Below are 144179 nucleotides of genomic sequence, written 5' to 3' on the forward strand. Positions count from 1 at the left end.
TTACCAAGTAAGTTTCAATTGGCTCTAGTCTGTCACTGAGTTGCAGTCTTGAATAAGTTGTTATGGTCTCATGGCAAAACAAAGAAAATAAGTGCCATAATTTGTTTGTGGTCCAAATTTCTGATTTAGCACAACACTTCTGAATCAATCTCCAGACTCTGTAGCATATATTAGGTATAATAAACAGGTTAATAGTCATTCGAGGAATTTAGTTCAATATTTCATACAATGAGGTCTCATAATTTATTGCCAGTAGACAATTGATAAGAGATAAAATAGACCTAATGTATTACTCCAAATTTTTATATCATATGATTAGGTAGGGAAGTAATAAGAAATAAGTAGGAATAAGTTGACATAACTTTTATTTTTTCACTTGTAAGTTTCTTAATACTCACATATTTCTAAAACCTCTATATGAGAAATATATACATATATACATATATACAGAGGGAGAGAGCAAATAAATACAAGGTAATTGTGAATGGGGAGGCCTTTACAGCCGAGGAATCAGGAAAAGTCTCATGTAATGAGGTGTTATTTGAATTGAGCTTCATTTGAAGGAAGTTTAGGTTCTAAAAACCCAAATAAAGGAGAGAGCACATTCCACAGGGAAAGATGGCATTCCAGGCATTAGTGAATAGAGACAAGGAGAAAACAGTGTTGTTTATGAGGGACAGAAAGTCATCTTTGTCTGATTTTAGTGTAGGTCAAAGAAAATAATGTATAATAACCTGCAAAGGAGTAGGCTTAAGTCAAATCTTGAAGGTCTGCCAATCAAAAATAACCAGTCAATAGTTTCTAAACTTGCCCTTTAAGAATATTATCCTGTATGATTTCTCTCTCATCACACTCAATTTGAATCAAGGTACAACATGGAAACAAAGTAAAGACTGACAGATTGCTTTCCATGGAGGGGGGGGGGTAGTAAGATGGGGGGAAAATTGTAAAACTCAAATAATATCTTTAATAAAAATTAATTAAAAAAAGAATATTATCCTGGGCAGCTGTATGGAAGAAGGATTGGAGATTTGGGAAAGGAATATGAATTAGAAGATTAAGCTAAATTAGATTAAGCATTTATTATGTTCCAGGTACTGTTTGCTAAATTAGGAGGCTCAGTGGGTAGAGAGGTGGACCTAGAGTCAGAAAACCTGACTTCGAATCTATCCTCAAGCTCACTAGCTGTATGATCCTGGGCAAATTACTTAATTTCTCTTTGCCATTATCCACTGGAGAAGGAAATGATACACTACTCCAGTATTCTTGCCAAGAAAATCCCATGGAAATTATTTGTGTGCTGTGGTCCATAGGTCACTGAAGAGTTGGACACAACTGAACTGCTGAAGAATAATTGTGCAAAAGACAAACAAAAAAAGAAAGTCCTGACCTCAAGGAACTTACTCTTATAGAGCTTTTCTGATGGGGGAAGGCAACAGAACAGGATCAGAAAAAGGAAGTAGGGATGAAACATTCAAGTAGTTAGGATAATCAAAACAAAGGGAAGTTATTGCAGTAATTTGGGTAAAGGTGATGGGAGCCTGAACTAGGCTAGTGGCTGTGTTACTTGAGAGAAAGGACCCAAGGTATGAGAGATTGTGAAAGTGGAATCAGAAAGATCTTAAACTCTTCATAAACCGGCTCCCTCCTGTTTTTTCAGTCCCCTATACACATTGTTGTTGAGCTATTTCAGTCACATCCAAATTTTCCTGAATCTATTTGAATTATCTTTGCAGGGATACTGGAGTGGTTTGCCATTTTCTCCTCTAGCTCATTTTACAGATGAGGAAACTGAGGCAACAGGGTGAAAAGACTTGTTCAGGATCACACAGTTAGTATCTGAGGTCACATTTGAATTAAGATTTTCTCAGACTAGCTATCCTAATTTATTGTTCCATATACATAACATTCCATCGTTGGCACTGGGTCTTTGCCCAAGCTGCTGCCCTTTCCTAAAAAAATTCTATTAGAATTTTTAGCTTCCTTCTTATCTTTATTAAAATGTCACCCTCTACAGGAGGTCTTTGCTGGTCCTCCCAGATTCGAGTGCCTTCCCCTTTAAAAGTTGTTTCCCATTAATTCTGGATGCATCTTGTATGTACCTATTTAAACACATATTTTATCTTTCACTAGAATGTAAACTCCTTGAGGGCAGAGGCTAATTTAGCTTTAAAAAGAAAATTCTCCAGAGTTTTGCAGTTTGTCTTATAGGAAGCCCTTAGTAAATGCTTATTGTGATTGATTTCAGAGGTGTGCCAGAAGCAATTGAAATCTATGCCCTCAAGGAGTTTACTTTCTATTTAGAGAAGATAGTATATAACATTTATAAATATATGTGCAGCAAATGGCTCACAGAGGAGATTGTTAAATTTGCAGTGTGAGTATGTCATGGAAATTCCCAAATGCTACAAATTAGAACTTGATTTATTGATTTGTTAATTGTCTAGACTTAAGTGATGGAGAAAAATGTTAATAATGCAGACTAAATTTAAAAGTGTGCCTAATTTTTTTTTTGCAGGGAAAATTCAGTGGTTAAATATTTATAGAACTCTGCTGATTGTATTAGCAATGGATTGGTTATGTAAGGTGAGAATGAGTGAAAAGTTGAGTTTGCAAACCCATGATGCCAGAAGGAATCTTGGTTCCTTTGACAAATAGGAAAGTTTGGAGGAGGATTGGGTTTGAGAGGAATGATAATTCACAAACAAGTCAACTAGCTTTTAAGTGTTTATTGCATGGCAATCATTGTACTAAGTGCTAAGAATTCAAAGGAAAGCAAAATAATCCCTAATCTCAACAAGTTCACAATTTGGAAAAAACATGCAGACAACTGTGTACAAATATGATATATAAAGGATAAATTGGAGATATGACAACTCTTGCCTCCCTCCTTACCCACCATCCAAGAAGGACCTGAAAGGCTTCCTGGAAGAGGTGGGAGTTTAGCTGAGACTTGAAGGAAGCTAGGAAGAAGGGAGAGAATTCCAGTGAAAACAGGTTATGCTGTTAGTTGTAGGAAGAAAAGCAGGCTGGCTTTTGTCACTGGATTCTAAAGTAGGTGGAGGGGAATAAAGGGCAAGGGTGCAGGGGACCAGTTATGAAGTCCTTTCAAATCAAATAATAAGCTCTATGTTGGATCACCAAGAAAAAAAATAAAAAAAATTTGAAAAAAGGAATGAAATAATAGATAAAACCTTTAATATATTATATGAACATTTTAATAAAGTAGATCCATATTTTAAAATTGTTTGTTCCAAGTCTATAAAAAAAAATGACCAGTGGATATGATTTGGACTTTACAAAGAATTTGGTTCTATAAGATTATCTAAGAACAGAAATAATGAACCTCAGATTTGAGTGGAGGGGGGGGGGAAGGCATTTTGTTCTGAAGGCATCTTTTAATGGAGAAGTACAAACAAAATTGTATCCAGGGATCATCTTAGTGGCAAATATTTTATATAGTAGCTAGCATTTTACACAGCATTTTACAAATATATCATTTTAATCCCAACAACAACCCTTGAAGACAGCTACTATTATTATCACCATTTTACAGAAAGGAAACTAAGACTTGCTGTGAAAGTTAGTGAAAGATAAAATATGCATTTATCTACCTTTTCAATGTCTGGGGTAAGATCTGAATTCCTTGCTTCTTGATTCCACTTCCATTGGTTTATCCATAAAACTGATGGGAAAAACTACTGGAAAATCTTTTTTTTTTTTTTAGGTTTTTTTGCAATACAAATGGGGTTAAGTGGTTTGCCCAAGGCCACACAGCTAGGTAATTATTAAGCCACCTAGCTGCCCCAGGAAAATCTTAAAGACTGTCAATGGATAGGTAGAAAAGAGACAGAGGTGCTTCAGTGTCAAGGGTCAGAATGTAATGGGTGGGACAAATGAATAAAAAAGCTGATTTAGGTTGAACATCATCCAAAATGATGAAACCTCTTCAATTTGGGAAGAAGGCTAAGAAGGCATATGATTGGAGCTCATAAAATCCCAAAGGGCTTATAAATGAATGCAGAATTGTTTTTTAAAGCTAGACCATAATGATATGTGTGTGTGTGGGGGGGGGGGATGAAGCCAGCTAAAGGTTCAGGCAGAGCGTGAAAGAATTCATATAAAAGCCCAACTCTGACCCAGAAAAAATTTTAGGGAAAAAAAGGTTTATTTAAAAATTACTGTAATATATATATCACAGGTTTCCACCAGAACAAGGGCTAGAGTTTTGGGTTATTGATTAGGCTGAAAAGACACCAGCCACTTGTGGGACTGTGAAGGTGAAACAAAGGGAAGGGTGATAAAAGAAATGACTCTGATCAATCCCTAACCTGGATGAGGTCCTCTCATCCAGATCCAGCTAGTCCTGGGTCTAGAGTATCTGACCCCTGCAAATGTGCATGCTTAATGAGGTCCATGCATATTACTATACAATCTCTCTGTGATGACTGAGGCTTATCAATGTTAAAAGCCTTCTATGACTAGAGTAGGAAAAATGTATTTAAGAGTGGCTATAAGGTGGGTGTATTAATTAGACTGTGCCCCTCTTGATTCAGACCAATGATTGGCTTGGAGAGGAGGAGAAAACCTTTCAAATTGTATACAAGATTGAACATTGTCACAATTCAAGGCTCCCCCCCCCCCCCCCACTAGGAGAGATTTCCCTTTCCTGCAGGAAAGTTAATAAAAGCTATTTAATCACTCCAGGCTAATTTTTTTTAAGGTTTTTGCAAGGCAGTGGGGTTAAGTGGCTTGCCCAAGGCCACACAGATAGATAATTTAAGTGGCTGAGGTCACATTTGAACTCAGGTACTCCAGACACCAGGGCTGGTTCTCTATTCACTGTGCCACCTAGCTGCCCCTCTAAATTTTTAATATTATGGATCATTTATAGCAATGGAGAATCATATTCCCCAGAGTGGGCTAACTTCTCAAAAGAAGACAGAAACTCAACTGAGGGGTGAGTGAGTTTTTAAAGGAGCAGGAAGATGAAGTGAATAGGTCTATGTTAAGGAGGGCAATACTGCAGAGAGCAGAGATGAGATAATTAGTGATATGTAGTGAGTACAAAGACTCACTCCTTTAGGGGAAGCTAGATGGTGCAGTGGATAGAGTACTGGCAATTACCTAGCTGTGTGGCCTTGGGCAAGCCACTTAAACCCCATTTGCCTTGCAAAAACTTAAAAAAAAAAAAAGAATGAAGGACAAACAGTATTTTAGGATCCATTATTTTGTTGATAGGGGCTTGTTTTGTGCCTGGGGCCAGAGATTTACCAGGATTCCTTGCCAAGAAGAGGTTTCAACTCAAAGCTTAGACAATGGGATTGGGAGGGTGGGGGAGGGAGGTCTGTGTTAATGTAAAATACATGATCAGTGCTGAGGGAATAGATTTATTATAAAATATATTTTTCTGTCCAATATTCATCTACTTCATTCAGAACTGAAAGGTGGGGGAGGGACAATCCTTAAAACACGACATAAGTAACTTTAGAGCAAATAAAAAGAAATATAACTTTTTTTATTAAAGATTTTATTTATTTTGAGTTTTACAATTTTTCCCCTAATCTTATTTCCCCCCCCCCCACCCCTCACAGAAGGCAATTTGTCAGTCTTTAAATTGTTTCCATGGTAAACATTGATCCAAATTGAGTGTGATGAGAAAGAAATCATATTCTTAAGGAAGAAACATAAAGTAATAAGAGATAGCAAAATCAGACAATAAGATATCAGGTTTTTTTTTTCTAAATTTAAGGTAATAGTCCTTGGTCTTTTTTTTTAATTTAATATTTATTCTCATTTTGTACAAATAGTGTTTTTTTTAATACATTAATAAAACATTCTTGTTTAAGAGTAAATGAAATACCCATCCCCCAATAAATATAGACTCGCTTGAGTGATAAAGTAAAGGGGAGAGAAAAAAATTAAAATTAAAAAAAATAATAGTAATAATTGTAGGTATGGCCAGGTGGCGCAGTGGACAGAGCACCAGCCCTGGAGCCATGAGCACCAGAGCCCACATCCAGCCCCATACACCCAACAATCATCCAGCCGTGTCACATGCAAGCCACCCCAACCCCATTGCCATGCAAAAACCAAAAAGAAGAAAAAAAAAACCCAAAATAAAATAAAATAGTAATAATAGTAGGGGTGGCTGGATGGCGGACAGTGCATTGGCCCTTGAGCCAGGAGCACTCGGGTCCAAATCCAGCCTCAGATCACCCTGCTATGCAGACCCAGGCAGGCCACCCAGCCCCATTTGCCCTGCATCTCCCCCAAAATAATAATAATAAAAAATGTGCTTGAGTCTTTGTTCCAACACCAACAACTCTGTCACGTGTGGATCACATTCTTTATAAGTCCATTGCAAAAGTTACTTCCATATTTTTCCACCATTGCCATTGCTGATTGCAACTCCCTCCTTTCATATTTCTCCACTACCATGTACTATATTTTCTCTCTCCTTTCACTCTGACTCTGCTGTAGGGTAGCTGAGTGGCACAGTAGACAGATCCCTGGCCTTGGGGCCAAGAGGCCCTGAGTCCCCATACCACCCCTTAGGCCCAGCAGCCACCTGGCCCTATGGTCCTGGACAGGCCTTCCAATCCCAGCCCCTTGCAAGAAGTAAAAAAGAAAATGTGTTATATCTGACCACTCTCCCCCCATAGTCCATCCTCTCCTACATCACTCACTTCCCCCTGTCCCCCCTCTCTCCTTCTTACTCCAGATGTCTATGCCCCATCCTCTCCTAGCCACCTCTGGTGAGAGTGAAGATTCCCTCATTCCCTCATTCTCCCTTGCCTTCCTCCCTTCCATATCATTGCAATAGCTCATTGTAATAAAGAAAAATCTTATTATATGAAATATCTTGGCCTATTCCCCCTCTCCTTTTTCTTTCTCCTATTACATTTCCCTTTTTTCTATTGACTCCATTTTTACACCATATTTTATCTTCAAATTCAGCTTTCTCCTGTGCTTCAACTATAAAAGCTCCCTCTACCTGCTCTGTTAATTTAAGAAGGCTCATATGAGTATTATCAGTGTCATTTTTCTATGCAGGAATACATGCAGTTCATCATCATTAAGTCCCTTATATTTTCCCCTTCTCCTCCAATCTCTATGCTTCACCTGAGTCCTGTATGTGAAGATCAAACCTTCTGTTCAGCTCTGGCCATTCCAACAGGAACATTTGAAATTCCCCTGGTTCATTGAAAGTCCATCTTTTTCCCTGGAAGAGGACATTCAGCCTTGCTGGGTAGTTGATTCTTGGCTGCATTCTAAGCTCTTTTGCCTTCCGGTATATTGTATTCCAAGCCCTACGAACTTCCAATGTAGTTGCTGCTAAATCCTGTGTGATCCTGACTGCAGCTCCACGATATTTGAACTGTGTCCTTCTGGCTGCTTGTAATATTTTCTCTTTGACTTGGGCATCCTGGAATTTGGCTATAATATTCCTAGGGGTTGGTTTTTTGGGATCTCTTTCTTGGGGGATTGGTGGATTCTCTCTATTTCTATTTTGCCCTCTGTTTCTAGGATATCAGGGCAATTTTCCTGTAGTAATTCTTTGAAAATGATGTCAAGGCTCTTTTCCTGATCATGACTTTCAGGTATTCCAATAATTTTTAAATTATCTTTCCTAAGTCTGTTGTCCATCTCAGTTTTTTCAACTGAGATGTTTCACATTTTCTTCTAATTTTTCATTTTTTTGGTTTTGAAATATTGAGTCCTGGTTTCTCATAAATTCAGCAGTCTCCCTGAGTTCTATTCTTTGTCTGAAGGATTTGTTCTCCTCAGAGAGTTTTCTTATCTCTTTTTCCATCTGGCCAATTTTGCTTTTTAAAGCATTCTTCTCCTCAATAATTTTTTGAACTGTTTTATCCATTTGACCTCAGCTGGTTTTTAGCATGCTATTTTCTTCAGCATTTTTTTGGATTTCCTTGACTAAGCTGCTGACTTCATTTTCATGTTTTTCCTGCATCTCTCTCATTTCTTTTCCCAGTTTTTCTTCTAACTCCCTCATTTGATTTTCAAAGTCTTTTTTGAGTCTGTCATAGCCTAAGCCCAATTTCTGTTTTTCTTGATGTCTTTAGATGCAGGAGCTTGTGCTTCCTCATCATCAGATTGAGTGTTTTGATCCTTCTTGGGCTGATATGCAAAATATTTCTCAATGGTGTTCCTCTTGTTTCTCTGCTTGCTCATTTTCCCAGCCTAAGCCTAGTTTTGGGGTGCTTCCTGAGCTTTTGGGACACTCCTACAAGGGTCTCAGTGTGTGAGGCTCTGTCCTTCCTCCTGGTCTGTGAATGACCATATGCACCCCACTCTGTCACAGGGCTGAGGTGGGGGGGCCCCTGCTGTTCTATAGAGAGGCCTAGACTGCAATCAGGATCTGAATGTGGTCAGAGCCCCAGAGTCCTGTTCCAGGGGCAGAGGACAGAGTTCTGCAGTCTCTCTGTCTTCACTCCCCTCCCTAGGTTCAATGTGCTCATGCCCTGGGGGCTCCTGCTTACAGGCTCAGTCTACTTCTGTTCCTTTAACTTGGCTGGCCATGCTGCTCTCTGTGTGCCCTGAGGACTGGGCTCCAGGTGCTCACTCTGACAGAGGTTCCCCCCCCCATTCCCCCCCCTTCCCCCAATTTGTTCCTGGTGCTCCCCAGGGCGTAGATCAGGAAACCCCCCCACTGCTGTGAGCTGTGGCTCCCAGCTCCCTGGGGCTGCCTCCTGGAGGCTGAAGTTCTTTTGCTCTAGTGGGCTACCCCTGCAACCCCGGGGAGCAGAGCCTTTCTGCTCTTTTCCAGGTTACCTTGAGTAGGAGAACTGCCTCACTGGGTCCCTCTGTGGGTTCTGTCTCTCGAAAATTTAGTTAGAGTCCTTAGCTTATAAATTTTATGAGAGAGCACTTAAGACATAATCTGTTTTTTGTCGCCCTAGTCCTTGGTCTTTTTTCAAACTCCACAGTTGTTTTTCTGGATACAGATGGTATTCTCCATTGCAGAGAGCCCCAAATTGTCCCTGGTTGTTGCAGTGATGGAATGAGCAAGTCCATCAAGATTGATCATCACCCCTAAGTTGCTGTTAGGGTGTAGTGTTTTTCTGATTCTGCTCATTTCACTCAGCATCAGTTCATGCAAATCCCTCCAGGCTTCCCTGAATTCCCATCCCTCCTGGTTTCTAATAGAACAATAGTGTTCCATAACATACAAATATCACAGTTTGCTAAGCCATTCCCCAGTTGAAGGACAGCTACTTAATTTCCAATTCTCTGCCACCACAAACAGGGCTGCTATGAATATTTTTGTACAAGTGATGTTTTTACCCTTTTTCATCATCTCTTCAGGGTATAGACTCAGTAGTGGTATTGCTGGATCAAAGGGTATGCACATTTTTTGTTGCCCTTTGAGTGTAGTTCCAAGAAATATGACTTTGTTAATCAGGTAGTAAACTTATGGAACTCATTATTTCATAGTGCTTATGGACAAGAATATTATTAGGGTATAAATATTTGGATAACCAATAAGTATTAAGTACTTATTATGGATATTAAATCAATTCTATGTTACTACTTCCCTTGGGTTAACCAGTTGTAAAGTGGATAAAACACAGGTTCTGGATTCAGGAAAACTATTGCAGTGGTTGGGTGTCTTCCTGTGAAGAATCTCTACTTGATGCAGGAATGCAGATGTGAAAAAAGAAAATGTAGATTTATTGAGAAGTAGTTATAACACAATGAAAGTGATAGAGACCTGACAGTCCAGTTACAAGATTAAGCAGAAGTCTGAAAGGAAAAAGAGGCAGAGCCTCTGCTAAATCTCCTTAAATCCCCCCTCAGGATCCATGGCAGATTTTGCCTTTTGATTATGGCTTGGGTAGTCTCAAGATGATGTTTCATGACCAGCTTGCTTTACCAATGTGATACCTGACCAAGGTCAGACTGGAGGTCAAGATAGTGTGTTTTAACAGAGTGATAGAGGAAGAATGAAGGTTTTTAGCAGTGCAAATAAAAGATTTACAAAATGTATTTCCAATTAATTTCTATGTCCATGAATCTCTGCATCAAGACCTTAGTTCAAATTTGACCTCACACAATTACTACCTGTTTAATCCTGGGGAAATCATTTCATCCTCTTTGCCTCGGTTTACTCACCTATAAAATCAACTAGAGAAATTGCAAATTGCTCCAGTATCTCTCCCCCAAAAATTCAAATGGGGACATGAAGAGTAAGAAGACTAAATGACATTAACAACATACCTCCCTAATCTTTTGAAGTGCTTTTTTTCCTTTTGGCAAGGCAATGGGATTAAGTGACTTGCCCAAGGTCACACAGCTAAGTTTTGTTGTGTGTGTGTGTGTGTGGTTGGATCTGGACTCAGGTTCTGACTCCAGAGTTGGTACTATCCACTGTGCCACCTAGCTGCTCCCTGATGTGCTATACTAAGGAATAACCTGATTTTCCCACAAAATGTTATTCATAGGAAAAATTATTTTGTACTTGATCTAATATAGAAATTCCTATGTCGAATAGTTAATATTTAACATTATGTCATGAGAAAATGTTGGATTTAGAGATTATCTCCTTGGGTTTAAATCCTTGGGAGTATACTTTTGTCTGTGATAATACTCATCATGATGAAGAAATATTGACAAAAATATTATCTGTATTCTTCTGGCATGCCCTGTGGGTGGAGATATTGTCATGTCCACTTGGACACATTCTATGGGCTTCTGAGTTTCATCCCATTGTTAATTAGATAAATAGTCCTCTTTAAGACTTTCCCAAACATATTCTGGGTACCTAGATTGGTAGTGGGAAATACCTCAGCCCATTATGATGGGAGCTGCTTCAAACACCTCTTCCCATCTTTTCCCAGAACATTTTACCCAGCATAGACTACATATGTGCCTTCCTTATATAAGGGTTAGGCTTTAATGGAAATTGCTGTTCTTACCAACCTAGCTGGCAGCTGATAGTTATTTCTACGCCTTGCCCCTTTTCTCCTCCCCTCCCCACCCTATATTGTCTGACTGTCCAGTTGCTCATTCCTCAGGAGGATCAGCCTCCCCTGGCTGCCTTTACACCCTCTGTCTCCTCTCTCCTTTGACATCTGCTTATCACAGTAATTCTTTTTGTCTCAAATTTTTTTCTGGGTCAGATTTCATCTTCTAACATGAATTCTTTCATGATCCTCCTGAATCTTTAGCCAACTAAAGATTTTCCACAGCATCATTCATACATCTTATTGCACATATATGCCTTTGGCTAAATAGGGGACAAAAATGGCAACATGACATGAGCCTCTAGGACACCATGCTCAACTGGAATAAATGCCACAGATTACTGCCTCCCTCATATGTAGAGCAGAATTAACCTGTGGAAAAGAAACAAGTTACAACAAAGCATACTAGGCAACTGAATCACTAAGACTAGGGACAAAAAACATCAACCTCATTTTCTGCTTTTGCTGAATTCTAACCACATTTCCCTTGGCAGTTACATCCTTATAAATGGACTTGACCATTCATTTTATTCAATTGTTCAGCAAACATTTACTGGAAACTTTACTGTGCACAAGGGTGCACTATCATGATATATGTAAAAGGAGGACTTTATGAGTCCTGTCCTTAGCTTTCAATCCATGCCAGTCCTTTTCTTGGGTTACGTGGGTTGTATTTGGGTTTAAACCAACTCCAACAGTGGTCTGAACAGGATTTAATGTTATCTAAACATGATTCCTGTGGTAGGAAAAGTACTCATCTTAAGTCTTATCTGTCTACACATTTCTATTTGTATGATCTTCAGAAGGAAATGACTTCTGTACTTCAATACTCAGTTTCTTCCCCTGTAAAATGTAGATAAAGATACTTATGTGACCTCCTTCCTCTTGGCAATATGTAGGGTGATACATTTTTTAACCACAATATTTTCTGAATACCAGATCTGAAATTCTGAAGAAATTTCAATTAATATTGGTAGAAGGAACAACCAAAAGAATGAACATGAAATTAGGTGCTACAGTAAATGGAAGGTACAACTTGACATCAGGAAGACCTGATTTCAAAGACTCTCAGGCACTATTTGTGTGACTCTAGGCAGGTTACTTAATTGCTATCTCCCTCAGTTTTGTCATCTATGAAGTGGAGTTACCATTAGCACCTTCCTCCTAGACTTGTTGTGAGATCAAATGAAATATTTGGGAAGCACTTTAAACCTTAGGATATTCTATAAATCCTAGCTTTTATTATGTGTATAGCTATTCAAGAAGTTAAGGGCTAGTCTTCAACTAGATCTAAAGCATTCTTGTTTAAAAGTCCTGGTCAAATTGCTTAATATCTGTGAGCCTCAGTATCTCCATTTGTAATTGGGATGATACCTTTAAAGCACCAGCTATCTTGAAACCTTACTTGAAAGAAAGCTCTGTGCAAAAAGTTTTAAAAAACCCTATACTTGCTTTTGTAGCACCTTGTAGATGAGTGGGCAAGTATCATTACACTATTTATCAAAGAAGTTTTAAACTTGGGTTTTAGGCGTTCAAAACCCTTTCTATAGCACCTTGTAGATGAGTGGGCAAGTATTATTACACTGTTTATCAAAGAAGTTTTAAATTTAGGGGTTTTTTCCTAATCTAATTTCTCTTTTTTTTTTCAAAAACTTGGGTTTTAAAACACAAAGCTTGGTGTGACTTTGGGCAAGTCACTTAACCCCATTGCTCTACAAAAAAAAATAAATTTCACCCATCATTTAAAAAAATATATAAGCACAAAGCTAGCATTATAAGATCTTAGAGATGAAGGGAACTTTCAAGGCTTTATCTAATTCCATTTATCTCATTTTACCAATGAGGAAACTGAAATCCAGAGGTGTTTGAAATTGGGTCATGACTGTAGATCCACTAGATGCACTAGTCTATACAAAGAGTATTGCAGAAGTGTGTGTGTGTGTGTGTGTGTGTGTGTGTGTATATATATATATATATATTATATATATATATATGTATTAGAGAAGGAATAACTTTCAATATTTTATTCTGGTCAACTGGTCAATACATATTAAGTCACTGTCCAGGGGAGGCTAGGCGGCACATTGGATAAAGCACCAGCCCTGGAATCCGACCTCAGATACTTATTAATTGCCTGGCTATGCGGCTTTGGGCAAGCCACTGAACCCCATTGCCTTGCAAAAACTTAAAAATAAAAATAAAAAAATAAGTAAATAGTCACTTGTCAGTAAAATAGAGGAAACTTTCATCTATATTTGACAGGGAGATCGGTCTATCATTTTCTTTCTCTGTTTTAACTTTGTGGTTTAGGTATCAGCACCATATTGGTGTCAGAGAAGGAGTTAGGCAGAGCTCTGTCTTTACCTATTTTCCCAGAGTTTATATAGAATTGGAGTCAACTGTGCCTTAAATGGTTGATAGACTCACTTGTGAATCCATCAGGCCCTGGAGACTTTTCCTTAGGGAGTTCGATGAAGGCCTGTTGAATGGGAAACTTTCAATACGCAAAGGTTTACTGCAAGGAAGAGAAATGAGGGCAAGCTTGCTGTAGGAGGTCGGACTGGTTGGGCCTTAGAGGCAGGCAGGGCGGTCCGTCGGAGGGCATGCGGTGTCTCCTTCAGGGGCCAGAGCGCAATGGTGGGGCACAAGGGCGGAAGAGTGGAGGAAGGGGGTTTAGCCCGGCCGTGTGGCCGTGGGCGAGTCACAAAGCCAAGAAAGAGGCCCTGGAGGGGAGCAGAGGGGCGCGGCTTGGCGCCTCGGGCCCCGCTGCAGGCGGAGGGGCCCCGGGCGGCGGGGCGCGCCGGGGCTGGGCCCCTAGGCCCCGCGGGCCCACTTCCTCGGGCCGGCGGCGCTCACGTGTCCCGGCGCCCCGCGCCCGGCGCAAGCAGCAGCCGGGGGAGCCGCGGCGTCCGGACGCAGCCGCGCTCCGATTGGCCGCCGCGGGGAGGGCTGCGCCCCGGGGCTCGGGGGTCCGCCAATGGGCGTGGCGGGCCGGGCCGGCGTCGGCGGTGACGTCAGGGGCGGGACGGCGGCCGGGCCGCGGCGACTCGGGCCGCTTTATGTGCCGGGCCGCGCGCGCGGCGCCACAGCGGAGCGGGCCCTCGGAGTGCGGAGCGGGCCCTCGTGGGGTGCGGAGGGGCCCCGGTGGGGTGCGGAGGGGCCCCGGTGGGGTGCGGAGGGGCCCCGGTGGAGTGCGGAGGGGGCCCCTCGTGGGGTGCGGAGGGGCCCCGGTGGGGTGCCCTCGGAGCGGGGCCTCGTGGGGTGCGGAGGGGCCCCCGTGGGGTGCGGAGCGGGGCCTCGTGGGGTGCGGGGGGGCCCTCGTGGGGTGCGGAGGGGTCCCGGTGGGGTGCGGGGGGGGCCCGCCTAGCGCCCTGGCCGAGGGGCGGTCCGGCCGGGGGGCTTTAAAGCCCGGCCACGTGCCCCCCCCGGCGGGGGGAGGGGGCGCCGGCGGGGGGCGGCGAGGCCGGGGCGGGGCGGGGCGGCCCGGGAAGCCGGGAGGGAAACTTTGGGGAAAGGCTCGAGTGTCAAAAAAAGCGGAGTTAACGTTGCTCGGGGGGCTGAGTGGAAGGGGGCGGGGCGGCGCCCTGTGGGGCACGAGCGGCGCGGGCCCGCGGGGTGGCACGCAGGTGCCCCGGCTGCCCACTGTGGCCGGAAGGGCGCGAGCCCCGGGCGCCCTGCAGTGTGTGCCCAGGGCGAGGCCGCTGTTTGCTGGGCAGGGACTGTTTGCCTGTGCCAGGCGGGAGCCCGGGGCCGGCCGCACGTGCAGTTTGCCCTTTGCCGCTTTGTGCCCCCTCCAGCAAGGGCACCTCTGGGGCTCGGGGCAAACTCACCCGAAATCCGGCGGGCCGGACCGCGTAGACCAGCCTGAGGGTGAGGAGGGGGCGCCCGCCTGGGGGGACCCATGCAGAAGATGGGGATGGTGGCTGGCCTCCTGAAGCAGACAAGCGCCGGGATTCAGGAAAAAAATCCTGTTCTGATCATTAAGAGATAGTTGATTGGGGCGGCCCTGGAGTCAAGAAGACCCAAATTCAAGTCCAGCCTCAGAGGCTTCGTAGCTGTGTGACCTTGGGCAAACCCCCCCCCCCCCCCAAATTGATGACATTGGAGAGAGTTGTTTCAATTAAGTGGGAAGCCAGATTGCAGAGGTTGGACAAGTCCAAAAAGAGGAAGTGCACTGGCAGGATGTGCGGGAAACTTTTTCTGAGTTTAGCTGAGGAGGGGAAGAAAGATTTAGGATGATTCCGGGAGGGCTTGGTTGTATCTGGTGAAGTGGGTTTTCTTGGTTTGTTACGGCGTTTTTTGAGGTTTGAGCCTGCTGCTGGAGATTGGAGGATTGATTAAAGATAACTGAGTGGAAGGGATTAGGAGTGAGAGCCTTGAGCCTCCTGGTGGGAGGGTATGATGAACCAGGAGAGTAGAGGGCGATCTCATCAAATGGCTTCAATTTTCTTAATTAAAGAGGCTGAGAGCTAGGAGGTCTGGGAGTCGGGGATTGAGGAAGAAAGGGGGTTTGGAGTAGAGGCTGGGAGGAACTTTGAAGAACCCATTAAGGAGTTAGAAAACAAACCTTGCTGCACGCAGTGAGGGCCCTGTTAGTTGAAGTTGGATAACATGAACTTGTAGTTCTAGCCATTGGTTGGGAGACTTCCACAGCTGAATTTTTTTCCACTTCCTTTATTTTCATTAAAAAAAGTTTTTTTTATCCTACACTTAAGAAAAAGGCAGTGCCATATAGGAAGAATAACAGAAACCCAGTATATGAACTCATGAATTGCTCTGTAGAGAGCTTTTTTTAATTTTAACATATATATATATAAATATGCACGTGATGTCAAAGTTGTCTTGCTTGTTGTCTCATTCTTTCTGAACTTCCTTCTTTTCAGTTCTTTGAGTTTTATTTTAACTGATTCAGTGACCTTCTATTTCCCCCTCCCCTTCTCTTTGGCAGCCCTGTTGCTAGTTCCCATTCCTTTTCCTACCATACCCCCATCCCCACCTCTTTTCCTCTAGTGGAAAAAGAAAAAGAAGATCCTTGTAATAAGTAAGCATAGTCAAGCAAAACATGTGCCAATACCTAAACATTGTCTCTTTGTTGCTGGTGCATCACATCTATGATAGGTGGTGGGTAACTTGTTAATCATCCGTCCTCTATATTTAATTAGTATTTCTGCTCAGTGCAGGATTTTGTGGGAGGTTCTGAAGATAGGCAAAAAGATTGCGCAACCCCTGCCCTCTTAGAACTTTAATTTGACTAAGTGGATGCCACAAGAATACCAGAAGGAAATCCTGTTAATCTGAGGAGGGAAAAAGGCTTTTAATAACTGAGGGATTCAAGGATGACTTTTTGGAGAAGGTAACAACTGAGTTGAACTTTAAAAGAAGACAGGGTTCTCTGAAAGACAGGTGTTCAATTTGGGAACAAATAGTTTGGTTAGAAGGGACAGTTTGTGAAAGTGAAGCAAGACTGGAAATTTAGATTAGAACAAGATTGTGGGGGATCTAAATTAGTGCATCAAGTGCAGTCAAGTATTAACCAATTATTTTGGTGATGAGGTACTTAGGTACCTACTTACTTAACCCTGACGGCCCTGTCCATTTTACATTGTAATGGCAGACAAACTAAGGGAACATTAGAAAAGGAAGGTATGGAGTGGTTTGTATGTTGCAGATTTTGGGGGAGAGTATCTAGATATCTGATTTTGGGCAGGATGAGACTAAGTAGTCCTAGGGAACGAGGATGGTGGCTGGAGTCAATACAGTTTGATATGGAGATGACAACTTGAGATGGAAGTTCACTAGCTAAGCCAACTAGTCAACAGAACCAACAGGGAAGATTCTTATGTAGGGAAGCAACATGGTAAGATGTGCATTTTATTTTTTTAATGATTTTGATTTTTTTTTTTAGGTTTTTGCAAGCGTTTCCTTTGAGGTAGCTGGAGGAGTGGGTTAAAACCACAACTTTTAGTTGTGTTCAAGAGTGGAATTGAGGGAATTATTTAACTTCAATATAGGTAAAATAGGAACTGGGGGTGGGGTGCAGAGATGGACTTGGGAATTGGAAAAAGTCTTTTGATGTTGGTTTTAAAGTTGATCATAAAAGAGAAGTTAAAAAAGTTTTTGAGCCCTTGGCAGGATTGTTGGAATAGATGTAGATCTTCCCAGGGAAATTCTTTGGAAAGTCTTATAAGAATAGTCTTAGGAGATCTAGAAGCCAGAGTATTCTAAGCTGATAAGGAGAGTTAAAATGAAAAACTGGGGGAGGTGAAGAGGAAGGTCCAATAAAGGATTACTACTTGGAAGGGAAGGGTTGAAGATGGAGCTGCTCAGTTCTTTTCCATTAGTTGTCTTTGCAAAGGACAATGGTCCTTGGGTTGTAAAGAACAGAACAAAAAAATTAGGACTTAAACACTAGATCATCAGGAAGATTGTACCTACCTTCCCTTATGAGTTAAAGTCATCAGACTTTGGGAGCAATTTATATCCCAGTGTCCTGATAACCAAAAGATGTAATTTCTGGACCACTTTTGATTTTGCTGAAAGTACTTTGCCATTGAGTTAGCCATCTGTTTGGGGTGGATTTCTTAAACTAGGGCTGTTGTTGAACATTTGAAAAAGGAAGTAGGGTATTTAGGAAGAAAGGGTATTGGATACATCAGAGAAATACAATAAGCATAGTTTATAAATTAAGTCTATCTTTTATGGGGGAGGCAAAGCAATGGGGTTAAGTGACTTGCCCAAGGTCACACAGCTAAGTAATTATCAAGTGCCTGAGGTCGGATTTAAACTCAAATCCTCCTGACTCCAGTGCTCTAAGTCTGTCTATCTCTTGATCTCACTGATTTCTGTGGTTTCAACTATCTTCTCTATGCAAATGATTCCCACTTGCCTACTGAATCCTGACTTTCTCCAGACAAAATATATTGCTGTACATCTCAAATTCAAAATGTTCAATATCTTCCTTGTTTTTGATTAGGGAAGAACTGTCCTAATCAACCAACTTTTTAGTCTGCGAATCCTCACTTTTACCCATCTCTCCTTTAACCTCAGGCATATGCTAGCTTTGTTTACTCTGCCTCTACCTTATCCTTCCCATCTGTTTTCTTCCTAGTTCAGGATCTGGCCTCTGCTTTCTAGTTGGCTTCCTTTCATCTAACTTTTTCCCCTTTCCAGATATTCTGGGCTCCTGTACTCCTGATAAGTGAGAGCTAATCATAACCAACAGGTTCAGATTCACTTTAATGTATTCTTTATACATGAATTCAATTTCTATTCCCTTCTACCTCTTGATCCCGGCATTGAGATTCCTTGATAAGGATTAGTCAATCAATCAGTTAACACTTGTACCTACTGTGTGACTGAAGTGACACCACTCATCCTTCCTTGCATTGTCTTCCCCATTGAAAATGTAAAATTTTCCAGGTTAAGGGATTGTCTTGCTTTTTTATTTGTATTCCTAACACTAAGCTCACTTTCTGGCACAGGGCAACTGCTTAAATGTTATTTCTTTTCATTTTCCACACTGTTGCCCCCTGTCTCTCAATTCTAGTGCCTTCCCTCTATTATCTATTTCAAACATGGATAGAGTTTACTTTGTATATATTTGTTTGCATATCTCTCCCATTAGATTATAAACTCCTGAGGACAGGTACTGTCTTTTTGTCCTTTTGTATCCCCAGCACTTGGTACTCTGCCTGACAAATAGTAAGTACTTAATAAATGGTTATTGATTGATTCCAAAATGCTTTCCTTAAGTATAGGTCTGATCAAGAATCTTCCTGTTGCCTTGGAGTAAAATACAAACTCCTGACACTGATCTATTTTTCCCTCCCCATAATGGTCCCAAGCTCTAATAATCAAGTTGACCCCTCATCCCTTCTCTCTACTCTCTCTCCCTTCCATGTAATGTTCTGTTTCCTGTCTTTGGCTTTTTCCAGTTTGGAATGTTGATCCTCCTCTTGGGATCTCTTAGTTTCCCTTAAGGCTCAACTCAATTTATGACCTACTTACTCCAGGGGACATTTATGGATTCCCCCAGTGATTAGTGTCTCATTCTCCACCCCTGCCCCCACACAATATGAAGTTCAACTCTCCTAAGTGACGCTCATTATGACAAAGTGACTAGTGAAGGGTCATGTAGTTATTAGGAAATATCTGAGTAAAGATTTGAATCTTGGAATAGAGGATGGTTGTAGTTGGGGCAGAGTTGGAGCCAGTGTCTAAGAGAGGGAGTAGCCTAGCACAGGTGCTTCCACACCCCCACTGCATGCCTCCTTCTGAAGACCTTCATAGCAGATCCTTTCAAAGAGCTATTTTCTTCCTTTTTACTGCCTTGAGGATACTAATGTATTTTAGCACGTGGACTGTTAACTCATTCCTCCCTTGTGATAGACTCACCTGCTTCAGCCAGTCATCTCTTTCTCTCTCTGATCCCATTTTGTGTGAATTTAACATAAGTCTCACAGAATTGTATCACCTGGACTTTTATATTCTACTGTTTAACTACAACCCTTTGTCTGTGCACATTTCCTGCCTCTATCACTCCTTAAATCTACTCTCTAGGTAGATTTAGGTAGATCTGTGATTCTTTGACCCCAATCCCGGTTTGACTTCCCCCTTACCTAGTTAACATCCATGTCAATAATTCACTTTCTATTGTCTGAAACATCTGGGTCTGACCTCTTCTGGTTATTTCTTATTTGCTAATTCCATTCTCTTTCCCTGAATCCCCTCAACCATATGACTTATTTTTTTTTGTTTATTGAAAATTGTGAACAAAGTTTATTAAACAAATGCTTTTATCCAATGATATATAACCTCAGATGAACCCTTCATTGCTGACAGTCTCTTCCCTACTCTTAACTGGTTCTAGATATTTTCCAAAGAAACAGTTCCCCACTTCAGCCACCTAAATATATTTCTTTTCTCCTTCCAAAGGTTTATGGGAGATGAGTTATTTCACTGAAGATTCTCTTCATCATTGCTTATCTTCGGTTCCTTCCCTTCCAAGATTAAGGATCTTCTATTCCTTATTGGTCTTCTACCTGTGTTTTTCCAAGATTAGAGCATTTTTGTGTTTCTGAGTAATAACTTTATGTGTGGGCTGAAACTGAGTCATTCATAAAAGGTGGTTTTAATTTTTATAGTTTAGGAACAGTGGTAGAATGCTTTAGGTGTACTCCTCTACTTCTATTCCATAGATAATGAAATAGGATATAAAAATCTCTTCTATCTTGTCATTTACAAAACTTTAATCATCATCATCATTATGCACTTAATGGTTATTATTTCACTTGATGCTCACAGTAATACTAGAAAATAGATATTCTTTATCCCTATTTTACCAATGAAAACTGAGGTGCAAACAGGTGAAGTGACTTGCTTACGGCTAGTGTCTGAGGACAGATTTGAACTCTGATCTCTCCTGATTCCAAATATGATACTCTTAACCACTATATCACTTGGCTCCCCTTACAGTAATAAATTGGTCCTACAATAATTTTACTATGCTGATTGAAATTTTAGGGTGGTTACCAAAAGGTTTGTGACTGAATTATGAGCATTTGGGCAAAAGGAAAGTATCTGGATTAGTTTTGAACAGTAGTAAAATTCCCCTTAGACAGCTATAAGTAGCTATAATGGAATTTGTTTTATATTTTTTTCTTCCAATATTTTCTTGGGGCCCACATTTCTCAAGCTTATATGCGAGAAGTTGTATGATGAAAATAACTCATAGCATCTTGAGAATCAAATATTACTGGCTGTTAGGGATCATATGATATTCATTCAATATTTTACTATATGTAATCAAATATTTAGTAAGAACCTAGTCTGTGCTGGGTATTGGGGATACAAAGACACAAATAAAGCTGTCCTGACCTCAACAAGTTGGTTTACGTTCCTATCCATGTATCCAAAATAGATGCCAAATGATTATAAAATTATTTGTTGCTCTGTTTTGGGGCTGCAGTGCAGAGTGAGAATCAGAAAAAGATTTTTGTAGGTACTTGAGCAAACCTTGACATGGGAGTTAGCAATTCCAAGAAGTAAGGTGAGGGGAGAGCATGGGAGATTGTCTATATATAGAAATGAAATTGGGCCTAGACAGAGAACAAGAGGTAGGTTCATCTGGTTGTCATACAGAGGGTGTGAAAGATGTTATAACTTTACAGCCTTATTCTTCTGGGGAATTATGTAGAGATAAATAAACAAAGCATTTGCAAAGTGAAATAGAATGTTATAAGGGGTGTGAGGGGTATTTTTGTTTTTTTTATGGGAGACTTGCCTCTGAGGGAATTGGGGGAAAAAATTCTCATGGGTACTTGAGCAAACCTTGATGTGATCCAGTAAACCTAGAAAGATGCTAAGTGATGAAGGATTTTTAAGTGCCAGAGAAACTTGTCTTTTCACCAAGACTGTGAAGAATCCCAGATACCTCCCAGGGTAGAGGATCAGCTATCAGTTTAGGAGCTTGTGAAGGGTAGGATGGTAGATAGAAGACATATTGAAGTAGAGTTGATTGATAAGACCCTGAGTAATTGGAAAGATACTGGTATACTTGACAAAAATAAGAGAAGTTGACTTGTATTGGAGACAAGGTAAGTTCTGTTTTGGTCATAGTGAATTTGGAGGGTTCAAATGGAGCTGTGGGACTGGAACTCTGGAGAAGTGATAATTAAGCCTGTGGGATGAATGAGAGCACAAAGCATGTAGAAAAATGAGAAGATGGTCTAGGACAGAGGCCTGGAGTAGAAACACAATTGGATGCTGTTCTAGCAGAGGACACTGAGGAATGGCTAGATAGATGAGAGGACTAGGTGAATGTCACAAGCTCCAGGGAGGGAAACCCTGAGCAAAAAGCCATGGAGTTCGGAAATTAGTGGTGACCTTAGAGCAATTCCTCGCTTCCTTTTTTCACTTCTCAGATCTTTCTGAAGGGACTTGCACGTATAGCCAAGGTAGACAGTTTTTCATGGGAGAAGAAGGATACCCCCTCTAAAGGAGGTAATGGATCAAGTGAAGGTTTTGTTTGTACTTTTATAAAGAATAGGCCAGGGACAGCAAGGTGGTGCAGTGGATAGAGCACTGGCCCTGGAGTCCGGAGGACCCAAGTTCAAATTTGGCCTAAGGCACTTAATTAACTAGCTGTGTGACCTTGGGCAAGTCACTTAACCCCATTGTCTTGGGGCCCCCCCCCCAAAGGCAAGTTTTTGTGCATCTTTGTATTACTTGGGAAGAGACTTGCTAGGGTCACTCTTACTCTGTCAGAAGCAGGAATTGAACTCCAGTGTTCAGACTTGGAAGCCTACTTCTGCTACCCTGTCCCTTAACCCACTGTATTCCTTTTATCTCCTAAGAAATAAGTGAGAGCAGAACAGTAAATACCTCTATGTGTTTGAGCATTGGGAGCAAAATGGGAGCTAGTATGTTCAGGAGGGGAATTGCCTTGTTGGGTCCCCTTCTTGTCTGGGAACACCCTCTTCTGAGGCAGAATCAGACCCACTATAACCTTGGAGGTACAGAAGGTGTTCCAGCGAAATCTTTATGGAAACTAGGAATTCCTAGAAATTCAGAGAAAAGAGAGCATTAGACTTGAGAATCATCTTGTAGGGGTTAGGGGAGCAAACCAAATTAGGGAATAAAGAGTGCTCAAGAAAAATGAGAAAATAAGATCAGTAAGCAGTAAATCAGGAAATAAAATCAGACAATCTGAAACCAACAGAAGGAAAAGGAGACTTTCTGATCCCAGTACTTCATATATACACACACTCTCCTCTCTCTGGGAGCTGATTTGGAAGGACAAATCTTTATCTCTTAATAAAGAGAGAAGATTTAAAGGGAAATTGCTGTTGAACTTTGGTACTGAAGAACTACTAAAGTGTAACTAGCTGACCATCTCCCCTCTACAGTTGAAACATCCCACAATGACAGTAATTCTGTTTGGAAATAACTTGTAGTGTTACCAGCCTGGGGCACTGAGGTTACATGACTTGTGTGGGGTTGAACTTCCCAGATGTGGCAATGGGCAGACTTGAACCCAATTGTTCCTGAGGCTAGGCTAGTCACTGCTGTCTGGAGTGAATGTGTCAGGAAGTAGGGTAAAGGGAGGAGGGAGCCTGTAGGTGAAATCTAAAGTCTTTTCTTACAGCTCTGAAAAATGACCTGATTGAGAAGTTATGTACACCATCATTCATACTGGGGAAGAACTTGCTGTTTGTTTAACCCTCTTAGAGTTTGTTGTGGCAGCTAGCTGGTTGAACCTGGCATCAGGAGGACGTGAATTCAAATCTGTCTTACTAGCAAGTCACTCAGCTTCTTTGCCTTAATTTCCTGACCTGTAAAATAATAATAGCACCTACCTTCCAGGATTCTTGTGGAGATCTAATGAGATGTGTCATGTGTTTTGCAAACTGAAAACTCTGAGTACTGACTTCTCCACCTTAACTATCCATTCTACTTGTCCTTGAATCTTCAGTGGAGCCAGAATAACCCATCCATGGTTCCCCTTTAAGCCTTGTGCATTTCCATCCTCTGGGTTGATTCTTGCCATTTTTGGCACCTGGCATTGTCCAAACTCAAGTTCTTTATCATTTATGAGATCTTTTTTATTGGGATTTTCTTTTGTTCTTGAAATATAATAATCTGTACTGGTCATTGGTAACTAATTGTCATCTGTCTGACTTATCATTTCTCTTTTGATTTAAATTTTTAAAAAAACTTTTGTCTGATCTTTCCTCTTCCTTTGTTTCTCTTTTAGAAAGATGAAGAAAACAGGTTAGCCAGACTAACACTCTAAACATAAGTACTCGGTAAAAATTGTATAAGAGACAATGCAGTAGGAAGTTGGCCTCCCTAGTTAGAACAGTAAACTCTAAACTCCAAATCTAGGTTTCCAGCTCTGTATGATGAAGGGAGGGAGGTCAGTCTGTTTTCTCAACTTTTTGGAAGGGGGGCTAAGTTCTGCTATGAATATTTTAGGGTATTTGGGATTTTTGTCTTTGACCAATTTTCACATATGGTGCCTAACTGATGGATCTCTGGGCCAAAGGATATGGACCTATTCAGTCATTTTTAGTAAATTGTTCTACCAATTCTCAACTAGCTCTACCAACAAATAGCATTAACATGTTTGTTTTTTCCACACTTCTTTCAATATCAACTGGTTTTATAATTTTACTATCTTGTCTTTTCTTTATTTAACTCTTTTGCCATTTAGCTCTTCATATGTTAGATGACTTGTCTTCCCAACTAGGTATCCAGGAGTGCAACGATTAATTGAATAAGGGTGTTCAATAAATTGAAAGTTGATTAAAAGTATAAGAACACTGTGTGTAGATGGAAATGAAAATGTGTGGGAAGATTTCAACCAAACGTCTGGTCTATACAAATGTCAAACTTAATCTCTTCCTTGTCATTTGCATTCTAGTTATCCAACAAGATGGTGGGTGAAGAGAAATCTTCTATGAGAAATCGCTGGCTCACATCTAAAGAAAAAGATGAAGAAAAGAGAAGTACACATAAAGAAGAGACTCTACACACACTGGAAGAGACTATACAGAAAACAGAAAATGGTGAATAGATTTCCATTATCTTGCAGTGATAGTTTTGGAAAATAAAATAAAAACATTATCTTAAGGTAGATGTTACAGTCTTCTTGACTCTGTAGCATCCATTAGTATTATTCACTGAGAGACTTAAGATATGGCATGGCACCCAAAAACACAGTGGTAGAATGGGGGGGGAGTCTTGGCATTTGGTGAGGAATAATACTCATTTGCACTAGTGCCATGGGTTACTTTTCTTGCTCTGGGGTTAGCCTTGTGAAATTTTGTCTGGTTGAGTCAGAATCATAAAGAAAAGTAAGAACTCAAAAATCAGGATATGTCTGAAGCAATATAAAAGGGAATTGAGGAACATCTCCATGAATGTAGGAATTAATTTCTTCTTCCCCCTATTCTTTCCTTTTAAAATGTACTCAGTATTTTGTCTTTAATACTTTCAGTCTTTACAGCTTTGCTAGTTGTTACATAAGTACTTTTATCAAAAAATTTTGAAAATTGGAATTTTGTTTAATGAATACATAGAGGAAACTCTTGAGATTGGTCTTTGACATGCAAATATATATTTTATGCAGACTTAGTTTCTTTATCTTAGCTTGATCAAATTGCATTTTAAATTTTGGCAATTAAATTTTTTTTACTAGCTTTTAGGTATTTTTGAATCTTGTATTAAGAATATTCTCTAGTAATCTCTTAATTCACTATAGAATAACTACATACATATATACATATGTGTGTGCATTTACATTTCATATATATATATATCTTTAAATCTAGATTCATAATAGATTGTGAAATTTTGATAAAGGGAAGAGAAACCTATTATGGGGGGGGGAAGAAAATTTATATTTCCTGTCCTGTATAACAGGCTCCCCTTTCAGAGAGCCCTGGAAGCATTTCTCTTTATAAAATTCCTCAAATTAAAAGTGACCTGTTTTAAAAACAGTTCTGAACACTGAGAGTAACAGGAAACATCTATCTATTAACCAACTTTTGTTTCTTGTTTCATCTTATCTCTGTGCCTTTGTATCACTATCCTGCATACCTAGAATATTTCCTTCCTCATGTCTACCCCTTGATTCTTCCCCCCCCACACATTTATTTTATTTTTTAATTTCTAGAATAAAACAAGCATTTCCATAACATGGTATTTAAAATAGGTGATTGCCCCCAAATCTCCAAATCAATTACAGACAGCTTGCTATTCCTTTCAGAGAGATAATAAAAGTGTCTTGTGAATCAACCTCCCCCCATTAGACATAAACAGATCTCTGTTCAACTCAGATGTTCCCTCATGCAGGAGTCTTGCAGGTCTTCTGGGTTATTTAACTTCCCTTATACTTTGCATCTGTATTTTAGAAACCTAATGGGCCCCGGGTGGCACCCTGATGCATAGAGTGCTGGGCGCGGGAGTCACAGGGGGTTCCTGTTAAGTCTTTCTGAGTTCAAATCTAGCCCCAGACACTGGATGATTTTGTGACCCTGAACAAGTCACTTAATCCTGTTTGCCTCATTTCTTTATCTGTAAAATTAGCTGGAGAAGGATATGACAAACCACTGATATCTTTGCTAAAAATGTCAAATGGAGTCATCAATAATGAACATAATTGAAACATCTGAATACAACAGCAAAATTTATTTACATGTTGCTTTTCTCATTAATATTTAAACTCCTTAAGGAAGTTTGTTTTTTTCTGTTTTTGTATTTCTACTTTTTTAGCATAGTGCCTGTGGTAGAGTAAATCCTTAATATTTATAAATACATGATGATTAATTATACTCATTTAAATTATGTTTTTACTTAAGAGATTTTTCATGTTGACACTTAAGTAATAATATAGAAGATATTAAACTTAAAATATTAAACTTAAATATTTATTAAATATTAAACTTAAAATATTAAACTTTGAATCACTCATTTTTTAATTTTTAAAAAAAATTATTTAAGGCAATGGGGTTAAGTGACTTGTCCAAGGTCACACAGCTAGGCAATGGTGCCACCTAGCAGCAGTAAGTCTTTTTTAGGAAAATCTTCTGTCCTAGAAGATGCAAAGTCAAAAAGTGAAGCCATCCCTGCTGTCATCAGTCATTTCACAAGCATTAATTAAGCACTGGCAGCATGCTAAGTATTGTACTAGCCAGCATTTGTACAGCTCTTGGAGAGGAGTCCAGTTTTCCTGGTGTATATGAATAGGAGTAGCAATAGATAATTATTCTGGAAAGAGAGATTGGGTCCAGATTGGAAAGAGCTTTAAAAGACCCCTTTACCAGGGCAGCCAGCTGGAACAGTGGATAGAGCACCGGCCCTGGAATCAGGAGGGACCTGAGTTAAATCTGGTCTCAGACATTTAATACTTACTTAGCTATGTGACCTTGGACAAGTCATTTAACCCCATTGCCTTGCAAAAAACCAAAAATAAATAAAAAGGACCCCTTATCATAGAGACAGCAGGGAGCTGCTAGAATGTGTATGGTGTGGGGGGGGCGGATAGCCTGGTATGAGCTACACTTAAGAAAAATCACTTTAGCCTCTAAAAGGTGGATTGAGAGGGGGAAGAGACTTGAGCCAGGGAGACTAAGTGAGAGGCCTTTATAGTAGCTCATACAAGAGATGATGGTCTAAATAGTGAGATTGGCAACTGATTGGCTATTCACAGGGAAGGCAATAAAGATAACAGATTAAACAACTTGAGAGACTAAAAGAAACGTGGTGTCCTTGGGACATGGGAAAGCTCAAAGAATGGTAGATTTGGAGGAAAGGTAAGAAACTTGGAATAGGAACTTCAGTGCTTACTGATAGATTCTGTATCATGCAGTTTGAAGTGTCCAGTAGACCAGAGAAACTTGGACAGTCAATAAATCACCATTTATTGAGCACCCCTAGGTGCCAAACACTGTGCCATCCATTGAAGATGCAGAGAAAGGCAAAAGACAGTCCCTGTTCAGGGAGCTCACAGTGTGATGGAGTAGATATATAAAAACAATTATGTGCAGAGATGTTCTATACAGGATAAAGTGAAGATAATCCATAGAGGGAAGATCCTAGCATTAAGGGAGATCAGGAAAGACTTCTTGCAAATTGCTCATCATAATTACATTATTCCTATTTCCAATAGATTTTGTTGTAGTCATGCTGTTTTTGTAGCTCTGCTTTCCCTGTTTCTCTGAATTCTTCACTTTCATTCCTTAATATTCCATTTCATTAATGTAATCGTTTTATCAAGCCATTACTCAGTCAGTGCTCCTTTGTTGTTTTTTTTTTTGTTACCTCAAAAAAAGTGGTGCTATGACTATTTTGGTTTATATTGCTCTTTCTGTCTTTGAGTTATATGGGTAAAATGCCTATCAGGACCTCTCTGGGTTAAAGGGTATGGATGGTTGATTCACTTTCCAAAAACTTAATCACAAATTGCTTTTTGGAGAGGTTGAACCCATTCATACTGGCACAAATTGTACATCATCTTTCCGTGCTCATGCTTCTGTAGACTCTCCCAACATTTCCTGTTTCTGTCTGGTTTTGCTGTCCTTTTAAGGAACTCTTTAATAGCCAGCCCTTTCCTTGACTGGTGTTTCTTATATGGGGCTTATATGTTGGAATAATCAAAATCATTATGCATGTTAGAAGTTAATGAATTTATTTTCCTATTAGTGAATCGTCAGGTAAGATGGGATCCCTTCAAATGGATCATAGAGTCCATCTGGTTCAACCTACTCATTTTACACTTGAGAACACCAAAGCCTAGACAGATTAAGTAATTCTCCAAGTCAAACAGATAACTGACAAAGTTTGGACAATAATGTTCCAACTCTAGTGAGTCATTTATAGACTTTGAGTATTTTTTTTTAGGTTGTTTTTTTTTGCAAGGCAAATGGAGTTAAGTGGCTTGCCCAAGGCCACACAGCTAGGTAATTATTAAATGTCTGAGATCGGATTTGAACCCAGGTGCTCCTGACTCCAGGGCCGGTGCTCTATCCACTATGCCACCTAGCTGCCCCCACTACGCCACACCACCTAGCCACCCCAACTTTTGAGTATATTCTTAAAAAAAAAAATCTAATCCAAAACAGTTTATACTGTGTAAATGAGGTCCACAAAATGTTTCCTTTTCTACTTGGGGTTTAACTAATGGTACTGCACTTGGAATGAGGACACTGAAGCTTTTGAGTTGAAAATATAAAAAGGAGCCTTGATCATTTTATTTACCCATTTCAACTCTTTGTTGTGGCAAAAAACTCTGTCTGATTGTGTGGCACCTTCCTTTGGGGAGGAAAGGAAACCCAGGAGGCTCCCATTACCAAAAGAGATTTTAAAAGGTTAGCTTTACCAACTATCTGGAGATAGAAGTTGAGTATTGTTAGATCTTCAAGTCTATGCCTTGAATGGAGAGGTGTGGCAGCAGCTCTATGGAGGGCTTTTTGATCTAGGAAAAGACCTATTAGAGATTTTTCAGTCCTTTCAGACCTTCTTGGAGGGTGGAGGGTGATTAACTGAGTGGAGAAAATGTTAAATGCTAGACCCTAAGCTAAGACCTGGGGACACAAATAAACAGACAGCCCCTACCCACATAAGAGTTTAAAAGATAGCATAAAGGGGGATGGTTCCACAGAAGGGAATTTGCTTTGAGTCATAGATAAAGAGGCAGTCCATTTATGCACCTTTTCCAAGAGAAATGAAGGTATTTGTTCTTTGCTACTTCTGTGCTTTAGGATCTGTGAACATAGTGATTGAAGTAAATGAAAGTACAAGAATGGAATGTTTCCTTTCATACTCAAGGTTATACTCAAGTGCTCTGGAACTCCTTGAGCCCAGATGAACATTTATTTATTAAATTATCATTAGGAAATAGATAAGACTTAATTGGTTTTAGAGGTGAAAGCATGAAACAATGAATGCTTATAGGATAATAGACAATTAACAGGAGGATACTTTTGAAGTCTTAGGGAGATGACTGGTTTGCATGCAGGATTCTGTATGTGGAAACTACAGATTCCAATACACAGATAACCTAGATGGGGGGAACCTTCATTATTAATACAGTTATATATCAATGTGTATACAAATATGTTTTATAGTAAATAGCTCTTCATTTTCATTCCTCAGGGAAGATGACAGTTAAAAAGTTCTAAGAAGCAAACTTATACTTCTATGTATAATAAAAACTAGAATTTATATGGTGCTTCAAGGTTTTTCAAGCACTTTAAACAAAATTTCTCATTTGGTCCTCCAAATAACCCTGTGAGGTAGGTGCTCTTTTATTCCTATTTTATAGAAGGAGAACTGAGGCTGAGAGATTAGTGACCTTTTTAGGGTCTAGTATGAGGTACTTTGAACTGGGGTCTGCTTGACTCTAAGCCCAACACTTAACTACTTGCCTTTTACCCTAAGAAACCACAAACCTCTTGTTAATCATGGTTTAATGGGCCTTGTAGCTCAATATCTTTTTGTTGTTCTTTATAGTTCATGGACTTTCTTTCAGAAGCAACTTCATAACTCCTGGGTATTGAAAATTGTGCCCATCTTGAAGGTGCTTCTTTTTAAATATCTTTTTCTGTATTGATCTATTTTTCTCACAATGTTGTTAACTGAGTTATATGTTGACCCTAGTTTGAGGGCTTTATAGCCTCAGAATAAATTTCAGTAGGATTGCTTAATCTGTATTTATTTAGAAAAATTCTAGGAAATATGAACCATTCTGTATTTCTCATGTGTTTGTTACTGGCATAATTTTCTGAGTGTTTACAGCTGTTTCTTGCTACCATTCCCTAAAGTGATTATTTCTACATTCAAACACATTGTCTTAGCAGGTTATCCCCTTGATGTGGTTTTTATGGAAGAGAATATTTTAAGCAGAAAATTATAGAACACTTAATCTAGATGGGTGGCTAGGTGACGTAGTGGATAAAGCACCGGCCCTGGAGTCAGGAGTACCTGGGTTCAAATCCGGTCTCAGACACTTAATAATTACTAGTTGTGTGGCCTTGGGCAAGCCATATTTGTCTTGCAAAAACCTAAAAAAAAAACCCACAAAAGCAAAAACTTTATTATCTGGACAGTTAGAATAGACGTAGACAAGAAATATAAGTTGATTATGATGAATCAGATGACATTTCATCTCCCCCCCAAAATTTAAGGGACGCATTGGGATAAATTATCTTGCATAAAAGTGCAAAAGAGCTTTTATAATGGAGGAGAACATGGAGGACAGTGGCAGGCAAGGTTTGAATGTCACTCTGGGAATTGGCTCAAAGAGAAAGTAACACTCAATTGGATATAGAAATCACATTGTAATAGAATAATACTGTGATGTTAGAAATGGTGAACCAAGGGGCAGCTAGGTGGCACAGTGGATAGAGCACCGGCCCTGGAGTCAGGAGTACCTGAGTTCAAATCCTACATAAATATAAAGTGAATAAATATAAATATATATATGAAGTAGTTGGAGGAACTAGCACGTGGGGGGAGGGAATCAGGACAGACATCATGCTGAAGATAGTACCCAAGCTTCAGTTTCAAAAGATCCAATTGGAATTACATGTCCATGAAAATACAGTCTAGTTCTGGTGTAATCCCTGGAGAAAAGTATAAGAGAAGTTTTTAAAAAGTGAACAACAATATACATTCAGATTCCCTTTGGATAGTGGATGGCATTGTCCATAATAACAGGACAGAGCACCTTGTCATGATGCATTTGAGTATGTGACAGATTGGCTTGGTAGAGGAGATCCTTTTTTTTTTAATGATTGTATTTATTTTGAGTTTTACAATTTTTCCCCTAATCTTACTTCTCTTCCTCCACTCCCCACAGAAGATAATTTACCAGTCTTTATGTTGTTTCCATGGTATACGTTGATCCAAATTGAATGTGATGAGAGAGAAATCATATCCTTAAGGAAGAAACAAAGTATAAGAGATAGCAAGATCAGACAGTAAGATATCAGGTTTTTTTCCCCCCTAATTAAAGGTAATCGTCTTTGGTCTTTGTTCAAACTCCATGGTTCTTTATCTGGATACAGCTGGTATTCTCCATTGCAGACAGCCCCAGATTGTCCCTGATTGTTGCACTGATGGAATGAGCAAGTCTAGCAAGGTTGATCATCGCCCTCATGTCACTGTTAAGAGTGTACAGTGTTTTTTTGGTTCTGCTCATCTCGCTCAGCATCAGTTCATGCAAATCCCTCCAGGCTTCCCTGAATTCCCATTCCCTCCTGGTTTCTAATAGAACAATAGTGTTCCATGTCATATGTGTACCACAGTTTGCTAAACCATTCTGTAGAAGAGATCCTCTTGCTTGCACCTTGGACACCCAAGTTATCTCCATTAGAGTTTTTGTGGGGTCATGTTAGAATATCATATATACATCAGAATCTCATTTTGGGATGATACTAAAATTAGGATTACAAATGCAGTCCTTTCAGTTTAATGGAGTTAAAATAACCAGTGCCATAAAGAGAAGTTAAGAGTTAGTTTCTCTGAATTTTATGGAGAAGCTTCACTTGGACTTTTTTTTTGGCAGGGCAGTAGAGTTAAGTGACTTGTCCAAGGTCACATAGCTAGGTAATAAGTGCCTGAGACTGGATTTGAACTCAGGTCCTCCTGACTCCAGGGCCGGTACTCTATCCACTGTGCCACCTAGCTGCCCCAAGAATGTGGGGGGGTTTTACTAAATCATTCAGAAATACCTTAACCTAATAACAGGCCCAGAGCTAGGTATAATTATAGTAGAGAACCTCATTGACCAAAATTAGGGTCTTTCTCAGGAGAAGAGGCATTCCTTAACTGGAAGAACAGTCGTGAGAAACCTGAATTACATAGGTGTCAATGCAATGAAGAGGGTTAGGCAGATGGAAAGCTTTGATGGAAAACTGTTTTTGAACTTTGGGGGGGGAGGGGGGATTAATAGCTGAACCTAAAATATGTCCATGGCAGACTTGTTTACAAAAACTTTTTTAAAATGTTTGGGAGTAGCACAACATCATAGTTGGCTTATTCTTTGTGGGGTCTATATTTCAATGAAGGCGAATAAAACTTAGTATTCTTCATGGACATAAAATTTAGGTAGTTGATAGAGATAAAATACTAGAGGATAAGCTCAGATTGGCCTGGCATTGCAAGGGCTTAAAATGCTGGAGTCTAGATAGTGGGACAATTTGTGTTTTCATGGGTGTATGGGAATAGAGTTAAATAGAAGAGGAGTTTGAAGATAAAGATCTTGTGATGACAGTCTTGACTTAAATATGCATTTCTCTGTATTCTGTTGAGGTCTTTTTTTCCCCTTTCATTTAAGGGGCATAGAGGATAGCATTGGACCCATAATCAAAAAGACAAGTACAGAACTGTGTCATACTGAGCCAGGTCACTTAACCACATCTGCCTCAGTTTCTTCATCTGTAAAATGCAGTAAATAATAATACTTATCTCCCAGAGATGAGATCATTGTAAAGGTCTTCCCAAAACTTAAAGTGTTCTATAAATGCTAATTCTTATCGTTAAAAGAGGAACTCACGTTTTGTTTTTGTTTTTCAGAGTATGATACTGAGTTAGGAGATCAGATTCTGACCTTGTCTTTCTTAGTCATAGGCTTTGTGACCTTGAGCTCTTTTATGTCTTTATCACTCCTCTGTGAAGGACATTAAACTAGGTTATTATGAGGTCTTTTTTGGCTGTAAAATTTATGTGACTGTATTTCATCAACCTGAACTGATAACTCATTACAGCACAGGTTGGGGGCAGGGAGCAGAAGGTTGTATATGTTTTTTGTGCACATGGCTATATTTTGAGGAACTTGGTTTTGCTAGGGTCTATCAAAATCCAAATATTAAAGGACTGTGGCTTCTAGTATATAATCCTTAAGTATCTATCAAGAGGTTGATATTTCAATCTAGGTTAAGTGTGAAATTATATAATACATGTATATAAGAATTTTATTTTTAAAAATTCTCATCCTTAGAATGAAAATAGTAATACTTTATATTTTACCCAATGGAAATAAATGAAGTTAGATCATATGATTTCATGAGATTATTTAAAATTATGAAATCTTTTGTATTGTGGAAATGTACTCATTTATCCAGTGGCCAGATGTTTGTCATCCTTGACAAAGGGAACATGGAATTATATTCTTGTTTACTTTGGGGGGGGGCATGTCAGTGTCAGGCCAAAGTCTGTCAATTTAGTACTTTCTATAAAATTAAAATTTATTTAAACAAGCTTTATTATTTGTTTTTCTCCTGGTAACTTTCAGTTCTTCCCTTGGTTGGACCAGACTTGCTGAGTAATAAATGGTTTGAAAGGCTGTGAATTCTATTGGAGCCAACCCACTGAGAGCAGACTAAGCAAGGAAGACTAAGACTACTTAGAAAAGCATAGTTAGGAGTAGCTAGGTGGTGTAGTGGATAGAGCACCAGCCCTGAAGTCAGGAGTACCTGAGTTCAAATCTGGCCTCAGACAGTTAACAATTACCTAGTTCTGTGACCTTGGGCAAGTCACTTAACCCCATTGCCTTGCAAAAAACCAAAAAAAAAGAGCATAGTTCTCTGCTGAGTGAGGAAGAGAAAGAATGAATATGAGAATGTGTATTTAGCCAAATAATTATGATCTAATTAAAGATAATAAATTTAAATGACATAATATATTTTATATATCAGGAAATAATTATATTCTAAATTGAATGCATTCAGACCACACTACATTTTCCAGTAGTGTTAGATAGTTAACATGAGGCAACATTTTTCCTAGCAGAAAGAGCTAATTATACTGATGACCAGGTAGCTTAAAAACTCTTAGGAATTAGATTAGTAGGAAGAGACTTATTGAAAGTTTTAAATTTTCTGATTTAAAGATAATTTATTGTGGTTGCACTATATTTTAGTTAGAAAATAATGAACTAGGGGCAGCTAGGTGGCGCAGTAGATAAAGCACCAGCCCTGAAGTCAGGAGTACCTGGGTTCAAATCCAGTCTCAGATACTTAATAATTACCTAGCTGTGTGGCCTTGGCAAGCCACTTAACCCCATTTGCCTTGCAAAAATCTAAATAATAATAATAAACTAGATCCTATTATTCTTAGGCAATCATGGTTGGTAATAGGCAATTAGACCAATGATGTTCCAAACTTCAAAGCCTGGCTTATCACTGTTTTCAGGGTTGATTGTGTTTTGAAGCCTTGAATTGATTTGTGAGTTAGTCATATACAGGGTGTTGGGTGTTATCTCTGGGCAGTACGTGTAGCTTTTTAGCTTTATAAGAAATTAAGATAGCAAAAATGGAAAATGTTTTTCTTCTGAATCATTGGTTTTTTCTAAATGAAAAAAGTTTAGATGACTTTGTTTATATTTTTATTTCATATTTGTGTCTTTTATAGCTTATTTTTAATTAGCCTTCAGAACACAGAATATTGTAATTTTTTGGTTTAAAAATCTCTCAGGGCATAATTGCATAATTTTTGTTGTTGTCTTTCTAAAGCTTCTCACCTTCTGATTGAGGAGGGATCCCATAGTGTCTGGCATCACTTATGGTTGAAAGTCTAAAGCAAAATATTAAAGTACTTGATTTGAGTGACTGAATTAGTTCAGGGAACACACTTCCTTATTTAAATTATATTTGTATAATATCAACTCTAATATAATAACATAAGTGAATGAAGCATTGGATTTAAACTTGGAAGAAACAAGCATTATGTATCTACCATGTGGCATAGGTATTGCCAAGTGCTGTGAATACAAATGCAAAGAATAAAATTGGTCCAGACCACCTGTAAAAAGAGCAGAAATGTGAGGATGGGGGGAGCAGGTAGGATGAAGGTCCCCAAGGATATAATATTGTAGTCCACAGGAATTCAGGAACAGGGCCTGAAAGAGATTGGAAATAGGGAAGCTTGTGCAGGGATAGGTGGTTCCATGACTCAGAAGCTCCAGGACAGACCAGTCAGGAGGGGAGTTACTGGAAAGAAGAGATACATGCACATGGTTTCAAAGTCAAGAAAATTGGAAAATGGATCAGGAGAAGAATGGGGGGGAAATGTACTTCTTACCTTTATGAATTTTAAAAATCTCATTTACTGACATTGAGTTGCATTTTGTAAAATGGATCGATGAGATCTTTCTATAAAAGCAGTAATCTAAACTGCATTTATAAATGATTTGTAAATGTACTAATGAAAGGGCAAAGGAAAGTACAAAATGTTTTTTTTCCAACTCAGTATTACTCAAGGTAGCATTCTCTTTTCCCACCCCCAACTCAGTTTATAGAATAATTTAATTTTAAATATTCATGTCCCTTGGAAACAGGGAATATAATATGTCAGTATTAGAAGCAGCATGGTGTTCAGCTAAAAACTTAAATGGAAATAAGATAACTTTACTGCTCAAGAATCATTGAACAAAATTTTGGATTTATCCAATTTGGGGAGGGTGGCATAGAGGTAGGATATGCTTCAGAAAGTTCTGCTATCAGCTTGACTGATCTTGAAAATCCAAGGCCATATCCATTAGCCTGAAATGTGCAATTCATACTTCTTGCTTTAGTGGAAACAAACCTTTCACACTTTTTAAAAAAGTATATGGATAATAGTGAGATCTTCATACAATCTTGTTTGTTCTACTGTTAGTGATGCTCTACTTTAAGATTTAAATAAGAACAATGATACCCTTGTTTTTTGTAACCACCTTTTTTTTTCAAAGCACTTTCAGAGATAGTGCTCATAACTTTTATTTTCCTACCTATGCAGATAACTAAAAACCAGATACTTAAAAATTATTCTAAAGTCTTGGATTTTAAAACAGTGCTGAAGTACCAATTCACACCTGTCAAATTGGCTAATATGACAGAAAGGGAAAATAACAAATTTTGGAGGGTATATGGGAAAATTGATGATACACTGATGGTGGAGCTGTTTACTGATGTAATCATTCTGGAGAGCAATTTGTGTCATCTCCTTTGACCAACAATATTACTAGTAGCCTGCATCACAGAGAGATCCAAAAAAGAGGGAAAGGATCACTATGAATAAAATTAACTAGCTGTGATCTCCTTTTATGATGGCAGAGAATTGGAATTTGAGAGGGGGATGCCTATCAATTGGGAAATAGCTGAACAAATTGTAATATAATAGTGACAAAAATATTTTTCTTTTAATTGAAATTTCATTTTATTTTTCCAGTTACATGCTTTGTTAGTTTTTCAACATTCATTCATTTTCAGATTAATGAGTTGCACATTTTTTCTCCCACTCTCCCTTTCCTCCCCCCTTCCCATGGTGGGGAAATCTGGTAAAAGTTGTACATTTGTTTTTTTTTTTTTTTATTTAAGGCAATGGGGTTAAGTGACTTGCCCAAGGTCACACAGCTAGGCAATTATTAAGTGCCTGAGGTCACATTTGAACTCTGGTCCTCCTGACGCCAGAGCCTTTGCTCTATCTAGTGTGCCACCTAGTTGCCCCTGTACACTTATATTTAACATAGAATACTATTTTCTAAAAGTGATGAGCTGGGTCATTTATATGGGAAGGCTTAAATGAACTTATACTAAGTAAAGTTAGTAGAACCAAGAGAACATTGTACATAGTAACAGCACTACTGTAAAGATGATCAACTGTATGTGATTTATATAAAGTATTAGCAGTACAGTGATCTAAGACAATTTGAATTCAAGGAGTTTGAGTTGCATTTCATAGCATTATTTGTCTTGATGTTTATATGGGGGGGGTCTGTGTTTTCCATCACAATGTAACTAATATGTAAATTTGTTTTGTATGACCATACCTGTATAATGTATATTAAATTGTTTGCCCTCTTAAGAAAGGTAGAGAATTTGGAACACATTTTTTTTTAAGGAGTGTTAATTTCTTTTTATATGTAAGTGGAAAAAATAAAATATTAATTTAAAAAAAAGTAAAGTCTTATTTTTCCTTCTTTAGGTCATTTTGACCCCGAACAGCATATGAAAAGGAAGATACGGTTAACAGCAGAAGCAGAGGTAAGTAACCCATGTCTACTCCCAGAACAAAATGTAACAACTTCACGCTAAATTGATTGATATGAAGTCACAGGACTTGACGGTCCAAGTGTAAATTGAATTAGAAATTTCTAAAGGTATTCTACTTAAAGGGAATTGCTAAAATGTTTTCATTTACATTACACCTCTTCAGTTGTTAAAAACAAGATTTAAACATTCCTCAAGAAGAAAGTTCCTCATAGTATATCATGGAAAATAACATCTTTAAAAAAAAGAAGAAAATTCCTTTTTTAATGTCTTATGCCAGTCATCTAGTGATAGCTAGCAAAATGTAATTGGATATCTCAGTTGGTCTTTTTTTAGCCTTTAGACTTCACTGTTCGGAAGATTTTTTTTTTTTGACATATCGTGGATTTCGAGCTTGGAGGAAACTTGGAGAGCCATGGAGTCCAACATCCTCATCTCATAGGTGAAGACCCTGAAGCATAGAAAGTAACTTTTCTGAGATCACACAGTTAATATTGAAGTGGAATTTGAAGTCACATCATTCTGGCTCAATCCCCTGATCCTCTTTTTCTCTCAAAAAACCCCTTCTTTCCCCCTTTTCTCTCAAATTTCTTTACCTTATAGAAAAGGAGACTTCAAATCTGAACTTGAATTAAAAAAAAGTACCTCACTCATCTACAGGATAACTCAGTCATATCCATATCAACCATAAATGGAAAAATCTATGGAGTCCCAGACTGAAGTACTTGATCAGAGAATAGTATATGTGAGATACCTTCAGAGGATAGAAGTCTGTTCACTTATTGTTTATAAAAAGTTTACTGATTTCAAAAGTTTGATCATCTACTCTTGGCTGTTCTACCTAACTTTCAACTAAGATATTAGAAAAGGAGCAGACTAGCTGATTTAGTTGAGTAGGTATAGGAGCCCTCTGAGGTCCTACACCTGAGTGGACTCTTTAGACTATGTTACTGTGTTGTGACTTAGTCATTGATGATACTGTTTTAGCACTTACAATGTGCAGATTTCTGGCTATTTGGAAACTATTCCTTTATGGAATAACCTCATTTCCTAAAAGCATTTCCTAATTGATTGGCATCACTTTTCGATTCTTTACTGTAACAAAAAGAGCTGCTGTGAATATTTTTGTACATAGATCTCTGGTTATATAGACCTAGTGGCAATATCTCTGGGTCAAAAGGTATGTACAGTTTAGGAATTGCTTTCTAGAATGATTGACTAGTTCTCAGCTCTACCAACATTGCCTTGATTTAACAGTTTTCCCACATCCCCTCCAGCATTTGCCATTTTTCTCTTTTTTTTTGCATGTTAACCAGTCTGTTGGGTATGATGTGATGGTACCTGAGTTACTTTAATTTGTGTTTTTTCTGATTATTAAAGATTTAAAGCATTTTTTCATGATTACAGTTAAGTTTAGATTTTTTCCTCTTAAAATTGCCTTTTCAAATCCTGACAATTTATAGGTTGGGAAATGTCTTTTAGTCATGTAATGTGACTTAATTCCCCTTTCAGAGAAACTGTGTAAAGTTTGCCCCCCTAATTTCCTGCTTTTCTTTTAATGATAGTTGGGGCAGCTAGGTGACCCAGTGGATAGAGCACCAGCCCTGGAGTCAGGAGGACCTGAGTTCAAATAGGGCCTGAGACATTTAATAATTACCTAGCTGTGTGGCCTTGGGCAAGCCACTTAACACAATTTGCCTTGCAAAAACCTTAAAAAAAAAAACCCAGCTTCATTTGTGTTTTAAATTTTTAAAATTATAATATCAAATCATCCATTTTACTTCCTGTGGACTTTCTCTTATTTTGATTATGAATTCTTATCCTATCCTTCTGACAGGAGAGTTCTTCCATGCTCCCTTAGTTTGCATATGGTATAACCCTTTATGTTTAAATTGTTTTTCCATTTTGAGCTTATCTTGGTAAACAATATGAACTAGTGGTCTGTGCCTGATTTCTGCAAGACTTCCCAGTTTTGGTCAAATGAGTTCTTGCCCCAATAACTGGGGTCTTTGTGTATATCAAACATTATTTTATTAGCTTCTGTTTATTGTTTACTTAATCTGTTCCACTGATCATATCTAGCAGCAGATTACTTCTGTGATTAAAGGTTGTTCTGATAGTTTTGAGAGATGGTACTGCTAGACTCCCTTACTGTTTTTCTTACTTCATTCCTTTGATATTCTTGGCCTTTGATATTCATTCCTCCAGGTGAATTTTTTGTTATTTTTTTCTAATTCTCTAAAGTAATTCTTTGATAATTTGATGTGGTAGCTGATAGGTTAATTAATTTAATTAGTATGGTCATTTTGATTATATTGCCTCAACCTGCCCACAAGCAATTAATCATTCTTCAATTTGTAATTGTGTAGTTCTTGTGTGTATCTTTGGCAGGTAGACTAGCAAGGGTTTTATACTGCTAGTTATTTTAATTGGAATTTCTCTTTCCCTCTCTTCCTGTGGGGTTTTGTTGCTAATGATTTTATGTGACTTTATTTTATATCCTGCAACTTTGCTGAAGCTATTCATTGTTTGAGTTTAAGTAAACATAGCATCTACAAGGAGTATTGTTTTTATTTCTCCAGCTTAATCACAGTTGCTCCTCTCTGTCTTAATCTGAGACCTGGAACTGGGTAATGGGTGACCGAGCTGGCAGATTCATCCATTCTTTTTGCCAGTACTAGTTCAGGGGTTCCTTGAGATCTCTTTCTGTCCTGTCTACACAGACCTCTTCCTAAGCTTCCCTGGCTGAAAAAAAAATATTCATTGTGACATTTTCTTGAATTTCCCATCAGAATTGGTTGGTCTGCCCTCTTGATTCAGCTCCTCTCCCCACCCAACTATTTTTTAAAACTACTTTGCTTGTGACTATAAACAGCTTCATAAAAATTGATGACTCTGTCTTAACTGATTTTTTGGGGGGATTTTTTAGAGGCATCAATGCTAGATGAACTGTTTCCTTCTTTCTCTAAAACAATTAACTCCTTTGTGAATATTTAAAATTTTAGAAAAGATAATCAACTTTTTAGGATAGCTTCTGAACCCTGTAAAATCTTCTTGAGAATTTGAAATTATGCACTTTATGAGCAGTATCATCTCAGAAAGCAGAGAAAGGCAGTGCAGAGTTAGTTTAGACAAAGATTGGGAAGATCAGTTAGTTATTTAACTAAGCAAAGTCATCTCCATTGGCTTTCAGAGATGAAGCTGGGAAGATTACATGAAGAGGAAACATGGAAAAGATTTACAAAAACCATTACAACAAACTTTTCTACATCAAGAATAGTGGAACCATCACATTTTTGGACCCTAACATTATGGTCCCTGACATATTTCAAAGGAGGTTGAAATGTCCCTAAAGAGAATAAATCGGGGGGGGGGGGGGCACAGCCAGAACAGATCATGTATAGAAAGGATATCTCCTGCAAAAAGTTAAATTGTGAAGGTATCGAGAGGCTGAAAGACATGGTTTCCTGTAGGTGGGGTGGAGGTGTAAGAGAAAAAGAGTATCGGTAATTCCTGACCTAGGTCTGCTCTACCATTTGTGCCAAGAGCCTGATGAGGGTCATCAGTAAGCAAACTGGGTATATCCTTAATTGAAGGCATTATTAGGGAAGCAAGTAGGTCTTCACAATTGATATTAAGCCATTAAGTACAACCTTTCTGTCTCATATAAATCATAATTACTCAGGATTCCCTGGAAGATAAAATGATAATCAATATTGACTTTCCGTCAATAAACAAATCAATAAGTGCTAGGCATACAAAGAACCCTGCTCTCTAGGAGTCCCCCATCTAACAGAGAGCAAGACAAGACTGAAACAGAGCTAAACAGCAGGGTTGGGAGTCCCCTGGCATGGGCACCATGCAGTCAGAGGAGCCCAGCTAGGGGGGGTGATAGGATCACTGCCTCCCTAAATGCAGGGTTATCTGATGACCACGTTTGAGACAGGGAACAGTGAGAGGGCAGCCCTTTGATGATGACCATCACAGGAGGCAGTATGTAGTGTGTGGGGTCAGGGAGAACTGAGAGGACAGCCTTTTAATAGTGATCATCACACAAGGTACAACATGGGGTACCGTTGTCAGAAGCAAAAGTGTGTGTATACCCTCAACTTTGGAGAGAATGAGCAGGCAAAAATGACTCAGTGAAATTTTAGACCTATTTGAAAAATGACCATCTAGATTAAAAAGTCAAAGCAGGTTTTTTTTTTAAGCATTTTAGGATGAGCCAGGCACTTCCCTGAACTCTAGAGATACAAAGAGAGACAGAAGACAGTAGCCTGGAGCTGAGAGATGGAACAGCTTACTAGAGGACTACCTAGGAGACTGGGATTGCTGGATTGAAGAGGACATAATGGTGAAGAAAGGGCAAGAAAACTGGAAAATTAGAAAAGGCTCCATTATTATAAAGGACTTTGAACTCCCAATAGAGGATTTTGTATTTGATCCCAGAGGCAATGGGGTGAAACCATTGGATCTTCGATTTTGAAAAAATCACTTAAGTGACTGAATGGAAAAGTGACTGGTTGGAGTGGAAAGACTTGACAGAGTCAGCAGCAAGCTAATGCCATAATCTGGGCATGAGGTGATAAGGCCCTGTACTGAAGGCACTTGAGATGCTGAGATACTGAGAGAAGTTGTGAAATGAACCCGCCTTTGAAATGGCTTGGATTTGAATGGGTGAGAGAGAGTGAGGAGTTCAGGGTTGTGAGCCTGAGGGCCTGCAAGTACGATGTCATCCCCAGAATAATAGGAAAGGGGCACTGGGGAGAGAGAAAGGTAAAAGATCTGTTTTGGATCTGCTTGAATGTCTATTGGAACTTTTGGGAACAGATGAAATCACCAAGGAAAGTAATATAGAAAGGAGGGTCCAGGATAGCGACTTGTGGACATGACTTGGATGATGAACTTGCAAAGGAGCGTTAAGATATAAGTGGTCAGATAAGTAGGAAAACAAGAGAAAGTGGTATCCCCAAAACTCGGAGAAAATAGAGTATCAAATGGGACAGAGTGAGTGAATAGCAGTCAAAGATTGCTTAGAGTTCAAACCACCAGTAGTGAATACCTTTTACTCTGTGCTGAAAAGCACAATTAAAAAACAAATAAGTTTGATTCCTACTTTCTGTATCCTGACTGCCATTAAAAACAAGTCTTTAGAACAAGAAGACAGTCTTATTCCACTCAGCATTATAAATCAACAGTAGCAAAGGATATTACAAAATTCAGCAAGTGACCAAGAATCAGATGACATGGGCAGTTAGAAATTATCCTTCTTTTAGTGTCACCATTCTGAGTAATAAAAAATGTTTTCTAATAGAAAATATGCTTACATGATTGATACTTGTTTGGAGTAAAAATGGTATATAAATGTAAAATAACCTGTATATTAAACTTGATTCTTAAACTTAGTGCAGGAGTTCCCAGGTATTTTCTAGCCAGAAACACTTTGGCATCTGACTGTTTCATAATATTGCTGTAACTCTTGTTTTACTTTCGCCTCTGCTTTTGTTCCTTGAAAATGTGACTTTGCCTTTCCCCTACTTTTTCTTCTGCCTGATCTTCATGTTTAAAATGAATATTTTGAAAATGAATAAATCCACAATATAGCTTTTATTCCATAGAAGTCTCTATGGGAAAAAAATACTGTTTCTGTCAACTTTGAAGTTGAATGTGTAACCTTTACAACACTAGACTAGGAATCTTGTCTATATTTGAGTTTGAGTTTGAATGGTACTCATGTTTCTTACTGGTAGGAGGATCTTGGGGACATTGCTTATAAACTCATTCATTTTCTTTTCTTGTTCCTCTCTCATAGTCAATACTCAATAACTTCTTCAGTTCTGAATCCTTGTGTGTAGTAACACAGGGGAAATAACCCTTCTCTTCACAGGAATGCTGTGTATCAAATAAGATTATAATAGTACTTTTAAAAAAATGTAAAATGACATCAATATCGCCTATGAGCATTGAGAAATATTTTTTGAGTACTGTTATTCTAACATTTTAGCAGCAGTTGGAATATTGAAAAAGTTAGGTAAAGGATAAATTGACAATAAAAACAAAAACTTGATCAAAGAAGCTGTGGTGCCAAGTGGTAGATGGTAGTTTTATTGACTATTGAGATGGATTAAAATGTGACTCACTGTAGCATGCTGTAATCTAGTTCAGTCTAGTTGTAAACTAGGATACCTTTTTTGTTTTTTTGTTTTTGTAAGGCAATGGGATTAAGTGACTTGCCCAAGGTCACACAGCTAGGTAATTATTAAGGGTCTGAGGCTGGATTTGAACTCAGGTCCTCCTGACTCCAAAGCCAGTGCTCTGTCCACTGCTCCATGTAGCTTCTCCCTAAGCTAGGATATTTTTCAACAGTACAATTCCAGTTTCCTTATTTATTAGTTGGTGTTTGTACCTGTGAATACCCTTAGCTCATATTGGAAAGATCTGATACTGAAATTTATTTCACAATAAACATTAGATTTTAGGTGTCATTATCAGACTGGATGTATGAAAGATCTTCCTCTCTGTCTTCCTCAGAGTTAAATGATTTGCCCAGAGTCACAGAGACCAGTAAGTGTCTGGGGTCCCTCAGGTCCTCCTGATTCCAGGCCCTGTACTGTTATCCACTTGTGTCAGTGAGCTGCTCCATTTTTGAGAGAAATCTTAAACTTTCCAGGTCTGAAACTGAATTCTGTCTAAGTTCTCCCCTTTGCCACACTTCCTTATTTCTATCACTTTTCAGTGATTAAGGTTGGGATGTTCCATTGTCTTGAACTCCTTCCTCACCCCACATATCCAATCTGCGTTTTTCTCCTTTACAATATCTTCCATATCTGACCTTTCTCTCATATTCCACAGCTCACCACTCCCCCAGATTATTGCAGCAGCCTCTTCATTGGCCTCTCACCTCTCCAGTTCATCTTCCACACATGGAGCAGCCAAGTGATTTTCCTTAAGGCTATATCTTTGTGACTCCACTACCTCATCAAGGGCTGTAGCTTCCTATCCTCTCAAGGATAAAACAGAAGCTTCTTCATGTAATTTATAAATTCCTGCTTATATTTGAAGCAGCACTTTTACACATTCAACAACCCAGTCAAATTGACTTTCTCTTTTTTTCCTCACATATCACATTTCATCTCCCATCTCTTTGCCTTTGTACTACTTGGAATGACCTTTCTCTTTGTTGTTTAGTAATTTTTCATCAAGACCCCATTTGGGGTTTTCTGGCAAAAATACTGGTTGCTATTCTTCTGTGACTTATTTTACAGATGGGGAGACTGAGTCAAACAGTTCCATGACTGGTTCAAGGTCACACGGCTACTGTCTGAGACTGATTTGTACTCGGGTCTTCCTGACTCTAGACCTGAAACTCTATCCAATGTGCCGCCCAACTACCCTTCTTCCTTACTACGTAAGAGTTCATCTACCATCTTCTGCAGTAATCCTTTCTTGATTCATTTCTCCTCCCCCTCCCCCCAGCTGTTAGTGTCCTCCTTTTCAAAGAATAATATTCATTTTAGCCTTATAGTTCTGTTACTTGTATTTTTATACATATTTATTTCCCACATCAATCTGAACTCATTGCAAATAGGGTTTGTTTCACCTTTGGTTACTTGTATTTTACAGTAATTGTGAGAAGGTGCTAACAAATATTTGTTTATTTTTAAATGATTCAAAACACAGACAAGAGATTTTGAGTCCTTAGCAACAACTACAGTAATATCTACAAAGGAAATATTATTGGCCAAGAAATTTGGCTGGAAGCCAGTTTAATTAAGTGACTTCCCACCTTTTTTTCTATTTATGGTAAGTTGTCTCTACTTAGCCTGTTTAATAATACCTTGTTCAAAGACTGACATTCAGATAGATTCTTGAATAGATTACTTGAATTAATGAATAATCCTTATAATACACATGATATAGACAAGGAACCAGATGATGATTATTTTATCCTTTAGGAGATTAAGATATTCTTTTTTTAAGACTTATTTTTTTATTTTTTAATTTAACATTTATTTATTCTCATTTTGTGCAAATAATGTTTTTATACATTAATAAAACATTCTTGTTTAAGAGTAAACAAAATACCCCCTCTCCCCCAAAAAATATAGACTTGCTTGAGTGATGAAGTAGTGAGAAAAAAATTAAAATTAAAAAAACAATAGTAATTGTAGGTATGGCCAGGTGGCGCAGTGGATGGAGTACCAGCCCAGGAGCCATGAGCACCCGAGCCCATATCTGGCCTAATACACCCAACAATCACCCATCTTTGTGACATGCAAGCCACCCCAACCCCAGTGCCCTGCAAAAACCAAAAAAAGAAAAAAAAGGCCCAAAATATAATAAAATAGTAATAATAGTAGGGGCAGCTGGGTGGCAGAGCATTGGCCCTTGAGCCAGGAGCACCCAGGTCCAAATCCGGCCTCAGACACCCAATGATCACCCTGCTATGCGGCCCCAGGCCGGCCACCCGGTTCCATTTGCCCTGCACCCCCCCCCCCCCAAATAATAATAATAAAAAATGTGCTTCAGTCTGTGTTCCAACACCACCAGCTCTGTTGCGGGTGGATCACATTCTCTATGGTAAGTCCATCTCAAAAGTTACTTCCATATTTTTCCAATGTTGCCAGTGCTGATCGCAACTCCCTCCTTTCTTATTTCTCCACTACCATGTACTCTATTTTCTCTCTCCTTTCACTCTGACTCTGCTGTAGGGTCACTGAGTGGCGCAGCAGACAGATCCCTGGTCCTGGGGCCAAGAAGCCCTGAGCCCCCTTACCACCCCTTAGGACTAGCCTCCACCTGGCCCTATGGTTCCAGACAGGCCATCCAAGCCCAGCCCCTTGCAATAAGTAAAAAAGAAAATGTGTTATATCTGACCATTCTCCTCCCATGGTCCATCCTCTCCTCCATCACTCACATCCCCCCCTTCCCCCTGTCCCCCCTCTCTCCTTACTCCAGATGTCTATACCCCATTGAGTATATATGCTGTTTCCTCTCCTAGCCACCTCTGATGAGAGCAAAGGTTCCCTCATTCCCCCTTGCCCCCCCCTTCCATATCATTGCAATAGCTCATTGTAATAAAGAAAAATCTTATTATATGAAATATCTTGGCCTATCCCCCTCTCCTTTTTCTTTCTCCTATTACATTTCCCTTTTTTCCTATTGATTTCATTTCTACACCATATTTTATCTTCAAATTCAGCTTTCTTCTGTGCTTCATCTATAAAAGCTCCCTCTACCTGCTCTATTAGCTGAGAAGGTTCATATGAGTTTTATCAGTGTCGTTTTTCTGTGCAGGAATACATGCAGTTCATCATTAAGTCCCTCATATTTCCCCCCTCTCCTCCAATCTCCATGCTTCACCTGAGTCCTGTATCTGAAGATCAAACCTTCTGTTCAGCTCTGGCCATTCCAACAGGAACATTTGGAATTCCCCTGGTTCATTGAAAGTCCATCTTTTTTCCCTGGAAGAAGACATTCAGCCTTGCTGGGTAGTTCATTCTTGGCTGCATTCTAAGCTCTTCTGCCTTCCGGTATATTGTATTCCAAGCCCTATGAGCTTCCAATGTAGTTGCTGCTAAGTCCTGTGTGATCCTGACTGCAGCTCCATGATATTTGTACTCTGTCCTTCTGGCCGCTTGTAATATTTTCTCTTTGACTTGGGAGTTCTGGAACTTGGCTATAATATTCCTGGGGGTTGGTTTTTTGAGATCTCTTTCTCAGGGGGATCGGTGGATTCTCTCCATTTCTATTTTGCCCTCTGCTTCTAGAATATCAGGGCAATTTTCCTATAGTAATTCTTTGAAAATGATGTCAAGGCTCTTTTCCTGATCATGACTTTCAGGTATTCCAATAATTTTAAAATTATCTTTCCTAAGTCTGTTTTCCATATCAGTTGCTTTTTCAATGAGATGTTTCACATTTTCTTCTAATTTTTTATTCTTTTGGTTTTGAAGTATTGAGTCCTGATTTCTCGTAAATTCAGCAGTCTCCCTGAATTTTATTCTTTGTCTGAAGGATCTGTTTTCCTCAGAGAGCTTTCTTATCTCTTTTTCCATCTGGCCAATTTTGCTTTTTAAAGCATTCTTCTCCTCAATAACTTTTTGAACTGTTTTATCCATTTGACCTAAGCTGGTTTTTAGCATGCTATTTTCTTCAGCATTTTTTTGGATTTCCTTGACTAAGCTGCTGACTTCATTTTCATGTTTGTCCTGCATCTCTCTCCTTTCTTTTCCCAGTTTTTCTTCTAACTCCCTCATTTGATTTTCAAAGTCTTTTTTGAGCTCTGTCATAGCGTGAGCCCAATTTCTGTTTTTCTTGGAGTCTAGATGCAGGAGCTTGTGCTTCCTCATCTTCAGACTCAGTGTTTTGATCCTTCTTGGGCTCATTTGCAAAATATTTCTCAATAGTCTTCCTTTTGTTTCTCTGCTTGCTCATTTTCCCAGCCTAAGCCTGTTTTTTGGGGGTGCTTCTTGAGCTTTTGGGACACTCCCACAAGGGTCTCAGTGTGTGAGGCTCTGTCCTCCCTTCTGGTCTGTGAATGACCATATGCGCCCCCCTCTGCTACGGGGCCGAGGTGGGGGGGGGGGCCTAGACTGGGATCAGGATCTGAATGTGGTCAGAGCCCCAGAGTCCTGTTCCAGGGGCAGAGGACAGGGCTCACAGTCTCTCTTCACTCCCCTCCCTCAGCTCCATGGGCTCATGCCCTGGGGGCTCCTGCTTACCGGCTCAGCCTGCTTCTGTTTCCTGCCCTGGCCCAGGAGCTTGCTGTGTGCCCTGAGGGCTGGGCTTCAGGAGCTCTCTCTGGCAGAGGTCAGAGCTCGTTCCCTCTGGGTTCTGTCTCTCGAAAATTTAGTTAAGAGTCCCTAAGTTTTATGAGAGAGCCCCTAAGACAGGATCCTCTCTTGTTGCCATCTTGGCTGCACACTCTCAGAATAAGATATTCTTATAACTAAGTATTTCTAAGCTAGCAGCAGGGCCTAAGAACTAGGCTGTAGAAATAGATGAGAGATGAGGATGAAAGACTTGACTCCATCCATCCAACTCTCAGCCAGGACATAAATCTTCCTAAAGCACTGGTTTGACAAGATCATTCTCTCCCTCTCCCTCTCTGTCAAGTATAAAAATTTAACTACCACCCTCCCCACTCCCCTTACACTGGTCTGATGACTCATTTCCCCACATTTGAATGTAAGCAAATTTTCCGTTTAATCAGTTATCATTGTTAATTCACGTTTATTGTTTTATATTTCTCTTCATTCTTATATTTGAACTGGGAGGTTTTTGTTCAGCTGTGATCTGTTCATCAAGAAGTCCTATTTCATTAAAGGTCATTTCTTTTTTCCCAGCCCCAATCACAGTCGACCTTTCTGAGTGAGTTATTCTTGGCTATGTATCTATATCCTTTTGGTTTTAGGAATATAATAGTCCAAGCTCTATTTTATGTTGATGACTGATAAATTGTGAGTGATCTTGACTGATATCCCTTGGTACTTGAATTCTTCGTACTTGCAGTAGTTTTACTTTGACCTGAAAGCTCTGGATTTTGGATATGGATGTTTTGGGGAGTTTTCATTTATTTATTTCAGAAGGTGGGACAGTAGATTCTTTCCACTTTGCCTTCTGAGTTTAAGAGGTTAGGTAGTTTTTCTTTTTAAGATTTCTTTAAACACAAGATGTCTAAACTCTTTTGGTCATAATGTTGCTAAATGTTTAGGCAGAACATGAAAGAATTCTTGTAAAAGACCAATTTTTTTTTTTTAAGGTTTTTGCAAGGCAAATGGGGTTAAGTGGCTTGCCCAAGGCCACACAGCTAGGTAACTATTAAGTGTCTGAGACCGGATTTGTACCCAGGTACTCCTGACTCCAGGGCCAGTGCCTTATCCACTGCGCCACCTAGCCGCCCAAAAGACCAACTCTTACCCAGAAAAAATTTTAGAGACAAAAACATTGCTGTGCCTAGCGAAGGCAGGAAACCATTGATCCCTAAGCAAAGAAGGAATCTTGCTAAAGAACAACCCAAGGTGCCTTGAGATATTGAGCAGTAAGGAAAGCATAGGAGAGAGGGGTTACTGAGGAATCTACACTCCCCAAGAGCAGACTCCTCCAAAGGAGAGGAGGTAGTGGGCAAAGATGAGATAACAAAGACTGTAGAAGAGGGTGGTGGGTCAAAGAACCAATCCTTTCAGATTAATTGGGCTTCTGTGCCTGGTGGCAGGGATTCAGGAGGTCTTGCCTGGGAGGGAGTTTACTCAAAGTTAATTAACCTCATCTCAAAAACTTGAACAATAGAATGATTGGGGTAGAGGGATGGGGAGACACATGGTCAGTACACAGGGTACATATCAGCAATTATAAAGTATATTTTTCTGTCCAGTATTTCCCATTCCTCAATAAGGTTCAGATAGACCAATGATTCTAATTTTTCAGGTCATTGATTTTTGTTATCCTAAAGATTTTCTTCTGTTTTTGCACTCATTAACTTTATTTTAATGTTTGTTGTCTCACTTTGCTCACAAGCTTTTACACCTCTTGTGCCAAGCTTGCTCCCTTTCTAATTATTTCTTCCATTTTTCCCCCTCAAGCACATTCATTTCATTGATCTAAAACATTTTTCAACTTAAAAAAAACGAAGCATTTTGTGCCTGAGCTATGTTTTTCCACTGAGGCTTTATTTGAGATTGTTTTGGAGTCACTTTCTCCTGTTGCCTGCCACATAAAGATCTCTTTCAGGTGGTTTTCTTTTTTATTGGCTCATTCTCCCAGGTCTGGAGTAGTTCTCTTAGCCCATCCTTGGGGGTGTCTCAGGACCAGTTCATATTGGGGACCTTTGAAAGCTTTCAGTGCCCCAGGAAGTAATCTGATTGAAGGCTGGGGCTGAGTGCCCACCTGCAGGTTTGAGCTCTCATAGTTCCTAGCTCTATTAATGCAGAGGGACAACTCTAGGTTCTCTTTGGGCTGGTATTCCTGCAAGCTTCAGATGGGTCTCGAACCAAGGACCTAGTCTGTTCCTGGAGGCTAAGCCTCACTACTAATTCTTTTGAACTTTTTCTTCTCTGTATACCCCCTACTTGAGAACCGCACCCCTGGACTCTGTTCTTGGTCTGACATGGATTTGTTCCTCAGCTCAGGGTAATTAGCCCTGAAGTTGCCATTTGACATCTGTTTTTGCCTATATTGTTATCCATTCAACTGACTCAGATTTAAGTGAGAAAGAGAACAAAGTCATCAGCTTTATTCTCTCCCTTCAAATTCATCAGAATCCTATGGCTAAATGACTGGTGATGACCAGGAATGCAGTAGATGACCTTGGCCTTTCTAAAGCAAGGCCTTTCCTGGCCAAAGAGTGTGTCAGGCAATACTCATTGTTAATCATTGACTAAGGATTGGTTAAGAATTAAAATAAAGGAGAACCTAATTGACCATCACAAAAAATCAGTCTTGAGAGGGGAAGATCTGACCAGAACTGAAAACTACTGCTATTGACACTATTTCAAAGCTATCAGACCCGAAACTGTGGCCCTTAAAATCCTATTTTAGTCATTCAGTGAAAGCCTTAATGATTTGGGTTTAAAGGGTAGTAGCTCTATTTGAAATATAATAGTCTGAGTCAGAGAATATTTGGTTTCATTTAAAAACCTTTTTTTTTTTTTTAAACTTTCTTTCAGGGGAGGCTAGGTGGTGTAATGGATCTAGCACTGGCCCTGGAGTCAGGAATACCTGGGTTCAAATCCGGCCTCAGATGCTTAATAATTACCTAGCTGTGTGGCCTTGGGCAAGCCACTTTAACCCCATTTTCCTTGCAAAAAAAAAACCTAAAAGAAAAGAAAATATATATAAATGAGCAAAATTCTATGACAGTATCATAAAGAGAGAAATCATATCTTATAGAAGCTACATATTTCATTATGCTTTCATGTGTTTTTTTTCATGACTTTCACAATAACTTTGTGAAAGTAAGTAGGTATTTTTTCAGTTTAAATAGACATAAAATTCACCATGCCTATTTACATTTGATGCTCTACTTATCAGTGTTACAAGTTATCAAGAATTAGATAAAACTTTTTTTTTGGTAGGGGGATGAGGAAAAAGGTGGTCTGCATCTGTGATTTCATCCACCTTCAGGGATCTTTTTTGTCTAGGAGGAGAGGTGGAATATGTATACAAGTAACTATGTATATATTAAGAATATTATTTTCAGTCTCCTGAGTATAAGTGACATGAAATGGAAATGAGATTGGAGAACAGGCAAGTGGTCCAGTTTGCCCAGGTATAGAGCATGTGAAATGAGGCTGTGGAAAGCTAGCTGGATCAGGCTTTTATTATTGAGGAGGCAGTGAGGATCACTGGAGATCTTTTGAGATTTCCTGAAGGATGACTTAGAAACTCAGACCAGGGAAGTTATTTAAGACATTAGTGCACTACTTCTACCAAGAAGGAGAAGGCTTTAATAAATGAGAATACCTTTATAGAGTGTTTGTTTTAAGGCTACAAAATGAGACCTGGGAAAGACCCTAATAAAGACCAATGTCGTCCCAGCTCATTGCTGGTCATCTTGATTTTTGCTTTGCCATTTGCCTTAGATAACTTCCAGAGGAGAGAGACTGAGACTTTACTTAAATCCAATTAATGCAGAAATCAAGACATCCCTCTTCTGAGAATGATGGGCAACAACATAGACAACTTAAATCTTTCTTGTTTACAGATAAATTCTGCATTTAATTTGCATTCTGCAAGTGGTTTGTAAACTTCATTATTTGGCCTAGTATACCCTACTTGGATTTGTTGTGTAATCATTGTACCACAAACACATTGTTAGTCTTTATACTTTTTCTCTTCAGTCTATTTCATCATGACACACACATATGATGTGCCAAGAAAGTACCACTCTTGGCAGGTCTTCCTTCATTGGAAAGGCCTTAAGTGACTGATTATCTTTTATTTAATTTAGTTGTCAAGGACACTTGTCATAAGGCAGCTTATATTAATCTCCCCGACTCCAATACCCCCCATCAGGGGCTATTGTGACTTAATGTTTTGGATAGCTCCTGAGCAGTATGAATTGGTTTTCCAGGGAATGATCCTAAAAATATAGCTGTCAGTTCTTTGAGTGAAGAATACATATGTCCCACTCTGTGGCTTGACCCTCTCCCCTCAAAAGCTGCTTTGACTTGAAGGTCACTGAGTGTGGTTTTTTTGGGGGGGAGGGATTTAGGTTTTTGCAGGGCAGTGGGGGTTAAGTGGCTTGCCCAAGGCCACACAGCTAGGTAATTATTAAGTATCTGAGACCGGCTTTGAACTCAGGGACTCCTGGCTCCAGAGCCGGTGCTCTATCCACTGTGCCACCTTAGCTGCCTCCTGAGTATGTTTTTTTAAAGTACAGTAATTGTTTTTCTAAGCCTTTAGTCTCCTGGTATGCCAGATATGAATCCCTCTCCTCCCCTAAGTTCAAAGAAATGACGCCAGATGTTTGGCTCCAAATAGTGATATTTTTAGACCCTCTATGAAGGCATTAAGAAATTTTGATTTATATTGGTGGAAAGTGTACCTATAGTGATAAAATTCAGTATCTTTGAAGCAACTAATGTTTTCCTTTATTTTCTCTTTCTATAGCAATTGAAGCCGTTTTTTATGAGGGAAGTAGGCAATCATTTTGATGAATTCGTGACCAGTCTTATTGATAAATCAGCCTCACTGGATATCTCTGGATCTGGGACGTCTTTTGCTATTCTCAATGGAGGGAAGACTAACTACAGTGCTAAGTAAGTATGCTTACTTTTTCTTTCTTTATTAAAACATTTGCCTTGTTTTTGCCTATTATGGAACCAAATTTCTAATGGCCCTTTAAGTACTTAAAATATCTTGCTCTTTGCCAGGGATCTGAGAAATCCTCCAGAACAAGGAAAGCTTTTTGTTGTAAGAAGGTCTATGTTGGAGTAAGTATATCTTGCATTTGCCTATCACAGTGTATGTGCTATTGGCACAAGTTTGTCTCACATTGTATGGAACCTACATTTGGGAATCTCATGTTTCCCTACACTAACTATAGTATCTCCAACTTAAATGTTCCATGTGCGATAGCAAATAATAGTACTTTCTGTAGAATTCTGAATTTTAAAAGGTAATTTTCTGGTCAGTCATAGATTATATTATCATTCTTTTTTTTTTAAGGTTTTTGCAAGGCCACACTATTATTCTTTTAAGGAAACTGTTAAAATGCAATTTCAAAAAGATTTATGTTGTTACTACAAACCCTCGGTATACTTTTAGTCACTTACTGAAGTTGTTATCTTGGGGATTTATGGTATATAACTAAGGAGTGAAGTTTCTGATATAACTGTGCTTGAAGAAAATTCCAGCCCACGGTAAGGCCTTCAGCAGGGAGGCAGAACAGAATGGGAAGTGAGGAAAGTGGCTTAAACTCCTGATGATATTCAGGGATTGACCACGTCTAGCTCACTACCTGTTTTTTTTATACAGCCTATAAGCAGAGGTTTAAATTTTTCTGAATGAAAAAGTGCTTTCAAGTACTATTACTAAACACCAAGTAGTTTTGAAAATTAACTTTTGTTGTAGATCTAATTATATTTTGTAATGAATTCACCCTAAAATTACAAGGTAAAAGTGTGCTTATGTGTTAAACTTATTCCACAGTTAAGTCAAGGTGATCATTAATGTTTTGAATCATAAGAAATGTCAAACTATTGTATATATTTTCTGTCTGGTCAAAAGTTAAGAAATGAGATCTCCATTCCTACATACACATTTGAGTTTTCCAAGCTTAAACTTCGGTTATAGAATCATTTTCCAGGCCTCACTCAATATAAGTACAAAAGAAATGTTCGTATTTCAAAATCCATTTTACTGCAGTTGAGGAGCTTACCTCTAATCAGATGGAAGTAATCTGCAAATTTTAATCAGTATTCTATCTTAGTTTTCTATTCTTCAAAGTAATGCTAACAGTCATAGAAATATTAGAATAAACAAGATGTTTTGAATTATATATATACACTTGTAATGACTTCACAGTGGTAATAATTGGTAATTTATTGGTCTTTAATTTTCAATTTCATTTACAGTGAACTGTTTGAGGTAGACCATATTCGAACGATATATCATATGTTTATTGCCCTCCTCTTCCTCTTCATTCTCAGCACACTTGTAGTGGACTACATTGATCAAGGAAGGTAAGATAATATGGAGAAAGTTGTTTGGCGTGTGAGATGTGTTGTTTTAATTTCTTTAATTTAAGTTTGAGTCATGAGAGCATTTGATAATGTAATAGGAATGTAAATGTCCTGTTGATAGAAAAGATGCCTATGATAACTATCTGTGGCCTAGAAATAAGGATCAGTTATGTGTTCTATGGAATAGAAGACACAGATAACTGAATTTTTTTAAACTGCTAATTTTTGAAGTGGATTAGAAAATTTAGCTTGAATTTCAAATTTTGTGTTTTATTTTAAGATTATAAAACTAGCTAGCTATGTTGCTATTTGTCCTTTGCTCTCAAAGAGGACCATGACATCAGGAAGATGATACTATGGCATGCAAATGAATTAGATCAAAATGAGGGAAAGCTGTGCAAAGTCACCAGCCTCATTTTTCTCAGGAGTCATCTGGGTCCAGTGACAAGACAGAACAACTGGAGATGTCCCTGGATGCAGTGGGAGACCTTGGCCTTTTTAAGAGCTTTCCTAGGTCTGTTTCACTGTGACCACTCAGTGATGAGCCCATTCAGTGATTAAGGTTAGGTAAGATCTGAGGCAGAGAAAAATGATCTCTTTTACCTAGTGAAAAAAAAATCAGTCCGGGAGGGGGAAACCCTCAGGGTTTCTGGTCAAAACTGAAAGAGTTGCTATTTACATTCATTCTGAGCCAATCCAGGCCAAACTATGATCAAGTGGGACAGGTCAATGAGAGCCAGAATGATTTGGGTTTAAGGCATGCTCCTGAAGAGAGAAGATATTTGCCTAGGTTTCAGCAAGCCAGATTTACATTCTTTTAGGCTGAACCCCTGTAGATAAGGGCATGATACCCTAAGGGCATGTTCCCCGAGAGGGAAGGGAAAGTTGAAAGGAAAAGAGACAGAGAAAGAGACAATTTTTTTCAGTTTTCTTCGACCAGTTAGGTCTCCAGTAAGGTAGCTTCCTACAGAGCTTGTTGTTTATCCTTCCTTTTTTTTTTTTTCTTTTTGGTTTTGTTTTGTTTTTAGGTTTTAGGTTTTTGCAAGGCAAATGGGGTTAAATGGCTTGCCCAAGGCCACACAGCTAGGTAATTATTAAGTGTCTGAGACTGGATTTGAACCCAGGTACTCCTGACTCCAGGGCCGGTGCTTTATCCACTGTGCCACCTAGTCGCCCCATTATCCTTCCTTCTTGAAGAGGACTGTGGTGTCAGATGGGTGAGGCCATGATCCCACTGCTTCCTGGGTTGACTAGCTATAGAGAGCTTTCAGAAACACAAAACTGGACATAAGTTTATAATTAGAGCCTTGATCAACACAGCTAAAAATATGATTAGTGTTTATAGAATTAGTCATAATTATAGTATAAAGATAGTTTTTCTGTAAACATTTGTCCCTTGAGGTTCCAAGAATATTATTATTTCTTTTTTTATAGAGAGTGTTAGACTGTTAATCAAATGTGGTCTCTGGCTAGTAGAAGTATATTGAAGTTAATTATGGTAGAATTTCCTATTATACATTGTTTAACAGACCTCAAGTTGGACAGTTTTTAATGATGATCTAAACATTTGTGGATACTATGTTTAACTTAGTTTTTCATATTTTTTTTTCTTCCCTTCCAGGCTGGTCCTAGAATTCAGTCTCTTCACTTACGCTTTTGGAAAATTTCCTATTGTAATTTGCACTTGGTGGGCCATGTTCCTGGGCACACTAATCATTCCCTATTTACTATTTGACCGCTGGGCCAAAGGATATGCTACGAATTCCCGTCCACTTGCACATTCTTTGTTCTATGGGATGCTTTTCATGCTTTTCCAGGTTGTAGGCTTGGGAGTTGGATCCACTTATGTCGTATTGGTCTATACATTGCCACCGGCTTCTCGATTTGTTGTTATACTTGAACAGGTAAGTATCCTGGAACTTATGAAATCGGTTGCATTTGCATTTCCTAACACAATAAAAAAATGAGTATACTCTTTTGCTTTGGAAATTATGAAGGTATTCTGTGAAGATTTTTAAGGCATTGATCCTACATACTGATACCTTTATTTTTATGGTAGCATTTCTAAAGTTTGGAGTAAGTTCCTAAAGAGTTCCATGCAGGGGCAGCTAGGTGGTGTAGTGGATAAAGCACCGGCCCTGGAGTCAGGAGTACCTGGGTTCAAATCCGGTCTCAGACACTTAATAATTACCTAGCTGCGTGGGCCTTGGGCAAGCCACTTAACCCCATTTGCCTTGTAAAAATCTAAAAATTAAAAAAAAAAGAATAAAATTAAAAGTTCCATGCCTGAAAGTCAAACATTTGTATTGCTATTTCTATTTTGGGGGATTTTTTTTAAATAAGTTAAGAACAAATGAATTTTAAATCAACATAAAATACTTTAGATTTGTTTTTAAAATTATTTTTATTTAATTTCTTAGTCATTAATTTGGTTACACAGACATTATTTTCTATGTCTTAATACTGTTATAAGATTTCTAAGTTTTGGGGGCAGCTAGGTGGCGTAGTGGATAAAGCACTGGCCTTGGAGTCAGGAGTACCTGGGTTCAAATCCGGTCTCAGACACTTAATAATTACCTAGCTGTGTGGCCTTGGGCAAGCCACTTAACCCCATTTGCCTTGCAAAAACCTAAAAAAAAAAGATTTCAAAGTTTTAAGTTCTGTTTTTATCTAATTAAAAATTTTGATTACAGAATCATGTTCATTATAAAATAAAGATTGAACAGTAAGATTGAAGATCTTGGAAGTCATCTCAAGTAAAAAAATACTTGGAATAGCTATTTTGTTTCTTTTTCATTTATTAATTGATTTGGCTAATAGAACCTTCTTATGCTTTTGGAAATTGTGTGGCCATTGCTAATGAGGTTAGAGTGGAAATAATAATGAAAAATGTCTTGGATTACTTATACTGATCTAAAGAAATGACTTATTTTTAATTTTTTGGGGTTGTCTTTAAAATGAACTTAAAATGACAGTTATATGCAAAATGAACCAGAGACATGAGGTTTCCAGTGTTGTTAGTATGTCAAATTGACGTTTTCCTTTATAGGTTCGTTTCATTATGAAAGCTCATTCATTTATTCGGGAGAATGTTCCTCGGGTATTGAATGCTGCTAAGGAAAAATCATGTAAGTAATCATCCTACACACAGGTTTGAAAATGGAGCTTTTTGGTACCCCACTAGTGGTCTTAATAAACTCACTAATGGTTTACCCTTGATCTTAACATTTTGATTTGAAAATGGTTGCTTTTGTAGGCATTCTGGATTTCCTAATTTTGAATGCCTTATCTGAGTTCTCTTAACTAAAATGGATAGAATGCTATTTCTGCTCTAATTTCCCTGGTCCTCAGTTCCCTTAACTCTTCAGCCTCATAGAGAGATCTAGTTACATATAGGGATGGTAATGCTCTATATCCTACCATGTGTCACAAATATTCTTCTACCTGGTTCATAAATGCCACATTTTCATACTAGTTCACCTAAAAACCCTATGCTTTGTCCTCTGACCCCTTCTCCTCTCAATACTCTGCCAGGTTGGCACCCTTTTCTAACTACACTTTCCTTCCTTCCCAGACTTGTCTCTTGGTGAGCCATTCCAACTTTTTGCTGTCTTCTGTTCTAAAATCCCTTGCCCCTTCTACAGTCACTAATAACACCAAATTACAAACCTCTATTGGCTTTCAACAACTACTTCCTTTATTCCTTAACTGTGTTACTCAGTGGAGCTAGAGATCAGCATAAAAACATTGAGTCCATTATAAATCTGTTATCTGATTTCAACTAGGCCCTGTGCCACAGGACAGTTCTTCAACCCTTCTCTAATTGACTCTAGATCTAATGGTAGCAGCAGCTCCTCCAAACACCCTCTTTCTCTTTGATTGCTCCCAACCTTCTTACCTGAAGATCTTGTTCAGATAAAAAATTTCACGTAAAAAATTTGAAACCATCCATCTCAAGATTTGATATTATCCCAGTACTGTCTTGTCCTTCACTGATCAGTCATCATCTTTTTTTTCCATTTATTCATTTTTTAAAATTAATTATTTATTGGGGCGGCTAGGTGGCACAGTGAATAGAGCACCATCCTTGGAGTCAGGAGTTACCTGGGTTCAAATCTGACCTTAGACACTTAATAATTACCTAGCTGTGTGGCCTTCCACTTAACCCCATTGCCTTGAAAAATCTAAAAAAAAAAAAATTATTTTGTTTATTTAAGGCAATGGGGTTGAGTGATTTAGCTAACTTAGGTCACACAGCTAGGCAATTATTAAGTGTCTGAATTCAGATTTGAACTCGGATCCTTCTGATTCTGGGGCCTGTGCTCTCCTAAAGATGGTTTTCAACAATCATTTTTTTGTAAGGTTTAGTGTAACATCTTTCTCCCTTCTCTCCCCATACCCTGATAGAGAACAGCCTAAATAATATAGGTTACAAATGAATTACCATGTTAAGCATATTTCCATATTAATCTTTTGTAAGATAAGAATCTGAATTTAAAAAAAACATCTGAGAGAAAAAAACATTTTAAAAATTGAAAATAGTAAACTTTGCTCTGCATTCGAATTCTATAGTTCCTTCTCTGGTTATTTCCATCACAAGTCCTTTAGAATTGTCATTGATTTTTGTTCATGTAGGTTTTTAACCCTTTCTTGTGATCTCTTTAGGATATACAGACCTAGTAGTAGTATTGCTGGATCAGTTTTTTTGCCATTTGGACTTAGTTCGGAATTGCTCTCCAGAAAGACTAGATCAGTTCACATCTTTACTAACAATGTATTAGTGTTTCAGTTTTCCCATATCCCCTCTAACACTGATCATTGGCCAATATATCAAAAAAGGAAAATCTGATGGTATGTCGGAGTTGTTTTAAATTTGCATTTCTCTAATTAGTAATGATTTAGAACATTTTTTCTTAGAACTGTAGATAATTTTAATTTTTTAATCTGAGAGCTGCCTGTTCATATTCCTTGACCATTTATCAATTGGGGAATGATATATATTCTTATAAATTTGACTCACTTCTCTACATATTTTAGAAATGAATCTGTTATCAGAAGTACTGGTTGTAAAAATTGTTTCCCAGCTTACTGCATTCCTTTTCATCTTGGTTGCATTGGATTTTTTGTGCAGAAGCTTTTTAATTATTTTAAAATTTTAATTATTATTAGAATAGTCTGCTATAGGTTATATAGGTATAACTATGTTAAGTCTATTTCCATATTAATCATGTTGTGAAAGAAGAATCAGAATAATAATAAGAAAAAACTACAAGGTGGGGAAGCATAAAGCAGATTTTAAAAATTAAAATAGTAAGCTTTAGTCTACATTCAGACTATAGTTCTTTCTCTGGGTGGAGATGTTATTTTCCATCACAAGTTCTTTAGTTGTACTACTGATATCATCAAAATTATCCATTTTGCATTTCATAATGTTCTGTTATCTCTTCTTTGTCATTGATAGCTGCCCTTTCTATAGCACTGACAGATAAACTATTCCTTGTTGTCCTAACTGACTTATGTCTAAATCTTGTACCCATTTTGACCTTATTTTGGTATAGGGTGAGAGATATTGGTCTATGCCTAGTTTGTGCCATACTATTTTCTAGTTTACCCAACAATTTTTGTCTAATAATGAGTTCTTATCCCAGAAAAGATTTTAGATTTATATTACTCTTTACTATTTGTCTAATAATCTCTACTTGCTTGGCACATGGCAAGCACTTCATAATTTTTTGTTGCCTTGCCTGATGGCTAAAAATTTAGCCTCAGCTCTTCCATCACAAAAAAGCCACCCCCACACTAGATATCATCCTATAGCTCTCCTTTCTTTGGCAGCTTCTTTCCTTTAAAAGAGCTCTGTACTTTATACTTCTACTTCCCAAAGAGTATCCAGTTTTGCTGCCCTTTGTGGACCTCCAAATTGCTTTCCAGAATAGTTTGAACAATGTATGGTGTCTCAGTTTTCCCATATCCTCTCCAACTTTTTTTTTTTTTGTCATCTTAGCCAATGTGATGGGTGGAAGATGATAACCTCAGAGTTGTTTTAATTTTCTTTTCTCTAATCATTAATGTTTAGGGCATTTTTTCATATGACAGTAGATAGCTTTATTTTTTTCTGTGAACTGTATTCATATCCTTTAACTATTTATCAATAGGAGAATGATTTGTATTCTTATAAATTTGACTTATTTCTCTATATATTTTACACGAGTCCTTGATAATATCAGAAACACTGGCTATGAAAATTCTTTCCCAGCTTTCTGCATTCCTTTTAATCTTAACTGCATTGGTTTTGTTTGTGGGAAAACCTTTTAGTTTAATGTAGTCAAAATCATGCATTTTGCAATCTATACTCTGTCTCTTGTTTGGTCATAAGCTTCTCCTATAGATTCAACAGAATATTTTTGTTCTCCTATTTGGTATCACCTTTATGTCTAAATCCTGTACCCATTTCGAACTTACTTTAATAAAGGGTGTGAGATATGGGTCTGCTTAGTTTCTGCCATACTATTTTCAAGTTTCCCAGCAGTTTTTGATAAATAGTCAGTTCTTATCCTAGAAACTTGTCTTTAAATTTGTCAGTCAGTTACTATCATTTACTACTGTTCTTTTGTACATAATCTAATTCACCAATCCACTTCTCTGTTTCTTAGCTGGCACCAGACAGCTTTGATAACTACTGCCTTATAATTAGGTCTAAAAATTTAAAAATTTATACTGCTTTACAGGGAAGTATGGGGGGGGGAAGAAGAGACTGATAAAAGGGAGGATGAAGGTAAAGTTAAAAGTTAAAGTTTAAAAAAAAATATGAAGAAAACATGAAGGAACAGGAAAAGGACTGATTATGAGGCAGCAGCCAGAAGGAAAACCTTTGTGAGGATAGGTGGTCCTGGGACTAGCTGGCCAAATTTGTGTTGAGTCCCAGCTCATACTCTTTCATCTTGCCAAGATGAATGGGCAGGATTCAGGTAAGAAAAAGAGAATGAGAGTGGGAGTGGGAGAGAAGGTGGAGCAGAGGAAAGACTCTTACTTGTCATTCTCCTTCTCTTTTTACTGGTCTTCATATTCTCGTACTTTTTGTCTGGCAGAATCTAAGTGCTTTGAAATTAAACTTTTTTTTTTTTTTTTTTTTTTTACTTTTTCAGGCACTGTTCCAATACCCCAAGTCAACCAGTACTTGTACTTTTTGTTTGCTCCTACTCTCATCTACAGAGACAGCTATCCCAGGTAACAGTGGCATGAAGTGTGAATGGGGATCCTGAGATACCTTGAGGAAATAGATTAAATTACCTAGCTGTGTGGCCTTGGGCAAGCCACTTAACTCCATTTGCTTTGCAAAAACCTTTTTAAAAAAAGAGAAAATATTGATTATTCAACAGTACTTTATTCCAAATTAAAAGCATCAGAGGCTGCATAGTGTTCTGGCAAGGCTTATGCCTAGTAGTTGGCAGAATAAAAACCTCTTATTAACCAAAATATTCAGTATGGAGTATCTTGGCTAAATTGGATTATATATGCTCTATGATTTTACCAGAAAACCACTTTTGTCTTAACTCTTTTGAAAATCTTTCTGAAATGTATTATTCTTTTTTTCTCTGTCATTGTAAATACTTAACTATTGAATATATCAAATTTTCCGTGAATTAGAATACTTTATTGTCTCAGTGTTCTGAACTTTTGTCTTTGGGTATGGTCCAGAAGATGCAACAATGTGACATTATGATAGACCTTCCATTCACACCTTATCCCTGGCTTCCTTGCTCTTCTTGGCACATGGCACTCTCCATCAGCCTTGAGCATTTTTCTGGCTGACCCTTCTTCTGGAAATACTCTTCTTCCTTAGGTCCACCTCCAGGCTTCTCTGACTTCCTTCAGGACCAGAAGCCCTTCCAATTCCTCCTTCATTTTGGTGTCTTCCCTCTGGGATGATTCTCAGCGTATCTTGTTTAGAGCTTATTTGTACCTAGTGGTCTGGGTATTGTTTCTCCCATTAGGTTGTGAGTTCTTGAAAGCAGATGCTATCTTTTTATACCTCTGTATCCCCAGGATCTCTCACAAAGTAGACGGTTAATAATTGCTAATTAATTGATTGATCCTAATGTTCTTAAATCTGCTGAGGACTGTCTCTATTCTGATGGTTTTCAAAGAAACTAATCACCCCTGAGCTGTTCTGCCTCAAGTTATCTTTTTGTGGCACAGAATTAAGTTAGGTGTGCCTATTTGTGTCCTGCTCCCAGAGGATCTTAGGGTCCAAGGACTTAAATTCAAATCCTGACTATGACATTGACTTTCTTGGAGAGTCTCTTAAATTTGCTGGGTTTCGGTTTCTTATCTACAAAATGGGGGACTTGGACTAGATGGTCTTCATGGTCCTTTTCAATTCTAACTTGATGATTCAGGTTTCTTTTTAAAAGATGAAAATCCTGGACTTTATATATAAACTTAAACAGAAAATACATTCCAGTAAATTGACTATTTCTTAGTCCCAGTTAATTGAGGTTTTTACTGTGAGAATATATTCAAGTTCTCAAATTTCTGACCTTTTGTTTTTTGTTCTGTCCATCTTCTTTCCACTTATGAAACCGAAGAGCTAGTTAAAATGCAAAATGTAGCATAATTCACTAGGCAGAGCCTTAGCTAAGATCAACCAAGTACATTTACAACATGCTTTTAAGTGGTTGGCTAGGTCACCATGTAGAAAATGGTGTTGGGTCTGGAGTCAGAAACACTCCTTCTTTAATTCAGATCTGTCCTCAAACTCTTTATTAGCTGTGTGACCCTGGACAAGTCACTGAATTCTGTTTGCCCCAGTTTCCTCATCTGTAAAATGATCTGGAGAAGGAAACAGCAAATCTCTTCAGTATCTTTGAATTAAAAAAACAAACAAACCCAAATGGAATTAAGAAAAGGACATAACTTTTGTGGGGGGCAAGGTATTTGGGTTTAAGTGACTTGCTCAAGGTCATTCAGCTAGATAATCATTAAGTATCTTGAGTCTAGATTTGAACTCGGGTCCTCCTGACTTCAGGGCCTGTGCTCTATCCACTGCACCTAAGTGTCCCCCAAAGTAGGACTTAACTTAAAAATGACTGAACAATAGCAAATTTAAGTGAGAAGGCCAGGGGTTTACTCTCTTGAGATGATTTATATAAATAAGTAAATGTTGTCTATTGAAGCACTAGATTGGCAGAAATAACAAGATGTCTTTTAGAATTGACAGTGTAATGTTTTCCTCAAAGGTTCTCAAAATTAAGCTCATATTGCCCCAATTTAAATATAATTAAAAATATTTATGGTTAAAGAAGATACCTGTTCATATTTAATGATTGTGCATACAAGTTCAAAAAACAGATTCTATTTTCTTCTCTCTTTTTAGGAATCCCACTATTAGATGGGGTTACGTAGCAACTCAGTTTGCACAGGTAAGCAAAAGAGGCAATCTGCTAACAATAAATGAGATTGGTAGTGGTTAGAAGTAAACAATGACAAATATACTTGTTTCTGGAAATGATAAAACATTGACCCAATTTTTATGAACTGAAAGGTTCATACAATTTCAGAAGAGAAAAGAGTCCCATGAACTATTCTTAATGAAGGGGATAATTTTCTTATTACCTAAATCATAATTTTTTTTCTAAGATAATTTACTTTTAGAAATTTGATTCAAATTCATTGTCCTCAAAAAGATCCTGTCATTAATATTTTTCTGTCCAGACTGGGCAGAAATCTTTTGTTCATTGGTAGCATGGGATAGTGCTAGACTTGGGAGTTATGAAGACTTGAGTTCTCCTATACTGCCTCAGAAACTTAATAGCCACATGAACCCTGGCTGGACCTTCTTCCTGAATAAATTGACCTAGTAACAAATAGTACTTTTTTCACTGGGTAGTTAGAAGATTCCAATAAGATAATGTAAATATAAGGACTTTGCAGAACTGGAATAACCTATAAATGTTTCTGTTAATATTATTATTTTCATAATTATAAAAATAAGAAACAGTTATCCAGAAGGATATGCCATACTTTATCAACATCAGATTTTCCATTGATAACAGAGCATCCCCATATTTCAAGCATTCATCATCAACTTTTATCTGATCTGTTCACTGTTTTTTCTCATCTTCCACTCTCCAGTCTATTTGCATAGCTACTGAATTCATCTTGCCAATTCAAAGTCTGATTATAGTACTTTACCTGTTCAAAACTCTAAGTATTTCCCTATTGCTAAGTTTGATATGCATTAGACTTGCATTTAAGACCTGTTGCTATTTGACTAAACACCGTTTCAGCTTTATTTTTTCCTTTATTGCTTCCTATACACCACATTGGTCTTACCTTCTATTACTATGTCTTATACAAGCCACTGTGGATGCCTGGAACATACTTTCTTCATTTTGCTATTGTTGAGAGCCTCTTGATCTTCAGGACTGTGGCTGCTAACTTCCATTATTTTTCTTTAGTTTCTTTCTTCCCCAATGTAGCTGAAAGTGACTTCTCTATCTCCAAATTTTCTTTATTATGCTTTTGTTCTCTTTAATTTTACCTTGTAGCTTCTTGATTTGTGTGTTACTTTACAACACAAACACAGATGCATGGTTTGAAAATTAACTTGTAGTTTTTTATCCCTGTATTCCAAATGCTTAACATAGTAGTTTGGTTACACTTGGTATTTAATAATATTAGATGAAATAAGGCAAATATATTTCTATATCAAAATATTTTGTTTTGTACCCAAAATAAATGTTAGAAGAATTTTATTTTTTTTAAATGCTGTTTGGTGAAATATTTAGAAAAACTGCTTAAAATGACGGGAATAAAGTAGATAAAATAACAAATACTAATGGATGTTGTTTTATATTTGGTTATAATCTAAATGAGATCTGCTCTCATGTTTTAATTGAACATGAAGTAATCATGGTACTCTGGTTTTTGTGAGGCAGTGAGGTTAAATGAGTCGCCCAAGATCACATAGCTAGTAAATAGAAGTGTCTGAGGCTGTATTTGAACTTGGGTCCTCCAGACTCCAGGGCCTATCTTTCCACTACACCACTAGCTGCCCCCTCAACATACGTAACATTTCAGAGGGCATATACCATAGAAACTTGCTGTCAAAGCACAGAGGACCTTGATCACATACTAGCTGTTCTAACTGACCTGGGCCAATCACTTAACATTTTTGTTTAACCTGTTAGACTGTAGTTTTCAGAGAAGGAACTGACCTGGTTTGATAGATAGAGGTTCCCTTACCCATGAAATCATTAGTCTAATTTCCATATCCTAATGACTAGATTCATTGCCCTCCATTCCTCCAAGGGGAAAACATGTTAAAAAAAAAAAAAAGCCCAGTTGTTTTTGCTTTGTTTTAGGTCTTTGGTTGCTTGTTTTATGCATATTATATCTTTGAAAGACTTTGTGCTCCCTTGTTTCGGAATATCAAACAAGAGCCCTTCAGTGTTCGGGTTTTGGTCCTGTGCATCTTCAACTCCATTTTGCCGGGTAAGATGAGCCATATGTTATTTGGGTGTAGTATAGTCTTTGGTTGACCAAATTGAACATTCTTGGGGGGGGTTATTTTTTTTTCCAGTTACTTACAAAGATAGTATTAAACATAAATCTTTAGTAAGCTTTTGAGTTCCACACTTTTTACCATTTCTACATTTTGCATTCTGTTTCTACCATTCTCCCTTTCTTCCCCCTCCCCATAGCAGTGGTACAGGTTATACGTGTACAATCAGTTTTAACGTATTTCCACATTAATCATGTTGTAAAAGAAGAATTAGAAAAAAGAGGGAAAATTCAAGAGAATGAAAGGAAAAAAACATCAAAAAAATTTGCTTTGGTCTGCATTCAGGTTCCATAGTTTTTCTTTGGATATGGATGGCATTTTCCATTACAAGTCTTTTAGAATTGTCCTTGATCACTGAACTGCTGAGAGGAGCTTAGTCCATCATAGTTGATTGGATTTTTGTTAATGTGTACAATGTTCTCCTCCTTCTGCTCACTTTATTCAGCGTCAGATTATGCAAGTCTTTCCAGGTTTTTCTGAAATTAACCCACTCATTTCTTTGGGGGGCGGGGATTAGCAAGGCAGTGAGGTTAAATTCTTGTCCAAGGTCACACAGCTAGTAAGTATCAAGTGTCTAAGACAAGGTTTGAACTCATGATTTCTTATAGAACAATACTCTTCCATCACATTCACCACAATTGATGGACATTGCCTCTATTCTTTGCCACTACAAAGAGAACTACTATAAATATCTTGGTACATATGGATCTTTCTCTTTTTCATGATCCCTTTGGGTTACAGACCTAGTAATGGCATTGTTGGATCAAAGGGTACATACACACAATGTTATTGTGGTTTGGGCGTGGTTCCAAATTGCTCTCCGGAATGGTCAGCTCTGTTCAAAACTCCACTAACAGTGCCTTAGTGTCTGTTTTTCCACATCCTTTCCAATATTGATTGTTTTCCTTTTTTGTCACAAAATGAACATTCTTGAGGAAACTTATTCCATGAAGTTTTGTATAAAATGATTCAAGTGAACATTCGACCATATCACTGCAAGATGACTATAACCTTGAATAGTGATTTTTCAAATAATTTTCTAAAACTGAACAAACTTAAAGTAGTACTTATAAGAGACTATTGTGTATTAACCTTCTGTAAAAATTAATGGGACAAAGCACCAGGTCTGGTGTCAAGAAGACTCTTCTTTGTGAGTTAAAATCTGACCTCAGACACTAAGTATGTGACCCTGGGCAAGTCACTTATCCCCATCTGCCTCAATTTCCTTATTTGTAAAATGAGCTGAAGAAGAAAATGGCAGACCATTCTAGTATCTTTACTCAAAAAATCTCAAATGGGGTCACAAAGTAATTCACAGACACACTAGGGTAGCAAATTTAGGATGTTGGTTTTAATATAGTCCACAGAGTAAATTCATGCCTTATATTGACATATCTAACAATCTAAGGAAATAATTTTTCATTAAAATATTGAATTTTATGCCATATTAGAAATAGAGGTATAAAATACTTAAAATTCTCTTGCTTGACACTTTCTTAAGAGTCAGGAAGAACTTTAGAAAACAGCTTATTCAGTTTTGCACCCAGTCCAACATACCCCCTCTTCTACATCCTAGACAGCTAGCCCATCTGTCTTCTGGGTAGAACGGTTCTTTTGAAGAGGGAAATGCACATAGTTAAGAGAGCTGATAAGCTGAAGTTATCAAATATGATAAGGAGAACAAAAAGGACTCCTAAAGCTATATATTCAGAGCAGAAAGTAAAGGATGACATCATTATTTTTTTTTATTTTTAGGTTTTTGCAAGGCAAATGGGGTTAAGTGGCTTGCACAAGGCCACACAGCTAGGTAATTATTAAGTATCTGAGATCGGATTTGAATCCAGGTACTCCTGACTCCAGGGCCAGTGTTCTATCCACTGGGCCACCTAGCCGCGCCTAGGATGACATTATTGTATGAAATTACAGCTCAATCCATATTTGAATTGTTGGGGAATTCTTTATATTAGGCTTCCTAGTAGCTCCACTCACTTAAGTTTATAACTCACATGATATCCTTTCCAGAGCCTTCACTCTTTCTTCAGTTTAAGCATTAGTGTTTTTTTTTTTAGTTAAACTTCTTATGCCTCTTTTCCATACTCCTACTATGCACTGACTTATTTTAAACTGACAGTCATCAGCTGAATGGTGCAGTGAATAGAACATTGGATTTGGAGTCAGGAAGCCTTGTGTTGAAATAGGACTTCAGACACTTCTTGCTCTGTGGCTGTGGCAAGCTATGTTGTCTCTGGATCGATTTTCTCATCTGTAAAAATGGGCATAATAGTATTGTCTTGTTTATTGGTTGATAAGGATTACATGAGATTTTTATGAAGTGTTTTGTAAACTTAAAAGGGCTGTAATGAATATTATCTCTTATCAAAGGAAAAATAGTCCAATTGGACACCTTTTTGTATTTATGCAGTTGCTTTTCTAAATCAACACTATATCACCAATGCTGTCAGTTTTATAAGTAGTCTATGATCTTATCCAAATTGATTTTTTAAAAACAAGTTGCTCTGTTCCAAACTAAGAAAAGACCCTGCAACTTGACTCTAGAGATTTGCTTTCAATGTTGACATCAAGCCATTTTAGGAGTGTTTATCTATATACAATCTGAGATCTCTGTGTTCAGTTCACATTTCTCTAATTTTGTTCTTAAGAATGAGTTGGCTAGATTCCAACATATACCTTGTCTTGGGCAGAGATGTAGCAACCCTTTCAAAATGATGCTGTTGATCTAGGGAATTGATTTGAAAAGCACACTTATCTGTAGTTTCAAATTCTTTTTTTTTTTTTAAACTAGTACATTTATCTTTGTCTAATCATCTCGTGCCTTTTCCATTTTCCATAATTTCTCAGAGATGCCCAAAAAAGTTCAGCACACAAGTTTTGTATCATTCTGTTAAGGTAACAAATTTTATTTCATTTGAAAAGGTTTTAAAAAAAAGGTTTCTCTTCACTTCTTAAAATCTTTCATATTATAAGGATCTTCTCCTGGATGGTGAAAATAAAGCTAAATGGAGTTGTTCCACCTTTCTGTCACCTTTCATAGTTGCCATACAATAATGTCATCCTTTACTTTCTGCTCTGAATATATAGCTTTAAGAGTCCTTTTTGTTCTCTTTAGCATATTTGATGACTTTGGCTTATCGGCTCTCCTAATTGTGTTAAAAGTTTGTGTTTCCTTTTATTTTTGTCCTTGTTTAGGTCATCCCTCCATTGATTTCAAATCGGAGCTCCCTGTCAAACACTTTGTGCAGTCATCTGAATTTCTTTAATTGTATCTTCCTTGTCTTCATTGTCTTTCTAGACAACCAAAGGACCAAGCTAGACATTTCATTGTGAGAATGAGACAAGTTGAAATAAAGTGAAAGCATAATTAGGAGTCACTTTACTGAATAAAAGGAAAGTTTAATAGTGTACTACTTAGTAGAGATACCTATCTGAGTTCTATTTGGAGTAGTTAGTTAAAGATTTGCAAAAATAACCTTGTGCTCAGGTGGCTAGGTAGCTTCTCATAAAGCCAGTTCATGGAAAATCAATAAGTAGAATGGCTTTTCAACAAATACTACCCTAAGGACTATTGAATTGAGTTAAAGAGGACTTCTAGGTTTTGCTTATTTGTTTTATCATAATCAAATGATAATTCCATTGTTTAGTATTAGCTCTCAAGTTGGATTCTGACACTTTATCTAATCTTTCCAGGTATGCTGATTTTATTTCTTTCATTTTTTGCTGTATTACACTGTTGGTTTAATGCCTTTGCGGAGATGTTACGCTTTGGGGATAGGATGTTCTATAAGGTAAGGGACTTGACAGAAGCAGGTAATTTGTCATTTTCTTTTTTTATTGGTATTACCATGCCCTCATGGTAAATTCCATATTTTATTTACACATTAGTTTATGTAGACTAAAATAAAAATGCATAGATAACAAGCTCACTGTTTTACACAATCTTGTCATAAGGAGAATTAAACTTATAAAACAGTTCTAGTATGCTTTTGATCCTTATTTGATATGATAACTATAAAGTTTTTTAATGTATCTTATGAAACTGGACTGCTGATTAAACTAGGATCAACTTGCTTCACATGGCATTCATAACTTTTGGGTTATCTGTGTCTTTAAAACGATCTTAGCAAATTTCCTCATAAAATGCTTTCCGGTAAGGAATGAGGTAAAAAGTATTTTGCTTGAAAAGGTTTTTCTTAAAATAGTTTCTCTTATATTTAGAGTGTCTGTCTTTTATGGCCACCCTAACCCTCTTCTCTTCAGGAAGGCACTTCATAACTTAAATTTTTATTCCCCTGGAATTATTTTGCCGAATTCTTGGGAAAGTGGAATCTTTGTCCTTTATTTGAGGAAACAATAGACTAGAGGAATAGTTCTATATCATTAGAACTTGATAGAAGTATACTTGGGTTTTTCTTATTTGTCTTGTTATGAAACTGAGTAGTGGTTTTTATTAGAGTGGGAATGATTCCTTTTTATAAATCATTCTTTTAATTTTCTTGGGAAGTCAGCATGACTTGATTAACGAATGACTATGTTGGGAAGGAAAAAAAGCTCTGTTCTATATAGTTCATAATATATGGATAGAATTTGTGAAAGTTTCAGTATGGTTTTTTTTTTCCCTCAACTGTATACCCTCGTTTTTTGTTTTGTTGTTGTTTTTTTTAAAGGACTGGTGGAACTCAACATCCTATGCCAACTATTATAGAACTTGGAATGTGGTAGTCCATGACTGGCTCTATTACTATGCTTACAAAGATTTCCTCTGGGTGAGTTATGAGCTTTAATTTGTGCTGTCTTAAGAAATTAGGAGCTTTTCCAAAAAAGCTACTAGGGCAGGAAAAATAGTTATAGATACCTCACCTCACAAAGAAAGGGAATGATCTGTGTTGATTTTCACATTTGCTGTCTTTCTCTCTTTATATTTCCCTGACTCTTTGCCTCCTGTTTCCCTACCCATCACTATCCATTAGGTTCATCCTGTCCTATTCTCTCCCTAGAGCACTGACCCTAAAATCAGGAGGACCTGAGTTCAGATGTGTTCTCAGACACTTAATAATTACTTAGCTATATGACCTTGGGCAAGTCACTTCACCCCATTGTCTTGCAAAAAAAAGGATTTGTGTTCATTAAAGACAGGAACTATCTTATCTCCTATGGTCCCTAGCACAGGGCTGTGTATGAAATGTGTGACATTTCTATTACTTGGTATATATAACTGTTTAATAAAAACTGTCCAGTGGACCCCAGGCAACTTTGGATACTATCCTTAATAAGGTAGATGGGCTCATGGCAGTATCTCTAAAGATTTAATATTCCCAGTTGTTTCCTTAGTTCAGACCTAGTTCTGTCATGGAATAGTTGCTTTAACAAGAAGAGTATTAATAAATAGCTCTAGAAATATATCCAACTTAATTATAGATATATATGTTCCTGGAAAGTTGTGAATTAAATTTTTGTAAATGGAATTGTCATTGACTAATATTATATTTCAGATATACTTTGTTTTCTGATTATCCAAATGGCTGTATCTTTTAAAAACTTAAGTATCTACACCTCTTACCTCTTTGTTTTGACTAGGGTATTATATCTAAATAATCTGTTTAGCCAGGCCTATTTTATTAGTAGATATTCTTCATTTTGCAGCACAGCTATGCTGTGATTTTATAAACATGTGATAATGATCTTGAATAGCTTTCTTGGGGATTAGCTTGCTTAATTTGTGAATTTTAATCCATGTACTCTTTAATCATGTTCATTTGACATTTACTTGCAGGGAGCTTTTGACTGTGGTAGAAAGATCTGCCTGGGTCTTTTAACAGAAAGACCCTGTAAGACTTTAAAACTTAGAATCTGTTTCTCTGAATCATCTGTGTCTGACTTGATTTTTTTAAACTTTGATGTGTGTCTCTCCCCCCCCCCCCCCCCCCCAAGTTTTTCAGCAGGAGGTTCAAAACAGCTGCTATGGTGTCTGTCTTCGCAGTATCTGCTGTAGTGCATGAGTATGCCCTGGCTCTGTGCTTGAGTTTTTTCTACCCAGTCCTCTTTGTACTCTTCATGTTCTTTGGAAGTAAGTTTTTCTACAAGATTAAAGGGTGCAATGCTGAAAGTGATCATAGGCAATAACAGAACCAGAATGTGAAGTTCAATTAGATGACTAGGTGATTTTAGGGCTTCTGCCCTTCTATAAGCAGTAAATATTATTAACAGCCTCTTTACTGTGTCAATATTATTAACACCATTCCTGATCCATTACTAAATAGATGGGTTCATTATAATGCTTCATTTTTATTTTTTGAATTCTAGACTAAAATGATAGAAATACAGTACAACATACTCAGTTGATACTTTGTGGATTTTAGGGAATCATAATAAATGTTTTGAACCTTAGTGAAGATAACCTTGATAACTGCATTTTTGTTTTCCTTGCTTTTCACTTCCAGTGATTTTCAATTTCATTGCCAATGATAGTCGGAAAAAACCTATTTGGAATGTCTTGATGTGGGTATCTCTCTTCTTAGGACATGGAATCCTACTATGTTTATATTCTCATGAATGGTATGCACGTCAGCAGTGTCCTTTAAAAAATGTGAGTAATCTAAGGGGCACTAAGTACCAGATTTCAAAATATGTGCAGAAGTTTTAAAAACTGCTTAATAGGGGGCAGCTAGGTGGCGCAGTGGATAAAGCACTGGCCCTGGAGTCAGGAGTACCTGGGTTCAAATCCGGTCTCAGACACTTAATAATTACCTAGTTGTGTGGCCTTGGGCAAGCCACTTAACCCCATTTGCCTTGCAAAAACCTAAAAAAAAAACAAAAAAAAAACCTGCTTAATAGAAAAAGAGAAAAGAGGAGGAAAAAAACAAAATGAAATTGAGAACCCAGGAATAGAATTCAGAATTGATACTAGATAAATCCATACACCCACCAAGAATATAGACTTTCTATTCAGTTAAAATTGTTGGAATAGGAATAGCAAAAAAAAAAAGGTTTGAATCCAAATTCATGATATTTGCCACAATACAGGCTTGCATAATCAGTAATCTTAATCTCAAAAATAGAAAAAAATGGAAAAAAATTGTCTCAGTTATCAAGCAGATCATTTTTATCATTCAGATAGAATAAAGTAAAGGACACCCAGATCACTGGCCTTAATTATACAAAGAAAATATTTCTATATGTCAGATCTTTGGGGTCAACCTTGTTCTTTGTAATTTTAACATGTTCTATTTCAGTCAATTAGTGATAATGGGTCTCTCCTTTTACATTGTTCTAAGTAATTTTGTTTTCTCACTTTTGTTTACTTTTATTTCATACCCCACACATTCACAAAACAGAACTCATCATTTTCCATACAAACCCATCCTCCTGCAGCCTTGCATGTTTTTGTCCTATCAGTCAGTTCTGCAGTCATCATCAAATCAACCCTCTCTCACCTCTAAAGTCCAGTGCGTTGCCAAGTTTTGTGGATTTTACTCCATATATGCTCTTCCCCCATCCTTTCCCTTCTCTGACCTCTAATCTGTTTTAGGCTTCAAGAATTTTTCTCTCTACCACTGCAATAGCATCCTCTGAACTCCTGATCCCATTCTCTCCCCATAGGGAATTTACAAAAGAAATTTTATTTTATTTTATTTTAATTTTTTTTAGGTTTTTGCAAGGCAAATGGGGTTAAGTGGCTTGCCCAAGGCCATACAACACAGCTAGGTAGTTACTAAGTGTCTGAGACAGGATTTGAACCCAGGTACTCCTGACTCCAAGGCCAGTGCTTTATCCACTACGCCACCTAGCTGCCCCCCTAAATGTGATTCATTTGTACAAAAATATTTATAGCTGCTCTGGTGATATAAAAAATATTTGAAATGATCTATGGAATTAAAAATGAGCAGGTAGTATATTTAGTGTCATGCTGTAAAAATAATATGCATGGGGTGGCTAGGTGGTGCAGTAGATAGAGTACTGGCCCTGGAGTCAGGAGTACTTCAGAGTCCTGATTAAGTGACCATTAGCCTTTACTTGGAGGCTTTTTGGTGAGGAGGGTCAGCTAGGTGGCTCAGTAGATATAAATCCCTGGCCTTAGAGACAAGAGAACATGAGTTCAAATCCAGCTTTAAACACTTGACACTAACTAGCTTTGTGGCCTTGGACAAGTCATTTAACTTTGCCTCCCAATCCAGAGCCCTCTCCAGTCCTGATTCATATCTGGCCACTGGACCCTGAAGACTCTGGAGGAAAAGGTGACTTAGCCTACCACCTCCTCACTCAAATCCAGTTTATGTTCTTCTCATGGCATCATCTTTCTGATGTTGTGGTCTTCTTTGCAAATGAAAGACACCATTTGGTGAAGAAGCACCCATTACCTCATGAGGAAATCATCTCACTTTTGGAGAGCTCTCATCATTCAGATTTGATTCCTTTTCATCAAGCTTAATTCTTCCTCACTTAGAAATTTCCTTGCCTCCGGACGTTTCCATTGAGCTTATAACTGCCCACCTGGCTACCTAGTCTATCTTGGACTTGTGAACCTACATTCAAGATTCAGCTATTAATTTTGTATTTATTAGATTCAGCTCAAAGTCTTAGCCTCTTGAGATCTTTATGATTTTTGATTCTTGTCAATTGACCCAAACTTCGGGTCATCTTCATATTTAATAAGTGAACTATTTTATCAAATGAGATCACATATATAAAAAGATTTGCAAACTCTAGAGTACTTATATGAATGTTAGTTTTTCTGTGTTCTTTTATTCAAAAAATTGAGGCCCAACCCAGATACCAAAGTCATTCCATAACAGCTCTTCTAAGGTAGTAAGAGAATCTTAGTAATCACTCTATGACTTTAACTGTTCATCCAATTGTAAATCAAACCCAGGTCTTCCTCCTCTTTTTCACAAGAATTGCCTGGGAGGGGTGGCTAGGTGGAGCAATGGATAGAGCACTGGCCCTGGAGTCAGGAGTGCCTGAGTTCAAATCTGGCCTCAGACGCTTAATAATTACCTAGCTGTGTGGCCTTGGGCAAGCCACTTTAACCCCATTTGCCTTGCAAAAAAAACCTAAAAAAATTTTTTTTGAATTGCCCAGGAGATTTTTTTTCCCAACACTTGTCTAAAATCTTGGTAACAGAGGATCTGCAGCATTGCCCTGGCCCACCAATCTATTCTTGAGTTCTTTAAAAAACGAGAAACAAAGTTAACATAGCTTGTCCTGCTGTCGATAATAACCTGGGTAGTCCCAGCTTCTCTCTGCAAGTGTCCGCTCGCCAATCTTTTAATAATAATGCAACTGAGAAATCTGGCATGGATTGAAGTTCGCCTTAGCACCCTGTCATTTAGGCCCCATTTTCTCCCACTCAGAGTGACTCAGCAGTCTTCTTTGCCAGTTCTTTAAAGTCTTCTAGAACGCCCTTCATCTGACCACATGACCTGAACTCTTTGAAGGCTGCTTAGTGTTCTTACTGTTACCCAATAATTGGTGTATTCACTTGTATTGTCTTTTTTTGTTCTGTTCTTATTCTCCTTGACAGAGTAAACAAGCCAATTAAGAGTTGAGTTGTTATTCTGTTATTATCTTGTCTCTTTCTGGGTGGTGACCCCTTTGATCTTCTACCTCTTCTTTTGATTTTAATGCTCCCAACACTCTTGGACTCTACTAACTCTTCTCTAGCCATTTTTTTGCTGTCCTTGGAGTAATAGCTTTCAAATGTCTTTTAAAAAATGTTAGTTGGTTGAGTTTCCCCAAACATCCCCAGCAGCCCTCCTAAAGAGGGCCCTGTTTTCTTCATTAGAATTATTTGTCTTTATTCTTTCATTCTCAAGAGTCTTAGGGCAGTGGATTCCAGCTGTCCTTTTCCTGAAGCCTTATTTAATTAATATCTTAGGATTCATTCATAGCATAGCAGAGAGATGACCTTGGGGGATAGGAACACTCAGGTACATGTTCTGGTCTTGATAGGAATGAATTCTGTAATCCTGGGCAGATTATTTCAGTCTCTTGGTACTCCAGATAGCTCTACAGAAAAGGTGCTTATTTAATATTGATAACAGGATGTTTGCTCACTTGGGCCTTTTCTCTACTAAGGAAATCTTGGACAAAATCCCTCTCCCTTTTCTTGCAAGAGGTCTGAAATAGGGGCTAGTGACTGCAACTAGATCAATTACTAGGAAGGAATCAAACATGGTAGAACTTCTAAATGGCCTGGATAGAGACACAGATCAAAGGGACTTTTTTAACTTGTTAATTAATTTAGTTTCACCTTGTTAAAGGAAATTTTGCATAAAATATTGTTCCTTATTTTCTATATTTAACTCTACTATAATTATTAAACTCATTTTTTAAAAGGAAGAAATATAATCTGCCTGGAGTATAAAATAGCCATACTACAACATTGAATGGGTCATCTGGGCAATTTTAAGGAAATGGTTTTAAGAGTGAACTTATTTAAGAATGAAAAAATGACTTGGGACTGAGGAGATTTGTAATTTCAGCTTAAAAATTCTTTGATGTGTATATACAATGTGGCTGTATTTGACCTTCTAATGTCTCCCCGTGATTTTATTTTCATCCCTCTCTCCCATTTGGCCAGTCCCAAATTGAATCTCAGTTTATCAAAAGTAGGCCTGAACTATAGCATGACTTTTTAGTGTTGATCTTGTTTGAAATTCAGTAAGAAAGGTACTCAGTATGCTTAGTGGATGTCATTTTGTATTATCTTCATTTCCTTTACTCCTCCAGTGGTATGGGCAATTAAGTTGTTTAACTTATTTACTTCCATTTGAATTATATCATTTATTTGACTTTTCAAAATTTAAATTAGTTATTTAGTGTGATTTTTGTCTAAAAACCATCCAAAACTTTATTGGGTATTTTAGAATTGTGATACAGAGATCTTCCTTCTCATGCCTCACTTGGACACTAACCCTCCCATCTTGTTTCTTGCAGCCAACATTTCTAGACTATGTAAGACCTCGCTCCTGGACATGTCACTATGTGTTTTAAAAACATGGACTTCAGTGTTCTTTCGTGATTGAATTTGTGTGCCATCTTATTCTAGAAAAGCAGCTGCTTTAAAAAAAAGTTGAGCTGCATCAAGATAAATCTGCGAGTGATTACTGCAAGTGATTCCATTCATTTATTGGTGACAAAGCCAGTATCATGTCAGTTATCTAAAGCCAAGATAATGAGTCCAGCAATTCCAGTGGAATCCTGTTAAGGAGAAATTTGTTTTTCTCTTTGGGAGCAATTTCTAAGGTACAGACAGATTTTTGACTGAGACATATCTACCCAAAGTCCAGCAGTCACATTCATCCATTATCTTTCTTTACTCATTTATTTAACATTGTATATGTTTTTCTTAGTTACTGAAATGGCCAAAACATACATAAAGACTTAATGCTTTCAATATCTGTTGTTTGCAACTTATTTCTATGCACACTGTTGTTATTGATTAAAAATGTATTTGAAAAAAGAGAATAACAGTGTTAATGTGGAATAATATATGTAAAGAGCTATGTCATTGATTTTTACAAAGATGATTCTTACACTTTTTTGTATTGTTTTTATTCCAAATATGCTTAGAAATCTATTGAACTGAGTAAAAAAAATTCTGAATTCAAGCTACCACTTCATGTTGTTTCTCTGTTCTCTAACATAGGCCTTGTGATTTATGTGAAACATAAGAAAGCCTTTCCATTAGAAATCCTGTATGAGTTCACATACAGGAGCTGGGAAAAGATGGAGAGTTGTTTTTTCTGTAACCCTCCTAAGCAATTTTATTTGCTTTCAGGAGGGTGGGGGTCAGGAGAGGAGAGAACAAGTATTAGAATTATTTATCATGAGTTCATTACATAATAGTAAGAGCATAGATAATTTAGGGAGTCTGTTTCTGAAAATTCAGGTTAGTTTGGCATTTTGTAGAAACATCCTCTGCCATAACCAGAGAAAGATCGAGTCATCTTAAAATGGTGCCAACTAAGTTATGTAAATGTATAATAAACTTGTTCATTTTCCTCAGTCTTAAGGGGATGATTTACCTAGAAGGTGGCTCCTGCAAGATTCAGTGATGCTACACTCAACAGTAATGTGCTTCTAAGAACATTTAAAACTGTGATTTGTTTGTTTTTTAGGCAATTGGGGTTAAGTGACTTGCCCAGTAACCACACAGCTAGTAAAGTGTCTGAGGCTGGATTTGAACTTGGTTCTCTTGACTCCAGGGCCATTGTTCAGTACATGTATGCACCACCTAACTGCCCTGTAAAACTGTGATTGTTTTCAAGGAAATGTATTTTCTCACTTTGATTCCATAAATATGATATTTTGTTTTCTTCTGTAATATCTTAATGCTTCACCATTATATGAAATGTGACTGAATTATCAAAGATTGGAATTTAGTCATAGAATCTGGAAATTCTCTTCACCAAATTGTAGTGAGGTCTTGAGGGAATCTCCTGAGGTCATGCTTGTATGTCTTTTCTGTCTTTCTTTGGGGGGTCTGTCTGTGTGTGTGTATTGTGTCTGTGCTTACTCACAAGTTCAGCATTCTTTCCACTGTGCAGCACTGCCTCAGTGACCTAAGAATTCATTCTGTGTTTTCAACAAATACAAAGACTTTCAGGTGAATGTCTTTTCCCCTTTGTGACCTTGGCAAAGTACAAACATATTGTAGTGATGTGGTCATTGCTCAAAAGGTATTTGAATTCTTCTTTTGAAAATTGCTTTTGGAACCACTTTTCAAGCCTCATGGAAAAGTCATTCTTACTATTTCATAATCACATCTGATTTTTTACTTCAAAACATATTACTCAACTTTATTGCCTACCATTTTTAACAGCCTAAATTCCAAATAGTCAAGCTTATTACTGTTGAAGATATTCAAAGAACTGTGTAATTATTTAAAGGCAAAAGCATTTGAGATTTATCTGATTACTACTTTCAATTAGAGCTTTAAATGTATTATTTGCCTACCATATAAGGTGAAATGTTTCCCTTTTTGTTACAATTCTTGGACAAAATAAAACAATGATAGGAGGGAAAATAAAACATGTTCTTTTTCCTTTTGTTAACTAATTGACCCAGAGCTTTAGCTTAACAACTAACAAATGTGCATTTACATTTTTTAGTTTCTTTTTTTCCCACTCTAATATGGAAAATGTTAAATATAAATATAAAATAGACCCTTGTGCCATAACAATTCATGTTCTGTTTAGATAGCTTTATTAAGGCAATAGAGTTAAATAACTTGCCCAAAGTCACACAATTAGGTAATTGTTAAGGTCTGAGGTCAGATTTAAACTCGTGTCCTCCTGACTTCCAGGGTCGATGCTCTATCCACTTAGCTGTCCCTAGATTCTTTTTAAAAAAAATTTTCTTCTATTTGAAAAAAAAATGACTATTCTTGGGAAATTTCAGAATAATAAATTGTATAGGTTGTGTGCTTTTTAAGATCAAATAGTTTTTCCTTGCATCAGAATTTATTCTGCTAATTACTTTCTGCTGTATTGTTTATAACAATAGATGCTTTCTCTCCAGAAATTAGCCTGAAGATTTAGATAGCATTAATAAAGAGCTGACAAAACTCTATAAATTGCAAAACAAAAGACTTGTACAAGCATTTGGGTGGTTACTCTGTGGTAGGTGCTTTGTTAAACTATGGGGAAATAAAAATAAAACAGGAAACAGTCCCTGCCCTCAAGGAGCTTACTATTGCTATTATCTAATGATTTTTAGAGTATTTGGAAATTAAAGCTCACACTTTTATAGTTCCAGGAATGCTATAATTGAAACAACTTCAATTTCTCCATTTGGAGATGGTATTGTTTCTACTGTTGATAAAAGTCTATTTTATAACCTGTTTGTTCTTCTGTGACATGCTTCCTATATTCTTATATGATCACTATTCTGATACTCTATTAATATTTTTGGATGCCTGGGATTCATCAGTGTTGTTGTCCTTTGTGTGTTTTATTTCAGACCCTCTACTTGATGTTAGGAGAGTTAGCAGTATAGCCACTGAGTTATGGTAAGAGGATATAAATCATGGGCCCTTGGGAACTTTTATGGGGCAGATTGAAAGCTATAAATGAAGTGTTTTAGCAAGTTTTGGATCAGTCTTGGAGATCACAGGGAATATTAGGCAGCAGAACTTTGCTATCTAGTGTTAACTTGAAGTATAATTTTCTGAGTGTGTTTTACTAGCTCTTATCTCAACTTCAAAGGGAACAAAGAAACAACAGTTTCTGTTAATTCCATCAAGAGGAAATGTGTAAAAGCAGCCTTGTTTTGCATGGTGTTGGTATCTACATCCTTTTATTCCTTTCCAAGATAAGCTGTGGTTCACATGATTCAGAATCTGCCACCCAAGCTCTCTAGAATGAGGACCTTGTTGGCCTACTTTTTACTTCCTTTTTTCCAAAATCATCTTTTGTAATTTCTGTGTTTTATGCATTCTTTTTTTGCATGGAATGAACACTTGGTTGTCTTTGGTCTTTGACTAGAACTTCAGTCACTTTCAGTATTTTTTCCACTCCACTTGAGCTGGCCTCCAGGTTTTTTGGTGAAGGACTCACATCAGCAATGAGCAGCTGCTGTGTATTGTTCTTGCTGACTTTGCTTTCCAGTTTGGGTTTTTTTTTTTTGTGGTTCCAAATACATTTGTAACATTGTCCCCAACCAATGCTTAACAATGCAATAGATATAATGTGGAGTGGAAACTCCATGAGCTGTTGGGTCAAGCAAGGGGTGGGCTGGTCATCCCCCAAGTGAGGACCCTACCCTGCTGCCTGAGCCAGTGTTGCTGCTTCCCTTGTTGAGTTGGGCCATTCACCCATTGTACATTACCCATATTATTATTCCAGGGAAAACTGATGGTATGCTTCAAAACAGAAGTTAGTTTTACATATTTATCAGAGTTCTGATCCTTTTTATCAGATTTTCCTGAGTGCCTGGTTTTGTTGTTTTTCTTTCTCTTGAATACTTTTTGTCTGGTCACTGGTACTTCAATTTGTTTAATTTTCATTGTACTTGGATTGATTTTTTTAAACAGACAGGATGCCTTTTTTAAAACTTTGAAATATATAAGAAATGGACAAATACTGTTCACATGAAGAATTCAATAAATATATTTGGGAAAATGGCTTTTGTTATTTAAACTATAATCAAGTTAAATTAAATTATTTTTTTGTAATGAAAGGAATTCAGTGCTTCATTGTAAGAGGCAAGAGCCACATGGTTTTCTTATTCATTTTGTTTTACAGTTCCTTTACTCAAGTATATTTAGATATGATTGTTTCAAATATGAAGATGATAGCATAAGAACAGCAAGATTTGATGTGTATGTATATGCACACAGCTTTATTAGTGCTATAAGACTTTTTTTCCTTTACCTCAAATATATCTCTTTATTAAATGACATATTAAAAGTGACTAGAAAAGAAAGATTTAAAAGAAACTTTATTACTTTGGCCAGGACTGTCCAGAATTTGACTTGCAGCTTTAACTCAAAGCTGAGTTAACACAGAGCTCTCATTAAAATGACAAATGAAAATATATTGTCCATTGCAATAAAAGATTTTAAAAGTAAGGTTTGCCCAGCCCTGACTTAGGCATTGAGTGGGGTCCCTTATGATAAACCAAAATTTAACTTACTCACAATGTTGAACCTGTCCTAGAGAGAATATATTCTTTACCCACAAATTAAGCCTGTGCTTGATTTGTTAGCATTAGCCCTATTTTACAAATGAAATAATCAGGACTGATAAGATGACTTGATGATTGTCACACAATAAGTGGTAGAGCCAAGGGTCAATCCAAGCCTTCATTATAACCATTGTATCTTTCCCACTGAATGTTCACATTCGAGTGAGACTTGCCACTTTAAAAACTTAGAAAAATCAAGGCATTGAACCAAAGAGAAAGAAAACTGATCTGGCTTTAAAAATTTGAAATAAAATCCAAATTTGGATTGGGGGGAGGTGAGTGGGGATAAAATTCATTAACATCTAAGGAAACAAAAGCAGCAAATATAAACCACTTAAATAAGCAAAGAAAAGGAAGATCACAAGGTCAAAGGAAATATTAATAGCTAACAATATTTTTTAAGGTTTGCAAAAGATGAGTATTACATATTGTGGTAGATAGTGCATTGGATATCTCTGGACGTGGAGTCAGCCTAGGTTTCCTCAACTATAAAATGGAGGTAATTGCCCCTACCTCCTAGGTTGGTTGTGAGGATGAAATGAGGTATTTGTAAAGGCTCTTGGCAAATTAATAGGGGTTATGTAAATATTATTTGCCAGTGGGGATATTGAAACTTTTTTAGGAAGACTTCACATGTTCCAGAATCACTTCCAAGTTCTAGTCTGTGACTAGAAATAGAATATCACTTGGTAAGAAATTCAGATATTGCACATCCTCCCTGATTATCCTTATCCTTTCTGTAGATGTAAGTATAGCCTCCAAGGTCAGTGTTATCCACCAACAACAGAAAGTGGCCCGGAAATATTATTGGTATGCAACAGGGAATGGCCTGGTCTGGTTGAGTAGAGAAGTTAAGAGGTAAAGCAAGAAAGGTAGGGAAGCAACAGATTGTAGAGAACCTTGAGGAGACAAAGGAAATTAAATGTTAAGTCAGTGGTTAATAGATAACATGAGAGAAGTGAAAAAGTCAGATCTAGGTACAAGAAAAATTCTATGTGACCATTTGATAGAGCTGGAAAGATTGTGGTTGGGAGAGATTGGTCCTATTCTACCTTCTGACCCATTGGCTGAGTGACTTAGGATAAATCACTTGGCTTTTTAGTTCTCTAGGCAACCAAGATTGTACTACCTAGTATTGGCAAGTATAGGAGAAGGGAATAAACATTTATACACAAAGTTCCAGGTAACTTGCTAAGCTTCACCTAGGAGTTCTATATATCACTGAAATCTCAGATCCAGGGAGAGGAAGTAAGTAAAATCAATAGGACTATAGTTGGGGAAGCTAGGTAGTTAAATGGATAGAGCATGGGCCCTGGAGTCAGCTGGACCTGAGTTAAAATGAAGCCTTAGACACTTCTAGCTGTGTGACCCTGACCAAGTCACTTAACTTGGGCCATTGCCTTGCAAAAAAAATTAGGCCCATGATAGTTAATTTGAGATAAGATGAGAAAAAGAGGATAGAAATTTTAAAAAAATAACCCAAATACTTAAGCAAGGGCATAGGAATAATCAGAAGACCATTCTTTGCAGGAAAGAATAAAATAGGTTTTGTATATTTTGTGTGTAATCTATGTAGACATTCTTAAGCCTTCTGAAACTGTGGGTTTAGATGGAAAAAGCAGGATAGGAGATGAGATATGATGTAAGTGTCATTTGTGAAGGGAAAGTTGTGTTAAGGAAGAAATTACAAAGTAAAAAAGGACTGAGGGTATACTTTTAGGGAATACCACCATTAAGTTATCAGGAAAGGACAAAGAAACTGAGACAGAGATGTTTAGGAGAACTCAGAGAGTTGTATTGCAAGGCATGGAAGGGAGAATATCCAGTAGGAGGAGGAGACATAATTCAGAGTATTCTAGGATGACAGTTTGAGGGAATTGGCAATGAAATTATTGTTGATTTTATGGAGCAGCCTCAAAGTGGGAAGAAGAACTGTTATCACAGGAGTCGTGATTTCAGAACTGAAAGGGACCTACCTCCATTTTTCTCCGGTATCAAGGTGCAGAAATAATTTGGGGAGACTAAATGCTGACTTTCGGACAGGTCACTATACTGGAAATTCTGTTTTACAAGTGCTAAAACGTTTTATAAACACTGGAAAATAAGAGGAACTAAAAAGTTGTGTCCCATGTTATAATGTCAAAAAATAAAGAGTAGAGGAGTGCAATGTAGTTTGGATAAAGAACAGAAAGATCCCATAAGTTAAAATTTTATTGCTACTCATAAAAGGGGAGGAGAATTCAGTAAATTCATTTCAATTAACAAACATCAAGGGCATACTATGCCCCAGCTACTGTGTTAAATTCTGAAGATAAAAAGAGAAACAAAACAGTTCTTGCCCTCTGGTTTAGATGATGAATTAAATCACCACCATCCACTACACACATACACATATACACACACACACACACAAACACACACACGTATCCTATCTGTCACCAAGTACTTTTGATTTCATCTCTGCAACATCTCTCAAATATCCCCCTTTTTCTCCCTCATCACCTCATCCCTCGATAATTATAGTAACTTGTAGATTGGGTCTGCCTGCCTCAGACCTCCTTACCTTCATATCAGTCCATTCTCCAGCTGCCAAAATAATTTTTCCTAAAGCATAAATCTGACTGATCATCCCACTACTGAATAAATAAATGCTTTGACTGAGCCAAGGGATCCTCATATAAAGAAGAAAATTTGATTCTGAGAATCTATGAAATTTAACTAGCATCTGTCTCTTACTATATAGGATAGTGAAAAGCTCAAGTACAATAGCATTTATATATATATGAAATAGCCTCATGAGAAAGTAATATATCAATAATATAAATCACCTGGGTAGAATGAGAAATTAGAAGTTGGGCTTGGAAAACACAAACTTGATAAAGTAGGTTTCAGGGTAAGGGAGGAGAGAACATCAATTATTCAGATATCTGCTGGAGCTCTTGTACTTGCCAAAGGAGAGCAGCTAGTAACATGTCTGATTTAATGATAACTTCATCCTTCCAAAAGTAGAGGAGGCAGCAAGAGAAATCAGTTCTAGGCCTGATTCTTGATAATAGTGAAAAACTAGTTGCTGAGGTGGGAATGAGAACTCTGTGGGGAAATGACCTCTCCTTGAGTTTGCCATAGAGGAGAGGAAAAACAGTTTAGCTTGCATACTAGGTTCAAGAAGAGCAGATTTCATGTTAAACATGATTGTATATCATTCACTGCCATGAGTAGGAGGAAAAGGAGACTGGTAAAAAAAAGGGGGGGACTCAAAAGCTTGCAAAAAGATGAATATTGAAAACTATCTGCACAGCATAGGAAAAAAAATAAAAAATATATTTCAAAAGATTCAAAATAAGGATAGATAGGATCTCATGAACCAGAATTCTGAAGGGAAGTCATCCAAGAGAGAAAGGAAAATTCAGGAGTGAAATTATGAGAATCCAATACAAAAAAATATATAAACTATTTGAGAAGACTGACGTCATTTCGAAGAGGATTTGTGGATTTGTCCATGAGCTTGGATGTTAAAAAAAAATGGCATGTAAAGAAGAAAGGAAGCGAATGATGTGAATGTGGCATGGCCATGTAAAAATCATATCTTGAGCGTTAAAGTTAGGGGTAGAGGACAAAAAAATGTTTCTTTTAGGGAGTTATTTTGGGATGAAAGAGGAAGATAAAACAAATGGGGGAGGCAGAATAGAAAGAAGGAATGGATGCAGCTCAGTTTCCTTTCACACTCTGGCAAAAAGAGAATAAGAGCATCAGATTGAATCAAGATTAGGAAATTCAAAAAGAAACTTTAGTAGGTAATTTTTCCAGCCCCGGTTAGCATCGGGTGATAGAAAGTTCTGTGGGCTCCTGGACACTGGAGGATCTATTCCAACATGCATACTGAGCCAGGGCCTGTGATTGTCTTTGTCCTAGGCTAAGAAGAGGATCTTGAATACAGTGTAGACAAAAAAGAGGAACAGAAATGAGAGGCAGCTGTGTAGCTCCGACCACAAAGTGGGCTCATAAATTCATCCCACAGAATTGTATGACAAAGATCAGGGAGCAAGATCAAGGCAGGGCCTACATTTCTGTCGAATTAAATCTGGAAGTCTTCAAGCTAACTGATATAACCCAGGATCAGTAGCAATCTACTAGAGTTCTAACCAGGGAGAAGTCTGCAGTTGGGGTATCCAGGTCCAAAACAGAGTTGAGAGTTTGTAAAGTTCAAATGAACTTGGCAACAATCAGATTTTACCCTAGATAGAATTTGAGGCATGTTAAGTTTTGCAGATTCCCCAACCTGAATTATCCCTGGGATCCTTCAAGAAAACATTATTTAATATTTGGAGTATCAGCTGGAGGAGCCCAGAGAATACCAGATAAGTCCCTAGCATTTTCTTCAGGACTACAGAGAACCTAGTCCTATCACAGATTTCCAATTCCTAGTCCTATTACAGATAACCCAAATGGGTAAGTAAGGCCGTAATTATGAGTGGTGTACAACTACTAAATAAATCTTCATTCACAATATAGAGTTTTTATGAAGCTGAAAACACCCAAATGCCAGAAGAAAAAAGATAACTCCACGATATCTACAAGCAAAATCTCAAAGAAAAACAATTTGGCCACAAAATCAACTAGAACTTTTTGGAAGAAATAATGGAAGAAATAATGCAAAAGTTTTGTTGGTTGTTTTAATCATCTTAAAAAGGGGAAAGATCTGGGAAAGAAATGAGAGTTTTGGAAAAGACGAGAGCTTCTAAGTCAATTTGGAAGTAGAATTTACAGCTTAGTCAAAGAAGTGCTAGTCCTTTTTCAAGAAAAAGACTTCTTGGGAATTGGAATGAACCAAATAAATTAATGAGACAAGAAGAAATATTAAAACAAAGTCAGAAGATTGAAAAATGAAGGGAAATATAAGATAATTCATAACAAAAACAATTGATACAAAAATTATTTAAAGAGGGAAAAGAATCTAAGAATTATGACCTGAAAGTCATGGCCAAAACCAGAAACTAAATCTCATACAAGAACCAGAGGGAAAAAGCAAAGTATAAACAGGAAAGAAAAACCTATTGGTTACATCTTGAAAGAAACTTCATAATAAAAACTCCCAGATAATGAAAAAGGGTAAAAATATCACTTGTACAAAAATATTTATAGCAGCCCTGTTTGTGGTGGCAAAGAATTGGAAATCAAGTAAATGTCCTTCATTTGAGGAATGACTTAGCAAACTGGTATATGTATGTCATGGAACACTATTGTTCTATTAGAAACCAGGAGGGACGGGATTTCAGGGAAGCCTGGAGGGATTTGCATGAACTGATGCAGAGAGAGATGAGCAAAACCAGAAAAACATTGTACACCCTAACAGCAACTTGGGGGAGGATGATCAACCTTGAAGGACTCACTCATTCCATCAGTGCAACAATTTGGGGCTGTCTGCAATGGAGAATACCAGCTGTATCCAGCGAAAGAACTGCAGAGTTTGAACAAAGTTCAAGGACTATTCCCTTTAATTTAGGAAAAAAAACCCAGATATCTCATTGTCTGATCTTGTTATCTCTTAGACTTTTTTTTGTCTCTTCTTTAAGGATGATTTCTCATCACACTCAATTTGGATCAATGTACATGGAAACATGCTTTCCCTGGGGGGATGGGGGAGGAAAGTAAGATTGGGGGGTGTATTGTGATTTTAAATGAGGTTCAGATTCGTTCCTGCAAATGACACTCTTGCTGATACTCGTGAGAATGAAAGTATTTTAATTACACAACACAAGGAATAGATTGATTACAATAACATCCAAATACAGCAACTAATACATTAAAGACAATGGGTTAGTAATACTATAATCAAAGTAGAAGAAAAAGATAAAGATAACATCACCAATTGGGGGAGCACCAACTCTGAACAGTCCATGGCTGGGGGAATCCCGTGTTCTTTTCAGCCTTTTTTTGAGTCCCGATTGGGAAAGAAAGGAAGAGAGAAAGAGAGAGAGAGAGAAGGAAAGAAAGAAAGAAGAGCCCCAGGCAGAATCAATTCTCCATGGGTGAGATTCCCTCCAATGCTTGAAGCCTCAGAGTATTTATCAGTGGAGAACAAAGAATGCTAGTTGCTAATTTAGTTGGGAGGGATTCCCTTAGTTGGGAGGGAGTTCCTTTAACAGTAATATGGGAAAAGCCTACAAGTCTACCAGTTTGAAGACTTCAAGGAAATGCCATAGGGGGCCAGAAGATTTTACTTTGAATAAAGTCAATACTGGGAGAATAGCCAGTTCTCCCCAGTACTACCTGTGTATTCCAAGGAGTGGCTGGCTCCGGGAACCTTTGGAATGCGGCCAAATCACCTATGGAATGTCCGGATTGGGGGGGAGGTAAATTCGTGAAGGAAGGCACATCCTCATACAGGCTGGAGAGAACTTACTTATAAGAAAACTTCATTTTCTTATTCGGGGGAAATTGTAAAACTCAAATAATATCTTTAATAATAAAAAAAAAAAACTCCCAGGTACTCCATAGCCAAAATGGAGATCTAGGGAGAAAAAAGAAATGCCTCAAGCAGTCAGGAAAAGAATTCAAGTCCTTAATTGTTACAGAATAACCCAAGATTTGGCAGCCACTATTACAAAGAGGAGTGTTTGAAATACAGTACTGTATTCCAGAAAACAAAAGATATAAGCTTACATTCAAAAATAATATACTCAGCAAAACTGAGTAAACTCTTAGTAGGGGAAAAATGAAATTTAAAATAAGAGAACTTCTAAGTATCTTATTGAAAATACCAGAATTGGGTAGAAATTTTGAAATATAAACACAGGAATAAAAAGAACAAAAAAAGTAATACATTTGAACAATGGGAAGGCATTATGAAAGCTTATATTCTAATTGGGGAAAAACAAACGAAGTTAAATAAGACAAAGGGCTAGGACTGATTTTGTTATGTTTTGATCTTAGAAGAAAGAAAAAGGAATAGAAATGGAATATACTAGAGAACAGGGGAAGGAAGAATAGAACACAATCTGAGAATAATTAGGAAACCATGTGAACAAAGAGGGATGAGGGGATTCGGTTTCACTAGAACCTCACTTTCATCTGAACTGGTCAAAGTAGGATAGAACACATTAATTTGATCTGTTAGTATATTCATTTCAAAAGAAAAGGGAAGTGAAAAAGGAGAGGCAGAATGACTCACTTCGAAGGGATCTGTGAGCAAAACAAGCTCCAATCTTGAAGAGATTTATGTAGACAGGCTTAAATTTAAGGAAAGAAAGGGTAACAATTTGAGGTTGTCTGGTTGAGGGAAAGAAAAGAAGGACAAGGAGTGAGAAAAGAGGGCATAAGGCATTGATTATTAATGATTTACACTAATAATCCTTTCCACTACACTCTGAGTTTCCACCTTACATTCATCAGATTGTAAAATTGACAAAAGCAAATGCTGTTAGATAATTTGCAGGAAAATTGTGAGTTGGTCTCACTATTCTGGGAAAGCAATTTGAAATTGTTCAACAAGTCACTAATTGTGGAAACTCTTTGACCCAGAGATATCACTTCAAGTTATATACTTTAAAGAAAACATATAAAGAGGCAAAGGGCCTAGATGTACAAAAAATATTTATAGCAGTTCTTTTTGTAATGGAAAAAGACTTTAATCTTAAGAGATGGGTGCCTGTTATTAGGCAATGGTTTAACAAAGGATGTGTTAATGTATGTAATTTTAATTATTGCTCCATGAAAAATAATGAGAGGAAGGAATGGTTTCAGAGAAACTTGGGAAGACTTATATAAACTTTTACAGAGTAAATTGAGTAGAACCAAGGGAACACTTTATACAAGAACAATATAAAGAGAAACAATTTTGAAAGACTTAAGAACTTTGATCAATGCAATGACCAACCATTATTCTTAAAGGACCAATGATAAAATATAATACCTACTCCCTAACAAAGAAGTGTTGGATTCATGTTGCAAAATGAAATATATTTTTCGATATGGCCAATGTGGCAATTTGTTTTACTTGACTATGAATATTTATCACAAGAATTTAGTTTTTTTAATTATTGAGGAGGAAAGTAGATAGTATAATTATCTTTATAGTTGAGAAGACTGAGATAGAAAGTCTTGTCTGTCAACGACTTGTCCAAAGTCACACAACTTTAGTAATTGTCTGGTCTTGAAACTGAACTCAGATCTTCCTAACTCCAGGTCCAGTGCTATGGCCACTGAACCATGAAATTGCTTAGAAGAGTACCTGAAGGACAAATATCTCAGTTTTCAAAAAAAGGGAAGAGAATTAGAGCCACAAACTAGTCTAGTGAACTCAATTTCTGGCAAAAAAAAAAAATTATAGGGTTAATTCCTTAAAAAGAAAATTAAGGAATATCCAGAAAAGAAAGTTATGATTGCAAAGAGCCAGGCTTAATTTTTTTTAAAGGACTCTACTTTCTTTTTTTTGAAAGCATTAATAACTGATAGATCAGAGGAATGATAAAGAACTTAGAATTTTTGAAATAGATATCTCCAGCAGTTCATGGAGAAAAGACAGTGAGAGTCTGAGTTAAACAATAGGAAAATTAGGTGGATTTGGAATTGTTTAAATGTTCGGTAATCATCATTAGTGTTTCCATGTCAACTTGAAAGGAATGATTCAGTGTAATGACCCTGTGCTGTATATTCTTAGAGCCTTGAACTAAGGCATGGTGCTGCTGTCTTTATCAAATGTGCAGATGACCCAAAGCTGTTATTGTTGTTTGTCCTTCACTTCAGAAGGTGATGTCTTATCTTGCTCATGAATTGAATTTAAGTAAGACAGAGTTATACATTGTCAGCCTCACTCATTTCCAAAGTCAAGGAAATCCAGTGACAAGTATCTCAAACTATAATGTTGGGGGAAAAATATCTCCAACTACACATTCTCTTCGGAGAGACTAGCCTTTATTTCTATCCAATCTCTGGATGAAGATTTCTTTCTGCTCTCTATCTCATTACCAATTTCTGATCAAACTCATTCACCTCCATTCTAAGCTGCAGGCAAAAGTTCTCACTTGTCTCTGTTATTCTTCTTCTTATGGCAAATCAAGAAAAAAAATTAGGGACCAGGCTCTGCCCTGAGTCCTGGGGATACCCTCCCCCCCCCTCAAAAAATAGGCAAAAAGACAGTATGTCACTTATATCACTGATCACACTCAAAATATTCCATTTTTATTGAAGTTTATTAAAGTTAAGCAAGATTTGCAGACACATTCCAGGGCTATGGCAAGCATAGTAGAATTTCAGTCAAAGGAGCTTGTGCAACAGTTTAGTCAGATCCAGCTTCAGTTTTCTCACCTGTAAAATGAGTGGGTTGAAATGGGTGACCCCAGAGGGGCCCTGGCAGCTCTCAGTTTACAATCCCATGACTTCTTCCATTCAAACATTTATTAGGAACCCGCTCCACACAAAATAGTGTAGTTAGCTCTGGGGGAAGGTTGGGGAGGTCAATGAAGGAGATCCTCTCCTAAGGGCATGTTTCAGAATCACAAGGGTGAGTGAGGATATTAGATCTAGGAGTGATTTGGCCACAGTGTACTCTTGGTTTTACCAAAGAAATTCTGAGTTGTCTGAACTTGTCACCAAACTTATATCAATATCCTTTTTTTTTAGTAAGTTAATTTATTTTTTTTCCCCCAACTACATGCAAAGATAGTTTTCAGCATTCATTTTTTTGGTAAGATTTTGAGTTCTACATTTTTCTCCCTTCCTTCTTCCTCCCCTTGACAATGAGTAATTTGATCTATAGTTATATTTATACATGTATAACTATTACATTAGTGTTCTTAACCTAGTGATCCGACATCCCCTGGAGGGAATGGGAGTGGGAAGGAGGAGGAGGAGGATGGGTTATTGTGGACAAAGTTCACTGAATTCACCAATGGCCAGCTAGGTAGCTCATTGGATAGAGTCCCAGGCCTGGAGTTTAAGATCTGATGGTCACTAGTTATGTGACCTTGGGCAAGTCACTTCACTTGTGTTTGTCTTAATCCATTGGAGAAGGAAATGGCTAACCATCCTAGTATCAAATGGGAAACCATGGTATCTTTGCCGAGAAATGTCAGACACAACTGGACAACAACTCCTGAGAGCACATCTTGGCTGCTCAGACCTTGTAGGAAACCAAAAAGATACATACACCGGATAGGTTAAAGTGGCAGTACCATTACAAGAATAACACTAAATATGATCTTTTTCTCATCTGCTACTCTATAGATGAGGAAATTGGTGCAAAGAGAGGTTAAGTGTTTGACCAAGGTCACAGAACTAATTAGTTTCTGAGGGCAGATTACACCTAGATCCAGATTGCAGAACCAGGACTCAAGTTAGTTGAGATCTAGGATTCTATGTTCTAGATTCCTCAGTTTCTCACTACCCAGATCCATCTTTCACCATCTCTCAAATATACTCTCCTTTGATACTACCACCACCCTAATGCAAGCCCTTTCACCTGATGTTTAGATTATTGCAATAGCTCCTGGTGGGTCCACCTGCCTCTTCCCACTCCAATTTGGCCACCAGTGATTTTCCTAAAACACCAATTTCATCATGTCATCCCCCATTCAGGAAACTCCAAAGGTTCTTTATCATCTCCAAAAACAAATACAAAATGCTATTTGGCATTCAAAGTCCTTTATGATCTAATTCCCTTCTGGCTTTCCAGTCTTGCATCTGACTCCCCTTTGACAAAATACTCTTTGATCCAGTGACACTCCTGCCTGTCCACTAGCAAGACACTTCAGCTCTTGACATTTTCTCTGGTTATCTCCCACACCTGCAACACTCTCCTTCTTCCTGACTCCAGACCTCCCTGGATTTAAATCTGAACTAGTGCCTTCCCTCTATTATTTCCTATTTATGTAAGTGCTGACCCCAATGTGATTTGAATACCCAACCTTCTGATCTGGGGTCAAGACAAACTATGATCACTGGGTCACAAGGTCCTATTTATGGTTTACTTTGTTCTTATGTGCATGTTGTCTTTATCCTTAGATTGTAAATTCCTTGAGGGTAGGACTATCTTTGCCTCTTTTTTTTTTTGTATTAGGGCTTTGAAAAGTTAAATGTGGGGGTCAGAAAATCCTTTGGTTTAAGGAAGATGGACATGGAGGCAAATGGAAGGTAAAGTTGTCTATTAAAGGAAGGAATGGAGGGCTGGGTCAGAACCGACTCCAGCACTGGGTAGTCATAAGATCATGCCTTTTCTAGGATATGGGATATAGAGGAAGCATGGTGGCATGGTTTTCCATAGGGATGGGAAGTCATTGGAATTTCCATGGAGGATGTGAATTGTTTCGGGTTGCCAAGGTGAAATTGAGAGTTGTTTGAAGCATCTAAGGAGATTAGTTTTTATTTTCTCAGGAAAGGATTATCAACCAGGCTCAACTGGGTAAGAGGCCTGGATCTAACAAGCCTGACATATAAGCATCTTAATATAACTTATTCTATTGGATATACAAAAAATAAATATTGAGTCCAGGCCATATTGCTAGACATTGTGCTAAGCACTGGGAATACAAAAAAAAAAAGGCAAAAGTAGTCTCTGCCCTCAAGGAACTCACAATCTATAGATCTACTGCACCAACTACCTGCCCTTATTACAAATCATCCATTGGTAGGAAAATATTCATTTTTCAAATCTTCAGAAACTTTAGGGACCTGGTAGTTTTATTTTTTCTGTGCTTGACTTTAAATAAACATTTAATAAAATATTTCATTGTATTTTTTAAATATTTCATTAAATAAAATAAGTATTATTTTATTTAATAGAATAAGTATTATTTTAATAGAATAAGTCTTTATTTAATAGAATAAGTATTATTTTATTCAATAGAATAAGTATTATTTTATTTAATAGAATAAGTAGTTAATAGAATAAGTATTACTTCATTTAATAGAATAAGTATTACTTCATTTAATAAGTATTTTATTTAATAAGTATTATTTTATTTAATGAAATAATAATTACTTTATTTAGTAAAATAATACTAATTTTATGTAACAAAATAAATGTTTTATGTAATAAAATAAGTATTTAATTTTTAATTTAACTAAATTTAAAATTGTATTTAATAAAATACGTATTATCCTCGGGGATGAACCCCAGGGTCAGAGTCAAACACTAGCTGTGCGGTCCTGGACAGAACCTTGAACTTGTCCTCTCTGCAGAGGGTCTGATGCGAGCCCCCGAGGAGGTATGGAAAGCATCCCCTCTCTGTAAATGTTAGCTGCTGGGGTTGCTGGGGTTGGGGGGCCGGAAGGCGGATGAGCGGGAGCGGAAGAGAAAACGGAAGCTCGGCCCGGGGAATGGCCGGGTCAGTGGCGGGGCCGGGGGGGGGGGGGCGCGGCTCCTCCCCGCCTCCCCTCCCCCGCCTGGGAAGGCCGGAAGTCAGTTCCACAGACCCTACAAGGGGCCTCTTTGGGCCCTGGCGCGCGGCTGCCCGGATCCCCCCGGAGGGGCCTGATTTTGTCGTCTAGGCAGGAGCCTTCTTGAAAATTCTACACTCTCTAGACAGTTTTCCCGCCTCTTTCTAGATCCTTCTCAAACGCCCTGTTAAAAGGCTATTTTAAATTTCAAAGAGTTCTGCTAGGGGAGCGGCCAAGGCAAGCGCTTGCCTTCCTCACCTTCCGCTCAGGCTTCGCCGGAGACAGCCACGGCCGGCGGTCGCTAAGGCCCGGGGGGCCTCCGGTTTCTATGGCGACCGCCCGGCGTCCGTGGCGACGTGCCTCGGCGCGCTGGCGGGAGGGTAACGCCATCGGAAGCCCGGGGGGCTTGGCCGTTGACTGTCTTGGGGATCGCATCCCAAGGGGCGGCGAGGGAGCCGGGGTGGGAGGGTGCCGTAGCTTTGCCGCCGCCGCACCTCGGCGCCCTTCCCGGCTCCGAGGCCGCTGCGCGGTGGAGCGGCCGGGCCAGGGGGCCAGGGGCGCGGGCGGGCGGCACGGGGCAGGGGGCGCCGAGGCGACTTTGGAGGCCCCGGCCGCAGCCTCGGGCCGCCCTGGCCCGGCGGCGGCCGCCTTCATCTCTCTCTCCTAGGACCCGAGGGGCGAGGAGGAGCCGCCACTGCGCGCCATGCCTCAGAACAGGAAGCCTGGCCCGCTGCCGCCCGGGCAGCCGGCGGCCAGTGAGGACCCAGCGGCCGCGGACCCGCCGGCTGCCGGCCCCGGGGACACAGGTACCGGCCCCCGAGCCACGTTGCCCCCGTCCGAGCGGCACCACAGCACCCATGGCTTTAAATAAAGCAACGCTTTTACTTTGTTAAACATGTAGCTTCACCTTGAACATGACACGCGCACAGCATATTGGCTATGGATCGCGTAGATTTCCAAGTAGTATTGTGAATTAAACCAATTTCATTTTTTTTTTTTTGCAAGGCAATGGGGTTAAGTGGCTTGCCCGAGGCCACACAGCTAGGTAATCATTAAGCTCGGGTCCTGCCTCCAGGGCCGGTGCTCTATCCACTGGGCCACCTAGCTGCCCCCACTCGGTTTCTTATAGAACAATAGTAGTCCATAATATTCATATAGTTTACTTAATTATTTTAAAGATTTTATTTTGAGTTTTACAATTTTTCCCCCCTCATCTTACTTCCCTCCTTCCACCCCCCCACAGAAGGCAAAATCTGTCAGTCTTTACATTGTTTCCATGGTATACATTGATCCAAATTGAATATGATGAGAGAGAAATCATATCCTTAAGGAAGAAACATAAAGTAGAAGAGATAGCAAGATCAGACAATAAGCTATCAGGTTTTTTTTTTTTCTAAAGTAAAGGGAAAATAGTCCTTGGTCTTTGTTCAAACTCCACAGTTCTTTATCTGGATACAGATGGCATCCTCCATTGCAGACAGCCCCAAATTGTCCCTGATTGTTGCACTGATGGAATGAGGAAGTCCCTCAAGGTTGAACATCACTCAGCATCAGTTCATGCAGATCCCTCCAGGCTCCCCTGAATTCCCATCCTTCCTGGTTTCTAATAGAACAGTGACATGACATACATATACCAGTTTGTTAAGCCATTCCCCAATTGAAGGACATTTACTTATTTCCAATTCTTTGCCACCACAAACAGGGCTGCTATAAATATTTTTGTACAAGTGATGTTTTTACCCTTTTTCCATCATCTCTTCAGGGTATAGACCCAGTAGTGGAATTGCTGGATCAAAGGGTATGTGCATTTTTGTTGCCCTTTGGGCAGAGTTCCAAATTTTTCTCCAGAAAGGTTGGATGAGTTCACAGCTCTACCAACAATGTAATAGTGTCCCAGATTTCCCACAACCCTTCCAACAATGATCATTATCCTTTCTGGTATTGGCCAGTCTGAGAGGTGTGAGGTGGTACCTCAGAGAAGCTTTAATTTGCATTTCTCTAATAAGTAATGATTTAGAGCAATTTTTCATATGACTATGAATATATATTTTAACTTGTTCAGTCAGTCCCCAATTGATGGGCATCCCCTCAATTTCCAATTCTTTTCTACTAAAAAGAGCTGCTATGAATATTTTGGAACATGTGGGACTTCTTCCCATTTTCTGTGATTTCTCCTGGATATAGGCCTAGAATTAGTATTACTAAGTCAAAAGGTATGATCAGTTTTATTGCTCTTTGGGCACCGTCCCAAATTGCTCTTTAGAATGGTTGAATCGGTTCACAACTCCACCAATAGTGCATCAATGTTCCATTTCTTCTACAACCTCTCCAACATTGCTCATTTTGCCTTTTTTGTCATTTTGGCCAGTCTGATAGTGGTGAGGTGATACCTAATGGTTGTTGGTAATACCTCATAGTTGTTTTACTTTGCATTTCTCTAATCAGTAATGATTTGGAGCATTTTTTCATATGAATATATATAGTTTTAATTTCATTTGAAAATTGTTCATATCCTTTGATCATTTGTGAGGACTTGTCACCTTATAAATTTGCAGTTCTCTCTCTACATATATTTTAGGAATGAGATCTTTATCAGACCCCCCCCCCCAGCTGTGAAAATTGTTTCCCAACTTTCTTTCCTTCTAATTTTGGCAGCATTAGGTTTATTAGTGCAAAACCTTTTTCATTTAATATAGTCAAAATCATCCATTTTTCAGTTTGTAATGTAATCTATTTCTTGCTTGGTCATAAATTTCTCCTCTCTCCATAGATCTGACAAATTATTTGGTCTATGGTATTGCCCTTTATGTCTAAATCCTGTACCCATTTTGACCTTATTTTGGTATAGGGTGTGAGATGTAAGTCTATGCCTAGTTTTTGCCATACCATTTTCCAGTTTTCCCAGTAATTTTTGTCACAAAGTGAGCTCTTACTTTATTAAAAATTAATGTCTTTGGGTTTGTCAAACAATAGATTACTGTAGTCATTTATCAGTATTTCTTTTGAATCTTCCTATTGGATCCTACTCTGTTTCTTAAACCTGGTCCCTTTCTACCTGTTTAGTCGTCTCATACCTTACTACCTTCCACATAGTCTTTGGTTCTGTGACTCTGCTCTCTGCTGTTCCTTAAAGAAGAAACTCAGTTTTCTGATTGCTGGCATTTCCCTAGCTCTCCCCACAGCTAGAATGCTTTCCCTTCCCCCACTTTCACCTCCTTGTCTTGTCTTCCTTATTCAACTTTCAGCTCAGATTTCACCTCCTGCAAGAGACCTTTCCCCTGCTAGTGACTTCATCCAGAGATTATATCTTATATGTATGTAGGAATTTGCATGCCATTTCCCTCTTAGATGACTATCTTGAGGTCTGAGACATTAATGCTTATGCTTACGATGCCTAGTACTTATATCTTAGGTTATATTTCCTTAGCTAAGGGGTCTCCAGGTCAAAGGGTATGGACATTTTATTCATTTTATTTATACACATCCACATGGCTTTCCAGAATAGTGGTGCCAATTCACTGCTCCATCAACTAATCTTTTAATTGAACTGATGGGCTTTTTTCAATTTTTATTTATTTTTTTTGGCAAGGCAATGGAGTGAAGTGACTTGCCCAAGGTCACACTGCTAGGCAATTATTAAGTGTCTGAGGCCGGATTTGAACTCAGGTACTCCTGACTCCAGGACTGGTGCTCTATCCACTGCACCAACTAGCTGCCCCCATGATTCACTCTCAATTCTATGTGTGTACTCCCACTCTCTCCCCTGAGAAGTCTCACATTACCAGTTGACTATTGAACATTTCTTTTTGACTGATGAGAAAGCTGAGACTCGTAGACTTAGCCAGCTGTAAGTAGCACAATTGGGCCTCAAACTGAGATTTTCTAAGGCACGATCAATTTGCTTTTCTCTATACCAGGCTCTTTTTTTTTATGTTACTTCAATGTTATTTTCACCTTTCTAACTAGGCATATTGATTCTGCAAACAGCAAGATAGATTTGGAAGTCATTAGCAGCGTTCATTTTAGACAACCCATTTCGGTGATGGATTTTTGGTCAAGTAACTTTGTAAGATCCAATCACTAATTAGCGGTGATCGTTTTCCCACCTCTCCTCATCTTTTAAAAAAAATACATTTTTATTGCTATCTTTTGTTTTTTACATTACCCATTTTCCCTTATATCTTTTTCTTCCAGAGAGTCATCTCATATAGCACATAATTTTTTCAAAAAGAGAGATAAAAGGGGCGGCTAGGTGGCACGGTGGATAGAGCACCCGCCTTGGAGTCAGGAGTACCTGGGTTCACATCTGGTCTCAGACACTTAATAATGACCTAGCCGTGTGGCCTTGGGCAAGCCACTTAACCCCACTGCCCTGTAAATAATAATAATAATAATAATAATAATAATAATAACAATAATAAAGTTAGCCCCGAGACCTTGGCATGGTCTTGCCAGTAATGATAACAGTATTAACAGTGACAACACTAGCCTGGCTCATGGCCCCCGTTGCTTTGCAGCGGCCCCGGCCCGGACCTGGGACTGCATCCCGGAGGAGATCCTGGCGGCGCTGAGCCGGGAGGCCCACGCGGGCAGCTGCCCGGACTACCTGCTGCCCCGCCACCCGGCTGCGGTCGCCCCCGAGGAGTCGGCGCGGGCCCTGGGGGTGAACAAGCCCCTCTCCTGGCACTGCCTTTCCCGGGTTACAGTGGTAACGAACGCGGTGGAGGCACGAAGCGGGAGGCGCAAAACCGGAGGCGCGAAGCCGGAGGCGCGAAGCTGGAGGCGGCCGCTGCCAACTTGGCTGTCCTGGGGAGGGGCGGTGGGAGAGCCCTGACACCCCGCGTCCCCGAGGGGAGGATGGGGTGACGGCAGCCCGAGCCCCCCACCCCGCTGAGCCGGCCGCCCCTCTGCTTCCTCCTAGGCCGGGATGCCCCCCACCAGCAAAGTGTGGCAGTGCCCGGGCCGGCGGGGCAAGTTCCGCTTCCTCACCGACCACCCTGTGTCCTTCTCGGGGGCTGGAAGGTAAAGGGCCCCGCGGGCACGGGGGCGCCGGCCCCCCCCCCACAGTGCCTTCTCCCAGCTGGCATTCCCGGCCCGGCCACTCAGCCCCACTGGCCTTGCCCAAGCCTAACACAAACGCTGTGCCCAGCAGGCGGGAGCATACAGGCTGGCCCCGAAGCCTCACCTTAACCTGGGAAGCGGCGATCCCGCCAGCCCCATTTTATTTTATTTTTTACCCACTTTAAAATTTGTTTTTTGCAAGGCCATGGTTAAATGACTTGCCCAAGGGCACACAGCTAAGTGTCCGAGTTCACCAACTCAGTTCTCCTTAACTCCAGGGCCCAGGCTCTATCCACTGCACCACCTAGCCGCCCCCATTCTTTTCACTTTTATGCTTAATTTCCATTATTGACACTTTCACCACCACTTGCTTTATATGGAGGCAGACAAAACAATAACTGCAACCTTGCTTTTTTGCAAGTTCCCTTATTTCTTTTCTTTTTTTTTTTAAATATTTTTTTTTTTTGGCAAGGCAATGGGGTTAAGTGGCTTGTCCAAGGCCACACAGCTAGGTGATTATAAGTATCTGAGACCGGATTTGAACTCAGGTCCTCCTGACACCAGGGCCAGTGCTCTATCCACTGTGCCACCTAGCTACCCCCTTTTTAAAATAATTTTTAAAGTTAGCACTAGTTTTCTCCAATCATGTTTTTTTTTTTGCAGGATTTTGAGTTTTACATTTTTCTCCCTCCCATCCTCCCTTCCCTCTCTCTCCCCTCCACAGAAAGCAATCTAATATAAGCTCCACGTGTATAATTATGCTAAACATATAGTCCCTTCAACCTGGTTGTGAAAGAAGAATCAAATCCAAATGGGAGGAAAAAGACATTGGGGGGGGGGAAATGACAATACATTAGATAACTTTTAAGAATTGAAGATAGTAAGCTTTAGTCTCCTTCCAATGTCACAGTTCCTTCTCTGGCTATGGATGGTATTTGCTAACACAAGTCTCAGAATTGTCTTTGATGGTTGTCCTGCCGGAGTGAACAAGTCCACTGTAGTTGACCGGCTCCATTTTACAATCTAGGAAACTGAGGCTAAGAGAAATTCAGGGTCTAGCCCTACTAAGTATCGAAGGCTGGATTTGCCCGCAGGTCTTCCTGAGACATCCAAGTTACTTTTAAAAGGGCTACCAGAGCCCTGCTCAGACATTTGATTCTTATTAACTACGTATGACTTTGGACAAGTCATTTAACACTGACTGCCTCACATCCAGGTCCATCTCCAGTCATCCTGATTCCTATCTGGCCACTAGTGGGTCTGTGGAGAAAAAAAGTGAGTATAGTGACAGCTCAAACCCCTCTGGCTCAAAATCCAGTTCACGTGCTTATCATGGTGTTACCTCCCTGATGGTCATGGTTTTCTTGGAAAATGAAAGCCAAAACAATGTTAGTTGATTCTAATACCATTCTGCATGGATTCCTGGGAAAAGGAAAAACAGAGAATCAGAGAAAAACAGAGATGAAGCAACTTGCCCAAAGTTGAGCAAGTAGTAGGAAGGGACAGAGGTAGATTTGTCCTCAGCTCCTTTGTTTCCAAATGCAACATCCTTTCCCCTGCACTCCAGTGGATACTCCTATCCCACAGCCTGAAGAAAAGTGACCAATATTTGAGGACAAATTATCTGCTTTTCCCTCCTCACACTGCAGTGGGGTAAGATGGGACCAAATATCAGATCTAGGACAGAACAAAGGCTAGGAAATAGACTCTTCATATCCTGAGTAGACTAAACTAGTTATTTTTAGAATCTGTTTAATCTTCTGTTTTCCTCCAAGTGAACTCTAATCTCTATTAGTCTTAATTCACATCAGCAGAAATTTCTCAGACCCTATTTTCAGAATAACAAGAATTTCTCTTTGTTTCCATGGTGAGCTATAATTTATAAAGCATTTTTATTTGGCTCTTAGAAGAATACATTGTAATCAAGAAGACTTAATCTACTTTAATTTTCCATAATTTACAGATGAGGAAGTGGAACCGCATAGAGACCGGGTGCTTTGCTCATTGTTTAGGTACACACTACCTTTGGGGGTGAACCAAAGTCCACAAGACCGTAGGATTTGAGATTTTTTTTTAACTATTTTTTTTTAGATTTTTTTTCAAGACAATGGGGTTAAGTGACTTGCCCAAGGCCACATGGCTAGGTAATTATTAAGAGTCGGAGACTGGATTTGAACTCAGGTACTTCTGACTCCAAGACCAGTGCTCTATCCACTGCGCCACCTAGCCTCCCCAGATTTGAGATTTTTTTCCTGCATATGTGTGAATGTGGAATTTCAGAGAAGATCATGGCATTTTTTCTAATCCCATTGCAGCAAAATACCAAGAATTTTTATACTTTATATATAAATGTTCTGGAGATATTGTGGGGTGATGACAAAAGACTTAATATTGATGCTTTTACTTTCTGGGTTCTAACACTCTTAAGTTCATTATCCTAGTGATCATTCCAAGTTTTTCAGTCCTTAGGTGGTCTTTCTGCTAATTATTTGTTGTGTTTTATGATCTTTCGAAATTGTGACTGAATTTACAACATGGTCACTGGGTCATTTTTTTGATTATGTCATTGTAAGACTTCAGTGGAGATTCATAATCATGAAGCACTGTAAAAATGTCAGCTAATTATTATAATGATAGAATATTGATTAACTTCTTTAAGGTCAGTAGTTATCAGAGTGATTAAAAAAATAGCAATCTACCTTGAGAACAAGTTCCCAAGATGTTCTTGAATTCTCTTTAACTATTATGGGGGTGGAACAGAAGATGATGATGACTCAGGAGACATAGGATGTAATGGAGAGATGCCTTAGACAAAAGAGCCAGAATGTTATAGCATAAAAATAGCCAAAGTTGCATTATACACCTGTAGAAAAGATTGAGCTAGGTTTGTGTGACATTTCAGCATTCTGCAGGAGGCAGAACCAGCTGATCACCAGACAACTCACATATGGGTTGGTAGAATACCCTTTGGCCACATTTCCTGGGCCAATTGTTATTAATCAAGGTGTATGTACTTTGTCTGAATTTAGGGCAGTACTATATAATCTTAGTCATAGTTTCCTCTTGGGGGCAAACCTGAAAAATCCCTTCTCTTTTGGGGACATGCTGGGTGATCTCTCCCAGAATAAGTATGGCGCGAGAAACCTGGCAAGACCTTTGGCTAGCTGGTTAGTTCTTTTTAGGAGATAGAATTTATTGGGGAATTTTAGGTCTCTCGATTAAACTAAAACTTCTTCAGGTGAATTGCAGTCCTAAAAAGCCTCAAAAACTAACATGCCCACACCATAATTCTCTGGACTAGGAACTTGGATTGTTCTGGAACAGTCCCAACCAAGGCCAGAAGTGTGTTTCTTTTGGATCTGAACCATCTGGAACTATAGGTTCTTAATAGCTTAATCTCTTTGGTAGTGGGATATAACAGCATATGAACATTTAAATGACCTAATGTGGCACTGTTTTATTATATTGTTTGTTGTAAATAAAATCTTTTAATATTCCAAATGCAAATAGTAGTTCCAGTGTGGAAAGCCAGTGTCAACAACTTTATTGTTACCATAGTTAAATAAATTCTTTTTTTTTTTTGCAAGGCAAAGGAGGTTAAGTGGCTTGCCCAAGGCCACACAGCTAAGTAATTATTAAGTGTCTGAGACCCGATTTGAACCCAGGTACTCCTGACTCCAGGGCTGGTGCTTTTACCCACTTTGCCACCTAGCCACCCCGATAGTTAAATAAATTCTTGATAATTTTTAAGCATTAAGTTGAGGCTAAGAGAAGTTCAATGACTTGCCCTGGGAACACATTGCTACTAAGTATCTAGGCCTGGATTGCTTGTGACACCTAATTGCTTCTAATAAAAGGCAGCAAGGTGTCATAATGAACAAGAGCACTGGTCTTGGAGTTAGGAGTTAGGGGTTCAAATCCAGCCTACAATCTAATTCATTCAACTGATTTTGAAATACATTTTATATCAAAAACTTAAAAAGCAAAATGAGGAATAAAATATTCAGTAATAGCATAAAATTCCATTTATGTCTTGATAAGAGGGAAAATATACAAGCTTTAAAATAATAACAAAAGTTTCATTTAATCCATTTCCTATTCCAGTTTTTCCATGTATATTCTTTTAAGATTTTCACTGCTGTTCTTTCTCTCTCTCCCTCTCCCTCCCCTCTCTCCCTCCCCCTCCCCCCCCTTTTTTAATAGTAGAGATAGTATGTGCTAACAGAAAGAATTTAGACCTTGAGTCAACAAGTCTTGCTGAAATCTTCTTCCCAGGGCTTACCATTTATTAATGTTACTGGTTTCTTCACAATTCTAGCTTTTTTATTTCATTTTTGATTTCATTTGTTTTCCTTTTAAACTTCTTTCTTTCTCTCTTGATTTTTGTTGTTTCTCTTTTCTGGTTCCTTTTATAAATTATTCTTGTATAGATTCATCTTGCTATGATTTAAAAAAAATTTTGTTTTTTGTAAGACAATAGGCTTAAGTGACTTGCCCAAGGTCACAGCTAAGTAAGTATTAAGTGCCTTGAGACTGGATATGAACACAGGTCTACCTGACCCCAGGACCAGTGCTCTATCCACGTCATCACTTAGCTACCCCCTTACTATGATTTTTATAGCAAATAATATTTGGATGTTAAAGTTTTTAGAATTGAATTACTGAGCATATATTAGTCTTGTTGAAAATGAGAGATATGGGCTGTGCATCATCCTATTGAGTGGAATATTCCCTCTTAAGAGTTAATATTCTTAGTGAAGTCAGGGTTAAAAATCATTAAAACAAAGACAATTACCCTTAGACTATTCTTAGAAGAGGGAGAGAGGCCTTGCATTCCTAGTCAGACACCCTCCTGATTCTGGTAGGGAGTGAAACAGACTATTTTCCAGAAAGACCTTGCATTGATTCTGCTAGGGAGGGACACAGTGGAATACTTCCAGAGAAGAGACCTTGCAGTCTTAGTTAGCCACCTGTTTGATATGGACTGTTGAGAACAGTAGCCTGTCTTTTCTTATTTGATAAGTGCTAGTAGGGTCCCTTAGAAGACCTTGCATACTCAGACATTAATTTATTTAACAGAAGGTCATCATCTACTGATACCCTCGCCATCTGGATGATGAGGTAATATTTTATGAAAACCTTTTATTCTCTTTGTTGCTGGGTAGATTTTTCTTGTAAAGATTGTAACTCTGAACACTTTTACCAATCAGATTGGAAAGAAAGGGCTGGGGCGGGGGAATCATCCTAGGCCATATAATCTCCCTTGACTGTCACCTTGGGGCAGCTCCTTGATCTTCACTACCTTTGTGAGACTTTGGAGTGTCCTTTTCTCAAGAAAAGACAAAATAAACTTTCCTTTTTGCTCAGAGGAGTCTCTATATTTTTTTAAGTGGATTTTTATCCCACACACTATGTTCAAGAATTTTAAAAACTGTCCTATCTGACTTAGCACCAGATGGCCTACATAGGACATATGTGGGAAAGTGTTAGATTTAGGCTGTGTGTAACCAAAAACTTGCTAAGGATTATATCCTTCTAGAAGTGAAAGCTGCTTTGGAAGGTGGCAGTGTGTTTTCTATTACTGGGGCTCAGTAGACAAAGGCCAGACAATCATTTGGTGGAAATATGCTAGGAAGAGTTGGTCAGGAATGGTTTGGATTCCATGGCAGCCGAGTGCCCTTCTACTGCAAATCTATCATTCTGATTCTGAGATTACTTTTTGTTGTACAGACTTTTATTTCTATAAAAGAAATCCATCAGTTTTGACTCCAAAGACAACTCTCTCTAAAAAAGTATTTATTCAGCTCTTACTGTGTTCTAGGCCCTATGCTACACACTTGGGAGGCAATTCTAAGCAAGCCCTGCCCTCAAGGAGTTTTCATTGTAATAGGGGAAGGCCACACATGAACAGGACCTAAAAGATGGCTAAGCAGGGCAGCTTACTTACTAGCAATGATCTGGAGTCAAGTTCAGATCCAAAAGAAACACACTTCTGAGAGAGGGAAGATGAGAGCTCACCTTGGAAGGCTCAGCGTCCCAGGACAAGATGAACTTTTAAGAACAATTAAGGATAGCAGAAAAGGGAAAGGTTTTGGATTTTTTTTTAATTATTGCTTTTTGAAACATTGTTTATTCATTTTAAATTTAAACACAAAGAGAAAAGAAAAAAAGGAAGATTTCCTTGTATACAGTGGAACATAAGGAATATAAAGCAATGTTTCCATTTTTGAAACCTATGTAATAAATACTACACAGTGATTTTAAAGTTACCCAGCTTTTATATGCTTCCAAGTTTTCAAGTTTTTGTTTGTTCTCTGCTTTGTACTTTTTATTTTTTCTTCACTCACTCTGCCCTAGAGAAGGCTATAATTATAATTAAATAAGAATATACATATTTTTATGCATATATGCATATAAACATATAATATATATATACATGTAAGACCATATTATGTATATTTCTGTTTGTCAGTTTTTTGGAGGTGGTAGCATCTTCCTTCTTAATTACCAGGGCTTTTCATGTTTTTCAAAATCAAATCATCCCCCCCAAGTTAGTGAGGTTAAGTGACTTGCCCAAGGTCACACAGCTTGGTAATTATTAAGGGTCTGAGGCTAAATTTGAACTCAGGTCCTCCTGACTCCAGGGCTGGTGCTTTTTCTACTTTTCTACCTAGTTGCCCCAATCAACTCATTTCTTATATATCACAATCATCATATATCACGTCATATCTACAAGTTTGTTGAGTTATTCCCAATTGAAGGATATATATTGTTTTAGCCAATCTGATATAAAATGGTATCTCAAAGTTATTTGAACTTATACTTCTCTAATCAACAATGATTTAGAGTGGTTTTTTATATGACTATATAAAGTTAAGATTTGTTCATCGAAAAACTGCTTCTTGTTATCCTTAGATCAATTGGTGTATGACAATTCTAAATATGATGAAGTTCTTTATGTATTTGAGAAATGAATCCTTTATCTGGGACATTGTCTATGAAAGCTTTTTCTGAATTTTCTACCTTCCTTCTAATCTTGGTTACCGTGATTTTTGTACAAAACTTTAAAAAATTTTACATCTCAACAGTGCTCTCTTTTGTTTTGTCATATATTATTCTCCTATCCATGTGTCTGATAGATAATATATTTTTAAAAATTTTTTGTAATTTTCTTGTAACATCTCCCCTTATATCTGGGTCACAGATCCATTTTGACCATATCTTGTTGCATAACAATATACTGGCTTACACCCAGTTCCTGCCAGACTGCTTTCTAGCTTTTCTAATATTTTTTTTTACCAAATAATGAATTCTTATCCCAAAACATAAATCTCTTTTTTAAGATTTTATTTATTTTGAGTTTTACAATTTTTCCCCTAATCTTATTTCCCTTCCCCCACCCCCCACAGAAGGCAATTTGCCAGTCTTTACACTGTTTCCATGGTACACTTTGATCAAAATTAAATGTGATGAGAGAGAAATCATATCCTTAAGGAAGAAACAAGGTATAAGAGATAGCAAGATCAGACAATAAGATATCACTTTTTTTTTTCTAAATTAAAGGTCCTTGGCTTTTCTTCAAACTGCACAGTTCTCTCTCTCTCTGGATAGAGATGGTATTCTCCATTGCAGACAGCCCCAAATTGTCCCTGATTGTTGCACTGATGGAATGAGTGAGTCCATCAAGGTTAATTATCACCCCCATGTTGCTGTTAAGGGTGTACAGTATTTTTCTGGTTCTGCTCATCTCACTCAGTTCAAGTAAATTCCTCCAGGCTTCCCTGAATTCCCATCCCTCCTGGTTTCTAATAGAACAATAATGTTCCATGACATACATATACCACAGTTTGCTAAGCCATTCCCCAATTGAAGGACATTTACTCGATTTCCAATTCTTTGCCACCACAAACAGGGCTGCTATGAATATTTTTGTACAAGTGATGTTTTTACCCATTTCATCATCTCTTCAGGGCATAGACCCAGTAGTGGTATTGCTGGATCAAAAGGTATGCACATTTTTGTTGCCTTTGGACGTAGTTCCAAATTTCTCTCCAGAAAGGTTGGATGAGTTCACAGCTCCACCAACAATGTAATAGTGTCCCAGATTTCCCACAACCTTTCCAACAATGATCATTATCCTTTTTGGTCACATTGGCCAGTCTGAGAAGTGTGAGGTGGTACCTCAGAGAAGCTTTAATTTGCATTTCTCTAATAAGTAATGATTTAGACCAATTTTTCATATGACTGTGTTGCTTTGATCTCATATGGAAATTGCCTTTGCATATCCTTTGATCATTTGTCAATTGGGGAATGGCTTTTTTTTTTGAAAATTTGACTCAGTTCTCTATATATTTTAGAAATGAGTCCTTTGTCAGAAATGTTAGTTGTAAAGATTGTTTCTCAGTTTACTACATTTCTTTTAATGTTGGTTACAGTGGTCCAAAACCTAAATTGTTACATTTGTCAAACACAGTAATCATTTACTACTGTATATTATATGTATAGCAGAAAAAGAAAGGGTTTTGGAATTTTTTTTAATTATTTCTTTTTGAAACATTGTGTTTTTATTTTAGATTTAAACACAAAGGGAGAAAAGAAAAAAAGATTTTCTTGAATACAGTGGAATATAAGGAATATAAGGCAATAAGTTTCCATTTTTTCCAATATTTTTCATTATTTTTTTCCAATTTTTTTACCAAATAATAAATTCTTATGCCAAAATTTAAATCTTTACTTTTGTCAAGCATAGTAATCATTTATTACTGTATATTATATGTTTACCGTGTTCCACCTTTCTGTTTCTTAGCTAGTATCAAATAGTTTTGAAATTTTTTTGCCTTATTATAGTTTAGTCTGTTTCTGCTGAATCTCCTTCCTTTACATTTTTTTATTAGCTTCTTTGAAATTCTTATCCTTTTGTTCTTCTAAATGAATTTTACTATTGTTTTTTCTAACTCAATAATTTTTTAGTAATTTAATTGGGATGGTATTGAATAAATAGATTAGGTAAAATTGTCATTTTTGTTATATTGGCATTGACTACCTATGACCATTGAATATTTATTCAGTTATTTAAATTTGACTTTTTTATATAAAGAGTATTTTATATTTGTGTTCCTGTAGTTCCTGTATGTGTTTTGGTAGGTATACTCTCAGGCATTTTTAACTGTTGAGTTATTTAAAATGGTCTAAAACAGTATTGAATAATATTGGTGACACAGTGTAGTTTACCTGTCTTTCTCTTTTTAAATCTATTTTAGGTTTGTTGTTGTTTGCAAGGCAAAGGGGTTAAGTGGCTTGCCCAAGATCACATAGACAGATAATTATTAAGTGTCTGAGGTCAAATTTGAACTCAGTTCCTTCTGACTCCAGGGCCAGTGCCCTAGCCACTGTGCCACCTAGCTGCCCCCTTAAATTATTTTAGCTTTAACTTTTTCTGAGATCAATGATTGTTACCCCTGCTCTTTTTTATAATAAATTCAACTCCAGCCCTTTATTTTAACAGTGTCTCACATATTTATTATATTTCCTATAGATGATGTATTGTTGAATTCAGATTTTTAATCCATTGCTATGAGGGGGAATAATTCCATTCACATTCAAAGTTGTAAGTGCTTTTGTATTTCCCTTCTGTTTTTCCTCACTCTTTCTTATCCTATTTATCTTATCCTAACTCACTTCTCTGATTTACTTCTTATCCACTACCTTGCCTTCCTGTTCCTTAATCTATCCACCCCTCTACCAGTCCCTCTCTTATCCTTTCCCCCACCTTCCACCTTGTTGATGTTTGTCCTTAGTTCTTGAAGAAGACCATGACATCAGTGAGCTGGTGCCAGGACAAACAAGTATAACTGGATTTGAGTGAAAGGGGGCTGTGCTATGTCGCCAGCCTCACTTTCTCCTCCAGAGTCATCTGGATCCAGTGGCCAAATATGTCCCTGGATTCGAGGCAATCAGGGTTAAGTGACTTGCCCAAGTCTACATGTAGGTATAAAAAAATACAGTCTCACAAATTAAGAATAAATGTAAAGTCTTACACTTAGGCATAAAAAAATCAATCTTACAAGTACAAGATGGGGAAAGCCATAACAAGACTGCAATTATTCTGGAAAATAGCTGGAGATTTTAGTGAACTTTAAGCATTATAAAAGTTGACATGATTTGGAAACCAAAAAGCTAATGCAATATTGGACTATATTAGGAAATTATAACTTCCTGGAATAGAAAAATGAGAGCTCCCCTGCCCTCTGTCCTTGTCAGTGAATAATTATGTTCTAGGCTCTGTGTAAGGGGCTAGGGCTATAAGTAAGAAGAATGAAAGTTCCAACAGACAGGCATCTCATCCTTATGTCATTATGTTGCATTTAGAATATTGTGTTGTATTCTGGATCCTAAGGAAGATATTGATAAACTGGATAATGTCCGGAGAACATCTAGTTTTTGTTTTTGTTTTTTTCTTTTGTTTCCATGATATGTATAGATCAATATTTTTTTAATTTAAATTTTTTTATTCTCATTTTGTACAAGTGTTTTTTTACATTAATAAAATATTGTTGTTTAAGAGTAAATGAAATACCCCCTTCCCCCACCCCATGAATATAGACTTGCTTGAGCAATAAAGTAAAGGGGAGAGAAAAAAAATTAAAATAAAAAAATAGTAATAATTGTAGGTATGGCCAGGTGGTGCAATGGACTAAGCACCAGCCCTGGAGCCACGAGCACCCGAGCCCACATCCGGCCCGTAGACCCAACAATCACCCAGCCATGTGACATGCAAGCCACCTCATCCCCACTGCCCTGCAAAAACCAAAAAAGAAGGAAAAAAAAAGACCCAAAATAAAATAAAATAGTAATAATAGTAGGGGTGGCTGGGTGGTAGACAGAGCATTGACCCTTGAGCCAGGAGCAGCCGGGTCCAAATCTGGCTTCAGACACCCAAAGATCACCCTGCTATGTGGCCCCAGGCAGGCCACCCAGCCCCATTTGCCCTGCACCCTCCCCCAAATAATAACAGAAACTGTGCTTCAGTCTTTGTTCCAACACCAACAACTCTGTCATGGGTGGATCACATTCTTTATGGTAAGTCCATCACAAAAGTTACTTCCATATTTTTCCAATGTTGCCATTGCTGATTGCAACTCCCTCATTTCTTATTTCTCCACTACCATGTACTCTATTTTCTCTCTCCTTTCACTCAGACTCTGCTGTTGGGTCACTGAGTGGCTCAGCAGACAGATCTCCGGCCCTGGGGCCAAGAGGCCCTGAGCCCCCATACCACCCCTTAGGCCCAGCATCCACCTGGCCCTATGGTCCTGGGCAGGCCATCCAATCCCAGCCCTTTGCAAGAAGTAAAAAAGAAAATGTGTTATATCTGACCACTCTTCCTCCCATGGTCCATCCTCTCCTCCTTTATTCACATCCCCATCCCTTCCCCCTGTCCCCCCTCCTCCTTACTCCAGATGTCTATACCCCATTGAGTATATTTGCTGTTTCCTCTCCTAGCCATCTCTGATGAGAGCAAAGGTTCCCTCATTCCCCCTTGCCTCTCCCCTTCCATATCATTGCAATAGCTCATTGTAATAAAAAAAAATCTTATTATATGAAATATCTTGGCCTATTCCCCCTCTCCTTTTTCTTTCTCCCATTACATTTCCCTTTTTTCTATTGACTCCATTTTTACACCATATTTTATCTTCAAAATCAGCTTTCTCCTGTGCTTCAACTATGAAAGCTCCCTCTACCTGCTCTATTAGCTGAGAAGGTTCATATGAGTATTATCAGTGTCATTTTTCTATGCAGGAATACATGCAGTTCATCATTAAGTCCCTCATATTTTCCCCATCTCCAATCTCCATGCTTCACCTGAGTCCTGTATCTGAAGATCAAACCTTCTGTTCAGCTCTGGCCATTCCAAAAGGAACATTTGAAATTCTCTGGTTCATTGAAAGTCCATCATTTTCCCCTGGAAGATGACATTCAGCCTTGCTGGGTAGTTCATTCTCGGTTGCATTCTAAGCTCTTTTGCCTTCCAGTATATTATATTCCAAGCCCTACGAGCTTTTAATGTAATTGCTGCTAAGTCCTGTGTGATCCTGACTGCAGCTCCACAATATTTGAACTGTGTCCTTCTGGCTGCTTTTAATATTTTCTTTGACTTGGGAGTTCTGGAACTTGGCTATAATATTCCTAGGGGTTGGTTTTTTGGGGGATCTCTTTCTCGGGGGGGGGGGATCGGTGGATTCTCTCCATTTCTATTTTGCCCTCTGCTTCTAGAATATCAGGGCAATTTTCCTGTAGTAATTCTTTGAAAAATGATGTCAAGGCTCTTTTCCTGATCATGACTTTCAGGTATTCCAATAATTTTTAAATTATCTTTCCTAAGTCTGTTTTCCATATCAGTTTTTTCAATGAGATATTTCACATTTTCTTCTAATTTTTCATTTTTTTGGTTTTGAAGTATTCCTGATTTCTGTTAAATTCATCAATCTCCCTGAATTCTATTTTTTTGTCTGAAGGATTTGTTCTCCTCAGAGAGTTTTCTTATCTCTTTTTCCATCTGGCCAATTTTGCTTTTTAAAGCATTCTCCTCAATAACTTTTTTGAACTTTTTATCCATTTGACCTAAGCTGGTTTTTAGCATGCTATTTTCTTCAGCCTTTTTTTGGATTTCCTTGACTAAGCTGCTGATTTCATTTTCATGTTTTTGCTGCATCTCATTTCTTTTCCCAGTTTTTCTTCTAACTCCTTCATTTGATTTTCAAAGTGTTTTTTAAGCTCTGTCATAGCCTGATCCCAGTTTCTGTTTTTCTTGGAGTCTTTAGATGCAGGAGCTTGTGTTTCCTCATCTTCAGACTGAGTATATCCATCCTTCTTGGGATCATAGATAATATATTTCTCAATGGTGTTCCTCTTGTTTCTCTGCTCATTTTCCCAGCCTGGGCCTGTTTTTGGGGTGCTTCCTGAGCTTTTGGGACACTCCCACAAGGGTCTCAGTGTGTGAGGCTCTGTCCTCCCTCCTGGTCTGTGAATAACCATATGCGCCCCCCTCTGCCACAGGCCTGGGGTGGGCCCGCTGCTGTTCTATGGGGGGGCCTAGACTGCAATCAGGTTCTGAATGTGGTCAGAACTCCAGAGTCCTGTTCCAGGGGCAGAGGACAGAGCGCTGCAGTCTCTCTCTCTCTTCACTCCCCTCCCTCAGCTCAATGGGCTCATGCCCTGGGGGCTCCTGCTTACTGGCTCAGCCTGCTTCTGTTCTGGGATCTGGGCTTCTGAAAGACCAAGCTGCTAGCTGTGTGCCCTGAGGGCTGGGCTCCACGTGCTGGCTCTGGCAGAGGTCCCCCGCTGTTCCCCCACTTTGTGCTGGTGCTCCCCAGGGTGTAGCTCAGGAGACTTCCCTGCTGCCGTGAGCCGCGGCTCCCAGCGCCCTGCGGCTGCCTCCGGGAGGCTGAAGCTCTTTTGCTCTGGCGGGCCACCCCTCCGGCGGCCCACCCCTCCGACCCTGGGGAGCAGAGCCTTTCTGCTCTTTTCCAGGTTACCTTGAGTAGGAGAACTGCCTCACTGGGTCCCTTTGTGGGTTCTGTCTCTCAAGAGTTTAGTTAGAGTCCTTAGTTTAGAAGTTTTATCAGAGAGCTCCTAAGACTGGATCCTTTCTTGGATCCATCTTGGCTCCGCCCCCCTGCATAGATCAATATTGAATGTGTTGAAAGAAAAAAAAATATCCTTAAGGAAGAAAGAAAACATTATGGATAGCAAAATTATGTAATACTTAAGACAATTTTGGGTTTTGAGTTAGTTACATAAATATTGGAAGTATTTATTCCAGAGAAATGAAATTAAAGGGGACATAATAGTTGTCTCCTAGTATGATATGGAGAACAGTTTTGAATTACTCTAACTCCAAAAAGCAGACTAAGGGACAGTTGGTATTAGTAGCAAAATGGTACATTTCAGTTGCTCTCAGGAACAATAGATGCTACTCCAGAAAAGTCTGACAATCTCTTCTCTCCTCCTGGAAGATTTTACTCTCTGAAGACAGCTCAAGAGCTAATGAGCTTTTTTTTTGGCTGCTGCATTAACCCCGGTGACTCATATTTTAGCTTTCAGGCCATTAAAAAACCTTCCCTGGCTACCTCAGACCCTTTTCAGAAAAACTTAAATATTATCTGATATTTGTGGAGTTGATTTTTTTTGTATCAAAGTGTTAGGGTTTTTTTGAATGTACTGGTTCTCTACTTTTAAAGTTTTAAATGCTGAAAAATATTATAGCTACCTGAATGCCAGTTAACCATATTGATAATATCAACCTCACATTTTTCTAGCACTAAACAATAACCCTGTGAGTAGAAGGTCACAATTGCAATTAACCTTAACTATTCCTGTTTGGCAGAGTAATTAGTTAACCCAATCTGATACAATTTTGTAGAAAATTAATTAATGAATGTGTTTTTCATTTTCTTAGGGATGTTTCTTTCTTGTATGACATGAAGGCTGAAAAATTAGCAGATTCATGGCTTCCTAATCTGGTAAAAGAAATAACTGCTGTTCAAAAAGTGCCAGAAAAGGGTTTGTCTATACCCTCAGCAGAAGTAAGTGTGCCTTTTTAGCCATAATTATTTTTTCTTTTAGAATTCATTTATTTATTTAATTAACAAGGCAGTGGGGTTAAGTCACACCACTAGGTAATTAATAAGTGTCTGAAGTCGGTTTTGAACTCAGGTCCTTCTAACTCCCAGACTGATACTCTCTCCAGCCACCTAGCTGCCAGATGGTTAAGTCTTATTGACCACATTTATTTATTAATATGGTAATGACAGAAAGCCTAGTCAGTGATTTAAAATGATCCTAGTTCCTGCTTGTCTTATGGGAAAGATATATATTTTTTCTTTTTTAAAGTAATTTTTGTAATCATAGTGGTTTGAACAGTTATTTAGCACTGAAGAATAGTCAAGTCAAAAAGCATGTGAAGAAAGCTCCTATGTATCAAGACCCTGCTAATCACTGGGGACATAAAGATAAATAATCTTTATCCCTGATGATATCACAGTATCAATGGGGAGCCAGCATATAAATAATTATGTATATTAAAGATGTATAAAGGATAAATTGGGAAGTCAATCACAGCTGTCTTTCTAAAGGTCATCTTAAAACATTTTCCAATTACTTGCTGATATGGTTTTTTTAATGCAGATTTTTAGAATTAATTAAATGATCAACTACTGGTAGAATTTAAGAAATAAAATTCAATGAATTTCAGAGAACCTAGGACACATGAATCAATTGACTGGTTCTAGACACCAAACCCTCAATTTATTTTTCTACAACAGGAGTGATTTTGCTTCAAGTTTATTGCCTTTCCATAGAACTTTGTTTTAAGTCATTTCTCAAATCAAGATCACTCAAATAAATTAAATCCTGAGTTTTGGGGTGTAGGGTAGTAGTTAGATTTCTTTTAGAATGTTTTTCCTTTTTCATATTTCTATTTCTTTTTCAGCCAAGAAAGTTAGCAGATACTCTTATCCCTGAAGAATTTCACATTGTGTCCAACACAGGAGTTAAAGGTCTACAGTATTATGATGAGTGAGTTTTACAATGTGAATGGAACCCATTGTAATTACATTATTGCTATCTCTCTTGAATCAAAGAAATGATGCCAAGACTGAGAGCAGAAGAACATTCATGGCCTTGGACAGGGATTTAAGCCTGGAGGGTTGCTGATAAATGTTTAGCTGACTCCCTAAAAGAAAAAAAAATCCAGATACTTTTATGTTTAATCTGCATTACTTTCACTTTCTTACATCTAAATATATCAACCCTTCCATAACCCAAGCTCTAACTTGTAGTGTTTGTCAATTCCAAGGCATCATTGAGGATCAAATGAGCTATGTTAAGTGCTTTGTAAGTCTCTAAATGCTATTGGTACTGATAACAATCTCTTGTGTTAATATGATATTTTATAGTTTATAAAGCACTTTCACACACACACACACACACACACACACACACACACACATATTACATCATTTGAACTTCACAGCAACATTGGAAACCAGGACCCAGGACTTCCCCAAGTAAATTGGCTTGAATGGGTTAGAGCGTCATTAGATTATAAACTCCTTGAGGGGCAGGCATTGTCTTTCTTTTTATTAATTGTATCTTCAGTCTAGCAGAGTATTCATTTGATGTGGATTGAATTGGATTGGATTGGAGCCAAGACCTAAATCCAGCTTATCTCCTTGTCCATTCTCCTTCAATGAGATCTTCCTTGAGATCTGCTTCCTGGGGTTGGAGAGTATGGGATTAGGCATTGTGTGACAGCCAGGCCAATTAAGAATAATATGTAAATTTCCTTTTTTTTTTTGCAGTAAATACACAACTCTGCTAACGGACAGTAAGAATAGGCTGTTACTTTTCCCATCCATGTAAGTAGTGCTGATTTTCTAAAATGCTTTCCAGTTTAATGATGGCATTTCTATCAAAGCCACCCACCACCCAAAGACATATGGGCTGCCTTTGTTATATTTTGTTATCTTTTGGGTTCAGAGATTTGATTCAGCTTAGTTCTGGTAATAATGCTAATTCTCCATCTCTGTATCCTTCATCTGCTAGGAAACCAAATAAGAGAATTGAAGTAATACAGCTGAAAAATGTGATGGATATGATGCTAGAGAAGGCTGGTGTAGACACTGAAAAAAGAGAAAGCATAACTCAGGTAGAATACCCTTCGTAAGCCAACTCATGAGAGCGGGTATGTCCCAACCCTAAAGCATTTCTCGTAATTATTTGGCATATATTAAAGATGTTTCTTTTTTTTAAGGTTTTTTTTTTTTTTTTTTGCAAGGCAAATGGGGTTAAGTGGCTTGCCCAAGGCCACATAGCTAAGTAATTATTAAGTGTCTGAGACCTCATTTGAACCCAGGTACTCCTGACTCCAGGGCTGGTGCTTTATCCACTGCGCCACCTAGCCGCCCCCATTAAAGATGTTTCAATCTCAAGGATTGCCCTGTTGCAAAATCCTTGTGTCTGTCCTTTTTTTGAGTTAGACCTAATTTTAGTTATAAAAATGGATTCTGAGAGAAGCTGTGTGGTGTCATGGACAGACAACTGGAGTCAGGAGTACCTGGTTCAATTCTTGTTTTTGACACACACTGGATTCAGAGTTTTTTAAGGCTTTCTAAGTTTCAGAGTGGGTCCCAATTTTCATTGTCTTCTGAAAGTTTTCTTTTTGAGAATTGCCTATACCAATGAAATCAGAAATCTGGCCTCTAAAATATCACAGAGACAGAATGGCAGCATGGAGGAGCAGAACTCTTAGAACCAGGGGACCTCAGTTCAAATCCCTCCTCAGATACTTATTAGTTATCTGATACCAGGCACCTGACCTCTCTTGGTATCAGCTTCATTAACTGTAATTAGGGAGCTGGATTAATTGACTCCAAAAATTCTTTCCAGCGTTACAATCCATTTCCAGCGTACCAGTTTTCTCATCAGTGAAATGGGATATTACTATTCTTAATATCAATCTAATGAGGGTTTGTGAAGTAATTGACCAACTTTAAAGTGTTATTTGAATTTTTTTTTTTTTAGGTTTTTGCAAGGCAATGGGGTTAAGTGGCTTGCCCAAGGCCACACAGCTAGGTAATTATTAAATGTCTGAGGCTGGATTTGAACTCAGGTACTCCTGACTCCAAGGCCAATGCTTTATCCACTACGCCACCTAGCTGCCCCTATTTGAATATTTTAAATTATAAACATGAATAGGATTACTCTGTAGACATTACTGGGTAATCTTGTGAGTGTGTGTTGGGTTTTCAAATATATTTTATTGACCACAGAAGATATGGTTTGTGTCCATGTGAAAGCATTAAAGTAATCAGTTAATTGATATAATCAATTAACTGATTATAACTGTTAATCTCCTTGGAAGATATGATAACAAAAATAATTATTTGATGGCCTTTTTAAATAACATTTAAAAAATTTTTCCAATTATATACAAAGATAGTTTTCCACATTTATTCTTTTGCTAGCTTTCTAGCTAGCATTTTTCTCCTACTCTTCCTTCCCTCCCCACCTCCTCATGGCAGCAAGCAATCTGATATAGTTAGTACATGTTTCCATATTAGTCATGTTGTGAAAGAAGAATCAGAACTAAAGGAAAAACCATGGAAAGGAAAAATACAAAAGAATTTTTAAAATTTTAATTTTTAAAAAATAAATATAGTATGCTTTGCTCTGTGTTCAGACTCTATAGTTTTTTCCCTAGTTGAGGATGATATTTTCCAAAACAGATCTTTTTTTGAATTATCCTTTATTGCTGACCTGAGAGGAGCTGTATCCATCATAGTTGATCATCTCACAGTGTTGCTGTTAATGTGTACAAAGTTCTTGGGCTCTGCTCATTTCTCTCAGCATCACTTCATGAAAACCTTTTCTAAAGTCCATCCACTCATGATTTCTTGCAGAACAATAGTACTTCATAATGACCTTTTAATAACAAACATCAGGTAATCCATCCAGGGCAGAGTCAAGTTTGAAGAGACTCTCCTCCCTGTAAATGGGGAGGTTCTCCAGGTGCTCCTATTTGTGGATGATGTTCTGATTAAGTCAAGTCACAAGACCTTGCAGAACCTTTTAGAAGAGCTCTATTATCCTTCAAAGGAGTTTGATCTCTACACCCACCAGTGGATTTAAAATATCTCTGACTTAGATTTCAGTCAGCATACATTTAAATATGTCCCCAGGAGCACCCATCCATCAATACGTATCTGCATGACCAGATAATACAGATAGATAAGCAGTTGAAAAAGAGGATTACTTTGGGGAAATTTTCTAAGTTCTGTGACCCCAAGTTTCCCATAAAGGCAAAGGGCCCAATTTTTCTTTTTCTTTTTTCAAGGCAATGGGTTTAAGGGACTTGCGCAATAATTACTGCTAAGTAATTATTATTTGTCTGAGGCAATATTTTAACTCAGGTCCTCCCGAGTTCAGGGCCAGCGTTCTGTACATTGTGCCACCTAGCTGCCCCAGCTCATCTTTTCAATGGTTAAGATTTTACCAGTGTCTGCTGTGTGGTAATGAAACATTAAATACCACTAGCTCTGATGAGCTCCAGCAGAACAGGTGGGAAAGAGGTCATCAGTGAATTATAAACTAGGAAGAAAAGATACATTGATCACTTAGCAAGAGCATGAGATGATTGGCAAACAGAGTGATCTATTGGTTCCTTTGAGATGGAAGGGGAAGGCAAAGAAGGTCTCTTACTCATTAGATGGACCTGCAGTGGTCAGTTTACATGAGGACATGGACAGGAGTCACCCAGAATAACAGGGCTGGTTGAGTTACGATTGGCATAATTGGAGAAAACCCCCAAATCAATATACTCTCAGATCCATTTGAGGTTACAGTTTGGACTTCTGAGATGGGGCCAAGACGTGAAGCTAGCGTGCTTCTGGAGCTTTCTCTCTGCAACCTTAAATGAAGCCTCTACACAGACATTAAAGCTACAGATCTCACCAAAAAAAAAATAAAGATTGAAAAAGTTTTCAACTGGAGACATTGTGGAGGATCTTCTGTGAAGGTCTGTCTCTTAGGGGGATAAGCGGAATAAAGTCCAGCTAGGCAGGAATGCTAGAAAGCCAACTGGAGGCTTATAGCCATAGTGCAGCCCAGGTCCTGGCAATTAGACAGCAGCAGTCTTTGGGGTTGGGATCCTCCCTGCTGACTTGCTGTCTGTGACCCCAAGTTTCCCTGAAAGCCAGGGCCCATCTTTTCTTTTTCTTTTTCTTTTTCTTCAAGGCAATGAGGTTAAGGGACTTGCTCAAGTTCACACAGCTAGGTAATTTGTTTGAGTTCAAATTTGACCTCAGGTCTTCCTGATTCAAGTACGGGTGCTCTATACACTGCACCACGTAACTGCCCCAACTAAATAGCAAGCCAGCAGGGAGGATTCTAACCCCAATCAAAGTCTGAACCTTGGGAACACTGGGGCAAAAGACAGGATTGGATTGGGAACAAACCTCTACATAGGCAACATGATGGCCAGTGATAAACTAGGGATCAGATCCCAGGCCCAGCACAGAAAGCTCGGAACCATATGCCCTCTACCCCCAGAGCAGAGTTGAATTATTAAAATGAGCAAAAAACCTAAAAGAGTGCTAACCATAGAAAGCTACTATGAAGGAGATGATAAAAATTACATGTCAGAAGAAGAAAGCAGTGACAAATTACCTACAAGGGGAGTCTCAAAGGATTCTATGAATTGGACTCAAATCCAAAATCTCATAGAAGAGATTATAAAAGAATTTAAAAACCAAAGAAAAGAGGAAGAAAAAATGGAAAAAAAGAAATGAGAACATGCAGAAAAAATATGAAAAAATTATGACCAAAGACCAAAATTATGAAAACATTATGATCAAAGAAATCAACTCCTTTAAAAGTAAAAGTAACCAACTTGGAAAAGAATGTAACTCTTCAAAAAATAAAATTGACCTACTCATCTAAAGCTCAAATCAGCCAACTGGAAAGGGAATGCCACTCGGCAAATAAGTAAAATTAACCAGCAGGGAAAGGAAACATAAAAGTTAACTGAAGAAAATAAAACCCTAAAAATTAGAATTGGACAAGTAGAAACTAATGAATCTATGAGATACCACAATTCCATCAAACAAAATCAAAAGGCTGAAAAAATTGAAGAAAATGTAAAATTCCTTTTAGGAAAAGCAAATGACCTGAAAAATAGTTCCAGGAAAGATAATTTATGAATTATTGATCAGAAAGCCCAGATCAAAAAATGAACCTGCAAAATATCTTAAAGGAAATTATCAGGGAAAACTGTCACAATATATTAGTTCAAGAAGACAAAATAGAACCTTGAAAGAATACACAGAACACCTCTAGAAAGAGACCACAGGGGGCAGCTAGGTGGTACAGTGGATAGAACACCAGCCCTGGAGTCAGGAGTATCTGAGTTCAAATCTAGCCTCAGACACTTAATAATTACCTAGCTGTGTGGCCTTGGGCAAGCCACTTAACCCCATTGCCTTGCAAAAACCTTAAAAAAAGAGAGACCACAAGATAAAAACTCCAAGCAATATCATAGCCAAATTCCAGTCTCAAATGAAAAAGAAAATATTTTAAGCAACTTAAAAGAAGCAATTTAAATACAAAGGAAGCCCAGTCAGATTTATACAGGACTTATCAGCCTCAACATCTTGAAATATGATACTTTGGAGGGCTAAGGACCTTGGATTACAACCAAGAATTTACTATCCTGCAAAATTCAACATATTCTGTCAGGAAAAGATGGAGGTTCAGTGAAATAGAAGACTTCCAAAATTTCCTGATAAAAAGACCAGAACTGAACAGAATTTGATCTTTGAATACAAGATTCGAGAGATACATAAAAAGGTAAATGGAAAAGAGAAAAAAAAAAACAAATGTTAGTCAAGAACATTAAATTGTATACAACCCTCCAAGGAAAGATAACATGTGTAACTTCTGAGAATTGTTTTTCTCTTAAGAGTTAAAGTGTTGAATACAGTTGAAGAGATTGTACCTAGAGAGTGGGGTATGATTGGTTCTTTTCCTTCATTTAGTGGCCAACTATGACTGATGAGATCAATTTGAGCTCAAAATGCATAAATAGTTCAGGTGAACACCTGAGGGACTTACTCTAAACTTATAAATCTCACATTTCCTTTGAACTACTTTAATTCTGCCTTGCTCATAGAGTTCAGCACTTTCTCTATTGAGGGCACCCTATGCTGGGTGGTCCTGTGTCAGTGTCTACCAGGCCTTAAAATTAATTCTAAAGTTCTCTCTTAAGAGAACTTAGGGTGGGGGCAGCTGGGTGGTGCAGTGGATAGAGCACCAGCCCTGGAATCAGGAGTACCTGAGTTCAAATTTTGCCTCAGACACTTAATAATTACCTAGCTGTGTGGCCTTGGGTAAGCAGCTTAACCCCATTGCCTTGCAAAAATCTTCAAAAAAAAAAAAAAGAACTCAGGGTGTTTAGAGACTCTATACATAATTAAATCATAAGTGATTTACTTTACTAGGTACTTAGAGGTTTGTCTACTCTAGGGGCAGAGGGTAGGAACTACTTAGAAGGGGTTGGACATACAGAGATTAGGAAGTGATCTTACCCTTTTTTCAGAAAAATTTTATTTATTTTGAGTTTTACAATTTTTCCCCCATTCTTGCTTCCCTCCCCCCACCCCCCAAGAAAGTATTCTGTTACTCTTTACATTGTTTCCATGGTATACATCAATCTCAGTTGAATGCCATGAGAGAGAAATTGTATCCTTAAGGAAGAAAAATAAAGTATGAGATAGTAAAATTACCTAATAAGATAATTTTTTTTCTTCTAATTTAAAGGTAATAGTCCTTGGTCTTTGTTCAAACTCCACAGTTATTTCTCTGGATACGGATAATATTTTCCATTAAAGACAGCCCAAAATTGTCCCTGATTGTTGCACTGATGGAATGAACAAGTCCATCAAGGTTGATTATCACCCCCCCCCAATGGGAAGTGATCTTATCCTTACTTTAGTTAATGAGGGTTTTAATATCCTGGTTTGGATGCTGGGAGAGAGTGTACCTGATAACTTAATTTTATGTAGTGTTATGGTGTACTACAGAGATGGAGGGAGAGAGTATACATGAAAACAACATGAAGAAGTTTTGCTTAGCTTGATGCTTTACTTAGGTGGGAGTATACTTGGGGTAGGGTATAAATGGTTCATGAAATGATTTGACTTTGTATGATGCTTTGGCTCATGAGCATTGTGTGTCCATGGAGGGTACTTGTAAAGGGGGAAAGGTATAAAGTGATTATAATGTGATGTTATTCATGATTCTTGAGAAATGTATTTCTTTCTTTCTTTCTTTTTTTTTTTTAGGTTTTTTGGCAAGGCAAATGGGGTTAAGTGGCTTGCCCAAGGCCACACAGCTAGGTAATTATTAAGTGTCTGAGACCAGATTTGAACCCAGGTGCTCCTGACTCCAAGGCTAGTGCTTTATCCACTATGCCACCTAGCCGCCAAAGTGTATTTCTTTAAAAAATTTTTTTTTAATTTAAGGCAATGGGGTGAAGTGACCTACCCAAGGTCACAAAAACTAGGCAATTATTAAGTGTCTGAGGTCAAATTTGAACTCAGGTCCTCCTGACTCTAGGGACAGTGCTCTGTCCACTGGGCTACCTAGTTGCCCCAGAAGTATATTTCTAATGGTAGAGGTAAGAGTACTTAGTGACCATGAGGCAATGCTGTTTATCAATCAAGCAACCAGTCAATCAACTTTTTGTAATTATAAATATATTATATAATTGAGGGTAAAAAGGGATTTTGCTCAGAGAGGGAATAACATACATTCCCAATTGGGTTTAAAAAATCCATCCTACCCTACAGGAAAGTGGGGGAGGGGCAAGGGAAAGAAAAGGAAGGGACTAATAAAAGGAATGGCAAAGATGTAAGTGAGAGTAAATTTAAAGTTAAAATTTAAAAGAACAGTTAAATGGGAAAGAGAAAAATATTAGTGAGGAAGAATGAGAGGAAAGGAAAGAGAAAAGTACAAAGGGGGAAAGATAGCATGAAGGGAAATACAGAATAATAATTTTTTTGGTTTCATTTTTTTAATTTTACAATTTTTCCTCCAATCTCGCTTCCCCCCCCCCCACAGAAGACAGTCTGATAGTCTTCACAATGTTTCCATGCTACACACTGATCAAAACTAAATGTGTTGAGAGAGAACTCATATCCTTAAGGAAAAAATAAAATATAAGAGATAGCAAAATTACATAATAAGATACCTTTTTTTTAAAAAAAAATTAATGGCAATAGTCTTTGATCTTTGTTTAAATTCCACAATTCTTTCTTTGGATGCATTGCAGATACCCTAAAATTGTCCCTGATTATTGCACTGATAAAATGAGCAAGTCCATTAAGATTGATCATCAACTCCATGTTGCTGTTAGGGTGTACAATGTTTGTCTGGTTCTGCTCATCTTGCTTAGCATCAGTTCATGCAAATCCTTCCAGGCTTCTCTGAATTCCCATCTCTTCTGGTTTCTAATAGAACAATAGTGCAGAATAGTAATCTTAACTGTAAATGTGAATGGGATGAACTCACCCATATAGCAGAAGAGGATAGCAAAATGGATTAAAAAAGAGAATCCTATAATATGTTGTTTACAAGAAACACATTTGAAGCAGAGAGATACACACAGGGTAAAGGTAAAAGGCTGGAGCAAAATATATTATGCTTCAGTGGAAGTAAAAAATAATCAGGGATAGTGATCCTGATCTGGACAAAGAAATGAAAGCAAAAAATTAGATCTCATTAAAAGGGATAAGGAAGAAAACTACATCATATTTTTATTTTTATTTGCAAGGCAATGGGGTTAAGTGGCTTGCCCAAGGCCACACAGCTGGGTAATTATTAAGTGTCTGAGGCCAAATTTGAACCCAGGTACTCCTGACTTCAGGGCCGGTGTTCTATCCACTGTTCTACCTAGCCGCCCCAAAACTACATCATCTTAAAAGGCATCATAGACAATGAAGTTATATCATCATTAAACACATATACACCTAGTAGTATAGCATCCAAATTTTTAGAGGAGAAGCTGAATGAATTGCTAGGAGACATAAACAGCAAAACTATAATAGTGCAGGATCTCAACGTCCTTCTCTCAGAACTAAATAAATCTAACTACAAAATAAACAAGGAAGTTAAGAAGATGAATGAAATCTAAGAAAACATAGACATGATAGCCCCCTAAAGAAAATTGAATGGGGATAGGAAAAAACATACCTTCTTGCTGTACATGGCACCCATACATACCAAAATTGACCATATACTGAGGCATAAAAACCTTACAATCAAATGCAGAAAGATGAAGAAGAAATAATGCATGTCAGAGCATGATGTAATAAAAATGTAATAAAGGGCCTTGTAAAGATAAACCAAAAATTAATTGAAAACTAATTTATTTTTTTGTTTTCATTTTTGCAAGACAATAGGGTTAAGTACCTAGCCCAAAGTCACACAAATCCATCTGAGGCTGCATTTGAATTAGGTCCTTCTGATTCCAGGATTGGTGCTCTATTCACGGTGCCACCTAGCTGCCCCTAAATAACTTAACTTTAAAGAATGAGTCAATCAAGTGGCAAATCATAGAAATAATCATTTCATCCAAGAAAATGACAACAATGAGACATCATACAAAAATTTATGGGATTAAGCCAAAGCAGTTTTTAGGTGAAATTATATATCTCTAAATACTTATTGAATAAAATAGAGAGGAGATCAATGAATGTTTATAGTATGGAAATATAAAAATTAGAAAAAAGAACAAATTAAAGATCCCCAATGAAATACCAAATTAGAAATCCTGAAAATCAAAGGAAAGATTAATAAAACTGAAGCAAGAAAACCATTGATCTAATAAATAAAACTAAGAATTTGTTTTATAAAAAAGCCAATAAAATAGATAAATCTTTAGTTAATCTGACTAAAAAACATACCAAATTACTAGTATCAAAAATGAAAACGATGAACTGACCACCAATGAGAAGGAAATTAGAGATAATTTAGAGCTATTTTGCCTAACTGGCAAAAAATTTGATAAACTGAGTGAAATGGATGAATATTTGCAAAAATGCAAAATGCCCTGATTAACAGGAGAAATAAAATACTTAAGTAAACCCATTTCAGAAAAAGAAATTGAAGAAATCACTGATAAACTTAACTAAGAAAAACTCTCCCGGTCCAGATGGATTAACAAGTGAATTCTACCAAACATTTAAGGAACAATTAATTACAATTCTATACAATCTATTTTAAAAAAATAGGAGAAGGGCAGCTAGGTGGCATAGTGGATAAAGCACTGGCCCTGGAATCAGGAGTACCTGGGTTCAAATCTGGTCTCAGACACTTAATAACTACCTAGCTGTGTGGCCTTGGGCAAGCCACTTAGCCCTATTGCCTTGCAAAAATCTAAAACCTAAAAAAAATGAATGAATGAATGAATGAATAAATGAATGAACGAACGAAGGAAGGAAGGAAGTCTTCCAGATTCCTTTTATGACACCAACATGGTGCTAATATCTATATTAGGAAGAGTCAAAACAAAGAGAAAATTATGGATCATTCTGCCTAATGACATTGATGCAAAAATCTTAAATAAAATTTTAGCAGACAGATTACAGCAAGGATTTGATCAGGCAGGATTTATACAAAGTAGGCAGGAAAACACAACATAATTGAACATATCAATAACAAAACCAATAGAAATTATATGATTTTCTCAATGGATGGTAAAAAAAACCTTTGACAAAAAACATCAATTCCTATTAAAAACACAAGAGAACATAGGAATAAATGGAGTTTTCCTTAAAATAATAAGTACTGCCTAAGACCATCAACAGATATGTAAAAGGGATAAACGGAGTATTTCCTATAACAGCAGGGATGAAACAAGGATGCCAATTATAACCATTACTGTTCAATATAGTATTAGAAATGTTAACTTTAGCAAAAGAGAAGAGAAGAAAAAGAAAATAATTAAAACCAGCAATGAGGAAGAAGAACTTTAACTCTTTGTAGATGATATGATAATATACTTAGATAACCCTAGAAAATCATCTAAAAACTATTTCAAACATTAACAAATTCAACAGAGTAGCAGTATATAAAATAAACCCACATAAATCATCAGCATTTCTATATATGAACAACAAAGCCCAAGGGCAAGAGATAGAAAGAGAAATTCTATTTAAAATAATTGCAGACACCATAAAATACTTGGAAATTGACAAGACAATCCCAAGAGAAACCTGGAAACTGAACACAATTACAAAGCACTATTCACACAAAGTCAGATCTCAACAATTGGAAAAATGTCAATTGCTCATGATTGTGTTAATATAATACTCCAAATTAAATTACTTATTTAGTGCTATACCAATCAAAGTATCAAATAACTGTTTTACTGAGCTAGGAAAAATAGTAATAAAATTAATCTGGAGCAACAAAAGGGCAAGAAGAGCAAGGAAACTGATGGAAAAAAATGTAAAGGAAGATGGCCTAGCTCTACCAGATCTAAAACTATAAAGCAGCTGTCATCAAAACTGTCTAGTACTGGTTAAGAAATAGAGTAATGGGGGTGGCTAGGTGGCGCAGTGGATAGAGCATTGACCTCGGAGTCAGGAATACCTGAGTTCAAATCTGGCCTCAGACACTTAATAATTACCTAGCTGTGTGGCCTTGGGCAAGCCACTTAACCCCTACCTTTCAAAAACTAAAAAAAAAAAAAAAAAAATGGATCAATGGATTAGAATAGGTATAAAAGAAACGGAAATGACTATAGTAATCTATTGTTTGACAAATCCAAAGATAACAGCTTCTGGGATAAGAGCTCACTATTTGACATAAATTTTTGGGAAAACTGGAAAATGGGTACAGGATTCAGACATAAAGAGCAATTTAACATGAACAACTTAACAAATCAAGAAATACTCTTATCTGAATTTCAGATCTATGGAAAGAGGAGAAATTTATGACCAAATGCAAAATGGGTGATTTTGACTATATTAAAACTAATGCTATCAAGATTAAAAGAAAATCAGAAAGATGGGAAACAATTTTCATAGCTAGGGATTCTGATAAATGTCTCATTTCTAAAATATATTGAGAATTGAATCAAATTTATAAGGTTCAACTCATTGTTCAACTCATTCAACAATTGATAAATGGTCAAAGGACATGAAAAGGCAGTTTTTAAATGAAGAAATTAAAGCTATGAAAAAATACAGATTAAAACAACTATGAGGTACTACTTTACAACTATCAAATTGGCAAAGTTGAGAAAAAGGGGAAATGATCAATGTTGGAGAGATTGTGGGAGGACTGAGACAAATGTATTTTTTTCTTTTTTTTTTTTTAGATTTTGTAAGGCAATGGGGTTAAGTGGTTTGCCCAAGGCCACACGACTAGGTAATTATTAAATGTCTGAGGCCGGATTTGAACTCAGGTACTCCTGACTCCAAGGCCAGTGCTCTATCCATTGTGCCACCTAGCTGCCCCACATTAATGTATTATTGATGAAGTATCCAAACATTCTGGAGAGCAATATGGATTTATGCCCAAAGAACAATAAAACAAAAAAAAACATTCCCTTTGACCCAACAATGCCAGTACTAGACCTATATCCATAAGAATTCATAAAAAGTGGAAAAATTCCCACTTGTTACAAAATATTCATAGCAGCTCTTTTTTTTTAGTGACAAAGAATTGGAAATTGAGGGAATGCCCATCAATTGGGGAATGACTGAACAAGTTATGCTATATGAATGTTATGGAAACCATGAATGACCAAACTCTAGAGAAGCATGGAAAGTATTATTGGAACTGATGCTGAGAGAAGGGAGTAGAACCAAGAGAACATTGTATACATTAACAACATTGTGAGTTGATCAACTTTGAGGTATTCAGCTCCTCTCAGCAATTTTGAGAACTAGGACAACCCTGGGAGATCAGTTATGGATCAAAAACAAACTAAAAAAAACAAACTAAAGAATCTGAATGTACACTATGTTCATTTTTCCAAAAAATTCTCTTATGTTTTTCTTTCCTATTCCATGGTTTTCTTTCTTTCCCTTAGTCCTAATTCCTCATTATAGAAAATGAATAATATGTAAACATAAAATGTACATGCACAGTGTTTACTAGACTGTTTGCCACTGAGGGAAAGGGGGTGGGAAGGGAGGGTGGAAGAAAATTACATAACATAAATATGCATGTGAATGAATGTTGAAAAACTTTCATAACATGTAATTGGAATAATAAAATAATCAATAAGAGGTAACAGTCTAATGTTCATAGACTAATGCTTTTCTAGCTGTGAAAAAAGTTGTAGTATGAAAGTGAGCCTTGATGTTACCCAGAGAAGCTGACAAAAGGGTTATAATAATGTGAATCTTGGAATATAACCAACTGAAATGTGAAAATGTCCACAAAGAATCTCTTTTCTTTCATTCCATCTACAAAATGGAACAGACTTAGAAATCTCTGCTTTGATGAATATTCTTCCTCCCCCTCCCCCTGCCAGTTCACAGCTTCCTTAATTAAATGTACAGGAATAAGAGTAATAGTAATAATAGTAAAAACAAAATAGCTTACATTTATATAATTCTTTAGGGTTTGTAAAGTGCTTCTGTATATACATCATCTCTTGCCTCATTGGGTAGAGCAGGGGTGGGGAAATTCTGGATCTGCAGGCTATACAAGGCTGGTGAAATCATTTGGTCCACCAAGGCAATCAAAGACAGGACTTGAAATTCAATAAATCCAGGAGTTTATAAAGATTGGGATTTTTAAGTTGATAATTTTGTATGACCCTCAAATGATGCTATAAATATCCAAATGGCCCTTGGCAGAAAAAAAGGATCCCTACCCCTGGGGCAGAGGAGAGACCATCCAAAACACCAAGAAGAAGGAGACTGGGTTTCTATTTTCCTCTCTTTGCTTTGTCTGTGACCTTGGATGAATCACTTAAATTCTATGGGACTAATTTCATTCATTTGTAAAAGGAAGATAATGAAATCTTACCTGTTTAAAAGAAGGAAATTGAATTAGACTGCTATTTTAAGGACTGGACAGTATAGTGGAAAGAACCCTGGATTGAGGATGGGATGAGAGTACATGGGCACTAGTTCTTACTCATTTCTTGGCCAAGTTTTTCAATACTTCTCTATCTCAGATTTCACACTGTTAAATGGGAAGGCAGGGGAGGATTCAAAATTTTAAGATTCTATTTTGGGGCAGCTAGGTGGTGCAATGGATAGAGCACTGGCCAGAGCGATGGCCCTGGAGTCAGACACTTAATAATTGCCTAGCTGTGTGACATTGGGTAAGTCACTTACCTCCATTGCCTTGAAGACCCCCCCTCCAAAAAAATTATATTTTGTTTCACGAAGGAAAAAAAAATCTAACAAAAGGAATGTCTTATTTTTAGCATCTCTAACAATCTTTCTTCAGGGACTTTGTAAGATAAAGTCTTTAATGATGCTCTAATCTGTTACTTATTTTCCACCAGATGCACAAACTTCTTGAACTGTTGAAGACTGAACAGAATATTTACAATACGGCCTTTCATGAAATCATTCGACAAATCACCGTGGAGTGCTCTGAAAGAGGAGAACTCTTGTCTGATATAAGGTCAGAACTTTGTCCTTTATTTCCCAAATAAGATTATTGTTGAATTGTTTTGATTCTCCTTTGCAGAGCTTAGTTTCAGATTGTCAAAACTTCCATTGACTGAATCTCTGATATGTCTTCCTGGAACAAAGTATGGAGAGAATCTCTTGGTTACCTGAAATGGTGACATTCCAAATATTCCTTGTTAAATTCAATTAAATTGTTAAATTTCTTGTTAACCAAAGCACCTCATTATCTTGGCACAGGCTGCCTTTAGCAAAAATGAGATTCTCCTGTAATAAGTTTGTGGTTCAGCAGCACATTCCTAGGTTGTCCATTTATTTGTTTAGCTATTCCTCAATTGATGGATACCCTCTTAATTTCCAGTTGTTTACTACACCAAAAAACTTTTATGTTTTTCTCCATCTGGATCCTTTATTAGAATTATTCTATTTGCTTGTTTAAGAATTGTACTCTTAAAAGCTTCTCATCACTCCTACCATGGCATCCCCTGATTTCAGTCCAGTAGGACATACATGCATATAGGAATTTCTATTCTCTCCCTCTATTATCTTCTATTCTCTTGCACACATTCCTTAAAATATCTCTTAGTCACTCTAAACTCCTTCCCAGACAGAGGTATGTGAATTTGCTTGATCAAATAGCTCGGCAGATGATTGAATTTTACAAGGATATGGTGGCCCAACGCATAATGGACAAGCGCATCATTGAAGAATTATATAACTTCAAGAAGGTTATCGAAGAGTTAAGCAGGTATGACCTATGGAAAACCTCTTTTTGGAGAGAAATAAAAATATTCAGGTAAAGTAGAATCATGAAAGATGATGGCCACTTAAAATAGAGAATGGAATTGGGAAAATAATAATGTCACATTTATATAAATCTTTTGATTTCATAATGTCTTTTCTTTAAAACCTTCTTATAAGGTGGGTATAAATGAGAATATGTGGAAAAAAAGATGACATGAAGCTAAGTATTCTGCCTTGATGGCTCTTTCTCTCCTTTGGAAATAGTCACACTTTTGCTGATTTTGGCATTTGGTCATCTTGTTGTGACAGTTGTCTTAAATTGAAATTACAGAAGAAATTATTATGTTTGGTTTTGATATGAGCTGTATTGTCTATTTTCAAGCTTTATTCCTTTTAAAAATATTTTATTAGTTTTCTAATTAATACAATAGTAGTTTCTACCTATCATTTTTTGTAAGGTTTTGAATTTTACAATTTTCCCCCCTCCCTTCCCTCCCCCTACCCCCCACAGAAGGCAGTCTGATAATCTTTACATTGTTTCCATACTATACATTGATTGAAATTGAATGTGATCAGAGAGAAATCATATCCTTGAGAAAATAAAATATTAGAGATAGCAAAATTATGTTATACATAAGACATTTAAAAAAATAATTGAAGGTAATAGACTTTGATCTTTGTTTAAACTCCACAATTCTTTCTCTGGATATAGATGGTATTCTCCATTGCAGGTACTCTAAAATTGTCCCTTATTATTGCATTGATGAAATGAGCAAGTCCATTAAGGTTGCTCATCACTCCTATGTTGCTGTAGGGTGTACAATGTTCTTCTGATTCTGCTCCTCTTGCCCAACATTAGTTCATGCTTTTCAGGCTTCTCTGAATTCCCATCCCTCCTGGTTTCTAATGGAACACAATAGTGTTCCATATCATACATATAACACAGTTTGTTCTACCATTCCCCAACTGATGGACATTCACTTTCCATTTCTTTGCTACCACAGACAGAGCTGCTATGAATATTTTTGTACAATGGTGTTTATCCTTTTGCATAATCTCTTCAGGGTATAGACCCAGTAGTGTATTGCTGGATCAAAGGATATGCAAATTTTTATTGCCTCTTGGGCATAAGCTGTTCTCCAGAAAGGTTGGATGAATGCACAGCTCCACCAACAATGCATTATTATCCCAGATTTCCCACATCCCTTCCAACATTGAGTATTGACCTTTCTGGTCCTATTGGCCAATCTGATAGGTGTGAGATGGTACCTCAGAGCTGCTTTAATTTGTACTTCTCTAATCAGTAATGATTTAGAGTAATTTTTCATGTGACTGGATAGTTTTGATTCCCTCATCTGTAAATTAGCTTTGCATACTAAGATTTATTTCAAATGACTTCAACTAGTTCTCACTTGGGTGCCTTGAGTTTTTTGGGGGGCGGGGTTTGGCAAGGCAAATGGGGTTAAGTGGCTTGCCCAAGGCCACAAGGCTAAGTAACTATTAAGTGTCTGAGGCTAGATTTGAACTTAAGTTCTCCTGATTCCAGGGCTGGTGCTCTATCCACTGTACCACCTAACCACCCTGGTGCCTTGAGTTTTACTAGAGCAGAACTTTATCTGTACATGAATGCTGAGAAGGGAGAAGGAGTAGAAGTAATAAATGAGGAAATAAGAATTGACAGCCCCTTTTGGTGCCCTTGGGCAGATAAAACACCCTGGATCCACATTAGTTTTGTTATTTGGGAAATTTATTTAAAAAATGATAAATCAAAATGATGATGATGTTCTTTCTTAGTTTGACTGACCCCTTCCTCCCAGCCAGAGCAAGGCTCATGAAACAGAGTCAAACCTTGCACCTTTCTTTCCTGCTATATACCAGTGCCTCACCTCAACACTTTTCTTCTTGAATGTATGTAGCCCTTTTTTCACCAATAAGGAAAAACAGTTCAAAAGCAATTGGGGGGGGGGGTGCGGCTAGGTGGCGTAGTGGATAAAGCACCAGTCCTGGAGTCAGGAGTACCTGAGTTCAAATTCGGCCTCAGACACTTAATAGTTGCTTGGTTGTGTGACCTTGGGCAAGTCACTTAACCCCATTGCCTTGCAAAAATACCCAAAAGAAAGCAAAAGCAATTGGGACTGTTTATTTTAAATGAGCCACAAAACTGATTTAGAAAAGAAGTAAACAACTTTTAGAAAAATAGAAAACTCTGTATTTAAATGTCTGTCCTTTCAAATGGAAAGGGCAGGGAGTGAAAAACTGCACTTTATTAACTATTTGAATCCTTGACCAGGAGACAGTTTGCCAACAGTTGGGCTCTTTCCTCAATCTGGTTATAGCCAACATGAACCCAAGTGTGCATAGATTCTAGCTGAGGTGGCAGAGCCAGGTTTGCTCACCATCCATGCTCTCTCCTCTACCAGCAACTGTGCCTTGGTTTAGCCCACCTGCCTAGACAGTTTCTACCAGCATAGGGCTTCTGTGAATGCTACAGCTTCTTGGAGCCACAGGTAAGAGTTGAGTGACAGGTGGATACCAAAGGTGGATGAGCAGCCAGAGGGCCCAGTTCTCCTTGAACACCTCATAGACCCCCCCAACTTGTGGATGAGTTAGGAGGATGTCTACCCCAAGCATGTAAAGAATTTCCCTGGGGAAATAGATGGATGAGAACAGTTTGTTCCAGTGGTCACAAGGGAGACTGATGCAGGCAAGTGGAGTGCTCAGAGCTTGATTAGACATCAAAGCCACCAAGGGCCATCATCAGGTCATCTCTTATCCTTCCTCTGGATTTCGAAACTCAGGAACAGAGAGTGAAGCTTGATGACTCTGCACAGCTCTGCCTTGCTTAAATCCAATTCACAGGATGTCATCATCCTCTTGGAAAACAAAGGATGAACAACAACATATCTATAATTTTGCCCAAGATCACATAGTTGATAAGTTACAGGGCTGGTTTTTGATCCCCATTCCTCTGACATTAAACCCAGTATTCATTTCACAATATCAGGTCACTAGGATTTAGTTTTGCATATTCAGATCACTGTGCTACCCTTATGTCATGGAGCTCTTGAGGTGATGTATGTAATAGGCTTTTACACTGCAAATTTTACACATTTTATTGATGAAGGGATGATAGATGGTAACTGAGAGAATATTTTCAAGACTTTTTTTTTTTTTTTTAGTTTTTGCAAGGCAAATGTGGTTAAGTGGCTTGCCCAAGGCCACACAGCTAGGTAATTAAGTGTCTGAGCAGATTTGAACCCAGGTACTCCTGACTCCAGGGCTGGTGCTTTATCCACTGCACCACCTAGCCACCCCTGAGAGAATATTTTCAGACCCAGCTAGGTGCTGCAGTAGATAGAGCACCAGCCCTGGAGTCAGGAGGACCTGAGTTCAAATAATTACCTTAATAATTATCTAGCTGTGTGATCTTGGACAAATCACTTAATCCCACCACCTTGCTAAAATCAAAAGCTTAAAAAAAAAAAAGGAAAGAAACTGCTGAAAATGAATTTGAGTCTTCTCACTATTACAATTGGAATGATAAGAAGTTAAGAATTAATTTGCTAGTTTTTAAAACTATATATTCTTTTCAAAAATTGGGAAAATAGAAAATGAAGCCAATTCATTAGGGACATAGACCAAGAGTTCAGAATTGAAATGTAACTACCCATAATATATCCACTGTTTCCGAGAATGGCATGTTAAATAACATATTTTTGATAGTCACAGTCATGGGATCTAGCAAAGTCTGCTTTTGTGCAGCTTTTAAAACATTTTTTGCATGTCTGGAAATAAAAGCACCATATTATTATTATTCAGTCATCCCTGACTCTTTGTGATCCCATTTGGAGTTTTCTTTTTTGGCAGGGTAGTGGGATTAAGTGACTTGCCCAAGGTCATACAGCTAGGTAATTATTATGTGGAGTTTTCTTGACAAAGATCCTGGAGTGGTTTGTCTTCTCCTTCTCCAGCACATTTTACAAATGAGGCAAAAAGGTGAAGTGGCTTGCCTAGGGTCCCACAACTAATGAGTGTCCAAGACCAGATTTGAACTCATGCTTTATCTCTATCCACAGCTCCATACTACTGCCCCCATTATTGCTATTTGACCTCTAATCCCTTCTGACTCTAAGCCTATACTTCTAGGCTCAAAAGTGTATGCCATCCCACACAAGTGGATTTCTGTGTGGACATTCTTGTTTTGAGATAAAACAAAAATCCTCCACAGAAACTTTTTTCTGGATCACTGAAGGAAACAACATTTCATCTTTGATTTTAGAGAGCTACTTCTAGTTCGAGAATACGATTCAAAGTTGAAGAAAAAATCAGAGAAGATCCATGAAGAGCTGGTGTTGGCTCTCACAAATGCAAAGAAGAGTGCAAAGTGAGTTTCTTAAATCTTCACTACATTAGGTGGAGAGGGGAGAGGCCAACTGTTTGTTTTTTTTTGTTTTTTTTGTGTGTGTTTTAGTTTTTGCAAGGTAATAGTGTTAAGTGGCTTGCCCAAGGCCACACAACTAGGTAATTATTAAGTGTCTGAGGTTGGATTTGAACTCAGGTACTCCTGACTCCAAGGCCAGTGTTCTATCCACTGTGCCACCTAGTCACCCCCAAGGCCAACTTTTTAAAGCATTTAAAGAATGTTAAAATTTCGAGATAATTCTGTAGGAACTTCATGTATGATTACTCTCTTGAGGTGAGATCAGGATAATGAGTCTTTTTTCCTTTGGGGAAAAGAGACCTGGTTGGTTTTGTGTTAATTATTTTATTAATTGTGTCTTACACACTGTATCTCTTATTTTCTTTCTGTGTTTTACTTGAGTTTACTCTTACTTTATCACATCATTTAGTAATTTTTAGCATTTATATTATCAGAAACTGGCAGGGCAAGGCAAAGCCAAAACTTATAACAGTCAAGACAAAGAAGCAAAAAAATGCAAAATGCAAGGTTACTTTAAGTTAATCATGTTCTCCACAAGATGGAATGAAAGGGAGTCACCACAAGTCTTGGGCACATACAACTATTGTGACCAGATGGAGATAAGCCTTACAATACAAGCCACTTTAATATAAGAGATAATGTTTTAAAAGGACTTAGCATAGTGCCATACAATTGGGGCTTAATAAATCATAATTCCTTCCCCTCCAAAGCAGGCTGAGGCTATGTGAGGACAGTTTCTTATCATAACTTTGTCAAACAGCTCTGTAGCCCCCCTTTCTACCTATGATTTCTCTTGGGTTGTTCCTATCTCCACAGTGTGGTCTTGTGAATGAACAACCTATAAAAGTCTTCTTTGAAATTTTCCCTGCGGTATGAGAGTTCTATTCCTCAGATGATCAAAAGACAGATCCTGATATCCTTTGTTGTTTGTGGACTTTTATTCCGAAATTTAGGATTTGATTGTGGTTGATTAATTTCTAATCCTTTGCCTTTTGTAAGTGGACTCTCAAGCTGTGAAAGCTAGAAAGAGGCTTTAGGAGAATGATCAGTAGGAGAGAGGGTTAGGTCTACCATACCCATGAAGGAGAAGATCCTGGGCCCCTGTCCCTTGAATTGTAGAAGAGACCCTTCAGAAGCTTTGTGAACTGCTCTCCTAGTGTCCATTGGCTACCATTTAATTTATTTCCCCCACTCATAGCTATATTGCAAGCTATCCTTCTTTAAGTAGTTGCTGGAAGAATGTAGAGGAATCTATCAATTCATATGTCTTATTCTTCTCAGTATCTTCTGTTTCTTTTTCTCTTGATGGACCTCCTTCCCCTCTTCCCCCACTTCTATTAAACAAACAAATAATAAAGCACAAAACACTGTTATTTTCTGCTTTAGTAGTTTTTTTCTATCAGATGACAGATCGGTAAGAGTCAGGACAGTATAAAAATATGGATTATTTTAAACAGCATCTGATCTTTATAACATGAAATATTGATTTTGTCTTGAGTCATATTTAAATTGTATTCTGTTATCATCACTGCTTTAGATGTGCAAAGAGATTAACTAGTTATGGTCCCAACTAGCTTATAAGCCCAACTCAGATAATGTCTTCTTCACCAAGTCTTTTCGAAGTTCACATTTGGATGGCAATGTGTCTACTTGATTGATATGAGAGTTGTTGTGGAGATAGAATTGATGAGACTGGCAATGATTTGATATGGTGTGGGACAATGGGAGTGTTGATGATTATAGAATGATTCCTAGCTTGTGAATGTGCTGACTGAAAAGTCTGTCATGTTCCCCCAACAGAAATAGGAGCATTAGAAAGAAGCATAGGTTTTAGGTTGAAATATGAATTCTTTCTGTCCATGTTCAGTTTGAGATATCTAAAGCATGTCCAGGTACAGATATCTAGTAGGTATGGAGATACTAGACTGGGGCTCAGGGGAGAAAAGCCTGGATACATAGATATGGCTTAGACATTTGTTGAAATGATGAGATCATCAGGTGAGAGAAGGTGGAAAGAGAAAGAAAGAAATGCCCCAGGAAGGGTGGTGGTTGTTTGTCCTTTGTTCTTGAAGAGGACCATGGTGAGGCTGTGACATGAGAGTGAATTAGGTTTAAGGGAAGGGGGGTTATGCAAAGTCACCAGCTTCAATTTCTCCTCCAGAGCCATCTGGGTCTAGTGACCCGATAATGGATTGGGATGACTAGAGATGTCCCTGGATGCACTGCATGACTCTTCTGAGAGACCAAAGGTGAGGACTGAGAACATTCTATTGGATATAGCAAAGAGATTGTTGGTGACTTTGCAAAAGACAACATTTCTAGTTAAGCAATGAAGCTGGAAGCCAGATTATGAAGGGTTGAGGAGTGGAAGATAAGAAAGTGGACGCAATGAGTTTATCACATTTTTCTAGGAATCTGACTGTGAAAGGAGGTTTGTTGTTCAGTGGTTTGAGCTTTATCCAACTTTTTGTGATTTCATTTTGAGGTTTTCTTGGCAAAGATACTATAGGGTTTGCTTTTTTCCTTTTTCAGATCATTTGACAGATGAGGAAACAGGAAAATATTTAATATTATCTCTTCTATTTTATTTGTTATGAGATGTGTCTATTACCTATTATCTTCAGAGACTGTGCCACAATTATCTAAAGATTTAATGTAAGATGGATTTCCTATGTTGTTAAGAAATTAATGATTTTAGAGCATGCTCAAACCAGTGTTTTCTTTGTCTTTAAATTTAGAATTGTGGAGGAATATCATGACTTACATACATCACAAAGATTAAGGTTGGAAACTGATATTAAGCAATTAACTTCAGAAAGAGACATCTGGAGCTCAGCCACCTATGACTTGGCCCTAAAGGTAGAAAGAGCTAGACCTACTTCTGATTCCCCCCTTTTTTCCCAGATTCATTTTATAGTTGTCAATAACACTAATACAAACCCTCAGGGCTAAAGAAATGTATTTTAGCCTTTCCTAATCCTCCTAACTGACTTTGTAATTATTGTCTTTATGTTTATTAGACTCATATAAGTATTTATTGGCTTCCCTATTAGAATGTAAGCTCCTTGTGAATAGGAATTGGTTCATTTATTGTATTTGTATTCCCAGCACTGATAAAATGTTTTGTAAAAGTAGGTGATCAATAAATCCTTGTTGATTGTTGAATAATTGGTCAATAAATTCATATACTATGAAAACTGAATACAGTTATTCATTTACTCTTCTGGATAGAAAATAGTTAGTCAGGAAGACATAGGTTCAGATGCCACATTTAATCTGCTATGTGACTATGGCCAGGTCAGTTAACCTCCATGGGTCTTAGTTTCCTCACCTGTAAAATGGGGATAGTAACATCTATAAAATCTACCTCATAGGGCTGTTGTGAGGCTCAAATGACACAATGAAAATCTTTTTTTTTAGGTTTTTGCAAGGCAAACGGGGTTGAGTAGCTTGCCCAAGGCCACACAGCTAGGTAATCATTAAGTGTCTGAGACCGGATTTGAACCCAGGTACTCCTGACTCCAGGGCCGGTGCTTTATCCACTATGCAACCTAGCCACCCCCACAATGCAAATCTTAAAGCACTCTATATCAATTATTATTGACTGTATTACTTAGGTATTATAGCGTAGTTTCCAGTTAAGGATCCTTTTCTCCTTACATCCACCAGAATTTATTGGAGTATGACCAAGAGTACATTTTCTATCCATCAATAAATTGAGATGGGAATTGGTAAGAGCTCCAAACTTCTAATTTAGCTAAACCTAATGTTTGGGGAAAGAGGGCTCTTATCTCTTTAAAGAATTGATTCTGATAACTCAGAAACAGTACTGCTCTCTTGGGCTCTATTATCCTTTCCCTTTGGTGTTTATTCTAATTTAATGGCTGCCTTATAGCCATATGGACAATTTCATTAGCAAAGTTCCATAATTTCCTCTTTTTTCAAAACTATTTAACTGTTTCTTTATTCCTACCTGTGGAATATTAACAATATTTGTGAATGTCTGTGAGTCTTAAAAAAATAGACAATCATCCCCCATATCATCACTTTTAGGCTCAAACATTGAAATAGGGATTCAGATTCAGAGACAATCATTATGTCTGTAGGGGCTTGTTGCCAGGTCTTATTATCTACCTAGCATTTAAAAAATTATTTATGCTGGGGTGGCTAGGTGGCACAGTGGATAAAGCACCGGCCCTGGAGTCAGGAGTACCTGGGTTCAAATCCGGTCTCAGACACTTAATGATTACCTAGCTGTGTGGCCTTGGGCAAGTCACTTAACCCTGTTTGCCTTGCAAAAACCTAAAAAAAATATTTATGGGACAAATAGGGATACAATGGATAGAAAAATAGATGTGTAATCAGGAAAACCTGAGTTCATTTGTAGCCTCCTACATTTAATAGGTGGGGAACACAAGAGGAGGCACCAAAGTCAACTGAAGAACAGCCTTAGGTTGTGGATAAGAGTGGTCAGAGGTGCGATGATGATGCCAGTGGCAGACTTGTCCACCATGTCTGCTCACTCTGCTCCAGACTTGTCTAGCTGTGCTAGATAAGGTCAGAGATTCTTGCTGGGTCAATACATTCAAGACAATGAAACACTGACCTTCTTGGGTTCCAGTCTGCAGAAGAGTTGTATACTCCTGTTGCCCCCAAGTTGGTGTTTCTGCTGCTACTGGAAGATTAGGTTGGACTTCTTTTGGGAACTATATTCTTCCACTTTCTTCTTTGTTCTTCTTTAGCTGTGGAGAACAAAATAACCTCTACATATGCATTTTCCAGACCTTTCAAGTTCTGTTTTGTTTAGGGAAAGCATCTAAGATTTAAGAGAATAGGGAGCAACTGCTTGTTACATATTTTATTGTTTTATTAAGTTTTTTGTGGGGTTTTTTGTGTTGCTTTTTTCCCCTAAAAACTAATAACCTGCCATAGGTAGTATCCAAGCATGTATCTATTACCTGGGGAACCAATGCCAACCTGATAGAATCATTGTAACCAGCATTCACTGAATTGAAAGAAGTTTTCATGAAAAGGAGGCAGGACTTCATCAATGGATAAGAAATCAGAATTCAGTTCTAATTAGGTAGATCTTACCCTTGGCCTTGAGTTGGCATTGCTCATCTGTTGATTTCCTCTGCTGTTTATCTCCCATTTCTCTTATCTGTGGGCTGTCTGTAGATGGTTCTCTGAATGTTGCCTCCCCCATTAGAGGTTAGAGGCTGCGCTTTTGCATTTCTCTATATGTCAGTCAGTTGGTCAATGTGTATTTATTAAGCAAAGACCAAAAAGGAGGAGATAGAAATAGGGAGAGAATTATGGTAGGCAACGAATATTTCAACTCTGCTGCCTCACCTAGTAAACTGAAGGGAATGAGTGAAGTTGTAGCCAGTCCTGGAGAGAGAGGCCAGTGAGACTTCGTCATGGGGAGAAAATCACACTCAGTGATTTCTAGAAGGTGGAAGGAGTGGGAAAGGAAAAAATTTAGGGTGAAGGGAAGTTTATTGCCTATGGAGCAGGTATTCCAGAGAGCACTTTGGAGGAGGTGAGTGGAATTTGGTTGAAATCTTGGAGTGAGAGTATTGAAGGGAATTGGTAATAAGGAATTGGGAGATGGGGATAGGGAAGGAGATGTGGATGAAGACCTTAAAGAGGTTCAGAATCACTGGGACATATAGGGTATGAACTAGTATGAGAATGTTCATCATTGAGTGGAAGATATGACTCCTCTTCACAAAGGGGTTAGAGACAAACAGTATGAGATGGAAGGTATATAGTCAGATAGGAGGTCAAGTTTCACTACTCTTCTTCCCTCCAGAAACTAGAAATTAGTTGAGATACTGCAGTAGGAGATGGAAGTCTACTCTTCACCAACTACCTTTTTTTTTCCTCTTCTCTTTTTAAAAAAAAATATTTAAGGCAAATGGGATTAAATGACTTGCCCAAAGTCACACAGGTAGGCAATTATTAAGTGTCTGAGGTCAGATTTGAACTCAGGTCCTCCTGACTCCAGGACTGGTGCTCTTATCCACTCCTCTTAATAGAGACAGAAGGCTTGGTTCTTTTGTACTGGAGGCTCTCCTCATCCAGGTTGAGAGATCTGGCTGATAAGCAGGAGGTGGACATTGCCTTGGGCTGGCAGAGATGGCAGACACCAGACTGACCTAATCTATTAGCCTTCCCTTAAGGGACAGGAACAGTAGGAGTGGGAAGCCCAGGGCTCGAGGTCTGGTTTCACCTCTCAACTGAGACCAGATGATCTGGTGAAGCCCCAGGGAGCAGAAATCTCCCCTACCGAAGAAAGTTCAATTAAAGTGGGTGAAGCATATTAAGTGCTTAATAAATATTTATTAACTGACTGCACAGGAAAAAGAGGAGCTGGTGGATGTGAGGTTTCTGACTCTCCGGTAACCAATAAGAACACTGCCCTGATCATGTCCATCCTTCTTAGGCTTGTGGGAATGACCAGGATGAGCTGAGGACACTCTAGGGAATTATTGACAATGTTACTTCGTGGTTATATCATAATTTTGGTAAGGATAGGAATGTGCTAGATGGCAGAGATAAAGCTGAAAATGATCTTACCAGACTAAATGACCCCAAATGCCTTCAATACTTTATACACTCTTCATGGCTACTCTCTCAATCCAGAATTCAGTTCTTTTATACTTTAGCATGTGGTAATACTAATAACAACAACAATAATACAATTAACACATGATGCTTTAACATTTCATTGAGGTTTGTATTTAATTGGATCCTCAAAATAGTCCTGTGAGATAGATGCCAATCATACTGTAAACCCCAAATTACAGATGAGGAATCCGAGACTAGAGAATTTAATTATTTTGACCATCGTCATCTAACTTCTCTGTTGAGGATTAGGAAATATTTGTGTTTCTTCTGACTCCAGAGCCAGTACTTTCTCCACTAATGCTATAGTTTGCTCTGGCAAAATATCAACAACAACAAAATTGTTCCACTTTCAATCTGTAGCTCTGCCAATCACAACTCCCATGTAATGAAATAACTCCTGATGATCTCTTTTCCCTTGCCTCTTTTCCAAGTTTCAACTTCCTTTTGTGCATTGTCTTTCCCACTAGATTGTAAGCTCCTTGAAGTCAGGTACCATCTGTCTTTTTCTTATTTGTATCCTTATTATTGCATGCACTTATTAGGTATTTATTTACTATTTATTAAATTGAATTGAACCTACTGGTCTAGAAATGAACCTATGCAAACACCAGAACTAGTTCTTGGACAACAGAATCACAGTATAAGGGGGGAAAACTATATAATTAAAACTATCCCCATATGGAATGGGTTGTCATGTTAGAAAATGAGCTATTCATCCCTGTAACTTTTTCTGTGAAATCTAGATAAACCTCTATCAGGGGATATTACTGACAGGATCCCTATATTAGGTAGGAATCCCTCAAGATTCTCCATTTCCAATATTCTATAATTCCATTTTCCTTATTTATTCTAATTCAGTGGTTTAAGAAGAATGCAGATTTGATTCTGATTCAGAATGATTATCTAGAGTGATTTAAAAACTTCAGTTCATTCATTCATTATTATATGGTTCTTGAAAGAGCAATATTTGCACTTGGCTTGGTACAGTTTGGTTCTATTCAGTCCAAATTATGATAATCACATAATTTTCTTATAGGTCATTAAAAGAAATAACCTCATATTGGCCAGAAGACTTTATCTGAATGAAAAGGCTTGGAATAAATATGTCACACATTTTATTGTGATGTTGGCAACCCAGGTAAACTTCAATTTAAGAAGCTTATTGGAGCTGAGAGTAGTTTGTGTGTTGGGGGGTGAATGGCAGGAAGGGGCCATGAATATGAAATTATAAGACCTGTACCCAACAAGATTTTGGTAACCTAAGAGAGAAAATATATTTCAACTCTTCATTTGTTGATTCATTTTTATTCCATTGGTCTTTGCAAACATTTTATTAAATATTCTTTTTTCTCTATTCAAGCAAGACATTGATCTAAGTCCTAGGGGACACAAAGTTAACAAATGCCATAGTTATTCCCAGAAACTAATAGTCGACCAGACTGCATGGGCCACATATACAAATGACTGATTTTAAGTGGAGACAGAATAACATTTGAGGGTAGGGTTCCATCTCTCTGGAGGAATTGGATAAGGCTTCAAGGAGAAGGTATCCCTGGGACTTTTAGGTCCTAGAAGGAGAGTTTCCAATAAGCAGAGATGCTGGGAGAATATGCACCATATATGGAGAAGAACACTGAATAAATGTAGAGGAAACAGGTGAGGCTTAGGAACTGCCAATAGTCCAGTCTGATTGGAATGGAGAGGTGTGGAAAAAAATTCTGTGAAATAAATCCCAAAAGGTTTGGGAACCAGATTGAAACTGTCTTTTAAATGCCAAGAGAAGGAAATTACAGACCAAAAGGCTTTCAAGGAAGCAATGTGAACAGACTTGTGCCTTAGGTAGGTCACTTGGTTTTGCACTATGAAGGATAGATTAGAGAAAAGAGAATAAAGGGAGATCACACAGGTAAAGATAGCTTTGACCTAGGATTGTGGCAATGGAAGCAGAAAGACTAAAGGAGATCCCAGGACTATTATTAAGTTAAAATCCAAATTGAACAAGCAGGTCTTGTTAAGATAGATAATGCCTACTTTATTCCAGAGTGCCAGCTCTGGAGTTAGGAGGATCTGAATTCAAATCAGACCTTAGACACTAACTAGCTATGTGACCCTGGAAAAGTCATTTCATTCTGTTTACTTCAGTTCTTCATATGTAAAATGAGGAAATGGTGAGCCACTCCAGTATCCCTGCCAAGAAAATCTCAAATGGGGTTGCAAAGAGTTGGCCATGACTGAAAAAAATCACTGAAAAACAAAATATGTTAGACACTGTTTTATATGGTAGGGTTGTAAGGTTGAGTGTGGGTCTTGAAGAAGGGAAAGAGGAAAAAATCTAAGGAAGTGGAGCCTGAACAATTAGAAGATAGTTGTGTTCATTAAGAGAAGTTGGGAAGGTAAGGAAACTTGGGAGGAGGAATGATGAGTTTGGTTTTCTTTATCTAACATATTGGATTATTGAGACATCCAGGTGGTTTGAAATATGAAACCAGGGCTGTCCAAAAATATATAGGTATATTTATATTATGCATGGGTATGCATATTTGTATAGACATGTAAACAAACATATATACGACTACACAGCTTCTCTATCACTTCTATAAAATGACACGTATGAGTAAATATTTATACATACAACACACAAAAAGATCATTTATGGGGATACCGGACATGTGTATCTATCTATCTATCTATCTATCTATCTATCTATCTATCTATCTATCTGTCTGTCTGT

The 144179-nt window shown here is 38.0% G+C and overlaps 2 protein-coding genes across 11 annotated transcripts in view; both read left to right on the plus strand.

The window, feature by feature from the left end:
• The first annotated feature begins 14004 nt into the window (after nt 1–14004).
• Nucleotides 14005–81439, plus strand: SOAT1 (sterol O-acyltransferase 1). Of its 3 annotated transcripts, none has more exons than XM_074222146.1 (16): nt 14005–14116; nt 24412–24556; nt 37458–37516; nt 53135–53283; nt 53398–53457; nt 54601–54708; nt 56330–56612; nt 57758–57836; nt 61854–61935; nt 64085–64130; nt 66075–66204; nt 69980–70077; nt 70957–71055; nt 72221–72356; nt 72730–72875; nt 77225–81439. In XM_074222146.1, the coding sequence occupies exons 1-16, from the start codon at nt 14048–14050 to the stop codon at nt 77279–77281; spliced, it is 1746 nt and encodes a 581-aa protein (XP_074078247.1). In that variant the 5' UTR covers nt 14005–14047; the 3' UTR covers nt 77282–81439. The 3 variants fall into 3 exon arrangements, with proteins under 3 accessions (XP_074078247.1, XP_074078248.1, XP_074078249.1); XM_074222147.1 differs by lacking the exon at nt 14005–14116 and adding an exon at nt 14238–14292; XM_074222148.1 differs by lacking the exon at nt 14005–14116 and adding an exon at nt 14307–14313.
• A 13052-nt stretch (nt 81440–94491) lies between these two features.
• The window catches only part of AXDND1 (axonemal dynein light chain domain containing 1), a 134798-nt gene continuing 85110 nt past the window's right edge, over nt 94492–144179 (plus strand). For 2 of the 8 annotated variants that reach the window (XR_012475608.1, XM_074222149.1), the window contains exons 1-12: nt 94495–95157; nt 98869–99059; nt 99273–99373; nt 113871–113997; nt 114903–114988; nt 115774–115830; nt 116018–116120; nt 129504–129625; nt 130238–130378; nt 134654–134758; nt 137554–137674; nt 142485–142586. Coding sequence is in view for 1 of the 8 variants with exons in the window: in XM_074222149.1 (XP_074078250.1) it covers nt 95055–95157; nt 98869–99059; nt 99273–99373; nt 113871–113997; nt 114903–114988; nt 115774–115830; nt 116018–116120; nt 129504–129625; nt 130238–130378; nt 134654–134758; nt 137554–137674; nt 142485–142586 (1359 nt within the window). In the remaining 7 variants the exon portion in view is untranslated. Of the gene's footprint in view, nt 95158–98868; nt 99060–99272; nt 99374–99410; nt 100688–113870; nt 113998–114902; nt 114989–115773; nt 115831–116017; nt 116121–129503; nt 129626–130237; nt 130379–134653; nt 134759–137553; nt 137675–142484; nt 142587–144179 lie in introns of those variants that run through there. The other 6 variants (XR_012475612.1, XR_012475613.1, XR_012475610.1 and 3 more) reach the window with 6 other exon arrangements.

Source organism: Macrotis lagotis, chromosome 2 (assembly GCF_037893015.1).
Source record: "Macrotis lagotis isolate mMagLag1 chromosome 2, bilby.v1.9.chrom.fasta, whole genome shotgun sequence".
NCBI lineage: Eukaryota > Metazoa > Chordata > Mammalia > Peramelemorphia > Peramelidae > Macrotis > Macrotis lagotis.

What these genes read in the sequence shown, in the direction of transcription:
- SOAT1 (XM_074222146.1), top strand. Translation starts at nt 14,048, where the DNA reads ATGTGCCGGGCCGCGCGCGCGGCGCCACAGCGGAGCGGGCCCTCGGAG. An exon ending in ACTCTTCATGTTCTTTGGAA is followed by an intron (nt 72,357 to 72,729) that starts GTAAGTTTTTCT and finishes TTTCACTTCCAG; the next exon opens with TGATTTTCAATTTCATTGCC. An exon ending in AGCAGTGTCCTTTAAAAAAT is followed by an intron (nt 72,876 to 77,224) that starts GTGAGTAATCTA and finishes TGTTTCTTGCAG; the next exon opens with CCAACATTTCTAGACTATGT.